General features: G+C 39.2%; 3 protein-coding genes and 1 non-coding gene across 4 annotated transcripts; all 4 read right to left on the bottom strand.

The window, feature by feature from the left end:
- Positions 1-709: 709 nt before the first annotated feature.
- On the bottom strand, positions 710-828 carry LOC121522022. Its single transcript, XR_005992946.1, has one exon. It is a non-coding gene; the product is annotated as a 5S ribosomal RNA (ribosomal RNA).
- Positions 829-23,145: 22,317 nt separating this feature from the next.
- On the bottom strand, positions 23,146-24,147 carry LOC121521800 (trace amine-associated receptor 1-like). The gene has a single exon (XM_041805963.1). It carries the CDS (start codon positions 24,145-24,147, stop codon positions 23,146-23,148), a length of 1,002 nt encoding a protein of 333 aa, XP_041661897.1.
- A 23,019-nt stretch (positions 24,148-47,166) lies between these two features.
- Positions 47,167-92,983, bottom strand: LOC121521799 (adhesion G protein-coupled receptor F5-like). Its single transcript, XM_041805962.1, has 26 exons — positions 92,965-92,983; positions 92,084-92,239; positions 91,807-91,974; positions 91,657-91,683; positions 88,413-88,568; positions 88,149-88,316; positions 87,079-87,105; positions 86,741-86,947; positions 83,540-83,695; positions 83,279-83,443; positions 82,805-82,817; positions 81,932-82,148; positions 81,807-81,858; positions 80,334-80,422; positions 80,030-80,094; positions 77,954-78,084; positions 77,603-77,821; positions 74,028-74,234; positions 68,703-68,834; positions 68,440-68,618; positions 64,155-64,319; positions 56,638-58,026; positions 56,486-56,527; positions 52,954-53,010; positions 52,805-52,871; positions 47,167-47,265 (listed from the first exon to the last, which is right to left on the bottom strand). The coding sequence occupies exons 1-26, from the start codon at positions 92,981-92,983 to the stop codon at positions 47,210-47,212; spliced, it is 4,329 nt and encodes a 1,442-aa protein (XP_041661896.1). The 3' UTR covers positions 47,167-47,209.
- A 46,431-nt stretch (positions 92,984-139,414) lies between these two features.
- LOC121521798 (trace amine-associated receptor 1-like) lies at positions 139,415-140,419 on the bottom strand. Its single transcript, XM_041805961.1, has one exon. It carries the CDS (start codon positions 140,417-140,419, stop codon positions 139,415-139,417), a length of 1,005 nt encoding a protein of 334 aa, XP_041661895.1.
- Positions 140,420-144,179: the final 3,760 nt, after the last annotated feature.

Raw genomic sequence — 144,179 nt, 5'->3', positions numbered from 1 at the left:
CTAATACCACCTGCTGCACAGTCCACAAAGGTCACCAGAGTCACAGCCAGTGTTTAAGGTTTCAAGTCTCCAAATGTGGGGATGTGGTCATTGGGGTGCTACGTGGGTGGAGTCACACGCGTAGTGTGCATCTACGTGCACTCCGTCAACCCATCACATGGCCCAGAGTGCCCTTTGCGTGTTGGATTTGGGCTTCATGTGAAAGGAATATTCAGGGACTACTGATTTCCCTCAACCTGTCTGTTTCTGATCATTTTGCCTGCCCTTTTCTTATTGTCCCAATCCTATTTGTTTTTATCCTGAAGGAAGCTCTTCCCTCACTTGTGTAGAATCATGCGTTGCTTGTCTCAGCTTGAGAGTGGTGTCATTCTTGGTGAATAGTCATTAGCAGGTAGGAAACTCACCACTTCATGGCCAGTTGTCCAGCATTTGAAGAGTGGCAGTTCAGAAAGTAGTGAAAGCCCACCTTTCATGACTGTGAGTGCAGTTTTGTCAGTTTCAGTAGTGTAGTTATCATCACGTTCACCTAACACGCGAAAGGACCCCGGCTGGAAACTGGGCGGAAACAGGCTGCTGTGCCTTTTAATGGGGCTTTTTCTTTGGGGATAGGGTGCGCAGGGTGCATTGGACACAAAGAAGAAACAGCTCACACGACTGAAGCAGTTGACCAGCAGCACCCTCTTGTATAAGAACATTTTGGGGGGAAAAGTGCTTACAGCACCTGGTACTCCCAGGTGGTCTCCCATCCAAGTACTAACCAGGCCTGACCCTGCTTAGCTTCTGAGATCAGATGTGATTGGGTGTGCTCAGGGTGGTATGGCCGTAAGCAACGAGCAGGTGTACCAATGCACTATTTAAAGAGCTGCCAGGCTCTGCAGAAAATTAGCCCCAACATATTTATCAACTTGGCTCTTTTGTTGGAGATGACACTGTGTGGGCATAGGAGACACACTCCAGAAAATACTGGCAATCTGCTGAAGCAGCAGCACCCTCTTCTAGCAGAACATTTGGGGGGAAAAATGCTTACATCACTAGAGGTGTGAGAAAATATTAATACACTGATATATCACGATATTTTGCAGTGCAATACTGTACTGATATTTTAAAATTCAGTACCGATACTCTTTAATTGATAATTTACTTTGTTGGTGTGGTAGTTTGTGGTGTAGTTTCACCCCCTGACCGCTATCTGGAAGCAAGCACTGCCAGCAAAGCAGCAAGTCGACTGTTCCCTCTTCTCCTCTGCTTAGACAACGAGATCACATGACACTTTAGGTCTGAGCGAGCCTGTTGCTTGTGCCTATGTAGCCGATATGAGGACTTTTTATGACTTCCAAAACATTAAAGACGGTACAAACGTAGCCAGGTGTCAAGTCACTTGTAAGATATGCCACACCATTGTGAAGTATTCAGACAATACAACGAGTCTGAGAGCGAGACATAGCAACAGCTATAGCAGCTAACAGCTAACGTGAAAGAAGCCTCTTGAAGCTACCACTGATAATTTCCCAGTCAATACTTTGTTCTATTTGTAAGGTCCTGCACCATCTTGGTGTCATTAAGAACGAAAACACTGGCCCGTCACGTCATGCCCTCCTCACATCACAGTCCTTCATGAGGATCAGTCTTCCTCCACAAGCATCTTGTCATTATGTAAAGACATACAAGCTGATGTACCGTGAAATACTGAAGTACATTCACTCTATATTGATTTATTTTTCCACTTTTCTTTTAAAAATCCCGAAAATACTGTAATTCATTACAGCAAATGGGAACAATCCTCATCTTCAGATTGCAAAGAGTTAAAAAGCAAGATGATGCAGGACCATATATTTTATGATACACTATTATTTTTTATTCATGTACCATATATAGAATTTTAATACATTTCTATTTTATTAATAGCTTAATTCTGTTTTGTTATATTCCACATTGGATTAAAATTAAAAAGTTATTTATTTATATAAATATGTACACACACACACACATACACACACACACACACACACACCATAACATGTTATCAGTGTAAGGTGAGGAATCAGTCTGCAGAGATGAAGCTTTGACCTTCTGGAGGATAAACAGACCTGAACCTTCTCCTGTCTGTCTGTGGAGGATCAGCGCTGTGTGTAGGGGGATGTGTGTGTGTGCACTTTCCAACTGTGTGTTTCTCACCCACACGAGGGAGCCAGAGGTGTGCAGAGTGTTGAAATACTGGATTAAAATTCTCTCCATATTGTTGGTTTATAGAGGGACATAATAAAAAGGCAGCATGCACACGTGTTATTAAAACTTTATTGAAACCTCTGACATGGACGGTCATGTGCATTTAGGCACGGATTCATCACATTACCCAGTGTGCCACAGCCCAGGGCTGAAGAGGGACGCAGCCAGAGTGTAGCAACACATGTCGACACAAACACGTGGCTCAGCAGCCAAGGTCAGCGGTATTTCCTTTGTCTGGGCCTTTCGGCCCCCGGTGACACGCCTGCAGACTGCCGGTGGTTTTTAGGCCCTTGAAACATCTACAGCAGGGCTCCAGCCAACCCTACCACTCACCAGGACCCCAGCCCAGTGGTTCTCAACGTGGGGGTTGGGACCCCCTTGGGGGGGCGAAAGACACTGAGAGGGGGTTGCCAGATACCTTAAAAAATATAGTTCTTTTAAAAATGATCCCAAACTATATATTTCATCAATTTTTATGGAAAAATATCAATAAATGAAAAATAAACACGTGGTCATTTGATGAGATTTATGCTGAAATCAAAGTGATGTTTAAAAATCAATAAAAAGTAAGTCTGCACACCGACTCGCCAACAGAACTGGCTGATAAACCCAGAGACTGGGCCCCCCTTAGTGTATCAACGTATTACTGGGTAATGATGAAAGTATATACTTTTGCCTCTTTTTACCAATTTTTACCACTGTACACATCTGTAATACACATTTTCACCACTTTTTCCACTTTTAAGTCATTTTAGCCACTTTAAACCCATGTCCCCACCTTTTTGGCCCCTTTCTTCCACTGTAAAGCCACTGTTTTCACGTTTTGACTGTTTTCACCACTTTTTCTACCTGTTTTTTCCACGTCTAAACTAATTCTTTCTACTTTTTATCCATTGTTGCCTCTGTTGACCCATTACCACCACTATTATCCCCTTTTCACCCACTTTTATGCTCATTTTTGCCCATTTAAACTGGATTCCACTATTTGCAATGTCTATTTTTTTTTCAGTTCAACCCATCTCTGCCACTTTCTGCCTATTTTTTTCTGCCTCTGTTAACAAATTTTTTCACTTTTCATTGCATTTCAGCTCATTTTCCAAATATTTCTTCCATCTCAAACCCATTTTTTCCCCTTTTAATACTTTTCTGCTTCTTTTTATGCCCATTTTCACCACTTAGCTGAATCTCTGCCACTTTAAAGCAGTTTTTCCCACTTTGGTACTTTGGGGGTCTCCGGGCTCTGGCACCTTTATTTTGGGTGTTGCAGGCTGAAAGTTCCTAGGCCATGCTTATTTGCCACTTCCATCCCTTTCTCTGGACATCCAGATCACCTCCTGGGTTCTGTCAATCCTCCTTTCAGCCTGATTCTGCCCTCTGGTGGGCTTACTCGCCGTTGCATGCCTTACTTCAGCCTCACATTTTGGCCCAAACATGCCTGAAAGTTCTGTACAGTACCGTATATATTTGCAGGGCAATATTAAAGATTTGTATCAGTAACAGATATAAAAGATGATAGAAACTCAGAAACTTTAAATTCGGTTCACAGAGGCTCTGAGAGACAGAGACAGACTGATGAGAGTCTGGACTGATCATTTAGACGTCAGGAGAATTCATCTGAATAAAGGGAAACTGTCAGTTTCTATGATTTGATTTATTCTAGTGATATTAAACATTAAAGAGGCTGTTATTGTTTCCTGTCAGTGCTGCCACACTGCTGTGTGCTCATATAGACAGAACTGTCTGCATATAATGATTTAAGAGGTCTGACCCCATCCTGCTGTCCGCTCTCTTTAACGCTGTACAACTCTTTGTCATGTAAATCTAGATCTGACGCTGCTCTGCTGCACAGTCACCAAGGGTTTCTAACATTATGCCGATGATCAGGTCGTCTAACTGGCCCGACTGGTCCCTGACTCACAGAGGTAATTCCAGGAAGTTTTTACAATGGTGTCCTGTCCTGCATGTCAGAGTTTGAGTCCATGTTTGTGGAGCTGTACAGTTATACTTTTGTTCCCTCCTGACAGCAGGCCTCTCCAGGAGCCAGGGCCTAAATAAAGGTAAACAAATTCATTTTACATCACACACTTTACTGGACTGTAGTATTCATTTGTTAAGGATGCTTCATGCTGCAGAGAATGCACAGATTTGGTCCTGCCTGGACGTCTTTACTAAACAAACACACTGATCCCACATGGCTTCTGTTTGAGGGATCAGATCGGATTATTCCTGTGTAAATATGGCTGCTTCATGCTCTGTGAGATGTGATTATAAGAGGAACTTTAAAAATAAGTCTTAGCGTTTATTGTCAGCGAAGGAAAGCTTTATGCAACATTTGACTCATCCTCTATAAAGGCTAAAAAACTGATATTTTTCTCTCTATTGATGCATTAATAAAGCTGCATGGTAAGAATTACTGATGCAGCAATAAAGCAGTGATCGCTCAGTTTATAGAAAAGACAAATAATTCTCCTTACATATGAAGATTTAGTTTTATAATGATAAAAGTGTTTATTTTTGCTGAGAATGATATCTCAGAAAAAAAAAAACATGACTCAGCAGGAAACAGCGATGAAAAACAGATTTATAATCAGGTTGAGTTCAGCAGCACTTTACTGTTAAAGTGTCTTTTTAAAGCTTTTTTATTCTTGGTTTTTACTTTTATTCTGGAATCTTACATATCTGGGTTTTTATCATGTCTTTCTGACTAACAGGTGTCAAACTCAAGGCTGGGGGGCCAAATGTGGCCCGCGGTGCAGTTTAACCCGGCCCACAAGATCATATCTGAATTAGAACTGGCCTGCTGCTATGAGGTCTGCAGATTTCCTTCAGTATAAAAATGTAAATTTAACCTTAAAGATTAAAAAAAATCCTTGTTAAGTCATAAAAATCTGAAAAAGTAGGGAGTAGAAATACTTAGATAAAAAAGTCATGAATTAATTTGTGTCTTCATTTCATATTTTTTATTCTGCATCCGAAGATTATGACTGAAACTTAGGATTTTTGACTTTATTCGTCATATTTTGACTTCTGAATTCTGAATTCAGAATTTTGACTTTTTTCCTCATATTGTCACTTTTACATGAACAATTTTTCCTTTTAAATCAAATCTTGACCTCTTAAACTCCTAACATTGACTTTAAATCTCATGTTTTCACTTTTTTTCAACTCCTGATAAAGAATTTTATCCCATACTTTGACTTTTTAGAGTCACAATTTTGAATTTTATCTTCTAATTTGGCTTTTTAAACCCTTGGTTTTGAATTTTATCTCATATCTTGACTTTTAAATTCATTGTTTTAACTCTCTATCTCATATTTGTACTTTTAAAAACCTTATTTTGACTTTTAATTTTGTTAGTTTGCAACATAACTCAAAAAGTCATAGACAGATTTTGATGACATTTTCAGGAAATGTCAGAAATAATAATAATAATAATAATAATAAGTTTATTTTTATAGCACCTTTAAAGAACAGCGAGGTCACAAAGTGCTTTACAAAAAGGTAAAAGAAACGCAAGCAATTAATGCAAAGGTACAATAAGAGAATACACAGTACACAAAACAGATTAAGTAAAGGCCAGACCAAACAAGTAGGTCTTAAGTTGCTTTTTAAAAGAATCAACTGTTTCTGCTGATCTTAAATTCAATGGAAGTGAGTTCCAAAGAAATGACATAAGGAATAACTGATGAGATTTTGGGAGTGATCCGGATCCCCGTCTGGATCCAGGAATTTTTTAAAGGATTCAGTACTACTGGGAGATAGGGCTAATGGCGGAGGTCTGTGCTCTCTGAGTGCTTTTCTAGTTTATTTAGCATTTATTTGACATGGACACACAGTAACATTGATGCTGTGATATTCAATCCTTTTGACTGTCTGTTTTTAGAAATCCTAAAATCATTTATCATCACTGTTTAATTTCTCTGTGAAAACACGGTTGACAGTCTTCAGGTAAATCTTGACTAGGCCCTCAGGTTAGACCTAAGTTCAGATTTCGGCCCCTGCTGTGATTGAGTTTGACACCCTTGTTCTAACTTGACATGTTTTTCATGTTTATAATGTTCTGCTGGTTTTATGCTGAGTTCTTCATGGGTTCTTCTGTTGTTGTTTTCTTTCTTTTTGTGTTCTGCTGTTTGTGTTTGACATTTTGTCGTAATTGTGATTCTGCTTATTGTCAAAGCACTTTGTAAACCTGTTTTTAAAGGTGCTATACAAATAAAGTTTATTATTATTATGATTGTGATTATGATGATATTTATTATTATTATTATTATTATTATTATTATTGCGTTGTAATATTAGAATTCATATTATTGTTATTATTATTATTATTATTATTAGAAATGTTTTTTTCCATCAATTTTCTCATCAACATGAGACCTAATTAGTGGAGGAGATAACCACAACAACTGTTCACTTTGTGATACAAGCATGAAATTTGAACCAGTTATAGCCAAACGTATTCCAAAGAAAACTGGATATGGAGGCATCCTGAATTTTCAACATGGTGCCCATGGCAGCCATTTTTCAAAATGGCCACCAAAGATAACTGTTTTCTCATCAATTTTCTTATCAGGGATGATAGTAAAGGATGATGAAGAAAAAAAAAATGAAGAATAATTATTGTGACAGTAGTCATCTGTTACAGACAATGTAATAGAGTGGATGTGGAAGCACAGCCAGCGCACACTGGTGACACCACTGCTGTGAAACTCAGCATGGGGTTCAGTGTCAGCTAAATACATTAGCCATTAACGTCATTATTTCTGTAGTCAGTATCAATCTACTCCTTGTAGTGATAGTTTAGTGGTAGCGTAGTTTAGTTTCCTAAATGCTATCTAATGTTAGTCCCACATCTAGTTGATATTGTGCATATTTAGATGTAGTTAGATCGCCGCACCTGAATTGACAGGATGTGCCAGCGAGGGGGAGCTGAGCCTCGGGGCTTTACATGACTTCATGTAGTTACTGGGATGGTGTACAGATCGCACAGGAATTAAATGGCACTGGATGAACGATCAGGCTAGGTGTGGGTCCATTTTTGTAAGAAGAGTGAGGCAGTGCAAGTGCAAAAAAGCTGAATTAAACTGTACATCCCTTTGTTTCTGTGAAGGAGAAAGTTGAATAGACTGCTGTGACGGACTGAAGCACTGTCCCTCTCTTTTCATTTTTCAAAACCCATTTTATACATTGCTTAAAAAACACCTCACTCTCCTTTTCGCTCCCTCTCCCAGAAAAATAACAAAAAAAAAGGTTTTCATTGCTTCACTGAAGGTTTTTTTCAAGTTTGAAGTTTATATAGTGTAAATTGTAAATAGTTCTTTCAGTCTTGTAATAAAAACACTGATCTGAACCTTAATTCTAGTTTCAAGTTCATATAAAACTTAGTGTAAATTTGAAATAGTTCTCTTACTGTTGAGATCAGAAGAATTGATCTGAAGCTCAATTCTGAGGTTCTCTAATTTTCTAATAAACTAAATTTAGCAGGTAACAACTTTTGTTCCAACTGTATCAATTTCAGGCTTAAAAAAAAACAACAAACTCAATTTCCATTCCATCTTTTCAGTTTCTATGTGTCAAATGAAACTGCAAAAATTAAACAACGCCTTTTTAAGCCACACCCATTTCTGATCCAAACCCCGCCAATTTCTCACCTAACCTCCACCCTCTCAATGGTAAGGTACACAAATTAAACTGAATAAGTCCTTAATATCAGTAAATATCTATTCCTGATGTGAAATTGATACGAAAATGGTTATCATTGGCTGCCATGGGCGCCATGTTGAAAATTCTTGATGCCTCCATATCCACATCTTTTGGGAATGACTTTGGCTATGACTGTACCAAATTTCATGCTTGTATCACAAAATGAACAATTGTTAAGGAATTTCTAGTTATGCTGCCCCGCTAAATGGTAAATATGACATTTTGATTAATTTTCAGGAATCTAACCCTTTAAATGCCAGTTTAAAGCCATAAAATCCCCTTAGTTTTAATGTGGAAAAAATTAAATATTTTTATAAACTACATACAAATTGGATTTCCTTGGAAATGTTTACACAGCCTTGGATGTTTCAATAATGGGCAACTTTGATATTTATTTTAATTGTTTTTTGTTCACATTTTTAAAGATCATCACACTCAGACTCCTCGTGTCCAAAAATGGTAATAAAAAATAATGTGGGAAAACATTTAAAAAAAGAAAATAATCTTGCAAAATGCACAGAGACAGCCATGTAAACTCTGAACAGTCTCTCATTACTGGGTATTTAGAAATCTGGGAAAAAAGCATGCAATGTCCCTTTATGCTAAATAGATGAATATGCTGATATTTGGTGGCAAAAAGAAAAAAATGCTGATTTAAAGCAATGAAAGCCTGATATCATAAAATGAATGGTCTTTTTACTGCAATGGCTAGGGCATTGGTTCCCAACCTGGGGGTTGAGACCCCCCTGGGGGGGGGGGCAGAGATCTTATGAGGCTTTGTCAGCTCTGAGGCTGACAACATTAGATTTGCAAAATCAAAGGTATATTGATAACAGACTCATTCATGGGCCTATCTTAAGGCTTTTGTTGTGAATTAATTAAAAACTATGTTGGTTTTGAAGGCAGTGTGCCAGTTCTTCCTCTCTCTTGGGTCCTGGGGGACTCTGCTTTTCTTAGGTACATGTAGGGGGGCTCCAAGGAAATATGGTTGGGAAACACTGGCCTAGGGGATCAAAAATGTGATTTTAATGGGTTTCAATGGGACATTTTTGGTCATGAGGACAATGATTGTAAACAAAAAGTATCCAAAGCTAATTACTGAACCCTTACAGGCTCTGATGGTAAAATTTCAATATGCTATTAAAAAATACCTCCAAAATCAACAGTTAGCACTAAAACACATCCACATCCACACCAAGCCTCCTCTCAGAGCAGCTGCTGCAGCTGAACATCAGGATGCTGAGCGACACATTTCATATCATTAATTGTGTAATGCATGAAATGCAGGTTTAAATATCTCTGATCTCAGATCAGCCTCATGTAAAGACAAACTGAGCAGAGCAGTAAAAAGAGAGAGTCATGTGCTTACACACGTTTAGACAGCAGATTTTAAATAAATGAAAGACCATTTTAACTCATAAGACAGAATTAACTGAAATAGAAGCACTATTTATTTTATTTATGTGTAAAAACCTTGTCAGCAGTCTCGTACGCTGCCTCTATTATTTGCTCAGGATTAGTTTTACTTTTGTACCTCTGTATGAACTGAAATATAGTCAGTAATTCGCCCTAATCTTTTTTTTTTTTTACCACAAATCAGAGACATTCCCACAGTGATTAAAACACAGACGTCCTGCACAATTACTAAAAATGACCAGAGGTCCCTGAGTGAAGGGAAAAGAGCAGAAGTCATAATTATATAGATATTATTATTTAACTTTTAAGTCACTTTCAAACACGTTTTCTCATAACTATGACTTTTATCTCATATTAATGGCCTTTAATAAATATTTTTTCACTTAATCTAATATTTTAATTTTTAAAATATCATAACGACATCTCATAAATCTTTTTATTTATCACATAATTACAGCTTTTATCAAATACTAAAATTTAGTTATTTTTAAGCCATATTAGTGACTTTTATATCAGGATTTTAACTTGACATTTCATAATTTAGACTTACAGTCTTTTTCTTTTTATCTGAACTTTTAAACTTGAAGTTTTTTATTATCTACATCATAATTTAGACGGTGTATGCTGTGTTTCTGATGTTTAAATTTCATAATTACCACCTGTAAATCTATACCATAAGATTGGATTGGAGGTCGGATTTATCTGAGTTCCGAGTACAATCGAACGCAGCATTAGCGCTGTTGCTTCACAGCAAGAAGGTGGTTAACTTCCCAGTCAGTGCCTTTCTGTGGAGTTTGCATGTTCTCCCCGTGGGAGAAGGGATAAGCGGTATAGAAAATGGATGGATGGATGGATACATGTATATGATTCTTTGTTTCTCTGAAGCTCCCTGTCTCTTCTCTCCTCATTAGGGAGGTTAAAGTGTTCTCATGTTTTTACACCGTTGGTTTAATGGAGGTTAAAGCGTTCTCATGTTTTTACACCGTTGGTTTAATGGAGGTTAAAGCGTTCTCATGTTTTTACATCGTTGGTTTAATGGAGGTTAAAGTGTTCTCATGTTTTTACATCGTTGGTTTAATGGAGGTTAAAGCGTTCTCATGTTTTTACACCGTTGGTTTAATGGAGGTTAAAGCGTTCTCATGTTTTTACACTGTTGGTTTAATGGAGGTTAAAGCGTTCTCATGTTTTTACACCGTTGGTTTAATGGAGGTTAAAGTGTTGTCATGTTTTTACACCGTTGGTTTAATGGAGGTTAAAGTGTTCTCGTGTTTTTACACCGTTGGTTTAATGGAGGTTAAAGTGTTGTCGTGTTTTTACACCGTTGGTTTAATGGAGGTTAAAGCGTTCTCATGTTTTTACATCGTTGGTTTAATGGAGGTTAAAGCGTTCTCATGTTTTTACATCGTTGGTTTAATGGAGGTTAAAGTGTTCTCATGTTTTTACATCGTTGGTTTAATGGAGGTTAAAGCGTTCTCATGTTTTTACACCGTTGGTTTAATGGAGGTTAAAGCGTAAATGTCTCTGATTTGTGTGTTAGCCTCCCAGTTTAGAACGTGTAGGATTCAGGGGATCAGCCTTTTCAGAATGATATTTTTATTTTTATATATCTGCTTCTAGAAAATGATTTAGACTTAATTTTTTTTTCTTAAAGTTTTCATATGGAAACATCAGCCTGTAGACTCTCCTGTCCAGGATTGAAGCTTCTGTGTTAAGTTTAAGAAAGCTAGTTGATCACTTCCAAGAAGCAGATACATTGAAAAAGGAAAAGTAGAAATATTTTAATGAAAAGGCTATCTTTTTTTTTTTTTTTTTTTTTGATGTGCTAAAAACAGGATGTGCTGCACTTTCTGAGAAAATCCAGGAGAAATTAAAGGCTGTAGGAGAAAAATTAGTCCGCGGAAAATCAAAAAGTCTTAAGGCATATCTTCCTCATAACAAGCATTTTTGTCTTTGTATGTGCCGTGACGCGCTCATGGTGTTGAGGAGGAGAGTTTAGTGATGAATTACTGTCATGCACCCTTGTGTGATTAAAAATGTCACACGTTATCAAAAACACAAAAACAAACAGTGAATGTGCAGCACTTTCCTTGTAGTAGAGACAGTTTTATGGTGCAGTAAATCACCTTACTACAGCGTTTTTGTGTTTCCTGCGTTCTAGTGTAGACAGAGGAAACGCCATGTAAACATGGCCTCAGCATCAGTAATTATCTACCAGTGTGTTGCCTTGTGGCGTTCGCCACTTCAGGGGTTGACTTCTTGGTTTTCCTGGGTTGGCTTGTAAAAGCTTTCGTGGGGATTGTTTGGTGGGGAGTTAGTAACAGGGCAGTTCAGCCAGATAGCTGGAGACAGTCCACTGCCAACCACTTTAAGCTTGGGACGGGCAATGCTGTGAGTATTTGTATTATTGACCTATGGCTAAGTCCCGCCCTCAAACGCGATGAGCCAATCACAGTGCGTATACCACTCCAATACACTTGGACATCGGCTGCCTGGACATCCATTGAAATGAATGGGAGAAAGTCAGTTTTCGTCCGGTTTTATGGTTTTTTTTTTTGAGATTTTAAGTTTAAAAATGGTCAAACTGTGTTAATGGGGTACATGCGACTCCAACACAAGGTATCCTGAGAGGCTGGGTGACGGAGTGTATTTTTTACCCTTTCCTAAGCCACATCTAAACTGAGAAAAGTGTCGTCTCTGGATAAAAGTGTTGCAGTAGACCACAACATCAACTCAACATGGATAAAATCAACATCTGTTCTAAGGTAAGCCAACATCGTATTTGAGGCAACATATTGTGACTTTGCTGGAAAGAAATATAAAGTTATTTTTAACATCTCTAACGTTAGCTAAAGTTAGTCTAACGTTAGCTCCTAGCTGCGTTGTTTGTTGGCAGTTCGTTGGCATTTTTTGTTCTAGTTTTTGTTCTTTGGTGATCGTACATCATTGTTAGCTGTTGTCTAAAGGGCTCTAGTTAAACTAACGTTAACTTCTGGAGCTTAGCTTCATGAACTTAAATGTAAAAGCTGAGATAACAAAGGTTGGCAGACATTATGCTGAATGATTCAGTGTCAATACAGTAGCACCAAACTAACGGAGAGACACTCTTGGTAAAGATGGTGAAAAGGTCATTATATTTTTGTCATATCATGAGCCAAAAACCTTAACTTCAGTGGCACTTTGATGCTGATCCTCTATCTTGTGGTCTGAGATTGTGATGGCAACGAGATGCAGTTTATCACGTTTGCACTGGGACCTGTAAATTTTGGCTTGTAACTTTTTATCAACCTCCTCGACAATAAAATGATTAATATATCCCTCCAATGCATAGTTTAGACCCTTTTGGTGACGTCTAGATGATATGTGATCTTTCTGTCTCCAAAAATCATCAATGGCCTCCTGTGAAATGTCTCCTACTGTGACAACTGCAATAGTGTCTGTCAGTGAATGTTCATTGTTTGTCTGAGTGAGTGGAGGGGGCGTGGCTTAGCCATAGGTCAGTTATTTGAGATGTTAGACATTATATTTTATAGAGTATTATTACAGTGTGTTTGTGTAGTTTGTAGTTTTATTCATGTGAATGTGAGATGCAGTTCATTTGTATTATAGTAGAGAGTGAGTGTTTTTGTATCTTCTTTTTTTTGCAGTTTTCACCTAATGTTAATGTGGACAGGTTGAGTCAACGACAGCAACCTTACTTGGACTCCGTCTTCATAGAGTCATACAACCAGGATTTAACAGTCATGGTTAATGTCATAGATCACTCTGTCAGGATACTTTTACCCTCCTTCACGATGACTGAGCAAATTCACAAAACCACATTAGATGTTTGGTTAAGGTCTAAACCTGGTCTGGATACTGGTTTTTTGTTTTTGGGAGTGTTGAGTTCTCAGTGTTCACCATTTCAGAGTTGATTTTATCTCCAGTCTGAGTGAAAATGTCTGCAGTGTTGGAGTTATTTGTCAGTGTTTATGGACTCAGTGTGAGTCCAAGTCAAAGGGAAATCAACTGATGTGAGCTTATTTTCCCATCATGCCTTTGTGCAGAGTGGTAGGATGTGTGTTTGGATGTTGGCTGTCATACTGTAATCACTGCTGGGATTTCTTTGCTAAAGGTTTCTGCTGGATTATTGTTGTTTTGGTTGTTAAACACTTTTGCACCATGAGTGAAGTTATCTGAGTTAGTCACTTCCTAGCTGTGGCATGAGGAAGGTGATGAACTGATTCTCATCAAAGTGTGTTTCACAACTCTGCATTTGTCTTTATTCCATCCTTACCATCAAACACCAGATTAATCACCAGAACTAAACATCATTCATTCATATTTATAGAAGCAATGAGTCAATAATCAGAACTGTTAAAACTTCAAGTTTACACCCAAAGTGAAAGGAAATCACACATTGTTGTATCCAAATCTTAATTTCACATGAATATTTACACCTTACAGTGTTAAAATAAGGATGATACTTTGGTCTGGTAGGATGTAAACTTTGCCCAAGTGACTGGAAAAACTGTCCGTTTCATTTCTGATGCAGTACTGAAAGTTAAATTTAGTTTAAAACTGAAGTCAGCCTTTTCTTGTTGATGTGAAGATCTTCAAACTGCTGTTTCTAACCTAAAAGGTCCAGAGTGAGCTCGCTGTGGCATCACTTCAGGACAGAAAAATGCTTTTTGATTAAGTTCCACCTCTATTTTGACATCAAGGCATGAGTGAAACACTTGAGCAGTTATTCCTATGGTCAGAGGTCAAAGGTAAAGGTCACATGACCTCATGTCTGGCCATTCTTGTGATAGCAATGTCTTTAAAGGAATTCCATCAATACCTGTCCTTCAGAAAGCTCCAAAACAGGAAGTCACAAGCGTAGAATATCTGGTACTTTCAAAATACAACACAGACTCGTAAATCATCACTATATCAACATGATGTCTCATCCTGCAGTGACAGCAAAGGGTCACCGAGGTCAGAGCTGCGTGCCTGGGCCACATGCTTCTAGTGGGCGAGGTCGCGAGGTCAGACCAAACCCGCGGCGCTTCGTTGCACGGCGCAGTCATCCTATGTGGAAATTGTGGATAACCATCTCTGACTCCTCTGGTTGAATGATTATGGTTCCCTCACCTGGTCAGGTGAAGGCTGAAGGTTATAAAATCTCTGTCCTTAGGTGTGAACGTGAGGTTGGGACCAAGGTTATAATAGTTTTGGATTTTTCATTAGTTTTCATTTTGATTCAGTTTTTACTTCAGTTTGGTTTTGATTTGTTCTTACTGCTGGTTTGTTAGTTTAGTTTTAGTTGTTATTTTGCACTAATGCTTCATTTTAGTTTAGTTTTTATTTGTTTTAGTTTTTTTTGGTGGTTTGGGTAAAATTGCCATTAATTGAATTTATCTTCAACCATATCAGGTGATTTTACTCTCCAGACGTGGGTGTTCATGTAGGTCACTATGCTGGTGTTAAAGACTAAAACTATGGAGATTTGGTCCATAATTCTGTTTCATTTTAGTTATCTTTTGTTTTATTTGTAAAGCTTAGTTTTTATTTAGTTTCAGTTAACTAAAATTATTTTTGAATTTTAGTTTTAGTTATTTAGTTAGTTTTAGTTAACTGTAATAACCTCGGTGGGTTAAAACTCCAAAGAGTGACTTCCTGAGTCCTCTCCTTTTCCTGAATCCTGATAAAAACTACAATCTATCATTTTTGGACTACATAATGTGCCTCCATACATGCTCTGTGTTTAATACAGCAGATAAAAGAAATCCACTGTGATAAAAAATGATCTCTTATAGATTTTTACAAATATCATTCTACAGCCCTTCTCACCACTTTTTAAAGCATTTTTTGATATGCCTGTTTTGACCCATTTTTCTATTCCTGCCTTTTTTGCCTCTGATTTCCCATTCTTGCCAATTTAAACCAATTTCTGCTACACTTGAAATCCCATGTTATCAGCTTTTTCCCACTTTTGCAGGTAAAATGGGACTTAAAAAGTAGCAAAAGTGGATTACACAGAAATAAATGCAATAAAATAAACAAGATATTGACCCATTATTGCCACTATTAACTCCTTCACTTTCGTTATGTGGAAATAAATGTATTGGCACGAGAGGAACATTCAGAAACTTCACAGAGGCAGAAAGACTGGGGATCTCTCAGAATCCACTCGCAGGTGCAGTCGTTGACAGATGCACAGGCCAAAGACAAAGAATACACACTTTGACAGTCATTTATACACTTGATGCCTGATCCAGGGAGGCACCTCATAAAACCACTTCAGTTCCATAAAAGTACATTCCTTGACCACTATTTCTGGTAGCCAGCCAACTAAGCCAAACTTATCTTTGTTACATCATTCCAATATAAAACACAATATTTGCCACTTTATGCCAGTTTTTTTAACCCCTTTGAATACACATTTTTACCACTTTATACCCATTTTTGCTACTTTTAAAACCTCTTTAATCCCTACCCTTCTGCTCCCCCTTTTGACTACTTTTAAATTCCAGTATTTACCAATTTCAACCACATTTCACTGATACGCCTGTTTTTGCTGCTTTGCACTCACTTCTGCATGTCTTTTGCCTCTCTTATCAAATTTTTGCCACTTGAAACACATATTTGCCATTTTCAACCCATTTTTATTCTCCATTTTTTTTTTAGCAAAGGGGTTTACATTTTTTATAAAGCTATTCCATACAAATGAATGATTAAATATCTGTTGCTTTGATAAGAGTAGCTCAGGTAAAAAAAGAAAATATGGTTATCTATACTCCAATGACGCATTCTTTGACCTTTTTTTTTTTTCTTTATTGAGTGGTGCAAAAAACATGGCAGAAAGGCAGTATATATGGGTATAGGGTGTATGTAGGTAAAGGAATGGTTCAAGCGGAATAGATAGAAATAAAAAGAGTTTACAATTAAATGATAAAGAAGGAATAAAAGAAAAGGGAAAAACAGATCAAAGGTGCAACAAAGGGAAAAAAATAATAATTAGAAACAATTATTGGTAATGATGATAATAATAGTAACTTCCAACTGTATTCTGTTATTACGATAATAATTCAACATTCCATGCCCTTTCTTTGCCCCCCCCCCCCCCCCATAGGTTTTGTAGATGTATGAGGTGGGAGGTTTGGTGACCCTGACCCTGTAGGAGGGAGCCGGCCGATGGGTTCATTCCTCAAGACAATTTGCCTTCGGTTGAGCAACTCCCAGACCCAGAGGGAGGGAGTCTGCCCACACCAGACACCATGGGCTCTATTTTCGTGGCGCAGCACAGGGTGGCGCAGGGTGGCGGAGCGTGGCGCACCCCACGCAGTGGTAATTTCATCCGGCGCACCACCGTGCGCAGCCAAGTTGGCAATTTGGTAGACCGGGCTGCGCCGAGATGGGTGTGGCGGCACACCAAGGGGAGGTGTCGACAGACGCACCTTCTGCGCAGTGACAATTTCGTGCCAAAACACTGCGCAGAAGGTGCGCTGAAAGCCCGCCAGCTCCAACCTGGTCTATTCTCGGCGCAGGCAAAGCATGCCCGGTGTAGTGGTAATTTGGCTGACAGGCGTGCAGTGCGCACACGTCACCAAAACCTCACAGGCAGGTTTCCAGACTGTCAGGCACATTTCAATGCAATAAACAATCACAGCAACCACTATTTAATGTAACCGTCTGAACCAGCTTATACATTTGTATCTATATAAATTGTCCCATCACATCTGATGTCAGATCAAAGATGTTTGTCACGCGTAATTGAAACTCAACCTGATGGCAGCTGGGAGTGATAAAAACTAACGAGATCACATCTGTCAGCCAACCACAAACAGCCACGGCATCTGATATGGAGTATATATTCGGCTTCTCTCATCTCATGAAATTCAAAAGAAAAGAAAAAAGAGAGAGACGCTCGCTGAATAAATGTAAGTCAGTCGGTGTCTTAAGGATTTACCTGTGATTGCCCATATTTCTCTGTTTTAATCTTTATTCTTAACGTGAACTAAAAGATGGAGTACTTTATTGCAAGGAGGATGAGGAGGAGATACCGGGAGAGAATATATCACCAAAGGTTCTCCTATTTGGTGATGACAGAGCAGGAATGCAGGTGGATCACAAGCATGATGCCTGGATTAGCCTGCTGCTGTGTTTAATGTAATTGTGACTTAATTTTGTACTCCTATTCATGACACAGGAACAGATTACATCTGTCCCGCGAGGTGGTCCACACGGTGACGTGCATTGTGGCCTTGATGCGCAGCCCGGTGGCCCCTGTGCTCTCCCAGTTGCTGTAAAGGTGACAGCGGCTCTGACCTTCTTCGTCACTGGGTCTTTCCAACACACCGTGGCCACGGTGTGCCTTCTTTGCACTGACAGCTTTTTTTTGGCCCTTCTCCTTACATCATTGAACTGTTTTTTACATTGGGCAGCGGTTCTCAGAATATCTGGGCAAACTTGATTGACAAAATAGTAACTTCCTCCCAGGCAGTTTTTGCATCATCAGCCCGTGGAGGTCTGTTAGCATTACCATATATTCTGGTACTGCGAGCTTGGACCTCCCGGAACAGCACATCAGTTTCCTCCTGAGAGAAGTTTGGCCGCCTGGAGCTGCTGCTGCTGTCTTCGTCCATGGTGGTGGCGAGGTGAAATTGGCACTGTGCCTTGCCCTCAGCACATTTAAAGGCAGGGAGAGGCGTTCATTTGATTGGTGAAGATTACACTTGGCTGTGTTCAACCCACTCACGCCTTCTCTCCTCCCTCTTTGCCACTTGTGTCGGTGGGAGGGACGGAGGCGTGGGTGCGCCGCGCTGCGCCGGACTGCGCCCTGCATGAAAATTGCAAAATGCCCTGGACATACCCCGTTGGCGTGGCGCAGTGCAGTGCAGGGCAGGTGCGCCGCCCCTGTGCCTGGTCTATGAAAATAGAGCCCAAGCTCTATCTATTGAGCCCAGTCTCAAAAAAAAAACCTCATAAAACCGGACGAAAACAGACTTTCTCCCATTCATTTCAACGGACGTCCAGGCAGCCGATGTCCGAGTGTATTGGAGTGGAAAACGCACTGTGATTGGCTCATCGCATTTGAGGGCGGGACTTAGCCATAGGTCAATTCTTGCCTTCTTTCTGGGAAAACTGAACAAATAACATCTCGGTATAAGCCAAAGGCCACTACAAACTGCCCAAAACTTAGATCTTTGATAAGCTGGGGATCTGCTGATTTAAATACTGCTGTGAAACTGTCAGATGTGGTGATGCTTTTCTCATATTCTGGAGAAGGCAGGATAAGGCTCTCTAAATTAATGTCTTTGCCTTCAAGGATTTTTGCTCTTAAATGAGGAGGAATGCACGCAGACTGAGGAATGTATGGCCTACCTAGTGGATGACGGCTGGAATGCTAGCTTGGATTGAATGGTTGAGAAGTTAAGGTTGGAAAGGCTGGATTGACGGCTGAAGAGTGGAGCATGAGGTGTCCTCAATCCAGTGAAGGCGCTCATTGATTTGGTGGATGGAGCTGACCAGGGACTGAAGAGCATCTGCCGTTCTGTGATCTGAAGATGTGGCTGTTTGAATGGGAGAGGCAACTTGCGTTGGAGAGGTGTAGGAGGTAGGGACCTTCCTCCTTCTGGGCAAAGCTGCAGGTGTAGCGGCTGATTTCCCTTTCCTTTTGCGCCCTCTCTGGGCGCAAGGCGGACTTGCAGGAGCTGGTGTTTCTTGCTCGTCGTAGACGTTATCTTCGGGAACATCAGATGATAGATTTAGTATTTCGCGCAGTTCGGTGATTGGAATATCCGATGCGGGGTTGATGCCCCGTTCAAACAGCTGGGACCTGATAGTGTCTTCATCTAGCGGGGAGCAGTGGGTTGCCAATCGGGTGGTCCTGCGCCGACCTTTGAGAGAAGCAGTCGCGGACTCCGGCAATGCATTCCCAGGCGTCGAATTAACACTGAGGGGTTCAGAATCGATTTCAGACATTAGTAAAGAAACAACAAATGAGATCCAAACGAGAACTAAGATGGGCGCAATATGCAGCGTTCAGCTGAGACGATTGACTGCAGAGGGAGGAGAACAAGTTTTTAAAAGAGACAGCGACATGATGATTGGACACGGGAATTTTTTGCTGAGTCTGATTGTACAATTGATAGCATGAGTAGACGCCCATTAACAGCTGATAACCAGGTGAGAGTGGAAAAAGCATAATGAATGAAAGGGAAAGATAGCCTTCCTGCTTGAAATCCCGCTGAGCTTCATATTCACAGCCTTGATATTTATTAATGTAACATTATGATCTGTTCAAAACAAAAACATTTTATCAGATAGTAATAATTAAATGTATAAATGTCCTTCTTTTTATGTGATGTTGTATTGGAAAGTGGCTGTCCCAAACTCTAATGCCTAACTTTCAATAAATGAAAATATATTTTAATGATTTTTAAATTTTTTTATGTGGGTTTATTTAAATATCTTTTTGGTTTCTTTTAAAAGGAAGTTGAAATATTCAAATTGATTTTGTGGTTTTGTTGTGAATTCAAGAAATATACATCAAATAAACTGTCCCATGTTTTCATGTCACCAGCAAAACAAGATGAGTTAGGGTCCATAGCCTGTTTTCAGCTACAAGTAGCAAAATTGGACCAACAATAAAGACAGACTTCCTCTCTCTAAAGGCCAAATGGTGCGAACAGAAGTAGTACTGTTTTTAAGGTATGGTGTTGCCAAGTTTGAAAAATCAAATGAATTTTTAAGACTGTCACTACCGAACACATCATTTCTGCAACTAAATGAATGTTTTTGCTTATTTTTATTTTTTTTTTAAAGATGCAACATTTTTATTTATGAACTTCTTTTCAAATCTGTGATTTCTGGCCATTTTTGGCCTGGCATTGCTGAGTTTTGTTACTAATTAGCAGTGTTGGGCACGTTACTTTAAAGATTAATTATAGTAGTTATAGATACTAGTTACTTCTCCCAAAAAGTAACTGAGTTAGTAACTAAATTACTCCACTATAAAAGTAACTAGTTACCAAGGAAAGTAACTATTGCGTAACTTTTTTTAGTTTAAATATGTCTAAGAATTTGGATTTTTTTCTAAGCAGGTTTCACACGCCAGTTGCATACAGCAGGGATTCTCAACCATGGGGTCCCGAGACACTGAGAGGGGGTCTCCAGATGCCTTAAAAAACTATGAACATTTTTTTAAATGACACTGTTGCCACTTACATCAATTTTGTCCAATTTTAACCCATTTTAATCACTTTTCCCCATCAATTGTAACAATTTTACCACATTTTTGCAACTCAAAACCCATTTTTTGTCAATTTTCAACCCTTTCTACCACTTTTTCTGCCTGTTTTTGCCACTTCTAAACCAAATCTTGCATCTCTCTGCCTATTGCTGGCTCTGTTGACACATTATTGCCACTATTAACCCCTTTTACCACTTTTCAAGCCATGTTTCCCAATTTGATATACCCATTTATGACAGTTTCTGACTTTTTCTGCCTCAGCTAACCCTTTTTGCCAGTTTATATCAATTTTCATCTCATTTCACAGAATTTACACCTATTTTTTCCACTTTAATGTAATTTCAGCTACTTTTGAATCAACTTTTACCACTAAATGAGCCCATTTTTGCTTTTTTTGGTTATTTTGCCACGTTTATCTAATTTTTGGTATTTCTAACCATTTCTGCTACTTTTAAAAATCCAATTGCACCACCTTTGCCACCATGTCTTGTAATTATTAACCAATTTTAGTTGTTTTTATTGTGAATTCTGTTTTAACAAAAGGATTTATATTTTTAAGAGGGCTACTTACTACACAAATGAATGAATTTGTTTCCTTGATAAGAATGGTTATTCAGATCAAATATAAAATACAACAGCTTAACTTTACAATGGTACATTATTTTGCTGGCCCCTAGTTTGGTTGGGCCCAAGGGAAAAAAAAAAAAAAAAAAAAAAATGTATATATATATATCTATATATATATAGATATATATATATACACAAACCAATTGAAATTTTCAAACATATAGACTATTCTTATTTCTATTTCATCATGTATTTTCCCAGGGAGAGAGAAAACATAAAATACCTTGATAAAGAAAGGAAAAGTGGAGCAGAGCATCTCAAATCTTAAAGTGAAGTTCAAAACAGCTAAAGCTGCATTTTTATGATCACCTGTATAAATATTAACCAGCTTTCTCTTCACCACCATTATTTTTACTAATGCTAGTATTACAGTGATCATTGCTTCATCAATTACCATCATTCTATCATCTATAATAGTTACTAAAACAGTTTCACTGAATCCCAGAGAAATACAACTTCACTGCTATGATAGATCAACATTGGTCTATTATAATAGGATATAGTCTTTATTATCATATTAATGATTAACACTGGTCTATTGTAAAAGGCCACATCAGAGAGGACGGTTCAGACCTGCCTTCCTTCTCAAGTGTCTTGAGATGACTTCTGTTATGAATTTACATTATGCAAAAAAAGATTGATTGACATAGGTGTGTGAAATTGTTCATATGCATTTGACCCTTCTCTGGGGAGCAGTGGGCTGCACCTGTCATGCACTCAGGTGATCTTATCCCACCGTTCCAACCCTTGATGCTGAGAGCCAAGCAGGACGGTACTGGGTCCACTTGTTTCAAAAATGATGTTATGACTGAAATTAAGTTAAAAATAATGAAGGTACAATAATCTAGCCTTTCAATCTAGAAATCATGGTCACTTCTGCAACAGTACAGTCACTACTGAAACACAGGTTATTGTGTCAAAAATAAAATATCTCTCATTCTCAGACACCATTGTTGGTAATGACTGTTTAGGTGTACGTCTAATTTCAACTATCAAAAAATCTGAAGCCAATATTATCAAATTTACAAATTTTACAAAGAAAGATTATATGTAGATTTAATTGAATCTTAAAAATCACAGTTATAAATTTGTTTAAAAATCACTCAAATCTATTTTGCTGTGAAAACCTTATAGATTAATTTTTGAAAAATAGTCTGTACAGGGGGGCATGGACCAAAATTCACAAAGGTGAAACAATGATGTTTATTCTGAATAGAAGTCTGTGTTGCAGTCGTGACAAAATTGAGGAAAGGGAAGTTATTAAGAGAAAAAAATGTTGAGTGTACCTTTATATGTATCCCTTAGATATAGAGCAACAGATATATTGTTAAAAATTATGAAATGACATACAAATAAAAAAAAAAACAAATCCAAGTCTGAATTTGCAGAATGGCATATTAGAGCTTTTAATAAAAATGAACAACAACAGTGTCTGCATAATAATGAAGAACACAGTGTAATGTCATCACAAATCCTAAACTAAAGTAAATACATGATACTGGTCCAGCCATGGCAAGAAATGTAGAAAAAAGCAACAGTAAGTTTGAAATCATGGATCATGTTCTGTCATCAGATGCAGAATCATCAGTGACATAGTCAGACTGTTTTGTCCCAACCATGGCAGTGACTGATGCAGGGGTGGCCTGGAGTATGGATGCACTGATGCTGATACCAGTATAAGGTGTTAGTGCTGAAACCAAGATGAAATTCATGCTCATGAAAAGCTGCAGGTATTTCACTCTGTATCATTTCAAAGCATGTTCAAGCATGAGAATATTGGAGACGAAGGCAAAGCAGCAGACATGCCTGCAGTCTGGTGACACTCTAAGCTGAATGAGGATGACAAAAGCAGAATTATCAATCAAAGATGATGTGATGCTCTGATGGAGTACAGTAAAGTAAGCATATTCTGACAATAAGCTGTAATGTCACAGATTCATCATCATCACTCTCAGAGTCTATCTCAGCAGTTTGGTGTTTGTTAAATCACCCTGAAATATTTTCCCAGTAACAATCATCATAAAGGCCGTCCTGAACCAGCTGTAAAAGAAAGCATAAATGAAAGGATTGAACATTGAGTTGACCAGAGCTAACCAGGTCAGAGTTTCAACAACAGGAACTGGAGCTGGATTCTGGCTGAAAGGAGAAAAGTGGAAGTAGAGGAAGAAAGGAGTCCAACACAGGAGGAAAACTCCTAAAACTATGGCTAAAGTCTTGGTGGCCTTTCTCTCACTCTTACTGACCGTGGCTCCAGACTTGGTGCTCTGACATGTTTTGTTCTGGATTCTGCGAGCCTGTTTCAGCGCCACCAGGAAAACCTTCAAGTAGATGCAGAGCATTATTATCACTGGGAGGTAAAATGACAACACAGATCCAACTGTGTTCATCATAAGCATGTACAGAAAACAGCCATCTACACACGTGTTGTAAAGCCCAGAGATGAAGACCCCGATCCCGATGAGAGCCGAGCCCCCCCAGCTGATCAGGACCATGACCCCAGCAACATGATGGTTGATTTTAGCTTTATAAATCAGGGGTTGACACACTGCATAATATCTATCAATGGAAATACAACAGAGGTTCAGAATAGAGCAGCCGCTGAGAGACACATCAAAACTGTTGCGGACTTTACAAAATAAATCCTCCTGATAGAGACAGGAGCTGAGAGAAAACGCCATGCTGAGAGGAAAAACCAGCACCCCTACAAGAAGGTCGGCCACAGCCAGAGAGAGGATCAGATAGTTAGTAGGAGAGTGCAGCTGAGTGAAGTACATGATGGAGATCATGACAAGAAGGTTTCCACACACTGTGACTAAAGACAACAAAAACAGGAACAGATATAACAGCACACAGATTATGGATGGCCTTTTTGTCAGGATGTAGCTGAAATCAGAGATTTCATAGCAGGGATGGATGTCCACAACTATGACAGTCCTGTTGTTGGAGAGACCTGGTCCCATGTTTGGAAAGTCCTACAATCCAGTCCAGTTCATTTATGAGTGAATCAGAGACAAGCATTAGAAAGACAGAGACATTTCAAAGCAGCAGAAACAACGTCAGCAATGTCAGTTCAAATGACCTGAATGAACCTGTTTGTCTCTCAGATCAAACCTTCATGTTGTCCATGCACTGGAGTGAATCAGTGTCACATCTAACCCTGACCCTGTAACTCTGAGCACAACCACTATACTTATCAACACCTCCCTCATCATCAGGACCACTGTCCAATCAGCTCAAGTCTATTTGCATCAGATGGAAACAACAACTATGCTCAAACAGTCAAACTTCTGAAAAGAAAAACATTAAAACTACATCTGCATGGTGATTACACTCCTACAGGAAGTATGAAGTTACTCCACAGCCAAAGTATCATGACAGTCAAGTCAGTATGACAGAAGTTATATTTTTACCTTTTAAACTTGTGATTTTGACTTTCTATCTCATTGATTTGCCTTTTGAAAACATTATTTTACTTTTAAATTTCATGTTTTGACCTTTTTTAAATAATAAGTTTGACTTTTTATCTCAGACTTTGAGCCTTTAAACAAAGTTTGTTTTTTTTTTTTTACGTTTTTTCATCTCAGAATGATTTATTATCAATGTTATTTATATTTTTCATATTTTACCAATGGTGAAAATGAGGTTAGCAGTTTATATTGAAATGTTGAGCTTTTTAGGCTCTTTGGTAAGGTCTAAATTCAGAAACCACGATTGGACTTCTCATTGGAGCAAATCTGGCCTGGACTCAATATGAGTTTGAAACCCTTGCAGTAAAGTATCTTATGGTTACTTCTTGATACAGTTCTACCAGATACAGTAATGTTGCCTACTGTTGGATACACTACTCTTAAATACAGTACTATTAGATACTGTACAGTTAGTTACACTACTGTTAGAAACTCCAATTTCCAAATAGGACGTCTGCGCCACACACCGAAGCACCGTGGGTTTGGTCCGACCGAAGACATGCGACCTTGCTCCCTGGAAGCATGTCCAGAGCGCAGCGCCTCGGTCAACAGGCAGAGATCACGGGAAAACTGCGAGTTCACACAGGAATAGTATGTCAGCAGTGGACTATTTTACCTATGGGGCTTAATTTATCATCCTTTCCAGTATAAGTCCATGATATTATTGCTTCCGCCATTGAGTGAGTACATTAGGAAGTTAAAAGGTTAATGTTTGCTTAAAGGATGTGTGGTTTCTTGCAAATTTCTTTGGCTAAATATCCCCAAAAGTTACCTTTTCCTCATTAATGGCACCATTGTTGCTCCATGACCCAGTGACCTCTCAGTGACCCTTTGCTCTTGCTGCAGGAACTGGGACATAATGTTGATATAGTGATGATTTACGATTGGGAGTCCTTGCAGTGTGTTTTATTTTGAAGGAACTGGATATTCTACGCTTGTGACTTCCTGTTTGGAGCTTTCTGATCGACAGATATTAACGTGGTTTGGCAGCGGCCGGCGCTGAAAATATATCTGCAGCGTATCTCGAACGAAAGCGGAGCGCAGTGTTGGTCCAGGCCGTGCTGCTGCCGGTCTGGAGCGCAGGCTGTGGAAATTCTCTGATAGACTAGAAAGGCAACGCTGTGCTCCACAGTACGATTCACTGACGGTTCGCTGCACGTTTGCTGTATGTAAAAAATGCAAGTAACAGTGCTGCCTCAAAAAGTGCTGCATCAAACAGTACTGCATCTAACAGTACTGAATCTAATATTAATGTATCTAAAAGTACTGAATCGAACAGTACCTGATCTAACAGTACTGCATCTAACAGTGCTAAATCTAACAGTACTGCATCTAACAGTATTGCATCAAACAGTACTGCATCCAACAGTACTGCATCTAACAGTGCTGTCTCTAAAGCCATGTTTCCATCAGGGGGTCCAGTTTGATTCAGTACGGTTTGGTATGGTTTGGTACACTAAACCCCAAAATAGTTTGAGTTTCCACAGACACCTGTGCCCTCACTTGGGTGGGCGGGGCTGTAAAAGCATGCATGTGAAGTCACAGCACGAGTCTGCTGGTCCAGCAGCAGAGTTATAGAAAGGATGAGTGACAGAAGTCAGTCGGGAATAAGCAGTAAACAGCTTTATTCCAGCTGAAAGTGCTTTTTTAAAAAATAACTGCATCTTAATGATGTTAACTGCTGTCAGTACAGATTCTCAGCTGATGAATTACGTATACAGAGGTGGTTTGACTCGTAACACTACGTTAAAATGTGAATTTATCTAGTCTAGAACAGTTTATACCACAAAATATGAAAGTTTATAGCTGTACTGTGAGAATTCACCGCATTAAAAATAAAGGAAAAGTTCAGCTGGTGTTAAAATCAAGCTAGATTAACTCAGAAATCCAGGATGCGCTGATCTCGTTGCAAAATAGTCTGCAGCCTGAAGTTTTACGAGCTTGTTCAACAACCACAGAGCGATGTTTTCACAGGTTACCTAACGTAAGAAGTAGATTAATAACTAGTTACAAAGAAAATGAACTGTTCTAAGGCTTCGTATTCACTAAACTTCAGCATTAATTTAGTTTCTCATCCATCGCGGATGGATCAGGCTGATGTGAGCCTTTGGGCTCTGCTCTGTGTTCTTAAAATCATTCAGATAAATGTCAGGAAACTTGATTTGTGGCCAGATACCAACATCCATAGACTAGGAAACAGTTTGGATCTCTGTCGAGTCCAAATATTTCCCATTTAGGCAGATATTGGTCCATTTTTCTCCCGTTTTCGCCCGCTTCTCACAGCACAGACTTCCGTCTTTGAAGCCCGGAGGCAAGCAGGTGAGTCGCGCGCTGACATGACGTCAGTGGAGCCCCTATTGTTGTGTGTGTAGCTCCACCTTTTTGGTACAGTTAGGTAAGATTGGAACCCCTACTGAAGTACTGCAGTACTGCATCTAACAGTACTGCATCTACCAGTACATTATCTTACAGTACTGCATCTAACAGTGCTGAATCTAACAGTACTGAATCTAACAGTACTGCATCTACCAGTACATTATCTTACAGTACTGCATCTAACAGTACTGCATCTACCAGTACATTATCTTACAGTACTGCATCTAACAGTGCTGAATCTAACAGTACTGAATCTAACAGTACTGCATCTAACAGTACTGCATCTACCAGTACATTATCTAACAGTACTGCATCTACCAGTACTTTATCTAACAGTACTGCGTCTAACAGTGCTGAATCTAACAGTACTGCATCTAACAGTACTGCATCTACCAGTACATTATCTAACAGTACTGCATCTACCAGTACTTTATCTAACAGTGCTGAATCTAACAGTATTGCATCTAACAGTACTGTATCTGACAGTACCACATCTAACAGTACTTGATCTACCAGTACTGCACCAGACAGTGCATCTAACAGTGCTGGATCTAAAAGTACTGTATCTAGAAGTACTGAATCTAACAGTACTGCCCAAAACAGTGCTGCATCTAACATTACTGAAATAAACAGTACTGTATCAAACAGTATTCATCTAACAGTACTGCATCTAAAAGTACTGTATTTAACAGTACTGTATTTAACAGTGCTGCATCTAAAAGTACTGTTTCTAACAGTACTGCATCTAACAGTACTGCACCAAACAGTACTGCATTTAATTGTACTATATCTAACAGTACTGCACCAAACAGTTCTGCATTCAACAGTACTGTATCTAACATTACTGCATGTAACAGTGCTGAATCTTAAAGCACTTCATCTAACAGTACTGGATCTACCAGTACTGGATCTAACAGTACTGCATCTAAAAGTACTGCATCTAACAGTACTGTATATAATAGTAACAGCATCTAACAGTACTGTATCTAACAGTGCTGACTCTTACAGTACTGTATCTGTATCTGTTTTCCATTATGGAACATTCGTACCTAAACTGCTTTTAAGTCTAAACTAATTTTGTGCGTTTTCATACCAAATTCAACGTCAGATCCTTTATTGTGACTTTGTGAAACATGTTCCTTTTTTTTACTGTCCTCTTATTGTTGTGTTGTTTTTGTAATCTCAACCTCAAGTCTGTAATAAATAGTGAATTGGATTAGAAAACATGAAGCATAATAAACACTGATATTGTTCTAGGTCTGATTATATCAGCAGTTTTTAATGTCACCTTTCACCTCAGGGCCTAGGTAGAGTCTAATTTTCCTGCCTGAGGTTTAAAATGAAAAAGACTTCATTGTGGTGTTTATTTTGTATTGAATATTTTACTTTGTGGTACTTCCGGTTTCCGGAGCTGGTTGCTGGCTGCTAACTTGACTCTGTTTCTCCTGAGGCGTTCACCCTGCCCCCCTGGTGCTGTGGAGAGGCACACCTGCAGCGAATCCTCTAATCACACCTGCTATTTAAGACTGGCTGCAGCTCTCTACAGCGCCTGAGTCTTGTCTACATTACCTCACGTGCCTCCTGCTCAATTCACCACAGCCAGCTCCAGCACTCCCTCACTCCCTCCTGGACTCTTGGAATCCCCTTCCCTGGTGCACTTATCCTCACAAATAAACTGTTAAAACTGCTTCCGTCTCCGCACCTGAGTTCAACCCGCACACAAACATCACATTCATGCAATTTCCTTCATGCATTTCTCACCAGTAAGAGTGTCAAACCCAGGGATGGACAGCATAGAAACCCCAGAAATATGGAGCTAAAATAATTCCCTTGCTGGTGCCTGTCGTCTCATTGTTAACGCCTCAAAGAAAAGAAATACAGTTTATATATTAATATAATAATATTTAAATTAAACCGACTAATTTATTCACTTTATTCACTAAAGTTAATTTGAAAATCTGGCTCATGTACAAATGAAGTTGATGACTCCTGCTCTAAACACTGTGCAGCCTAAGACCAGGCTCTAGTGGTGCCAGCTGTCTCCATTTTCAGATGATGGATTGAACAGTGCTCTGTGAGATGTTCAAAGCTTGGAATATTTTTTTTAACCTAACCCTGCTTTAAACTTCTCCACAACTTTCTCCCTGACCTGTCTGGTGTGTTCCTTGGTCTTCATGGTGCTGTTTGTTCACTGATGTTCTCTAACATACGTCTGAGGCCTTCACAGCTGTAGACTGAGATTAGATTACACACAGGTGGACTCTATTTACTGTTCAGGTGACTTCTGACAACAGTTGGATGCACAGGATTTTATTCATGGGTATCAGACTCCAGGGGGCTAAATACTTTTGCACACCACACTTTTCAGATTCTAATTTGTAAAATATTTTTGAAAGCCATGTATAATTTTCCTTCCACTTCACAATTATGTGCCACTTTAGATTGATCTATCACATGAAATCCCAATAACATATATATATTAGTGGTGTATAGATAATCCGATATGGACTGGTTAACTGATCTTGACGTCAGCGGTCTGAGTGCATCGGTCCACGAAGCCCTGGATTGGTAAAAATTCAGCATGAACCGGTCTTTGGCTCTGCTGCTTATTCTCATAGCCCTTTCTGCCATGCTCTGGCTCAGTGTCTGTAATCTTGTGCGACCCACGGTGACCTTTTACCTTTAAAGGAGAGTTCCGTTCGTCGTAGGTGCTCGCTATGTAGCTGGATGTGTATCACCGATCGTCACCTAAACGTCTTTCAGTTACAGTTCTGCACCTCAGGAAAAAGTCATGTGGACTTGATATGACGGGAGGATGACTTTCAAAATGTCTGCCCGTCTGCACGCTTTGGAGAAACATGATTAAGAATTGCGGCAGCTCATAAATCTCACCTGTTGAGACGGTGGAGCTAAAGCTTAGCTAAGATGCTAACGCTAACAACAACAACAACAACAGCCCCTTTTTCACAGGTTTACAACCATAACGTGTTGTTGGGAGTGATTGATTTGGTGACATAATCAATACATCTGAGCCCACTGATTTGATATTAAACAGAGAGGACTTCACTGAGCTGGAGATCAGCTGTTCTCCAGTGAATTAATTCAAGAATGAGAACAATCAAGAACAGTCAGATACACAGAGAAAGGAAATTACCATGTTTTAACAACATGTAGCCTTAATACTCACATTAAGAGGAATTATGAAAGAAAAAAAATGTATAGAAAGCTGTTTTAATTTGACTGTTTTCAATATTATTTTAACCCTTTGTTCTCCTGTCCTAGCAGACACACACAGCTCTTTCTATCCAAATCTCCTTGTGACATTAAATTCGTTTTCATCTGTGCTTCTTGGGAAAATGTGATATTTAGTTTGTACTGTTATTGGGATTAATAATTCTAACAGAGTTACAAGTACAGGAGGACAAACATGTACCAGTAAAAACTCATTTTAATATTTATCTCCCAATTTGATGTCCAAGTAAGACACCTGGGCACCTGGGTGTGATGAAATCTTTCTTGAGCATCATTTCAGAGAGTTAGCACAGGAGGCCTGGCATTCAGTCTGTTTTATAAATAAGATCAAAAAAACTTAGATCATGATGAAATTATCTTGTTTTCCCCTTTTTTGCGTTGATTCTATAATCAGATTGCACCGCATCAGACCGAATCGTTCTGTGTTTCAATGAATCGGATCGTAGTCTGTGAATCGAGATTCGAATCAAATCATCTTGAGAGGAGAGATTCACAACGCTAATATTTATGTTTGTGGTTGTAACGTGAAAAAATGTGGAAAAGTTCAAGGGGGATGAATTCTTTTGCAAGCCGCTGTATGTCAAGTGGAAATTAGGAAGGACGCCGGTGCTTGACAACAACATGCTTTGTGCAGGGTGAATGATAGGGGTCCATCATGTCTGTCACAGTGGCGGAAAAATATCTGAGATTGAGTAATAACTGAACTAAATCATATCTTTTTATTTATGTATTTGGGTGCAAAAAATCAACATATTGTACCTTTAACTGTTAATACCTCTTTAATATCCCTCAGTGAGAGCTGATGGGTCACTTCATCTTCTATCATATTCATAAATTTATACTATAGAAGATGTTTTCTTTGTTATTCAGAGGGTAAGCAGAGTTTATTCCTCTGATTATAATATAGGGTTATTCTTAGATGTTTGTTCATCTTTAACTTGGACTCTAAGGATGTTTAATGTCATCATTCACATCATTAACTGCTAGGATTTAGTTTAGCTTTATTTGAGACACAGCAGCAGCGGAGAGTGTTCATGTGTGTGTGACAGTCAGCTCAGGGCGAATCAACAGCCACACCTGAGTTCACACCTCTAATGAAGACGGTTGCATCATCATCATCATCCTGTGAGAGACTGATGAAGATAGAGTTTAGAGAAACATGCAATAGCTTTGAAAAAAGTTTGACTTAGAATTGGGGAAAAGAAGTATTTACAAAGCCAATATCAGAAAAGATGAAAGTAAGAGTTATTTTGTAGGTTTATTTAGCACTTGATTGTTTTAATTTGGTTATTTTCTTTCTAATTGTGCAGAATTCACAGCCTTTAACAGATCCTGTCATCTACTCTGCAGACAGCCAGGATCGGCATATCTAGGCCACATATTTCTGCAGATGTCATGTTGTCCATCACTGATTATGCTACATCCTTCCTGATGAAAACCACACAGAGAACAGATCTTTAGTTCTGATTCTCAGGTATTATTCTCATTTAAAGAGCCTGAAGGAGAAAGCTGACCCAGAAAACTGAAGAATGGACTGACAGGTATGTTTTTATCATGTCAGCCAACAGACATGTCATACCTGTGTGGCTTTGTGTGACAGAACAGGCCTGGGTAGATGTTGACTGGATAAGGCTGAAGGAACACGCCTTTGTTATTGGCCTCACAGAAGAGTTCAAGGGTACACGGCCTAGGGAAGATCTGCAGTACAGAGAATTCAGGGACCCAAATGGGGCAAAAGCAGGACTGAATGGTTTGCAGTGGAGTGCAGCCAGGTCCTTGGCAGAGTCTCGCCTATGCCAGAGGGCCAGGGACCAGAGCTGAGAGCCCAGGGCAAGGAGTGGTGAGCGCATAACCAGGAGGAAGTCTGAGCGGGCAAGGAGGAAGTCAGCAGGATGGTTGGACTCAGACAGCAAGGAGTACGGCTAAGATGGGACGATGTTCTGCAGCTGAGGTCTGGTGCAAGGCTCTCAGTCCAAACTCTATATGACACCTTACCCAGTCCAACAAACCTCTACGTCTGGGGCATTCCCACCTGGCGCCCGTGCTTGGGAAGAGGCTCCCTGGAAAACCTCTTTAGCAGGAGGGATCTTAACCTTCCTTCAAGTCCAGAGGCAACAAATGAAGGTTAAACGGTCCTCGAGCTCACAGAGAAACAGCAGCAGATATGGACAGTTTAAACCGTTTAGCTTCAGCCCTATTGAGCAACACAGCCAGAGAAGTAACAAAAAAATGATGAAGTAGAATTTGAATTCTTTTAAAAGTTTCCTGGTTCCAGGGGGAATCCCCACCTTGTCCCCCTCCCAACCGAAACTGTGAGTAAAACCAGAGGCAATTGTTGAAAAGTGTCAAGACTGAACCCAAGATGGTTGCATAAGTGACAGATAAGAGTCTGAAGTAGCTATGAAGGCCTCAGAGGGAGAGAGACCACGGCTCTGACCAGGCTCAGAGATGGAGAGTCATCGGTGCATCGGTGAAGTGGTCAGTATCTAACAGTCCCCATGTTAAAGTCATTAGATGCAGATCTTAAAATGCTCCTGTAGCCATCAGCGAATCAGAGTCTGAGCTGGATGGGATCAGTCGTGATGGGCAGCTTGGTAATCACTGAATCTGATTGATAAACGTTGTAACCGTAGATATCTATAGTAATTGCTAGATGTCTCGTCCACACTGCCGGCCAATGGAGTCGTATGTCCGCACTGGCGCCCATCTTGCCACAGTCAGCTCGCTCACCCATAACATTGTGTAGTAGTGGTGCATGTACTTTTGTAATAACCAGAACTTGCTCAATTTTCTACCGATTTTCAAACGGTTTGGTTATAAACGTCAGAGGTGTAGTTATAACGCTGCACTTATGGATAATTATGTTACACTTCCGGTCAAAACTTTGGGATCACCTACTTATTTCCCCATTGGACTTCAGATAGGTGCAATGAATATACACACACACAAGGTATTTATGTCAAATCAATATATGAGCTACTAAAACTCAGCGCACAGAATGGCAACATGAGATATATGTATACTTTTATAATAGGAACATTACTAATATGATAAAATAATTTGAATTATTACATGTTTAGTTTAAACAAGTAATAATTCAAAATTTTGTATTAGATTAGTAATATTTTATAAATGTGACATTTATTTGCAATAAAAAATAGGTACAAGATTTCCCTTTACAAATATACATCAAGAAATGCTGCATGTCGAAATCCCCACCCTCTAGAGAGAACTAGACTACTGTGGAGGTATACACATGGAGGACAGAGATAAGAAATGACCCAAAAAACATAGTGAAATCAATAATAATAAATAATATTTATTACGATATATACATGATATCATATTTCCGGAGAAATTGTATGTATGTTTGTATGTACTTTAAGAATAACCACATTAAAATAGTTATAAAAGGTGTCCAAAAGAAACATTCAGTGATTGTGTAAACAAACATATTCTAAAATGCCTTGTGTCAACAACAATCTTGCAATACTATTATGTCAGCCCTGCTGTTCCTTTGTAACAGGACCTGTATTGTACATACTTCCACTAAGTAACTAATGATTATCCTAAATATAGTCATAGTATTGTAATATTTTACAGGTGAAAGGTGATCCCACATGCTCTGCTTTCAACACCACGGCAATTAGAGCATCCGTAGGCAGCACAAAAGTCTGACATCTTCACTCAGCAATTTTCTATAGGAATTATAATGTAAGATGTCTTTAACAAACTTTTTTAAACAAATTAAATCTGGTGGTCTCAGCCTTACACAACTATGCTGTATGATTAAGTCGTTTTTTGAAGAGAAAAGCTGCAATTTTAACATGTTCAAATATCCAGGATTGTAGCCATGTTAATAACGTTTGTAAGAAACCAAACCGTTTGTAAATTCATCAAGATTTCAGCGAGATAAGAGTATTTACGTTTGTGTAGATCACTCACCTTCCCTCAGGTACCACAGATTCCGCCAGAGAGCATGCCTGTGTTAAGATGGCCGCTGATGATGATGTTAGAAACTGCGCCGGAAGACATCTAGCCATCACTATAGATATCTATGGTTGTCACAGCACATTTTTTTACACCGACTGTATTTGATGGCATAAAGCATTTTGTCTAAAGCAATGGTTTTCAACATTTTCAGCCAGCGCCCCCAAAATAAAAGTGCCAGAGACAGGAGACCCCCACTACCTGAAGGTGGTTAAACACAGACAATGTGCAGACAAGGCCGCCCATAAGGGGGAGATATAGGAGAGCTTTCTGGGGGCCCAGCCATCCTTGGGGACCATGGGTATCAGCAAAAAGATGATAAATCGTAAATTTTTGCTGTGATATCCATATTTCATATTTAACCTGAATGATATCAACTCTTATTAAATAAAAATTAGGCCTGTTAATATTAAAGCATTAACGCTGGTGATTAATCCAGAAAGCTTAAAGCATTAAAAAAAATAATAACAAAACTGAATCATATGACTAAGTTTGACCACAACTTCCACCCAGGTCTGCTTCACTGCAAACTTGGACTTAAAAAGCTGTCTAATGGAAGCCAGGATAAAACAAAAGTTATGTGTACAGAACTGCTCTGAAACACCGTCTTTACACCGAAGCACATCGAGTAAGAAGTACGACCTCCTGGGAAAACACATCTTTGCTAATGTTAGCAAAGACGCTAACAACAACATGAGATCAAGCCATGATAGCTAATGTTGCTAATGTTAGCAAAGATACTAACAACAACATGAGATCAAGCCATGATTAGCTCATGTTGCTAATGTTAGCAAAGATACTAACAACAACATGAGATCAAGCCATGATAGCTAATGTTAATAATGTTAGCAAAGATACTAACAACAACATGAGATCAAGCCATGATAGCTAATGTTGCTAATGTTAGCAAAGATACTAACAACAACATGAGATCATGCTATGATAGCTCATGTTGCTAATGTTAGCAAAGATACTAACAACAACATGAGATCAAGCCATGATAGCTAATGTTAATAATGTTAGCAAAGATGCTAACAACAACATGGGATCAAGCTATGATAGCTAATGTTGCTAATGTTAGCAAAGATACTAACAACAACATGCGGTCATGCTAAGATAGCTTATGTTGCAAATGTTTCCAAAGACACTAACAACAACACTAGATCAAGCTATGATAGCAAATGTTGCTAATGTTAGCAAAGATACTAACAACAACATGGGATCACGCCTTGATAGCTAATGTTGCTCATTGTTCATTTAAAGAGCCTGAAGCAGAAAGCGGACCCAGAAAACTGAAAAATGGATTGATAGCTATAATAGTCATAATAATAACAATAATAATAATAATACATACATACATACATACATACATAGGTTTGTTTTTATCATGTCAGCTAACCTGTGTGCCTTTGTGTGACAGAACAGGCCTGGTTACATGTAGACTGGATAAGGCTGAAGGAACTCTAGCTTGTTTAATATTCTTTCTTTTAAACACCATACATCTACTAATTTATCTCAGACAAAAATACAAGTAAATGTTAGTAAATTTAATTTTAATTTATAGAAAATGAGAATAATTAAAATATTAAGAATGTTTAAAAACCAAAAATCACTTAGACTAAAGAAATGCTGTGATTAATAGTGATGTGATTAACTTGATTAATTTTTTCTAATCAATTGAAAGCACAAATAAAAATATGTTTTTATTCTTCTTTTGCACCGTAGTAAATAGTTTGGTGTATTTTGAAAATTCTGTATTATTTTGTGGACTTCCGCTTTCCGGCTTCTGGTTGTTCCTTTTTGTTTGCCGGTAACTTGTCACTTGTTTCTTCGGAGGTTCACCTTCCTCCCGGTACAGCGGAGAGTTACACACCTGCAGCGGATCATCTGATGAGCCTCTCTGCAAGAAGGCTGGAGGAACTCTCAGCTGTGCCAAAGTCTCGCTTACTACTGCCCGTGGTAAATCCCAGCTCTCAGCTTTCCAGAGGAATTACTTTAAGTCCTCACTCATGCTTCTAGTGAACATTTTTGATTTATTGTTATACTTACCTGTGACTGCCTCTAACGTGCCTCTCCTTTGTTTCCTCCAAGTGCCTCACAGAAGATCCTGCAGCCCAGCCTTGCACTCTCTCTCCCACGAAGAATCTCACTCCCTGGACCTGTGGTTTTCGCCTTACTGGTGTTCAATAAAACCTTCAAACCTGCTCCCGCTTCTGCATCTGAGTCCAAACACCCACCTTACATGACAGAAGACTCTGGCCAAGATGGACTCAGCAGATCTGGACCCCATCAAAGCCGCAATAGCTCATCAAGGACAACGCCTGGGTCATCACGACAGTCTTCTCACAGGAATCATGACGTCACTACAAAACCTCAGCACTCAGGTCTCCACACTCTCGGAGCAGCTCCAAACTGCCACTCAGCCCCCATCCACTCCCCCAGAACCCGCTCTGGTGAGTCAACCCACCTTAAACTCATCCGAGCCAGCCCCCTCTCCCTTCCTTCCCGTTAGAGAGCCTTATCCCCCCCCCCCAGATTTTTTCGCTGGCAAAATAGGGTCAGCCGGTAGTTTTTTGGTAAGGTGTTCTTTAGTTTTCAACCAGCAGCCCTACAATTATCCTACAGACAGGTCCAAGATAGCTTATGTAGTTAATCTTCTTTGAGGTAGGGCCTCCCAGTGGGTTACTAGTTTGTGGGATAGTGGGTCCCCTTATTTAGCATCTTTTCCAGCCTTCTCTAAGGAACTTACCAGAGTTTTTGATCACCCCCTCAAGAGCCAAGAAGCAGCCAAAAGATTGTTCTCACTTTCCCAGGGTTCCCAATCTGTAGCGAATTTTTCTATTGAGTTTCATATAACTGCTTCTGAGAGCGGGTGGGGGGAACAGGAATTAAAGGGCATTTTCTTACGTAGTTTATCTGAAGAGTTAAAAGATGAACTTGCCACCCGTAATGAACCTGAGTCCCTAGAGGGTTTAATTTCTTTAGCCATTAAGATTGATAACAGGTTGAGAGAGAGACAGAGGGAGAAGAGGCAGACCAGACCCTGCCCTGTAGCTCCCCCTTCAGGTCAGACGCCCAACCACCCTCCTGCTCCTCCCAAGACCAACTCTTCCCCTCCCAGTACAACTTTGGAAGAGCCCATGCAAATAGGTAGAACCAGATTGTGCCCTAGTGAACGTCAGCGTAGGTTTAATCTTAAACTCTGCATTTATTGTGGTCAGGCAAGCCACATCCTAGCCTCTTGTCCCCAGGTGCCAAAAGACAAGGCTCACTAACGGAGGAGAGCACGTTAGTGAGCCAAACCTCTTTACCCTCGAGCTCTCCATCTCACATAGTTGTTCCTTCCTGCCTTTTGTGGGAACGAGACTCACTCCCCCTACAGGTGCTTATCGATTCTGGTGCGGATGACAATTTCATTCAAGATGATCTTGCGCGTCAACTTCAGCTTCCTCTAGAGCCACTTAACTCTCCTAAGACTGTCACTGCCTTAGATGGCAGAGTGTTAGCTAAGGTTACTCATCGCACCGCTCCTCTTACTCTTATCATTTCTGGTAATCACCACGAGGACATTTCGTTTTTTGTTATTCCTTCCCCTCATTCTCCTATAGTTCTCAGTCTCCCTTGGTTAAAACTCCACAATCCACAAATCAATTGGAAAACTGCTTCGATCACTAATTGGACCGTCCATTGTCATTCTCATTGTCTTCGTTCAGCTAATCCTTTCTCCAGTCGCTCTAGTGCCACCCCCCTTCCTCCTGATTTGACCAATGTCCCCAAGGAATACCATGACCTGGGTCCCATGTTCAGCAAAGATTTAGCTGTCTCACTACCCCCGCACCGTCCCTATGATTGTGTTATAGATAGGGGCGGGGTTCTTTTTTGTTAAAAAGAAAGACACCTCTCTTCGTCTCTGTATTGACTTCCGTGGTTTGAATGACATCACCATTAAGAACAAGTACTCGCTTCCACTCATTGATCATTCGTTTGAACCCTTGTGCCTTGCCAAGATTTTCACAAAACTAGATCTCCGCAACACTTATCATTTGGTCCGCATCAGAGAGAGGGACGAATGGAAGACCGAGTTTAACACACCCCTAGGCCATTTCGAGTACCAGGTCATGCCTTTTGGCCTTACCAATCCCCCTGCTGTCTTCCGGGCCCTTATTAACGATGATAAATAGATTTGTTTTTGTTTATCTCGATGACATTTTGATCTTCTCCTGTACCCCCCTCGAGCACCTACAACATGTCCGCCTAGTTCTCCAGAGACTCCTAGAGAACAAACTTTTTGTTAAACCTGAGAAGTGTGAATTTCACTCAGAGTCAGTCAGTTTCCTAGAGTACATCATCGCACGAGGTCTGCTCCAGCCAGATCCCGCTAAAATCCAAGCAGTCACTGAATGGTCCATCTCTACCTCCCATAAGGAATTACAAAGGTTCCTAGGTTTCGCTAATTTTTACCGGAGGTTTATCAGGGACTATAGTAAGGTAGCTTCACCCCTTACCCGCCTTACCTCCACTAGCTTCCCCTTTAGGTGGTCCCCAGAGGCTGAGAGAGCATTTACCAGACTCAAGGCTCTGTTCACCACAGCACCTGTTTTGAGACATCCAGACTCCCAGCTCTAGTTTGTGGTGGAGGTCGATGCTTCCGACATTGGGGTCAGAGCTGTCCTTTCCCAGAGAGATCCAGAGACTTAAAAGTTACATCCTTGTGCTTTCTTCTCCCGTCGCCTGTCACCTGCTGAGAGCAATTATGATGTGGGGAACAGAGAGTTGCTGGCTGTGGTCCTCGCTTTGCAGGAGTGGAGGCACTGGCTGGAGGGCACTGAGAAGCCATTTATTATTTGGACTGATCACAAGAACCTTGCTTACCTACGATCTGCTCGTCAGCTAAACCCTCGCCAGGCCCGGTGGGCTCTATTCCTGAGCAGGTTTAACTTCTCCCTTTCCTACCGACCTGGATCCAGAAACTTCAAGCCGGACGCACTTTCCCGGAGGGACGCAGTTTCAGAGGTTCCGGAGGAGCCGGATTTGATCATTCCTCCAGAGTGTGTCATAGGAGCAGCTACCTGGGAGATCCAGTCCGTTGGCAGGGAGGCCCAGAAGGACGAACCGGATCCCAGGACAGGACCAGATGGGCGGATGTTCGTTCCTGAGGCCGTCAGATCTCCCGTGCTCCAGTGGGGGCACTCTTCCAAATTGACGTGCCATCTGGGTTTTCAACAGACCCTACAGTTCATTCAACGCCACTTCTGGTGGCCTGGGATGACGCGGGACACGCATCAGTTCGTCTCCGCCTGCTCTGTCTGTGTCCGAGGAAAGGCTTCTCACCGACCCCCTGCTGGTCTGTTGCGCCCTCTCCCCACTTCTAGCTGCCCTTGGTCACACATAGCACTGGATTTCATCACTGGACTCCCACTTTCTGAAGGTAACACAGTCATTCTTACGATTATTGACAGATTCTCCAAGTTTGTCCATTATGTGCCTTTGCCGAAACTCCCTTCCTCCCTTGAAACCGCTAATCTCCTGGTCTCTCACATGTTTAAGTTACATGGCATCCCCAGTGACATTGTTTCAGATCGTGGTCCTCAGTTCAGCTCAGCAGTATGGAAAGAATTCTGTAAGTAGTTGGGCGCAACGCCAGTGTCTCCTCCAGCTACCATCCCCAGACCAACGGCCAGACAGAGCGGGCCAATCAGAGCCTGGAGGCGGTTCTACGCTGTGTAGCTGCCCGTCATCCAGCCACCTGGAGCCTACACCTACCCTGGGTGGAGTACGCCCACAATTCCCTCGTCTCTTCGGCCACAGGTGTGTCTCCTTGCCAGTGCTGCTTTGGTTATCAACCCACACTATTCCCTGAGCAGGAGCGCTCCGTGGCCATTCCTTCCGTGCATCATCACCTGTACAGGATCAAGGAGGTCTGGAGAACCGCCAGAGCTGCCCTTTCCCGCTCTGTGGAGAAAAACAAGAGACTGGCTGACGCACTCCTTTCTCCCTCCCTGGACTATCGAGTTGGACAAAGGGTCTGGTTATCAGCTTGAGATCTCCCCCTGGAGGTGGAATCCCGGAAAGTCACCCCACGGTATGTTGGCCCATTCGAGATTGTCAAAGTTATTAACCCATCTGCAGTGACCCTCAGGCTCCCAGAGTCCATGAAGATACACCCTACGTTTCATGTGTTGTTGCTCAAACCTGTGGGGACCAATGATCTGAGCCCTCCTACCGTCGCCCCTCCACCCCCCCGGATCATTGAGGATCATCCAGCCTATACTTATACTATTTTTGATTTATTGTTATACTTACCTGTGACTCTGTCCCTAACGTGCCTCTCCTTTGTTTCCTCCAGTGCCTCACAGAAGATCCTGCAGCCCAGCTTTGCACTCTCTCTCCCACGAAGAATCTCACTCCCTGGACCTGTGGTTTTTGCCTTACTGGTGTTCAATAAAACCTTTAAAACTGCTCCCGCTGTGATGAACTGATGATTGTTGTGTTGAGGTTTGGACCCAGAATGCAGAACCAGACAAGGTAGCAACAGTTAAACAGGTTTATTGGGGAAAGTACAGGCAGTGGGGAGTATGAGGGGGAAGGTGCTCAGGTGAGAGGTCTCCAGATGAGAGGTGCCAGTGATGCATGCAGCGGGCGATTGTGACTGGCTCCAGACGAGAGGTGAGTGTCTCTGTGAGGCTGATTGGCAGAGAGTGTTTTCCAGAGAGAGAGTGCGGCAGTGTGGCAGAGATTGGGCTTTGCAGGAGGCTCGTGGAGGTACTGGAGGGAATGGAGGATAAGGCAGGGTTAGACACAGGTAAGTACACACGAAGATTATTCAGGATTACTCAGGTGCAAAACTTAGAGTTTCGAGAGTTGGCCGATACCACGGAGAGAGCAGAATCATCTAGCGCCAGAGAAGACTCATAGCAGAGCTTAAGTGCGGCGCGGTGATGAGGCTGATGCGCTGCAGGTGTGCCAGAGCCGAGAGAGCTAGAGCCAGTAGAGACGCCCAATCTCTGTGAAGTGCACAGGAGAGCTTCCATACCCGAAGCGGTTACACAGGAAGTTAACACAATAAAACTAAAAACTGAGAATCACCACACCCGCTTCTGCATCTGAGTCCAAACACCCACCTTACATGACAAAATAGCCTTGTAAGACATGTGAATCCCATTTCTTAAAAACAGAATTAAAATGGCTTAAAAATGGCAAAAAATAAATAAATAAATGGTGGAAAGGTGATGAAATTGGATTTTGAAGTTAGCAGAAATTGGTTACAAGTGGCAAATAAAACCAAAAAATGGCCAAAAAAAAAAAAAAAATGGTTCAAGTGGCAAAAAAGGCATAAAAGTGTTTAAAAGGATTTAAAAAAGGGCAAAAATCTGTGATAAATTTGGTGAGATGGGAAGAAAAATGGGATAACTAAGGCAATAAACTCAGGAAGTGGGCAGAAATGGGTTTAATGGGCAAAATAGTGAAATGGGGTTAGAAAGGGCAGAAATGGGGCAAAAAGTGGTTAATAGTGGCAATAAAGAGAGAAAACAGAGGCAACAGTAGACGGAAAGTGGCAAGAACTGGTTTAGAAATGGCAAAAACAGGCAGAAAAAAGTGTTGGAGAGGGTTTAAACTTGACAGAAATGGCTTATAATTGGCAAAAATGTGTCAAAATTAGCAAAATTGGAGAGAGTGATGAAAACGGGTTTAAATTTGGCCCAATTGGTGTTGTTGGCAAATGTGTAAGTTGAAAAATTATTCTGAGTATTTGAAGTTTTCTGGAGTCCTTTCAGTGTGTCGCGACCCCCTAGGCAGTAGGCGATTTGTTTTTTTTTTTTTTTAACAAGGGGGATGCACCTTGCTGTACTGTAGTTCTGTGACTCTGTTAACTTAAAGTTATGCTTTCTATTTTTTTTTCCTCTTATTGTTATTGCTCTTGGCTGAAGGGGGAGGGTCCCATATTGGTCTTTACCCTGTGCCTCCAAATGGCTTAAACCGGCCCTGCCTCACACCTGCAGCTCCCCCTCTCAAATCATTCTGTCCTGCCAGTTTGTTGCTTTCATTTTTCTGTTTCTGCCCTTTTGACAGTATTTAATACATTTAAGATCAAATAAAACATCCACGTTTGGACAAGTTTTACTCAATTTTACATTATTTCAAAATGTGTTCTGTGTGTTTGGCTCATTGATGTCGATGTGCATCGTAAAAGTCATCACCAAACACGAGTATGGGAGAGCATTGGCAGGAATTGACTGAAGAAATGTGTTCAAATGAGGACATTAAAAGCTTCACCTTGAACACAAGACAGCACACCTCAATGAATTAACTTACTGAAGAGATGCGCCATCAGCGGATTTCCTCTGTGCTTTTTTACGCACGTTCCTCCGTCCTGGGCGCATCCAACAGTAATAATATACAAGTTTTCATTTGAATTTGGAAGTTAGTCTGTCTTCTTTCTGTGGACTTAGATTTATTGATATGACTTATTGCAAAGAGTCTGTACTGTTGACAGTTTTCACCTTTATAGAGGATTTCAGGAGGATTTTATGAAGTAAGCCTTAAAGGAGCTGCAACTTGTCACTAAAGAGCCACATGCGGCTTGAGAGCCGTGGGTTGAGTAGGCCTATCACTGGCCTACAATGTCAAACTTCGAGCTTCACTGTACACCCAGGAGGACAGAGGGAAGGAGGCAAGGTAACGGCGCAGCATCAGCGCATTGAACAGGCTGTGTATCCATGGGACAGTAAAAGTTATGCTGGATGGGAATGCCGACGTGAAAACAGGGGGGCTAATTAAACAGTGGCGATCCGCTGCAGTTTAATACATAAACAGGAAACCCTGTAAAGGATCAATGAGTCAGGCAGAACAAACTCAACTAAGCATCCCTGCTCTGCCCCGACAGAGAGGGGATGGCAGGTTAACAAAGGGGACGAAATTTGGTCATTTTACTAACAAGGGGGAAGCCATCTCCCCTCATCCCCCCTCACTGCCCCCAGGGGTTGCAACCCCATGTTGAGAGCCACTGGCCTAAAGTGTGATAGGTTGCTAGTTCATACCCATCACTCAGGAGTGAACCCCAGCACAGATTACAAACAGCAGCTTGATTATATGTGTGGGAGTTTTGGGATAATATTGATCAAACCAATTCAATCATCAGCGCTCATTCCCTTTGATATGGGGTCCTCAGGTCAAAACTTTTTTATTATTAATATATTACTATGTCCACATCAGACACACACAAAACTGTTAGGGGGAATTAACCATTAAACTGTCTGATGTTTCTCTGGAGGCTAATGGCACCACTATTGCAAAGTACCTCATACAACCCAACTGTAAAAACCCCCAAAATATCCCTTTAACCCTAGTTTGGTCCCACTGCTGCAGCAGTGCTGTGTGAATGTGAATGGATGTTGGGATGGGAATGTGGAGTGTGGCCTGTAGCACTGAGCAGTCAGAGGACTAGAAAAGCACTAACTCAGATCCATTTACAGTTCACCAGTACTCATCTCCAGCCTCCTCTCCTTTAGATTACAGGCCTGGACTCCTGCAGCTCCGTCTCAGACATTTAAGGCTATGTGCTGAGTGATGGGATTGTTGGGACAACTAACCTCCTCCAGTGAGGGCTAGGTAGTGAGGCTGCTTAGGGTTTGGACAGTTAAGTCAGAGCAAAGGCTCATGGGACTCTTACCATTTCATTAAAATGTGTTAAAAGTTTTATAATAAAGCATTTATTAAGTCAATGATTGGTAGTTGGGAGCATGTTTAAAGCCACATTCAGTGGGATGCTTGCAACAATAATTTTGTCAAGGCCTGCATGAAATAAACAAAGGTTAAATAAATAAATAAATAAATGAATAAAAATTAACAAAAGGCTGGTATCCTCATGTGCCCCCTGCTTATACACATCCTAATTAGGCATTACAGAATCAATATACAGTTGCTAGAAAAAGTATGTGAACCTTTGAGATTTCTTGGATTTCTGCATAAATTGGTCATCAAATGTGTTCCAATCTTCATCTAATTCACAACAATAGACAAACACAGTCTGCTTAAACTAATATTGCACAAAAAATGATGTGTTTTCATGTTTTTATTGAACAAAACATGTAAACATTCACAGTGCAGGGTGGAAAAAGTATGTGAACCACTAGGCTAATGACTTCTCCAAGAGCTAATTGGAGCCAGGAGTCAGCCAACCTGGAGTCCAATCAATGTGATGAGATTGGATGTGTTGATTAAAGCTGTCCTGTCCTATAAAAAACACACACCAGTTTTGAATTTGCTGTTCTCAAGAAGCATTGCCTGATATGAACCATGCCTGGCACAAAAGAGCTCTCAGAAGACCTACGATCAAAAATTGTTGACTTGCATGAAGCTGGAAAGGGTTACAAAAGTATCTCTAAAGGTCTTGATGTTCATGTGTCCACGGTAAGACAGACTGTCTACAAATGGAGAAGGTTCAGCACTGTTGTCCCCCCCGGCGTGGTCGTCCTGTAAAGATGGCTGCAAGACCACAGCGCAGAATGCTCAATGAGGTGAAGAAGAATCCTAGAGTGTCAGCTAAAGACTTACAGAAATCTCTGGCACATGCTAACATTTGTGTTGACAAATCTTCAACAAGTAAAACATCAAACAAGAATGGAGTTCATGGGAGGACACCACGGAGGAAGCCACTGCTGTCCAAAAAAAACATCGCTGCACGTTTGAAGTTTACAAAAGAGCACCTGGATGTTCCACAGCACTACTGGAAAAATATTCTGTCCACAGATGAAACCAAAATTGAGTTGTTTGGAAGGAACACACAACGCTATGTGGGGAGAAAAAAAGGCACAGCACACCAACATGAAAACCTCATCCCAACTGTGAAATGTGGTGGAGGGGCCATCATGGTTTGGGGCTGCTTTGCTGCCTCAGGGCCTGGACGGATTGCTGTCATTGACAGAAAAATGAATTCCCAATTTTATCGAGACATTTTACAGGAAAAGTTAAGACCATCTGTCCACCAACTGAAGCTCAACAGAGGATGGGTGATGCAACAGGACAACAACCCAAAGCATAGAAGTAAATCAACAACAGAATGGCTTCAACAGAAGAAAATCAAATCAAATCAACTTTATTTGTATAGCATATTTCATACAGGCGTAAACTCTATGTGCTTTACAGAAGATTACAAACATACAAAAAAAAGCAATCAGCAATTCAAGCACCCCCCCCCCCCACACCCACACACACACCCACATATATACAGTGCTTGACAAATGTATTAGACCACCTGTCATATTTGTCTCAGAGACCATCCAGCATCATGAAGTGCTTTAATGCGGACTCTTTCATTTTCAGTCAGCTCTCCACGTTTTACCATTCTGAAAAGGAATGAGGAATTTCAAACTGAATTCACCCAAATTTGAGCCGGCTCACTGGGCTTCGCTGAGAAGTCAGAAATGAATCAAGCATAACATTCAACCACTAAAACTCATTTTCTGTTCAGGAATGCAATAACTATAATTTGACATATTAATCAAGAAATATTAATGTTCTTTCTATTTTTTTCAGTTTTTTTATACATCAGTCAATTTGAAAATTCATGGATAACAATAATAATTATATTTTAGCATTAAAAATACTTTTTGGGTTAAAGAGCTTCTACATATTGGTGTATTAACCATTGCAGAAACATAAAAATGATTTTGGTAATTACCAATGCTGTTAATTTAGGGCAGCTGTGGCATAAACCTTACTTTGGTTAGGGTTAGGTCGGTAAATATAAATTTGTTAAGCACTGTGTATACAGTCCTTTTCACATAACCAGTTGATGTGAAATTATGGGTCCACTATAATCATTTGTTATCTGCAGTGTTTTTAAACAGCTTGATTTAGGAAACAGTCCACAGAAAAAACTACAACAAGCTAGTTTTTTTTTAATCACATCAGTTTTATTCACATGAAAATAGAGTGAAAAAATAGAATTCTAAAAACAGGTTTTCTGTGTTTATTTTTCATCTTTCTCATTAAGGAAAACATCTTAAACTGTTACAGCAGAATACATTTCTCTTTGCTAAAAAAATACCTAAGAAAGAAAAAAGAACAATTTACCAACTCTCTATAATTCACATGTCGAAGTTTTTTTTTTTTTTAAAGTGCAGCTAGGAATAAAAATGTACCTGAAAGAAAATAAAATTTTTCAGCTCTTTAGAGCAGAGAAAGCATCTAATTTCTGTCACTAGTGTAAAGACAATTAAAACAACTTTCTCTCTTCTCTCCACTCACCTCCACTCCACCTGCTGGGTGTCAGTCCTGTCAGCTAAGAACAGAAAACTGAGGCTTCATGTCACAGAGGCTCTACAAACCTAAAAAATAGCTGAAGAATGATGTCTGGTCTGATGAGTCTGGTGTAAACAAACATAAAAACATGTCAGGCCAACAACAACCATGACAAGTTCAACGGCAATAATCTTGTCTACCCACTCACTTTAAAATTTAGCTATAGTACAACAAAAATATAACAGTTAAAACTTAAAAAAAAACCTTTTCGACTGTGGTGCCACCTTCAGTTACAGCCTGACTGTTTCAGCGTAGGGTCTAGTGTGACTTTTACACCATAAATTAAGACATGATTGTATATTCTTGCTGCAACAGTTCACCAGTGTACCTAATAAAGTGCTCAGTGAGTGTGCATCTCCTCTAGCACATAAATTCAAACCCTTTCATAACAAAATTGTGCTCTTATACAAATGTGGAAGAGCAGTAAATGCTACAGTTCAATAAATACTTTCAATCCAACATGTAGTCTGTATTACTAATAAATATTCTGTTAGTATGTATGACACAGTGTTGTAAACAGTGCAGCAGCATTAGAAACCTTCCTCCTTGCCTTTAAATAAAACCCTCATGTACAGAAGAAAAAACAAGTTTTTGACTTGGCTTTCAGACCGGCAGGAGCTCTGTGCAAAGACTATCATGTGTTGGAGAAATGAGACAAGCCAGACTCTGTGGACGAGACGTGGTAACCATCTGAAAAAGACACAAGACAAAGGGATGAACTTTTTGGCCAAAAAGGCAGATACTGACACAAGTCTGCAGCCATCCTAGCTCCCGTCACAGCAGAGTTCATGATTATTCTACTGTCATCATTGTCAGCTCTTATTTACTACTCTCATTGTGCTTCTCATATGTGCTAAGTATCCACCGGGTCCACTACTGCGTGCAACATGAGCGCCCTCTGCTGGTACACCTGTGGGTACACCTGCTGACATAAGCAGTGCAGCCAGTCTGCAAAATTCTGTCCCTGTGCTATGTTAAAGGTTATAAGCTCCACTAAAACAGGGGTTCTAAACCTTTTCAACCCCATGACCCCCAAAATAAAGGTGCCAGAGACCCTGGACCCCCACTGTACCTGAAGGTGGCTGAACACAGCCATGCACATTCAAGAATAGTCACATGCAGACCGCCCATAGGGGGAGATAAAGGGGGAGGTTTCTGGGGCCCAACCAAACTAGAGGCCCATGGAGGTCAGGAAAATCCTGATTCATTGTAAAGTTAAGTTTTGATATCCATGTTTTATATTTAACCTGAATAATAACCGCTCATCAAATAAAAAACTACATTTTTTGAGGTGTTTTACCGTAGAAATAGCCTTCTTAAAAATATAAATCACTTTTCTGCAAAAACAGAATTAAAATGGGTTAAAAATGGCTAAAGTTGGTTAAAAATAGCCAAAAATTGGTGGGAGATGACGAAATGGGATTTTGAAAGTAGCAGAAATGAGTAAGAAGCAGCAAGAGTGGGATAAAAATGGCAAAAAATTAGCAAAATATGGCAAGAATGGGTTAAAATGGCAAAAACTGGTATAGAAAGTGGGAAAACGGGAATTTAAAAATGGCTGAAATGGGTTTAAATTAGTGTAAAATCTGGTGAAATGGGATTAAATTGGTTAACTGAGGCAGAAAAATAGGCAGAAATTGGCCGGAATAGGTTAAACTGGCAAACATGGGCCTAAGGGATAGTGAAATGTGGCCCAAATTGGCAGAAATTGCCATAAAAAGGGGTTAATAGTGTAGATAACAGTTTAACAGAGGAAACAATAGGTGGCAAGAATTGGTTTAGAAAGGGCAAAACAGGCAGAAAAAAAGTGGTGAAAAGAGTTTAAAATGGACAAAAATGTTTTAGAGCTGCAAAAATGTGTTAAAATGAGCCAGTTGGTGGAAAAAGTGACGGAAACAGGCTAAATTTGGAAAATTGGAGTAAAATGGCAAAAGTGTTTTTGAAAAGTATCTCTTAGTGTCTTGTGACCCCCAAGGGGGTCCTGACCGCCACATTGAAAACCACTGCACTAAATGGCATGCATTAAGTTTGTTTTTCGTGGTAAAAGTCTCATATGTTAATGAGAGTCTCCTAAATTAATATCAGACACTGTTGATCTGTTATTGAGTAATCTAGGACAGTGGTTCTCAACAGGTGGGTCAGAACCCAGAAGCGGGTCATAAATGTGAACCTGGAAATAAAATTGAAACAAAAATCTGTGATCTGTGGAAGCCTTATAAGAGATATTCATCTATACATTTAATTTTACTATTTTTTCTCAAGATGATTAATAGTTTCAGACTGTGTCCTCAACATTTCAGCTCATTTTTTCCTTTTCTCAGGATAAAAAAGCTGCTTTCCTTTGTCATTGGATAAAAAAACAACTAGTTGAATATTCAGGACTTTGGTCTGACTTTTAAGGAGATGGTGGTGGGTCCTGAGACCAGACCAGTTATGCACCACTGTTTTATATCTTACAGTGTGTGTTTGATATTGTGCCACAGCACTGCATGCTTGCTTCCCACTCTGTTAAATATTTAATTCTGCACTGGGAAATTTCACTTTCCTCCTTGTAAACAGTACGACTTAAGTTCCTTAATTTTGAATGCAGAGAAACAGAAGTGTGGCGCTTTGACGGGGGGAAGCCAGCTATTTTTGCTTGAATGCTGACGAGTCAGAGCTAACATTTCAATCTCTCAGATTAGGGCTGTCGCGGTATACTGGTATTGACGATAACCGTGGTATTAAAAAATAAAATTTCAATATCATGTTAAAAATGTGCATATGATAATATTGTGTAAACCTCTGCGCCCCTCGTTCGTGAAACCGTCCAGCCTCACTTCGCCACTCTCTCTCCCTCTCTCTCCATGCGTGCCCCCCGCACACACACACTGGGAGACCCAGCAAGACGTTTAGAGAAAACAAGTTTTCTTTTTCCTTGTTCACACAGCGCTGAACAGACAGGATGTAGAGATAGAGACCTGCGTCAGACATTTAACACCCTACCTGCCCATTCCCCCTGATTTCCTGAACATTAACACCTGCTGGTGCGTGTGTGTCGTCCCTCTCTCTTACCTGTACCTGCAACATGCGCATCCAATTCCTCCTAAAGCCTGACCATTCACGTAAAACACAGAATGACAGAAGCTGCGTTCAGGTTAAGAAATTATAATATTGCGTTCACTTAAGCACTGCCCTTGACAAATAAGGTTTTTTCACTGTTCTAAACCAAGTCTTCTCACTGAATGAAGCACGAAAGAAAAGTCTCACATCCTCGTCAGCTACAACGCTCCAAAAACATCGACAGCTGGCAGCCTGGACTAATTTAACTGGACAATATTGATGAGAGTCACATCAGGGTGATATTTACAGACTACATCTTTTGTTTTTAAGCTGTAGGTGGAATTATTTTCCTGATCATTGTTCACGAGTGCCAAAGAGCCCAGCACTCAGCCAGCTCTCTTTGAGTTTGTTTTTACTCTGTTTGCCCCTCTCTGTCCCTTCCCTTGTCCGTAAATTAAACCCTTTATGAAAAGAGGCCATTTTTATAGATAGAAGAGATTTCCCCTCAAATAACAGAATGTTGGCTCAGAGTCTCTGTGCCAGTGTCTCTTCCTGTGCGTCATGAGGCGCATCAGAGCAGTGGAGACGCTCATACTGTATGTCTGCAGCACTATGAGGAGCGTTAAAGCTTCTGTGAAAAAAGAAATTAGACTGTGCCCTGTTTACTAACTTAAACAGTTTTAGTGCAAGCAAAATTAAATTCAGACCTGATCCCAAAGCAGCCATCTAACTGGGTACTTTTAGTCGAGCTAACAGGATAACTCTCCTTAAAAACTGCTGCAGGTGCTCTTAAAATATGTCTATAATTAATGATTTCCTAAATTGTTTATAATCCTACGTTTCTGACACAGTTTTAGCATTATAATGTGTAAATCCTGTGTAGTGGATAAGTTTGTCAGTCAGAGGTGGAGCTATGGGGTGGCTTGTGGGGTCTATGCCCCTAATATTATCTCAAAAGTCCAGAATCTTTAACTTTGGTAAAAGTACGTTATCTCTGAAAACTGATGAGTGTGAAAAGAACTATCTTGGATTTTGATAAACAGACTGACCCTGCTGATCACAACATGGAAATTTCATTCTTGTTGCCAAACTGAAAAAAACCCAAATCAGATGTTTGTTTTTTTTACTTTGAAAAGCTTAAAAGCATATGCTACAGCATAAATAAATACCTTACTATTAATATTTCTGCATTTGTTAAGAAATATGACCCTCCGCAATGACACAACAGCTGCAATACCTCCTTAGACAGGTACACACGTGGACAAAATTGTTGGTACCCCTCTGTTAATGAAAGAAAAACCCACAATGGTCACAGAAATAACTTGAATCTGACAAAAGTGATAATAAATAAAAATTCATTGAAAATTAACCAATAAAAATCAGACATTGCTTTTGAATTGTGGTTCAACAGAATTATTTTAAAAAACAACCTCATTAAAAACAGGCCTGGACAAAAATGATGGTACCCCTAGAAAAGATTGAAAATAATGTGACCACAGGGACATGTTCAACCAAGGTATGTCCTCTAATTAGCATCACAGGTGTCTACAAACTTGTTATCAGTCAGTCGGCCTATTTAAAGGGTGACAAGTAGTCACTGTGCTGTTTGGTGACATGGTGTGTACCACACTAAACATGGACCAGAGGAAGTGAAGGAGAGAGTTGTCTCAGGAGATTAGAAAGAAAATTATAGACAAGCATGTTAAAGGTAAAGGCTATAAGATCATCTCCAAGCAGCTTGATGTTCCTGTGACTACAGTTGCACATATTATTCAGAAATTTAAGATCCACGGGACTGTAGCCAACCTCCCTGGACGTGGCCGCAGAAGGAAAATTGACAACAAATCCAAGAGACGGATAATACGAATGGTAACAAAAGAGCCCAGAACAACCTCCAGAGACATTAAAGGTGAACTCCAAGGTCAAGGTACATCAGTGTCAGATCGCACCATCCGTCGTTGTTTGAGCCAAAGTGGACTTCATGGGAGATGACCAGGGAGGACACCACTGTTGAAAACAAATCATAAAAAACCAAGACTGGAATTTGCCAAACTGCATGTTGACAAGCCACAAAGCTTCTGGGAGAATGTCCTATGGACAGACCAGACAAAACTGGAACTTTTTGGCAAGGCACATCAGCTCTATGTTCACAGACGCAAAAATGAAGCATACCAAGAAAAGAACACCGTCCCTACTGTGAAACATGGAGGAGGCTCTGTTATGTTCTGGGGCTGCTTTGCTGCATCTGGCACAGGGTGTCTTGAATCTGTGACGGGTACAATGAAATCTCAAGACTATCAAGGTACTCTAGAGAGAAAGGTGCAGCCCAGTGTCAGAAAGCTTGGTCTCAGTCGCAGGTCATGGGTATTGTAACAGGATAATGACCCAAAACACACAGCTAAAAACACCCAAGAATGGCTAAGAGCAAAACATTGGACTATTCTGAAGTGGCCTTCTATGAGCCCTGATCTAAATCCTATTGAACATCTGTGGAAGGAGCTGAAACATGCCGTCTGGAGAAGGCACCCTTCAAATCTGAGACAACTGGAGCAGTTTGCTCATGAGGAGTGGGCCAAAATACCTGCTGAGAGGTGCAGAAGTCTCACTGAAAGTAACAGAAATCGTTTGATTGCAGTGATTACCTCAAAAGCTTGTGCAACAAAATATTAAGTTAAGGGTACCATCATTTTTGTCCAGGCCTGTTTCATGAGTTTGTTTTTTAAAATAATTCTGTTGAACCACAATTCAAAAGCAATGTCTGATTTTCATTGATTAATTTTCAATGAATTTTTATTTATTATCACTTTTGTCAGATTCAGGTTATTTCTGTGACCATTGTGGGTTTTTCTTTCATTAACAGAGGGGTACCAACAATTTTGTCCATGTGTGTATTTGAGTGTAATTCATCTACCAAAAGAGAGAACACGACATAAAGAAAGTCAAGATAAATTTTATTAATTGTCCCATTATTATTTAAATTTTTATTGATATCGTGATAATATCGTTATCGTGACATTTTTTTGCCAACGATAATCGTGAAGTGAAAATCTGATATCGTGACAGCCCTACCTCAGATATTAAAATTTTGCAACTATCTCCACTTTTTAAAACAAGCCATTAAACTTTGTTTTGTAAGAAATGCGCAGCTCTTTTATTTGATCTTAATAGACTTGAATTGCTGTCTTACCTCGTCTTCTTCTTAAGTTTCGTAAAAATCCTAATCCGATGGATGTTGAATTTCCTCCACTGGTGCTCTAAAACAAAAATCATAAAAAGAAATTAACAAATCACTCCAATATCTCAGTACCTGCTTAAACATTAAAGAAAAGATCTTACCCTTGTTCCACCTCCAGAAGTTTGTGACGTTGACTTGAGTGCGAGTTCTGACCGTACCTAGAAAAAAGTTCATGTCAGAGTGAGTGCGGTTCTAAAAAGCTCTGAAATTTTAGTTCCTGTTTTTATGTATGTTGGACTTTGTTGTTGTTTGGATAATGACAGCCTCACATGGTTGACATCTTTCTATATTTTCTGAGGTAAAACTAATTTTTCTGAGTGTTTACTGCCGGTGAGCCTTGGTATGGACTGAGGGGAGTCTGGCAGAAGGACTTGCACAACTCTGTTGTTGTAATGGACTCTGGTTGTCAGTAGAGGTTGGACTAATTGCACTTTAAAACCTTTTTGTTTGCATTTTTTAGAATCCAGTGTCACTCAAACTTTCCCGTAAGCATTTTTCAAACAGGGGTCATCTACTACATTTTCACAAAGGTCAGCATTTTTCAAAGAAACATTCAGCTAAGTCATACAAGCAAGAAACAACTTCCTGTAACTAGGCAGAAACCAGAATCAGACCTAAAAAGCCATCAGCATGAAGAGAGAAAGAGGGGTTTGCAGAGAGAGAGGAGGAAAGGAGGGAAAAAATAACAGGGAAGAGGGGCAGGCAGAAAAAGAGCAGGAAGAGATGCAGGAACAGGGAAAAAACGAGCAGCCTTATCTATACTGCCACCTGCCACAGGGGGGCGGTAAAGATATTTCAGCACACATCTTTGATACTGTAATGCTCTCCATCAATGAAACTGACACCACTAGGCTGTGTTATGATTGGTGAAATATATAACAAAGATTCAGAAAAACAGGAACTCCACAGAATTTAAAAGTGCTGACCCACTTTTGCAGCAGCTCTGGTTCTGAAAGGAAGAATTCCCATTCAAACCCTCTGTTGACATTTCTCGAAATCCTTATCTCAACATTTTTGATGCATAAATCACCTCAGTCTCTTCAAACGACACTGATTGGTCTGCTCTGTTTTAGATTGGAGCTTTGCATAAATGCTTTGCCTGATGACAAACGTGGATTTTGGCCAATCTATGTGCTTTGAAAGGTCATTGAACATTCATACTAGATGAAATCTGAGAACAGAAGATAGGAAAAAAGTGTCTATAAAAACTCTTCACCCTCTTGGATGTTTTCCCCTTTTACTGATCAGTCATGGTCAATATAATTTGGCTTTTTTTTTTATAAAACCATGTCAAAGTTGAAACAGATTTCTACAAAAATATGTGATGTAAAATAAATTACTGCATAAATATTCACTCCAGTATTCTCACTATTAATGAAATGGGATCACCATCAGAGTACAGAGACTGTGTCTCAGTGATTGTAGTATAAAGACACCTGTGTCAGGAAGGTAAAGTCTTTGGTTAATCAGTGTTCCTGGCTACCATTACACCATAAAGACAAAAGAACACTCCAAGCAGCTCAGAGAAAAGTTTACTGGAACATAAAAGCCAGGGGATGGAGACAACAACAATTTCAATGCACTGAAGGGGGGATAAAGGGAGAGCTGTCTGGGGCCCAGCCAAACTGGGGGCCCATGGAGGGTCAGGAAAATCATGATCCATTGTAAAGATAAGCTTTGATATCTATATCTTATATTTACATAACAGCTCATCAAATAGACAACTACATTTTTTCAGGCTTTTGTGCTGTAGTAAATGGCCTTCTTAAAAACGTAAATCAGTTTTCTGCAAAAACAGAATTTAAAAGGGTTAAAATGGCTAACATGGGTTTAAATATGGCAAAAATTAGTGGAAATTTCACCACCACTAATTAAAAATTAGTGGTGGTGAAATGGGATTTTAAAATTTGAAAAAAAAAGGCTAAGAAGTGGCAAAAATGGCTATAGAAAGTAATAAAAGGGAATTAAAAATGGGCTGAAATGGGTGGAAAAATCTGCTGAAATGGGATTAAATGGGTTAAGCAAGGCAGAAAAATAGGCAGAAATTGGCAGGATGGATTAAAATGGCAAACATGGGCATAACAAATGTGAAATGGGTTTTAAAATTGGCAAAAATTGCCATAAAAAGGGGTTAATAGTGATGATAATGGTTAAACAGAGGCAACAATAGGCGGAAAGTGGCAAGAATTGGCTAAGAAGTGGCAAAGCTCAAAAAAAGCAGTGGAAGGGGTTTATAATGGACAAAAATGGGTTTAGAGCTGCAAAATTGTGTTAAAATCAGCCAATTGGTGGGAAACGTGATGAAAACAGCTTAAATTTGGCAAAATTGGAGTTAAATGGCTTCACCGAACATAGACTTAAATCCATTATTAAGAAATGAAGGAATAAGGCACATGTGTAAATCTGCCTAGATCAGGCCGTCCTCATAAACTGAGCGAGCGTGCAAGACGGGGACTAGAGAGAGAGGCCACCAAAACACCTATGACTACTCTGAAGGAGTTCCAAACTTCAGCAGCTGAGATGGGAGAGACACTGCAGACAACTGTTGGCCGGTTTCTTCACCAGTCAGAGCTTTGTGGGAGGGTGGCAAAGAGAAAGACACTGTTGAAGAAAACACAGATTCAATCTGGACTAGAGTTCACCTAAAGGCATGTGGGGGACTCCATTGTCAAAAGTAGGAAGTTCTTTGGTCTGATGAGACCAAAAGAGAGCTTTTTGGACATCAGACAAGATGCCAAACATTGCACATCACCACAAACACACCATCCCCACTGTGGAGCACGGTGGTGGCAGCATCATGCTGTGGGGATGCTTCTCAGCAATCTGCTCTGGAAGGCTTGCAAAAGTAGAATGAAAAAATGAATGTTGCAAAATAAAGAATAATGCTGGACGACAATCTGAGTCAGTCAGCAAGAGAACTAGCGAAGAGAACTGCAGTCACATACGGAAGAAAGCTAGAAATGATTTAAAGACAACAAGGAGAATGTTCTGGAGTGGCCGAGTCAAAGCCCAGACCTCAATCCAATTGAAAATGTGTGACTGGTCTTAAACCGGGCTGTTCATCCCTGTGTAGCCTGACAGAGCTTGAGCAGTTCAGCAAAGAAGAAAGGAATAAAATTCCATTGTCCAGAGGTGCACACCTGACTGAGACCTGTCCACACAGACTCAGTGCTGTGACTGCAGCCAAAGGTGAAACTACTAAAACGTGACTAAAAACGGGTGGATATTTATGTAGTCACTTATTTTAGCTCACTTATTTTTTTAAATTGGCATTACTTTGTAGAATTCTGTTTTCACTTTGACATAATAGGATTTTTTGGCCATGATTCCTTTATAAAAATCAGTAAAAGGGTAAAACATCCAAGGGGGTGAATACTTTTTAAAGGCAGTGTATTGTTTGGTTATTATCACTTTATTTTTACACTCTCATTTATCCATATCACAAGATTAATGATATGATATTCTGGAGCTTTGCTTGAGGAAATTATCCAATCTGGGCCTTGTTGAATATTAATTTATGACCCCTTCACTATGGAGAAAATGAATGGGATTTTTACTTCTGGAACAAGACTGCTAAGCTCTGTAATGAACTCTTAATTGAATATCATTTTGAATATAGAGGTGCAAATTTACCTTTTTGTCCAGCAGTGTTCCAAACACCAATATGAAGAAACCCTTTCAAGAGAAAAACACAGGGGGACATCAGTAGGATTTCATGGGTGAAACAAATAAAAGCAGACAATACCAGGATCCAAAGTTTTAAGTGTTAACTCTTGAAATTGTACCTGCAGTGAGTTGAAGAATGCAAAAGCAATATGGATGCCTTTGGTTGTATAGCTGACCAAGGTTCCAATCCCCAGACCCCAGGTCAGTCCAAAGATCGGCGTGAGGACAGCCAGGCTCCTTATAATAACAAACAAAACATTCCTCTCGCCTGCTTGAGCGGCATCTGCCCCCGTCCTTCTCCTCACCATTTTATATATAACCACCAACAGGATGATGAGGTTGATGACCACTATCAACAGAGCAGGGACCACAAAGGCCAGCAGAGCTTTGGATTGAAACCAGTTGAGCCAGCAGACGTCCTCTTGGATGTATTCATTATTGGGTGCAGTTACAGCGACGGTAATGACTGAGATGATGAGAGGCGCTCCGTATCCAAGACAGAATCCGATGGCTAACATGGCTTTCTTGGACAAACCTGCATCGAAGACGCTGACTGTACGATAGAACAAAAGAAGAGCGGAGGAGAGCATCCAGAAGAACAAGGCCAGATAGAAAAAATGTGCGAAGAATGTGGCTGCCGCGCATGCCTCCAGGTTTTTATCATCTGCAGCTGAAATGGACGCTGCTACAATGAACCAAATGTCTGCAATCAGGAGCGACACGGCGATGTTCACGATGGAAACATGACGCAGGTAGGACGTGGTGTTCCTCCTAATTTTCCTCCATATGACACCTTCAATTATCAGGCATATGATCAAGGAAGCCAAGGATATGCCAACTCCGATGTACGTTATCAGCGAACACTCTGGACAGTCTGGAGCCAAAGGGGACATGAGGATGGAAAAGGAGGTCAGGTGGTTGCAGTTACAGGTGACAGTGTCATTCTCATGCAATATCAGCTCGCAGCCTTCACCGTCCCATCCACCCAGGCCGTCAAACAGGGTGAAGTTCCAGAAAACACACTGTGGATTCCCCAGAGTGTCATTAAGGACATCAAATGTAAAGGAGACATTATCAATGACGCTGTTTGGCCCACTGGACTGAACCAGAACGACTCTCCCGTTGATGGAGAAGATGGAGGAGTTTTCCTGGTCTCTGGGTGGGAGAACATTATCCATAGAAACGAACGTCATCACAGAGAGAAACTTCTCATCTTCACTAGCCTCTTGTATGAATATCTCCACAGAGGAGTTAAGAAAGTCAGCGTTGAAAGAGTCATTGAATGTGGTTTTGTTGAAGAGAATAAAGGGCGTGTTAATGCTAAAAGACTCATTGAAAGTGAGGCTTGTTATCATCTCTAACGACAGCAGCAATGTGGAGCTGACACTGTCAGTCGTGGCGCTGCTGTTCGTCACTTCTGTCATGTTCAAGGTGTCATTGAAGTTCAGGATGTTCCAAGACCCTATGGCATCGTCTATGGTGAGGATACCTGCAGTGATGAGGATGTCCTGCAAGGATAGGAAAGCAAATATTAGACAATGTGAAATGTACTGTGAGCCCATACATCAGTACAGCGGTGCCTCTAGTACACACTCTGTGCACATTTTATTACCAGTTTTGATAAGAGCAGTCAAACATCCGATGCCTCCATTTGGGTGAAAACAACCCCAGGACGTGATATATTATAGGTCGTTTCCACCGAGTGGTGCGGTTCAGTTCTGTGCGGTAGTGGTGGGCGATACTGCAAAATTTAATATCGATCCGATACCACGTAAATACCGGACCAGTATCACCGATACCAATACTTTTTACTTATAAAAGCAGCAGTATACATCATTATTAAATTGATATGAATCAGGCCACTAAAAACTCAGAAAACATAATGTATCATTTTTTTATCAGTCTTAATAAATAGAACTAATTATTTTCCGAGTTAGCTTAAACTATCAACTAAGTATTCAGGGTAAAACATATTTCAAAGCAGGATTTTAACTAATAATATATTTTTAGCAATGTGGGACTTGTTTTTATTGATTGTGTAGGCCCCATTGTACCTAATGGTTGGACTGTTTAAATTAGTTAATCAATTCGTGAACTATTCAATGTGTGATTTGAGAAAATGCTGCAAACAAATTTCTAAACTTTTGGAAAAGTTACAGGTGAAAAACAAGTCAACAGTAATGAAGGGGAAAGATTTAGAAGTACGCTCTCAAAGTCAATTACAATTAATGGCACATGCATCAGAGTCAGCTACAGAACTTCTTTCTTTCCTGGTTTTTATGACTAACGGCACTAACTGTGGCTTTGTCTCAATGAAAAACACCATCTATGTTTTTAGTCTGAAAGTGAGCAGTGCAGATTAGGCATGGCTCTAACATCCTCTTCATGCATCATAGGGTTTCTTTCTACTATTCTTTCTACAGTCTATGGTTTTTTATAACTTTGAGAAAAAACTTGTCAGACACTGGAAATGCTGACTCACTTTTGCATTTTTGTGGAAAGATAACCCACAAAGCTGCAGCAGTTTATTTCTGATATTCTCTCCAGTTTGATACAGACATGAGGACTCTCTGAATAACTGTGTGTGTGTGTGTGCTGATGCATTGAGTGTGTATGTGTGTGTTTGCTCTATCTGATTGGTCACCAAAGTCACGTGACATGGAAAACAGTGCAGCAGCGGACTTTTGGCATAACAGATGAGAGTGACTGCAAACGAACGAATGAGGTGCATGGTTAGACGCTTTTTTAAAAGTATTCATTTAATATCCATACTTTTAAAAAGTACTCGATACCAAATGAGTACTTTGTAAATATCGATATATCGATACTGTAGGATTGATACGCCTACCACTACTGTGTGGCACTGCACACATTTTTTGTGTTTCCATAGATCAAAAGTTGGAAAGGGTCCCAAAAATCAACTCCTACCGTCCCACTTTTCTACACCCTTCAGTAGTGGTACCAATCTTACTTATCTGTCCCAAAAAGATGGAGCTAAACACACAACAATAGGGTGTTGTATTGATGTGTGAGGAGCGGGCAAAAACGGGAGAAAATCAGACTAATATCTGCTTAAATCGGGGATATTTGGACTCGATCGAGGTCCCCACTGTTTCTTAGTCTGTGGATATTGATATCTGACCAGTATTCATCTACTTCTTACTTTAGGTAACTTGTGAAAACATCGCTCTGTGGTTGTTGAATGTTCTAGTAAAACTCTGTGCTGCAGCCTGTCTTATAATGTGATCAAGGGTTTCTGACTTAATCTAGGTCGATTTTAGCACCAGTTAAACCTTTAGTTTATTTTTAATGTGGTGAATTCTCACAGTACAGCTCTAAGCTTTTCTATTCTGTCATATCAATTCTTCTAGACTAGATATTTTTGCATATTAACTACTGTTATGACTCAAAACGTTTCTGTACATGTATTCTATCAGCTGAGGATCTGTACTGACTGCGGTTAACATAATTAAGATGTAGTTGTTTTTTTTAAAAAGCACTTTCAGCTGAAACAAAGCTGTTTAATGCTTTTTCCCTACTGGCCTCTGTCACTCATCCTTACTTTAACTCTGTGGCTGGACCAGCAGACTCGTGCTGCATGCGACGTCCCATTCATAGCCTTTACAGCCCGCCCACCAAGTGAGGGTAAAGCCTGATTTATGCTTCTGCGTCACATCGACAGCGTAGCTATGCACAGCCCTCTGCGTCGACACGGACCCCTACGTCATAGCCTGATGTGCACCTCCAAAAAATTCTAGCTACGCATCGGGGTGACGCGGACCACAGGGGCTGTGATTGGTCCTCTCAAAACGTCATTTTCAACAGTTGCTTTTTCTCATCGTTGGCCTCCATGCTGACAGCGCACAGAGCAGCTGCTGCAGCCTGCAGGTGTTTCAGTACACAGGTCGGCATATAGAGGCCTTTGCACAATGAGCCTGTTTCATGTTGTTCTTTTCTGTTTCAATTGTCATTTTATTTCCTGTTTTTTTCGTAACAAGTTTGATTATATGCCAAATTTCATATGTGTCCAAGGTGACCGATGATTCAAAACAGTTTCCGCTGCTTTCACCTCACTTGCTCACCACTGAACCCTCACTTTAAACACCAAAGTTTGCTCATTTATCATGTGGATTTCAACTATGGAAATACAGCAAAAAAGAGATGGGTGAATGATGATTCAGATCAGCGCCTGTTGCGAGCAAGACCTGACCTTCCCCTCTCTCTCTCTCTCTAAAACCTCACTTTAACACAGTAGTTTCCATGATATCAGTCATGGAAATATATCAGATAAAGGCATATGTTTGTAACCTACTCACAGGTCACAACAGAGACAGGTTTGTGCTTATGTGCAAACAACATGTAATATCGACTGCTGGTTGTAATCACACACCCAAGCATCCACTCTTTCATTAAAAACAGATGTTGTCCAGTTCAGCGGACAGCTACACAGCCACTCGGATGTGACCCTTCTGAAACCACACACACACAGCCACACCCCCCCTCGCGTCATGGCTGTGAATTGCACAGTGACACGTCCCCTCGACACAGAACTTCGAATGGTCAACGAGGGCAGGCTTAAGGGTGTCTGTGGAAATGCAAACTATTTTGATGTTTAGTGTACCGACCCATACCAAACCGTACTCAGTCAACCCGGACCACCTCGTGGAAACACGTCTTTAGAAGAGAGAGGCAGCAATGCAATGACACACTATTGCGTAGGGTTGACAGCTTCCATTCGATTGGTTAATTGTGTGGTCAAAAAGCTTTTGTCCAACCAATATCACCCTGGTCGGCGAGTCGCCCCCCTCCATCCCCCAAGGCCCTGACCAGGGGCTAGAAACGGTAGTGCACAGTTGACTGATATAGAGAGACGTGCTGTCGGCAAATAGGCTGCATAGAATCATCTCCTTTTATAATCCCTTTAAAGTGTTCATGTTAGCGTTAGTTTCTCTTACAGACAGACAGAAAGCAGAGGAGATAAAAGGCGTGTCTGCTGGTCATTATGTCCCAACTTTTTCCCTCTTACTTCCATAAATAAACGCTGCATTCTGTCTGCTTTATGCTTGTTAATGATACGGCGCGGGCTGGATCAAGTGATCCTGTTATTAGTTACCGTTATGATTGAATGAAAAACAATGATCTGAGGTTATTTTGTAGGCTATATGAGTTTAAAGAGTTACCGCGCCGGGATTACGGAGATCATGTGATCAAAGTTCAGGTGCATGCTGATGGTCTCTTATTATTTCTTCAATACAACGTGATTAGCCTAAAAAAGGTGTAAATGCTTCAAAAGGCTTGTTATGTTCATTTTAGGATCATTTAGACTACCAAACAGGTGCAGTAAGGAATTCATGTATTAAACTGGTCCCCAACTAGGTGATTTTTACATTTTTATTTATATATATATATATTTTTTTCTTTACCTGAACATCCAATCGATTGGTTGGTGCCTGGTTGTTTTTCTTTGATTGACTACAGGCCTACTATTGTGTTGCATTTTGTGCTTTAAACAATTTACAATATGTTTTGTATCTTCAAATGATGGAGACTAAAAGACAAGCTTTGTGTCTTTGTGTCAGGGACTAGAGAGGAATAAAAAGGTCAAATGTGGGACTTGAAAGACCCCTCTGTGACAGCAGAAGCTGTTGTCTGCTGACAGATTCTTCACACAGCCACTGACGTATTAATGACATTTAAAAGTTAAGATCCAACTCATTTAACATACTAATACATACGTACATAAGGCTGGTGATGTCAGTTTATGACATCTCTGGTCACAAGATGGGCTTTTTGGTGGAGAGAGACTGAACAGACACACATATACACCTGTAAGTTTATTTTCTAATGTAAAGATGCCAGTGCTTGATCACAAAAGTCCTTATTGTTATGTCAAACTCACTGGTTAGTGCACTGTAAGACTAGTGAGTTAAACACTCCTCAAATGCATGAAAGTCCATTTGGCTTTCTTTTGAAACTGGGCTTTCATGAGGAGAGGCTTCTGTCCAGCCACTCTGCCATAAAGCCTAGATCAGTGGAGGGCTGCAGTGATGGTTGCAAAAATTTCTACAACTCTGTTTGCAGAATGTCAGGATGGGTTACTGGGTGTAGACTGATGAGAATAAAAATGATTTTTTAACAGTGGCATCAGGCTGCAAGGGTCTGAACTCTTTCTAAACGCACTATAAGAACAGTTCATTTTTCTCAATCTTTAATCAAACAAAAGTTCCTTCTTGTCTTTCAAAATAAAAGCTGCTCTGTATTCAAACAGTTTTAAAAGCAAAACATTAGAATTTCAAAATGCAACAAAAATAGAGATTAGTTGGCATGAACATGTTTTTATTATTTGCCATCCCTGTCAATGCATTTCTCTAATTTACTTATTATGTGCCTTAATTGTATTATGATTAAGGCATTAACACTGACAGCCCAAAAATTAAACTTAATTTTTGACACTGGGGGCTCAGCTATTCTGAGGTATACAAAAAATAGTTGGCAACCACTGTGCTACAGCATAGAGCTCCCAGTATTTAGCTGCTGATTGTTTATAGGCCAGTTGTCAGGCTAGATGTCTGTGTAGACTCTGAGTCATTCAGGTCATAGTCATACAAACTTGATCCTCAAGGTGACACACCCTCAGATGAAACCAGTTCAACTATTGTCTAAAGGACTCTCAGCTCACCACCCAGATAATTAGCATGTGAATGGTCATCAGAAGCTCATATTTCCTGCGGTGGCCTCGGTGAGTTTAGAACTGAAGAAGCTTTTTGGAGGGGAAGAGAAACGTCGCTAGTTGGATAAAGCTTTTGAAAGTTGTCTGGTTACTTGTGGTTAATCTGGATTTTGATTTTGTATGGTAGCAATGATGGGAATCTCTCTTTAACTCTCTTGCTTACTTACGCTGATGATCATGAATATGTGTGGGATCATGGGTAATAATGGTGTCCTACATGCACTGGAATTGTTCTTGTACCCAAGTCTGCCTATAATGGGAAAAACCAAAAAAAAAAAATGGAATGCAATGATTTTCAGATCTCATAAACCTATATTTTATTCACAATAAAATGCAAATAACATATCAGATGTGAAAAACTGAGGTATTTTACCATTTCATGAAAAAATATCAGCTAAATTTGAATTTGATGGCAGCATCACATCTCAAAAAAGTAGGGACAGAGCCCTTTATACCATTGTGTAGCATGGTATGGTAAAATATGGGTTTATGAGATTTGATAATCATTGCATTCTGTTTATTTACATTTAACACACGGCCCCAACTTTTTTGGACTTTGAGTTATAAAGTCAAGCACTGATTACCTTTCATTTTAGACCTTGATATTTATTTATGGTTGCTTTATTTTAAGTACTTGAAGTGGTAAGAGCTTTTTATTTTCATAATATTTAAGACTGTCAGCTCATTGAACTTCTCTGTTTGGACAGTAAGTTAAGAGTCTACAGCCCTGTTAAGACAGTAGCAGAGTGTTAGCCTAACACTGCTGGTCAAAGGTTCACACATCAGCGAGGTAGGGCCTGCTTCTTTGGTGCTTCAGGGTTCCTGTCATGTCTGAAGGGTGGGCCTGCTTGTGCGTACTCTTGGGCATAACAGCATATGTGAACCTCAGCAGTGTGATGCACGTACCTCCAGTGAAGGTCTGTTAATAGGCAGTGATGCATTGGCGATGTTGCTGAGAATCTGAACAATGGCGTTGATGTTTGGTGGAGATTCAACCACTTCCTCGGTGAAGTTGACGGTGACGTTGCTGAGTGTTTCCAAGAATACTGGCAGTGAATTGTTATTCAAGAACTGTGAAATTTAAAAGAAAATATCATCAGCATTTTACATTTACCAAAAGTTAAATTAATCAAAGTAAAACCATAAAGATGTCCTAGTAACACTTCACTATAAGGTGCACATAAACTGGTGAAGAATCTAGGTGACGAATGAGCAACACCCTGCTAGATGACAGATGGGATGATGTGGAACTGCTCATTAAATTCATTGCAAACATGACAGATACTGAAGAAGGATAAGAGACAGAAAAGTTCAGGACCTAACTTCTACTGCATTTGAGGTTTACAAGTGTGACTGATTTAACTGTTATTGTATCTTTGCATTTCTGAAAGTTAGAAGCTAAAACAAACAAGAAAGTAGGATAGGCTTTAACTAGCAGTTTCAGTCGTTACTTAATGCATGACTAATGACTTTGGAATAACCAAAATAGGCAGGAATGTTTGGAGTTTGTGCTAACTGACTGACTGACTGACTGGCTGACAAACAAACTAACTAACTAACTAACTGACTAACTAACTAACTAACTGACTGACTGACTGACTGACTGACTGACTGACTGGCTGACAAACTAACTAACTAACTAACTAACTAACTGACTGACTGACTGACTGACTGACTGACTGGCTGACAAACAAACAAACTAACAAACTAACTAACTAACTAACTGACTGACTGACTGACTGACTGACTGGCTGACAAACAAACAAACTAACAAACTAACTAACTAACTGACTGACTGACTGACTGACTGACTGACTGACTGGCTGACAAACTAACTAACTAAATAACTAACTGACAAACTGACTGACTGACTGACTGACTGACTGACTGACTGACTGACAAACTAACTAACTAACTAACTAACTAACTAACTGACTGACTGATTGACTGACTGACTGACTGGCTGACAAACAAACTAACTAACTAACTAACTAACTGACTAACTGACTGACTGGCTGACAAACAAACTAACTAACTAACTAACTAACTAACTGACTGACTGACTGACTGACTGACTGGCTGACAAACTAACTAACTAACTAACTGACTGACTGACTGACTGACTGACTCACTGGCTGACAAACTAACTAACTAACTAACTAACTGACTAACTGACTGACTGACTGACTGGCTGACAAACAAACTAACTAACTAACTAACTAACTGACTGACTGACTGACTGACTGACTGACTGACTGACAAACAAACAAACTAACTAACTAACTAACTAACTGACTAACTAACTAACTAACTGACTGACTGACTGACTGACTGACTGACTGACTGGCTGACAAACTAACTAACTAACTAACTAACTGACTGACTGACTGACTGACTGACTGGCTGACAAACTAACTAACTAACTAACTAACTGACTGACTGACTGACTGACTGGCTGACAAACTAACTAACTAACTAACTAACTAACTAACTAACTGACTGACTGACTGACTGACTGGCTGACAAACTAACTAACTAACTAACTAACTGACTGACTGACTGACTGACTGACTGGCTGACAAACTAACTAACTAACTAACTAACTAACTAACTAACTAACTAACTAACTGACTGACTGACTGACTGACTGACTGACTGACAAACAAACAAACTAAATAACTAACTAACTAACTGACTAACTAACTAACTAACTGACTGACTGACTGACTGACTGACTGACTGACTGGCTGACAAACTAACTAACTAACTAACTAACTGACTGACTGACTGACTGACTGACTGGCTGACAAACTAACTAACTAACTAACTAACTAACTAACTAACTAACTGACTGACTGACTGACTGACTGACTGACTGACTGGCTGACAAACTAACTAACTAACTAACTAACTAACTAACTAACTGACTGACTGACTGACTGACTGACTGACTGACTGACTGACTGACTGACTGGCTGACAAACAAACTAACTAAATAACTAACTAACTAACTAACTAACTGACTGACTGACTGACTCACTGACTGACTCACTGACTGACAAACAAACTAAATAACTAACTAACTAACTGACTGACTGACTGACTGACTGACTGGCTGACAAACTAACTAACTAAATAACTAACTAACTAACTGACTGACTGACTGACTGACTGACTGGCTGACAAACTAACTAACTAAATAACTAACTAACTAACTGACTAACTAACTGACTGACTGACTGACTGACTGACTGACTGACTGACTGGCTGACTGACTGACTGGCTGACAAACTAACTAACTAAATAACTAACTGACTGACTGACTGACTGACTGACTGACAAACTAACTAACTAACTAACTAACTAACTGACTGACTGACTGACTGACTGACTGACAAAATAACTAACTAACTAACTAACTAACTGACTGACTAACTGACTAACTGACTAACTGACTGACTGACTGACTGGGTGGCTGACAAACAAACAAACAAACAAACTAACTAACTAACTAACTAACTAACTAACTGACTAACTGACTAACTGACTGACTGACTGACTGCCTCACAGACATGTGATATGTGTACATACCGGATATACAATAAACTCCCATCCCTAGTAGCTACAGAATATACGGGAAAACACGAACTGTTGGATTTTACAATCAATACTGAAAATATTTACACGTATGCTCCTTCTTTGTTGTCCACTGTGCCATTTCACAAGTGAACACAGTGCATGGAGGAAATTCATCATACCCCTTGGTTTCATATGTGGTCCTAAAAATCTTATTTTCATGGACTATGTAGCTCTTGGCCTTTAGCCCTCAATTTAAAAGAGATTCAGGATATCCCTTCTCCTGACATGAATTTGCAAATCCAAGGGGAAGGGCTACATTTAGGGCTATGGGAGAGAAATGGGATGGACCCAAAAAGTGAAAACTCACATAAAAAAACAAAACCCTAAAATCATAAGGAAAAAGGTAGTAATGATGAGATAAAAAGCTCAATTTTAAGTCATTACATTACAATGATGTTAAAAGACCAAATTACTAGATTAAAAAACAGAATTATGAGATAAAAAGCCAAAACTCTGAGATTAGAGTCATAATGATAAGATTAGAAATCAAAATTATGAAAAGTAAAATTATGAGAAAAATAGCTATGAGATCATACCTAGTCAGAATTATGAAAAAGTTACAGTAATAAAGAAAAAAAAAGATTAGTCCAAAAACCATAATTATAGGATAAAAAATTATGATAATAAGTCAAAATCACGAGTTAAGCTCTCATTTTTATTTTATCTCATATTTATGACCTCTATCTCATAATTTCTTTTTTTAATCCCATTATCATTAATTTTAATTTCATAATTGTATTCAATAAAAATCATTCGTTCTTTAAGTTGTGGGATTGTGCCTCCATAATTTGTAATCTCCAGTCAGAATGATTTTTAGTGAGACTGTACAAATACTAAACACCTACAGGTAGAAACCTTGGTATTATTTTTAATTCTCAACTCAACTTCAATTTACATATCAGTAGTCTCATTAAATCCTGTAACTTCCACTTAAGAAACACTACTAAGATCAAATCCACTCTATCTTTTCCCGATCTACAAAAACTCATTCACGCCTTTGTTTTCTCACGGCTTGACTATTGCAATTCTTTGTTTACCTGCATTAGTCAGTCTGCAATGGCTTGACTCCAAGTCCAGAATGCTGCTGCTTGGATTTTAACACAAACCGTAGGTCCCTCATCACCCTAATCCTTTCTTCTCTCCAATTGTTGGCCATAAAATATAGAATTGATTTTAAAATCCTGTTATTAACATTGAAAATCCTTGTTAATCTTGGGAGCTATTTAAACTGTATCTATCTGACCCTCCTCTCTATAATCTTTGTTGTATTTTATCATGTGTATTAATCCTGTCTTTTTTTATTGTTGTTTGTTCTTTTTTTTAATTTGTCCCTGTTTATCTTGTTTTATTCTATGCATTTTGTAAAGCACTTTCAAACTGTGTTTTGGTAAGTGCTATATAAATGAAGTTATTATTATTAAAAAAAAATAGTGTTGGGGTGCACTAAAAAAACATACTTGTTTTAGCACTGCTCAGACCAGCGTTTGCCTGAGGCCTGCGCATTATCAACCTCGTCCCTCTTTAAAAATCTGTCCTACTGCAGATGCCTCACCTCAGACTGCTGGAGTAGCTCCTGAACCGGCTCCAGGATGCAGCTCTCTTGTTCTACTATCCAGGTTCCACTGGCCTGACAAACTCCTGTTATCTCTCCCACATTACCAGAGACACAGGGAGCTACAGAACTGTCCCCAGTGTTTCCAGTACCAAATTCAGTATCATTGCACACAAATGCTGTGGAGAAAGACAGAGTTTAGAGCTTACAATGTTTAAGAAAAATATGGAGACCAGCAGTAACTGGCTGTAATCAGTACTCACCTCCTGGAGTTAACTCCAGTCTTATTTGTTGTGATGCTGGTATGTCAGACTCAGTCACTTGACAGGTGAAGGTCTCTATTCTGCTGCTACACTCGGAGATTGAAAACTGGTGGCTGATAGAACTACCTGGGCCTAAACAGCAAAATAAGACTCAATGACAGGTTAAAAAAAAAAAAAAAAAAAAAAAAAATTGCTGTTTACTGTTTGGGTCATGCACAAATTTCACATACTCCATGCCTGCAGTGGGGCACAACCCTGAGCAGCTGGAGACGAGAGATCACAGGAGAACTTAGAGTTCACAGGATATTAAGTCTAATGTAAGAGTAGCATAATAACAAAAGATTACCTCACCTTTCTGAAGCTGATTTGCCGTTTACTTTGATATCATTCTGTGATTTTATGCTTCTGGGTGAGTACTTTAGTAAATCAAAAGGTTTATGTTTTCAATAACAGATGTATGGTGTCATATGAAATCCACCTGCTTTTCCACCCCAAAAGTCTCTCATCCATGGCAATGAATTACAGAGGGATGTGTGCTGATAGCAAATAAACGGCCAAATTCAGATCCCAGAATTATGAGTCGGTTGCACTTTGTTTTTTACCAGTTCTGGCCCATAATCCTGATCAAACGGACTGTCTAAACTGTCACACAGCCACCCTCCACTGTAGTGGTCCTCAATGAGGACTGCCTAGGTGCCTCTCTGCTCTTTAATCTGATCTAGCTGTCTGCTTTAGCCCCAACAGCATCTCATAGGAACAACATGGTTTAGCACTATTTTGATATAGAAAACGTGGATAAAGTTGTCCTGATACAACTTTAGCATTCAGTGACGATATTCAGCTCAAATGCAAACGTTAACCCTGCCCACAGAACTGGCTAGCCCCAGAAACATCCAGAGAGTGGACCCTACCTGGTTCTGATTTATGGATGATATCAATGCATGTGTGTTGGATCAGTAGAATAAGTGCTTGCATAGTAATGCCACTTTATAGCAGCTTTTCATCACTGATTGCTCCTATTCAGGGTTGATACAGGAATCCTAGAGTTGGATTTACTACCTTTTACTACCTTTTTTACTACCTCTACAATATTCTTACTACCAACACGCAATACTTTGCTCGTAGCTGAGCTTGAGTTTGCAGTTGCACTGCTCTGTGTCACACCAAAAACAAAATAGGGAGCTGCTCCCCCTGCGCGCGAATCCACTGCTGGTGAATGATGATTCTTGGTGTGATTTGATCACCGTAACACCGTTCCAGGTCACATTTATAGGGCCCTATGAAATCCGTTTTTTTTTTTTTTTTTTCCAAATTCCATTTTAATTTTTTGGAATTCTGTTTTTTAACCTTTCCACTAATTTTGCCATAAAAAAGAGTGTCTTGTTTATGTAAATGAATCAAATATTCACTAATTAAATAGAAATAACCATAATTTTTTTGAAAAAGGGCCACAGTTGGCCCAGGAGCTGTTGTTTGGATAACCCTGATATAAAATAATTATAACCAGTGTAACAGTCAGAAATTTCCAACATTTCAAGACACATTCACGTGTATAATCACATCCTAACTGATGTTATAATGTAAATGAAGAAATCCTTCTGTTCTCTCAAACACAGTGATAGTAACTTAAGAAGGTCACAAAGTTAAATGGTTAAAAGTAAACCTGTTACCTAAACTTTTCTTTACTGTCCAGCCTGTAACAGTCCGTGTAGTTTGATTATGTACTGTGTTCTACTCCTGACTGTAACAGCTCTCTCCTCATCTCTCTCCATCCTCGCTGTCTGTCCGTCTGCCTCATATCAGACCGCTATGTTAATACAGACACGTGTTGGCTCATTAAGCAACCAAAGGGTACTACAGTTTCTACAGGGTGAATTATTAAGCTAACTGTTACTCAAATTTAACATCATTTAGACTGTGGGACTTCATAAAATCTCAAGTCGGTCCAACTTAATTTTGAGCCTTCGAGAGGCCACGCGAGGCACACCGCTCAGGTGGTGTGGTGAGGTAAAATAATTAGAAGCACGGAAGAGTTTTCTTGAAGGTGCAAAATTATGTCCCACGGTACTGGCCCGTATGGGCCTTCGTGATGTTTCTCTGTGTTTCATGCAGTAGCTTTGACATGCTGTTAATGTTTAAGAGGGGGCGGGGTGAGTGTTTTTGAGTGAGGGACAAGTTGTGCCCCACTTTAGTGTTCCCCCGGGAACATACTCCTCAGATGTACGTTCCTCTTTCTAAAAAAAACAAAAAACAAACAAAAAAAGAAACAGCATTTCAGTCAAATTCATTCAATTTCCGCGATTTCTGCGTGAAATTGTAAATTTTTTTTTTTTTTTTTAAGATTTATTTTTGGGCCTTTTCATGCCTTTATTTTTTGATAGAGGAAGGACAGTGGATAGACACGGAAACAGGGAAGAGAGTGGGGAGAGACATGCGGCAAAGAGCCACAGTCCAGATTCAAGCCCAGGCCACCCGCGTACATGGGTAGTGCCTTAAACCACTCGACCATCTGCGCTCCTGTAAATTTTGTTTTTATTGACCAATTCCACGATTCCGTTAATGCGGAAATCTTAGGGCCCTATTATATATGATGTTATTATATATAACATATATATATATATGTTATATATGATCACGATTTTATTTCTTCTCATTTCCATTTTTATGAAGACAGTAAACTGATCAGTTAGAAGGCTTTTTCAAACTGCATTTGTTTTGCTATTTTTAAATATTAAAGTTAATGTAAATTGGAATAAACATTAGTAAATCACAACCAATTAAAGTGATAAAGTCGGCGTGTTGCTAAATTATGATTATCATATTTATCATCATAATTATGCAAGCAAGACGCAGTTTATAGAGCTTTTCAAATAACGAGCGGAAAGAAAGACAGAAACAGAGTAGAATAATAGAATTAACAGACGAGAAAATTAAAGAAAATAGATAAGTAGGGAATAAAACAAAACAATTTAATATCCTTGTGAAATAAAAGAACTTAAATATTTGTATTGACTTTGCAGAGTTCAGATCAAGAGAAAAGTTTCTGCTGTTCTAGATGTTCACAGTCACAGTTCCTCATCCTGAAAAGACTTAAGGATATAAAAATCTTGATGAGTTCATATACTTAACAGCGAGGTTTTCACATTTCATTCGCTGCACATAAAAACACAGAGTGGTAGATGCGAATTTTGTACTTCATCAACGTTAAATTGTAGTTTTTACACAACTAACACACTCACGTCCGTAACATCCGCCGAGGGAAAGTGCAGTCAGATTCCCTATTCACCGATGTTCTCTTTTCCTATCATCTTAATCTAACCCTCCTTGATCCTGTGAAGTTTTTCACTGGGGTTAAAGAAAAGTAAATAGGAAGGGACTTAGGAGGTAATTTTTTGGACTTTTCAAACAGACCTTTACATTTTCCCATTGCAATACTATTCCAACACTACGCATGCACACAGCAGACTGGGGAGTGGAACCAATCGAGGCTATCAACGCCGACCCAGGTCCTGCCGTCTTGCTCACACATACTTTATTTTAGATCTTTTTTAGTTAAACAAACTTAAAACAAAAATTCATCATCAATGCAAAAGTCATAATATATTAAAGGGGTGATAAAAAATTTACTACCAAGTCAAATTGCGTTGGTTACCTTTTACTACCTTTCAATGGCCTTAATTTGAGCTAATTTCATTTACTACCTTTTACTACCTTTTACTACCCCGCGGCTACCCTGCAATTTTTGCCACTGTTTAACAGCTTTTCACAGTTTTCCACCCATTTTTGCCACTGTTTACCCATTTGGCCACCTTTTAGCCACTTTTCACCATTTTACTCCCATTTTTGCCACTTCTGTACTCTCTGTAACCCATTTAACAAATGTATAATTTTTCCCCTCTTTTAACCAATTTTTGCTTTTTTTTCACAATTTCACATCTGTTGCCATGCATTTTCACCACTTTCAATGCCACTTTTTAACTTCTTTTTTTACCCCTTTTGGCCCTTGTGCAGCGTATTTTTGCCAAGTCTATTACATTTTTTGCCTCTTTTAACCTGTTTTTGCCAAATTTGTGTCTCCATTAAATGAGCTTTTCCTCTTTACCAATCATTGTGACTTTTAACCCTTTATTGCCACTTTGGCCACCATTGTTTGCCACTTTTAACTCGTTTTTGTCTCTTTTTTTACCCCCGCCCCAATTTTTGATTCTTTTATAACATATATTTGCCAAATTATCTATTTTTTGCATCTGTTAGCCTACTTACACCAATTTTAGCCAATCTTTACCACTCTTTAACCATTTTTACCACTTATTTCTTCTTACTTTTGACCAGTTTTTGCTTATTTTCATCTTTTCACATCTGTAGCCACAAAGTTTTTGCTACTTTCAACCCATTTTTTCACTTTTTAACCACTTTTCACAATTTCCCACCCATTTGCCTTTTGGCCCTTGTGTAGCATATTTTGCCAAATGTATCCATTTTTTTCTTTTTGCCTCTATTAACCTATTTTTGACAAATCTGTGTGTCCATTAAACCAACTTTTCTTCTCATTTCCCCTCGATCGTTGCTACTTTTAACCCCTTTATTGCTACTTTGGCAATTATTTTTTGCCACCTTTAATTCATTTTTGACCCTTTTTTTTTACATCATTTCCCCCCATTTTTGCCCCTTTTATATATATCTGTCAAATTATCTATTTTTGGCTTCTATTAGCCTACTTACAACAATTTTAGCCAATCTTTACCACTCTTTTTCAACACTTATTTCATCTTACTTATAACCCACTTGCCAGTTTTCTCTGTTATTTTGCACTTGTTCATTTATTTTTTCCTAAAGTTGTTTTGATTCCTTTGACTTTATTCTTTGGTATCCTGACATTTGTGCACAACATAGCTGAGGTTTGAAGTCTAAAATTACTTTCCATATGGTTTAGCTTTGTGTGCCCATCTGCATTAACATAACATATAAAGAGGTAATTATTTTTTAAGAAAAGGGGTTTACATTTTGAAAATGTTATATTTTACTGGAGCATATACAAATAATTAAATTACATGTTTTGATGCTTTGCTTGTTCCTCCTGTCAGGATGTTATGTTGATAAAGTGATTGGGTTTATAGTTGGTAATCCATGCATTGACTTGTGTTTGAAAATGGCTGCAGGCTTTGTTTGTTCCTGTTCATGTTTGGTTCAAGCTGCTGTGGATTAATCTGTTGTCACATTGTACATGTTTTCTCCACTGAAAATAGAAAAGGCATATATCTTGTGCAGAGCAGAGTTGAGTGTGCCTCTCATATAGAGTATGTGGAATTTAAAGGTCAGGCTTACCTGCAACTCGTCCAGTTTCGTCGATCAACTCGACCACGTAGGGGCTGTTTACAGAGCACCGCAGAGTAACTTCTTTTGTATCGTCACAGTGGACCATTCTGTTGACCAGAGTGACCTCTATCATGGGTCTGTCTTGAAGGATGAAGTTTTGGGCTGATCTTTGCCTGAAAACTTTGCTGCCACTCTTGAGCCTGCATTCATACTGACCTTAAATTAAGAGTGAACAAAAGGCAGATAAATATAAAGTTCCAAAATGATTACAGAACTGTGTGTGCTCATGCCACACCATGTTGACAACAACAAACAGGCAGAACTTTAGACACACTAATGACAGACCACTCTTCACTGAACATGGTCTTACAATGAGCAGCATTTCTGCTGGTTGCAAAGTCTTACTTTATTCTTAATACTTAGATAAATCAATAAAATCAATGTTCAGAAATGAACCAAGAGGCCTGATCAGTGAAAGCAGCAATTAGCTGCAAATTTATTAGATAGGGACAAAATGGACCCAATAATAAGACAGGTAATACTGTTATAGTGGACTATAGAGAAACTGGCCTTACATATAAACCTAGGTGTACACTAGGGCTGTCAATATCTATCTACAGTCCCATTCGAATTTCATGTATTATTTTTTTACAGATTTCGAATTATATTCAAATGTTTATGCACATTTTTCATTAATATGTAAAAAGTTCAGTTGCTTTAATCACCATGTAGTTACACATTTGTCCTCTAGAGGACCCTCTCATGTTACGTCACAGATTGCAAAGAAGAAATAATGAGCAAAAAGCAAAAGAAGTTAATGTTGATTTTTATGTGTTTTTTAGCCACCTGCACCATTTATAGGCCTTTAACGGGTATTTTTGGTGCTGATCGTCGACTTTAAAACGAAGGGTTAGAAATTACTTACGGAAGTGATGACATCATGTTTATAATAAACAAAACATTAAAAAAATGTTGGTACTATCTTGTTCCTACATGTGTTTACCTAAAAACACGAGGCAATCCATGTCTTCTGAATTCAAAAACAGAGCGTTCACTATAGTCCCAGCTGTGGAGAAAACCCTCTCCGCCCTGACAGAGGTGCCCTGGATGCACAGGTAATGGCGTGCCAGCTGGGACAAGAGAGGATACCTGGACCGCAACATTTTCCACCACGTCAGCGGGTTAATGTCGGTGGGCATCGCGGTTTTACTCTCATACATTAGAATCTCTTGATGTAGCGAAGCCTCACTCGCCAAAACATCACCAGCGTGTGCACCACCTTGGTAATAAACATCCCTAATGGTGGCCATTGGCGCCTGTGTTTTGGTGTGAAAATTTTATTGTTCATCATGTTATGTGACATGTGACAAAACATTTGGTTCCTACACCTACATATGGGTGAAGTAGAGGCCAAGGAGAGAGGGAAGAGACTCAAGAACGATTATAAACAGCAAAAATATTTTTAAAAACACGTTTGAATAGTAACTTCAGCTTTCAAATATTAATGAGCTTTTAAACATTCGAATTATATTTGAACCACAAAAGTTGTTCCAACTGCCTTAGTGTACACTGTGTGGTTTCAAGACAATTCTAACCTGATTTTTGAGTAGCATAATAACTTTTATATGCATGTTGGAATTCAGCCTCATGGAATGTCATTTGTCTAGCAGAATACAGGGGAACACGACAGACCATTGCAGCTTAGTCAGGTGCTCCCTACCAAAGGAGAATTCCTTGCATATTTTATGCAAATATTTGCACAATTAGAGCAAATTTCAGTACTTCTTTCCTGTGTTAACTGGAAGGCAGTGTCTGAATTCACTATGGCCCTTGTTTATCAAATGTGCCAACAGAAGAGACTTGGCGTAAGGTTGTTTCCATGCACAGATCAGCGTTTATCAATCTGCATGTAAGCCTATGATACACTCAAATCTCATGCAAGGTCTGAGCTCGTGTACACACATTTTTAACCCAGTGTTGACCCACTAAATCTGGCATTGTTAGGTCAGGAAAGACTTTACTTTTATAGACACTTTATGCCTTTATTCGTCTTCATTATCTTATGTTAACAAAATGACTTTATTTTACTTGATTTATTCACTCAAACTCAACTATTCAAGGGTACTTGTGTGCACCCCTGTTCTCTTAACACATCTAGTGCTCCTGCCCGCCTGCAACAGCTTCTTTATAACTGTGCCTGTCGTATATCAGGATAATCTTGCCTTAAATTTCATGTAAAACACAATTTACATATTGACATGTGCCACTCAACATTCAATGATCAGGCTTCACTAGCAGATCTGAGTGGGGAGGGTTGTTTTTTGTAACAATTCCAAATTAATAAGGTACTGAATAACATCAACAGCATCAACTACAGAAAACTTTTAGGAGAGGTTTATTTCCGGTGTTGGGCAGGCTGCATGAAAAATGTAGAAAGCTGAGCTACTAGTTACTCAGCTTCTCTGCTCTAAAGCAACATTGTAGACATGTCTGTGTGATGGCTGGCGTCTTTCATTCATCCTTATAAGACTGACTAGACAGTGACAGACTGCTGAGCTGCACTCTGCTGCTCTCCCACTTTGATTGGAGGAAAATTTAGCTTGTTGGACATCACTACTTGCACTATTTGATGAAAAAAATCAGCTAAGCTACTGAAAAATATTTGATTCAGAAAAAAAACGCTACCACAAAGCTAGCTGGTACAGGAAAAAAAAATCTTGAGCTATTTTCAATTTCTGAAAGTGGAGACACATTAAGACAAAAGTCTGAGAATCTAATGGAAAAGCCTCCATCAGCAGAGTCAGCAATGCTCAATATGTTCTGCTTCCACTGAGCGGTCCAGTTTGGCATGGTCAATCCTCATATTTGTGTTTCCAACAGTGTTAGTTTCATCTGCCAAAACTGTGACTGAAATGTTACCTTTCTTCTGTGACTATGATTTGCTATTAATAGATCTTTGATGATAAAAACTAAGAAAACTGTGTCCATACACATCTTCACACACTGCTCTTCGCTCCATCTGAAAAGTGCACACACAGATCTGCCTCCTGCTCCTCCTGAGCTGAGTGTAAACTGGTAGAAAAAGGCCAATATTTAAGTAAATCATTTGTGCTAATAATGTGCTAATTGACTTACACCAGCTCATTTATAAATCTTAATATCCTTTACTAATTGACAATTTCAGACCAATCAGAGGAGGATGTGAGCATCAGAATGTGTAACAGTATTAACAATGATGATAATAATAATTGAAAATAGCTTCAAAGTAGCATAGCTGCTTTTGTGCTGTTGCTGTAGCTTAGCTTCCTACATTTCCATAGGATGTAGCTTTAGTGTAGCAAAGCTAATTTTTCTCTAGAATAACGAGTAGTTTAGCATACTGAATTTTTCAACGCTGGATTTAGATTACACTTTTCTGTGCCGTTTTAGTCTTGTTACTTTCCATGACCAACCTCGTGTAGTGGTGGATTTGGCTCAACATTGTTTTAAACTGAGAGAAATACATAAATAGCATTTGTTCAGGTCAAAGAAGAAGGATGGAAGTTGCAGAAAAGACAGATAAGTGGACATCCATGACTTCTTACCGAGGTCTGTGCTGAAGTATCTGTTCACAGTTAACTTTGCCACTCCGTTCTCTATTGAAAACTCGTGCAGACTGTCTTCGGTGATAACCCTGTTGTCAAGCCTCCACTCTGCCTCCAAGACAGTCCCAAAATTTAGACTTTCTGGAGGAGGACCACATGTCAAAGTCGCTCTTTCCTGTGCGATTACTGTTGTCGGTGGTTCCATCTTTAAGGGTGTCTCTGTGATAAAGGACAAAGAGTCAGACAACTGATGCTGAAAGTGACCCAATAAGTGAGTGGAGTCAATGTGTCTGTATCCATAACAAGAATCACAGGAATATATAGGTTCCATATAAAAACATCTACAAATACCTGTTGGAGAATCAAAAATCACGGTGTATATCTCTGCCAGCTCGTTAAATAACCCTGCTTCTAGGGCTTCAATTTCTGCATCGTCAAAGGAAGTTGCTTGTACAACGTAATCAGCGATAGTGCTTCCAGGCCTGTAACACAGAAATGAATCCCTTTATAAATCAGATCACCAGCAGCAGTACAACAGTAGACACACCTCCTAATCATCCAGTATGTTCACGTTTAGCCACCCATAAAGAAGCATTATTTGAGACTCACTGTTGTCCCGTCATCCATTATTATTATTATTATTGTTACTATCCATTATCACTTCTCTCATTCAGGATTGTAGGGAGGATGAAGGCAATGTACAGTCCTGTGAAAAAATTATCACTCCCCTTTCTTTTCTTATTTGTTGCATTTAAAGGTCACATATTTTACCCTTTTAAGACAAGTCTATATGGGTCTCAGAGGTCCTCAAAACATGCCTGTGAAGTTTGTTTCTGAAAAACACTCCCGTAGAGGATTGTCTAAAAACCCACGTTTCAGCCCTGCTCAATAAAAGCCGTTACTGTGTCTGTGGCTTTAAATGTTACTGAGCTGCCTGACTCCGCCCCTCTCAGGAAATGGATGTGGCCAAAGGGATGTGGTTCTACTGAGAGGAGGATCAGGAGAGGGACATTCTTCCAAGCAGGGAGGGCCAACAGAACCTGGGGACGGGGCTACCTCCCCACATGACATCATAAGGGACAAATCTGAGAACGGCTTGTTTTAGCACACAATTTTTGAAAGGTGGAGGGGGTGTTTGATTCTTGGAGGGGATTGTAGACAGGCCAGGGGCACATACAGTATTTCTTCTAGAAGAGCCCTAATAAGGTGCATTTTACATAGTATGTGACCTTTAAATGTTTCAGATCATCAATCAGATTTTGATATTAGATAAAGCTAACCTGAGAAAATACATAATGCAGTCTTTAAATAATGATTTCCTTCATTGTAAGGGAAAAGCAGCCCAAACCTACCTGGTCCTACATAAAAAAGTCACTGACCCCTTGTCAAATCATGAATTAACCATGGTTAACCACAGTTCTTGGAAAGCTGAGTTCAATTTCACAATCCACACCCAGAACTGTTTACTGCCAGACCTGCTGAGTCCAGAAATCCTTTCAATAGAACCTGTCTGACACAGTGAAGAAGGCTACAAGATCTCAAAAAACAAAACATCATGGCGCCATCTGAAGAAATTCAAGAACAGATGAGAAACAAAGTCACTGACACTGATCAGTCTGGAAAGGCTTACAAAGCAATTTCTAAGGCTTTGGGATGACAGCGAAGCACAGTGAGAGCCATTATCCACAAATGGAGAAAACTTGGAACAGTGATGAACCTTCCCAGCAGTGTCTAGCCTACCAAAATGAATCCAAGAGCACATTGATGACTCATCCAGCAGGTCACAAAAGAACCCAGAACAACATCTAAAGACCTGCAGGTCTCACTCGACTCAACTAAGGTCAGTGTTCATTACTCAACCATAAGAAAGAGACTGGGCAAAAATGGCATCCATGGGAGAGTTCCAAGGCCAAAACCACTGCTGATGAAGAAGGAAACAAAGATCCTGATGATCCCCAAGACTTCTGGGAAAATATTCTGAGGACTGACCAGTCCAAATATGGTGCCTCTTTTTTCATGCTAAAATTGCAGTAATTTCTAGAACTCATATGCAAAGAAAACCCATCACAACTGTTCAACTCTATAATTTGTGAGTTTCATCACCTTATCATGGTTAGTTAGGATTTTAGGGCCATTTGTTTTTGGCAAAAAACAAACAAACAAAAAAACATACTGCATTTTTCGAGTTCTGGAAGAAACAGGGAGTCTGAAATGCTCTGGACCACTGCTGATTGCCAGATGCTGTGATGTCACTTTCCGTGACACTGACTGATCTCCACTGATTGGTTGAGAAAATTTATTCTATTTCTACTCTATCACAGACATTTGGGGAGAGGCCACAGAGGAAGTTGACTGTAGTGACCATATATGGTTCCTTGTTCTATATGGGGATAAAGATGGAACAACCAGAGAAATAAAACAACTCACCTGAATCTATCTATCATGCAATCTGATTGGAGAGTCGTGATGTGCTCCCTACATTGCTCTTGAATCTGTGAACAGAAAGTGAGAAAACATTTTTATGAGTTTTGAACTTCAAGCAATTTCATTAATCATGACAACTACATACAGTTGAAACCAGAAGTTTACATACACTATATAAAAAGGCACATAAACTTTTTTTTTCTCACCGTCTAACATTAAATCAGATTAAACTTTTCCTGTTTTTGGTCAATTAGGATTAACAAAACTATTCTGGTTTCAACTGTATTAAAGACATGAGAAGACTTACAGTCCGGAGTGACGTAATGTAAACATCATTAGTTGGGTCATTGTAACTTTCATCGAAGTCCAAGTCTATGGTATAAGAACCAGTCCTACCTACAACACACACAGCAGTGATAAAAAAGGAGTAAATCAAGTGATAGTCATAGCTTTATTCTTCATACAGCGAGCTGCCACTGATTAATCTAAACAGACATCTGTACATGACCATAAAATCTGTGATTTCTTGAGTTTAAAGCATTCTGATATCTGTTTGTAGTAGGACATGTACAAATCAGGCACATTTACAGACAGCCATCAGGGTAGAGAGCGCAAAAGAAGTGAAATGCAAATGGAGAACCTATTAGCTGTAGGTTCTTTGAAAATGACACCATACAGCTGTGGAGAATAGTAAGGAATGGTGAATGGACTTGAGTTTCTATAACACTTTAAGTCGTCTTACTATTCAAAGCACTTTTACACTACAGGTCACTGCTATCCATTCATTGAACGTGCATGGTGCCCAACTTGAACCAACATGTATGTTGGTGCTGTATAAAAAAATTCAAGAAAAGATGAGAAACACAGTCATTGACATGTATCAGTCTGGAAAGGTTTACAAAGCCATTTCCGAGGCTTATGACCTATAGCGAATCACAGTGAGATCCATGACGAAAACTTGGAACAGTGCTGAAACATCCCAGGAGTGGCCCGCCTACCAAAATGACGCATTGATCTAAATAAATATAAATAAAAATATTCTTTACTCTAAAGCTACTTATAAAAGTTTAAGAATGCCTGGATGAGTTGTGTCACATCCTGCTTGTCTTAGTCTTTTGTTTTCTTTTGGAAGCGCTCCGGTTTGGTTTTCGCACATTAGGCCTGTATTTCCTCCACTGATGTCTGTCCAGTCTCGCTCATCGTGACAGGGAATCAGTCTCTTTCAAGACATCTGGGACATTTGGCTTAGCACAGTAGAGCAAGTGTTTTTGCTCCCTCATGGCTGTTTATTTGGTACCAGTTTGTGTGTTTAATGTGGATTAAATAACAACAAAGGATGGAAAGGAAAGGAGACTGGCATTCAAACGGGAGCTAGCTACAGTGGGTCACATTTAAGGGCAGTTTTGTAGAACAGGCTCATTTGTTAAGATCACATCATCTCTTTGACACTTCCCTACAAGGTTTATTTGTTCGACTGAGGTGCATCTTAAAAAAATTTAAATATATCATCAAGTTTTTTAATTTTCTGTGATTTAATTTAAGAATAGAAACTTGCATATTTTCTAGATTCATCTAATAAAAAGTGAAATATTTCAAAAATCTGAATCCTTATGTCATTCGGATATTTTAGTCTTTTTTGATGGGGTACTGAAGGTAGATTGATAAGAATTACAACGGGGTTTTTCAACTGTAGCATCAGGCCACAGGGAAGAGGGTCTAAATACTTTCTGAATACACTGTTCATGTTACTTTTTTTTCAAATGATTTTAGCGAACCCTACTTATTATTGGCAGTGGCGGCGTTGTTGTTGTCGGTGGCGTTGTTGTTGTTGTCTGTGATGGCGTTGTTGTTGTTGATGTTGGCGTTGTTGTTGTTGATGTTGGCGTTGTTGTTGTTGATGATGGCGTTGTTGTTGTTGATGATGGCGTTGTTGTCGTTGATGATGGCGTTGTTGTTGATGATGGCGTTGTTGTTGTTGATGATGTCGTTGTTGTTGATGATGGCGTTGTTGTTGTCGATGATGGCGTTGTTGTTGTCGATGATGGCGTTGTTGTTGTTGATGATGCCGTTGTTGTTGTTGATGATGGCGTTGTTGTTGTCGGTGATGGCGTTGTTGTTGTCACTGTAAAAAAGAGGAATTTTTAATGAAACTCATTGGAACAACAAATAAGCTCAAAAAGAACAATTATTTTTCCTCAAAAATCTAGTGTTGCCAACATCCAAAAATTATGTTAAATTTCATCAATGAAAATGAAGAATTCAAATTCCCATACCTGGTGGAGATGGACATGGGTCAATACCTGTGGAGCAACATAAGATGAACCAAATGTCATTCAGATTTCTTTAAATTCAAAGTTAACTTAATCCAGCTAACTTTTGTCAAACCATTTTTTTTTCAGTTTAACCATTTCATTTTTTGCCCTTACAAAGTTTTTAAATCCTATCCTGAACTGAAAAAATCTGCAAACAACATTGACAGCAGTGACTTTGAAACTTTACACAGTTTACAATCGATATAAAAATTAAAAAGCTTAGGTCCCAGGACTGAGGCTTGTGGGACTCCACATTTGATGTTCAGACAGAATTATGGCCAGAAAATTGTACATATCTTCTATCAACATAACAACTTCACCAGTTCAAAACAATACCTCAAAAACCCAATATCTATCATTTGAAAAAAAAAAAAAAGATGTTCTGATTGATGCTATCAAATGCTTTTCTAACACTTCATGGGGCAAGGAACCACATACGGTCATTACGGTCAACTTAACTGCCAACCCCTTAGACAGGGCTGTAACAAAAAGAGACAAAAGTAAAACAAGAATTAGGATGATCACCAATAATATTCTGGGGTTTAAATTTTGACTTTCCCAGTATTTCAATGAATGCCCTGTTAAGGGTTAAAAAAACAATTGTGCATTTCTTTCTTTCTCGTGTTCTTTGATTAGATTTTACTAATGAAGTGAAAATAAAGAATAAAATATTTCAGTTCTGAAGCAAAACTGACTCTTGCTTTATTCTTTTAGTAAGATAACCAACTGGAAATTGCACCAAACAAACAAAAAGGTTTCATTATAACATAATTCTGTTCAGACTTGACCATCTGTTCAGAGCTTTCACTCTTAAGCACAATCCAAACTTTATTTTTGGATAAACACTTCAGACCTCAATCAAGTGGAACAGAAATTCACTCATCGTCGTTTACCAATTAAATTATAATCATTGGAACAGCCCCTAAATAAGAATGCTTACTTGTGACTGGCTGACAGAACTCATCAGACGGACGTCCATATATACACCCACAGGTCGGTCCAGTGACACTCCCACATGTCGCATGGGTGGTACACTGGTCACATGACCAAGCGAAGTCCTCCTCACACTGACACTGAATACCTCCAGTGGCATTTGGAGAGCACACTGTAAAAACATTAAAGACATCATTTAGTCAGGATTACATGGGTAAAACTTCATTAAATCAGACATGGAAATGATAAAACCAGCTGAAGATCCTACCTGTGGTAAGGTTGGCCTCTAACACCTGTAAAAACGAGCTGATGGGGATGGAGAGTGAGATGTTATTCAGACTGATCCTCAGTTGATCCAAGAAAGCTGGAGACGAATTGGAGACTGGGATGCTTAATTCAAGCTCTAAAATAATATCTGCTGGCACTGTGGAGGAGAACAGGATGAAATAAATCATCAAGGCAGAGAAACATCATTTAATAATAACCAAATTGTGTTGTATGTTTGGTTATGTTAGTTTGTGTTCAAACAGCAATACTGTCCAGTGAGGGCTTAAGAAGTCCCGTGGAGGGCTCTAGTCTATGTTACAGCCATGGGGACACTTATTGGCCGTGCTGATAAACTTAGGCCATCAGGACTAGGGTTGGTCCGATACCAGTATCAAAAATATGTCCGATACTGCTTAAAATGCAGGTACTGGTATCGGCGAGTACACAAGTTTATGTACTGATTTGATACCGTTTGGTTTAGCTTTACATTTGCTTCATTTAGCCATTCTAACTGTTAGTGCTATAAATTGGAAATTAATTCTTCTTCCCTGCCGCCGTATGAAAGGGCTTCCATTTTTAGCGCAGCGAAGAAGAACCAAGGAACCTGCTGCAGCAAAGAATGGTGTCTCCATTTTAATGGAATTATGATAATTTATTAACGCTAGCTTGAATGCTAACGGCCATATTGTTACTATCTCTGAGTGTCTGTCAGCCAATAGCAGGCTGTTCCGTAATCATGTGATGCTGCCCAAAATTGCAGAAAGGAGAGATAGAGTTCAATGCACTTGATGATTTATGCAACTGTATACATTAAGTACCTGTACACATCTGTACACAACAATTGTTAATATGTAAGTTGTAAGTTTTATATTGTATTTAGAACAGCGCAATAAAGTTTGTATTGAAATAAAAAATAGAGATAGAGAGAGCCTGTGATGCAGCTGTATTTTAAATTTAACTGTAGACCTCGATAATCAGCAGAAAAACAACTTTAGGGTCACAGAAATGCTGTATATTATAGGGATGCACGATATTGCACAGTATTGGCCGATAATAGCTTATAAAGTTAATTATCAATATCGGCCGATACTAAAATTTACACTGATCTGTATGGACGATAATGTGATAATTAAGCACACGCAATGACATCTGACGCGCGCCAACAACAAACTCAACATGTCGGCTGTGTGTGTGAAGTTTGAGGTGTGGGAACAAGACAGCAAAGTAACTGTTTGCATCACTTGTAAAGTAGATGTGATGCGAGGAGGACTCAAAAACACGCCTTTAACACCAGCAGTTTAATATTGCATCTTAAAAACCGTCACACTGATGACTACAAGGACTTTCTTAAGATAAAGAATGACAAAACTTCTTGCTCAGGAAAACTCGTCAACCGCCTCTACTTAAGTCATTCAACAACGCTAAAAAATACAGCAGCAACCACCCAAAGGTTAGGAGCTGAACAGGAAAATTATTGAATTTATAGCTCTTGATAATCAGCCTTTCAGCGTGGTGGAATACAGGCTCCCGCAGGCTAATGATGCATTTAAAGCCCTGCTACGTTACACCTAGCAGGTGCTTATAGCTTTACCTGAACCGCAAAACTTTGTTTCGTCACGTAGAGAAGCTCTTCTTTAAAGCTAAACATATTAGCTTTCACCATGGATATATGGACATCAAGTGTCCGTCCCGTTAGCACGTTTAGCCTCACTGCCTCCATGGACAAATGAGGATTTTACTCTTAGAAAGTCTGTCCTGCACTCACAGGAGTGCTCACTCAGCAGCTGCTTTTGAATACATGTTTCAGATACGGAGAATAGAGATAAAGAACGTTTATGTTGTGCTATGTGACAGTGCACGAAACGTGGCAAAAGCAACGACAGACTTCTGTGTGCCCAATCTCCCATGCACACTCTGCAGGTGTCCTGTCTCCAGCACCGGAGATGTGGGTGTCACTGTGTTGTTCCAGAGCTGTTTACAGTTAAATGCCCATTAAACTTGGTTGCTTGGTTAGTTTGTGCTGTTTAAAGCAGAATCAGGAAAATTACTTCAGTTGAAGTTTTATTTCTTTTGTTCATCTTGAGTCTCAAAAATTTAAAGGCATATTTAAGCTCTGAACTATAGCTAGATATTTCACATTTAAGAATCTGTCTTTTTGTTGTTGTTGTTGTTGTTATTTAAAGCCCTTTGTCAGGAGTATCTCAGGAAACCATCCTGCAAACTGGCTGAGTAAAAAGGAGAATCAATCTAAATTTAGGGGCTATTTCTGTTTTGCACTGTGGAACTCAGTGTCAGCAGGTTATTTTGCTGCTTTTTATTGCCCTCAAATATGCAGATGGCTTTGGCTGCACTGTTAAAAACACATGTAGCATGTAATACACATGTAACCCAAAGACATTACTGTAAGTTTTTCATTAATGTACGGCTGTATGTGAAAAAACAAGGCATCCCTAATTTCCGATGAAAATCAAATGTTTTGTCTGTTTCCAAAAAAATAGACTACCAATATTTTCAAAAATGTAGTACAGAATGGAATTGGTGTTTTTTACAGTGGAAAAAATGTAATTAAATATCGGTATCTGTATCGGCCAAAATGAGTTGTAAAAAATCGGCATATCTAATATCAGCAAAAATCCAATACCTTGCATCCCTAGTATATTATGATTCTATTTGTTGAGCTATGTCCTTAGTCATGTATATGTCTAAAATAATTTGATAGTCTGAACAGTCAGTTCAGAAAGTTGACTGGTATTGCATTAGTACTCAGTATATGCTGATATCCAACACCTTGGTATCAGAATCATATCAGGAATGAAAAAATGGTATTGGAACATCCCTAATCAGGACATGATGTTGCGTGATCAGAAATCAGTAGCCAGCGTTTTTCTGATGTGTCCCATAAATTAAATTAAACAGAGAAAATGTTAGCATAGCTGGAGCCTACACCAAGTGATGAGCAAAACATTGACATTAATATCAGGAGTCAGCTGAGTTGTTACTGTAACACTCCGAGGGGCACACATCAATGAAAACAAAGACAACATTTATTGTACTTTCCCAATATAGCATGAGGTCTAAATTTAAAAAAGCAACATCAATAAGAGCAAAGATCAGAACAAATGCTTATAAAACCTCACAAATTGGGGGCACTATCTAATTTAAAAGATGGAATAGACAGATATCTAGACGTTATTATCAGTACCTTTGGTTGCTGGTGTTGGACTCATTAGTGGCGTTGTAATCATTGGTAGCGTTGTATTCATTAGTGGCGTTGTAATCATTGGTAGTGTTGTATTCATTAGTGGCGTTGTAATCATTGGTAGTGTTGTATTCATTAGTGGCGTTGTAATCATTGGTAGTGTTGTATTCATTGGCAGCGTTGTATTCATTGGTGGTGTTGTTGACATCACTGTGAAAAAAAAAAAAAAAGGCCGGTGATAAAGGTAAACAACCAATGAATCTTTTCAACAATGCATGTTTTCCATTACTAAAAACTCTTTCAATATAATCTGTAGAAAGGAAGGTAAAAATGTCCCATACCAGTAGTTGGAGGACATGGATCAACACCTGCGGAGCAACACAGGGAACAAAATATTACACAAACAAGCCCCTATGAACACATGGAGGGAACTTTAACTAGTTAACTTAATTTTAGTTAATTTTTGTCAAACCATTTTTTTCTGTTCAATCATTTCATTTTTTACACTTACAAAGTTTTTAAATCCTATCCTTAAGTAAAAAAAAAAAAAAATGTAATCTGCAAACAACATAGACAGCATTGACTTTGAAACTTTACACAGTTTACAACTAATATAAAAATTTAAAAACCTGAGGTCCAAGTACTGAGCCTTGTGGGACTCCACATTTGATGTTCAGACACTCAGAATTATGGCCAGAAAATTGTATATATCTTCTATCTACATACTAACTACACATTTCAAAACAATACCTCTGAAACCAAATATCTGTAATTACTAAATTAAGATGTTCTGATTGATGATATCAAGTTCTTTCTCTAACAATTATGGGGCAAGGAACCACATACGGTCACTACGGTCAACTTAACTGCCAACCCCCTAGACAGGGCTGTAACAAAAAGTGAAAAAAGTAAATTAAGAATTAGGATGTTCACCCATAAAATTCTCGGGTTTAAATTTTGACTTTCTCAGTATTTCAATGAGTGCCCTGTTAAGGGTTACAAAAATAATTGTGCATTTCTTTCTTTCTCGTGTTCTTTGATTAGATTTTACTAATATTAAAGAAGAAAATATTTTAGTTCTGAAGCAAAACCGACTCTTACTTTATTCTTTTAGTAAGATAATCAAACTTTGTGCTTGTCTCCTGTTTTCAACAGTGGATTAACCTTTGTTTTTTTTATTCTGTCCTGGTTTTTACAGAAGAATGATTAAAAATAAAACAAAAAGGTTTCATTATAACATAATTCTGTTCAGACTTGACCATCTGTTCAGAGCTTTCACTCTTAAGCACAACCCAAACTTTATTTTTGGATAAACACTTTAGACCTCAATCAAGTGGAACAGAAATTCACTCATTGTCGTTTACCAATGAAATTGTATTCATTGAAGCAGCCCCTAAATAAGAATGCTTACTTGTGATTGGCTCACAGTACTCTCCATCAGGAGGAAATCCATATATACACCCACAGGTCGGTCCAGTGACACTTCCACATGTCGCATGGGTGGTACACTGGTCACATGACCAAGCGAAGTCCTCCTCACACTGACACTGAATACCTCCAGTGGCATTTGGAGAGCACACTGTAAAAACATTAAAGACATCATTTAGTCAGGATTACATGGGTAAAACTTCATTAAATCAGACATGGAAATGATAAAACCAGCTGAAGATCCTACCTGTGGTAAGGTTGGCCTCTAACACCTGTAAAAACGAGCTGATGGGGATGGAGAGTGAGATGTTATTCAGACTGATCCTCAGTTGATCCAAGAAAGCTGGAGACGAATTGGAGACTGGGATGCTTAATTCAAGCTCTAAAATAATATCTGCTGGCACTGTGGAGGAGAACAGGATGAAATAAATCATCAAGGTAGAGAAAAATCATATTATAATAATAAAAGAGTGTTGAATTTTTGATTAGGTCACTTTGTGTTCAAACAGCAATACTGTTCAGTGAGGGCAGGCGGGGGTAAGATTAAGAAAAGAGTCCCATGCAGGGCTCTAGTCTACATTATAGCCATGGGGAACTTTATCTTCAACTCCAGTGCTGAAGACAATAAGCTACAGGGGAATGTAGGATGCACCAATGCAACAGTTTAACATTGGTGTAGGCCGGATATTGGCCCTGCCTATTTTACGAATTAATAATTCAATTTGCTGGTGCAGTAGTTTGTGAGGTAATTTCACCTCCTGACCACTAGTTGGCGACAGGCAACACCAGCTGGCAGCAGGCAGTTGACTCTTCCCTCTTGTTCCCAGGACTACACATTTTTTTAAACAGCGTAATTCTCTTTTGTTATGTTCCCAATTAACTAAAAATTACATAGTAGTTATATACAACTATATATATATACATATATATATATATATATATATATATATATATGTATATATATATAAAACATAGTGAGAAAGATACAGAAGCAAAACGGATGACCTGCCGTGTGAGGGAAGGGGAGGGGTGCAGGGAGGTATTTGAGGGGTGATGAGGGGGGCAAGATCACTAGTTTATGCTAGTTTAATTCTGAGGGAAAAACCCCAATAAAACAGAGCTAAAAAATGTGGGATCAACATTATGATGAAAACAAGTCTTGAAAAAGTCAGAGAGACATTAAAAATATTATATTTTTTATTGTAACAAGGCATATGATCATTGAAAGCTCACAAAAATGTGAAAAAATGGTCAAAAGCAGGAAAAACATGCAAGAAATGAGTGTAAAAGTGACTAAAAAGGACAAAACTGTGAGAAAAATTGTCAAAAAGCAGCAAAAACATGGCAAAGATAAGTGTAAAGGTAACTCAAATGGGCAAAAATGAGAGAAAAAGGTCTAAAAGCAGGAAAAACAGCAAAAAAAGAGTATAAAAGTAACCTAAATTAGGAAAAAATGGGAGAAAAAAGGTCAAGAATAGCAAAAACATGGCAAAAAATCAGTGTAATAATGACTTAAATGGAAAAAAATTAGAGAAAAAGGTCAAAAAGCAGCCAAAAACAGCAGAAAATAAGTGTACAAGTGACTAAAATGGGCAAATGTGAGAAAAATTGTCAAAAAGCAGCAAAAATATGTCTATATATATATATATATATATATACTTATATATAGGGGGTAAATTCTGGACTTTGAAACCCTGGCTACAGCCCTGACCATCCCCCCTTATTTTTTTTTACAACTCGAATACTGTATATATATATATTTATATATATATACGTGTGTGTGTGTGTGTGTGTGATTCTGTGTATTTATGGCCAGTGCTTCAGCTCAGTCTGTGTCAATTTCTGTGAAACTGACTACATTTTTGTGAATAAATTGAGAAATCCTGCACTTGACCATTTTACAACTATTTTGTATCCTCTAGTTAGACATATTGTTTGATGTAGTTATCAGGGGTGTAAATCACCAGTTTGATCTTAAAACTATATCGATATTTTGGACAATGATACAATATCTTCCGGTATCACAAAATCTGCCGCGATACATTTTGGTTCAATTCGATATAGAGGCCTATGATCGATATCAGGCGATTTTATGTACAAACTTCATGTAGTTACGGAAGAAGATAGTTTCTGCTATTTAATTATTTACAGGTCTCTGTATTAAATAAAAACCTCTTTTACAAAAAGAACAAAGACCTGCATTTCACCACAATAACATTTTTTCATGTTTTCTCGTTTCTTTAAACTAAGACCCCTGATTGCCTTTAAATTGGGAACATAACTATGAAAATTTGTGTTAAAAAATGTTGATATAAAATATTTTCAGTACCAAATATTTATATTTCCTCACATCCTCAGATCACTTTAAAGCAAATATGGACTTTTTCTAACCCTTTCTAATAATTATCAACATTTTTGGCCTGTTTTCCCATTTTAGATTTTTTTCTTGAACTTATTTACACACGTGGATTTCTGCTCTATATCAGCCCTTCACAATTTACACAGGGGCCTATTAATGTGGCAGACAGTTAATTTGGAGTTTATTTGTACATTATGGGATGTAAATGAGGTTAAATATGTGGCATACGAAGTTGTAGTGATGGATTTTTATTATTTTCGATTAAATGGAACCTTGTTTTTAATAAATGGAGAGTTTAGACTAGATCAAAGTCTTGTTTCAAAAGGCTCCTGTGATGAGCAGACCCATAACAAGAGCGAGGGGGTGGTAGGTACAAAGAGAACAGCCGTCCTGCTTGAACCATGTTAAGTTTGGACAGTTTATATTTTCATTCTAAATCTATCGTGAGATAGTGAAATAAAATCAGTGTATTAAAGAAGGCAGGCAGCAGCGGACTTTTCCCTCTCTGTTTATCTGGAGTCTGCAGCATCAGACAACGCTTGCGCTACCTCAGACATAACGAGTGGAGCGGAGTGTTGTTTTTTTTTTTCTTTTTTAATCCGTGAACGATCTCGTATGGTGGTTGTATACAGATAAAGATGTAGACGTGGTTGGAAAACTAACGGGAGAGACCAGTCCTGTAGTAGTGTCTGTCTGAAAAATGTCCTCACAGCAGAGAGAGGAGAGGATATCCACTTTCCCCCAGCCACACTACTTAAAAATTGTTGGGAATGCTGACTGGAGCAGATACAGTCAACAGGCATGCAGGGGGAATTTCAAAATAAAAGCGTAGCTTGAAGCAACGATTTGAATCAATGTTTTGACTTACTATCAATCTGATTAGATCATTAATCAACCAATCAATAAATTTATATACATCTATGAATCATTACATCTCTAGTAGTAATTATCAGTACCTTTGGTTGTTGGTGTTGTTGTATTCATTTCTGGTGTTGTTGACATCACTGTGAAAATAAAAAAGAAGGTAATAAATGTAAACAACCAGTGAATCTTTTCAACAATGCATGTTTTCCTCAACTAAAAACACTGGCAGAGTAATCTGTAGAAAAGGACAGAAAACAATGTACCATACCAGTAGTTGGAGGACATGGATCAACACCTGAGGAGCAACAGAAGGAACAAATATTACACAAACAAGTCTCTATGAAAACATGAAGGTAACTTTATAAGACAGCAGGTATGGATCATTATCTTGGTGGAATACTTCCAGAATGATGCTTACTCATGATTGGCTCACAGTACTGTCCATCAGGAGGAAATCCATTTATGCACCCACAGGTCAGCCCAGTGACACTCCCACATGTACCCAGGGTGGTACACTGGTCACATGACCAAGCAAAGTCCTCCTCACACTGACACTGAATATCTCCAGTTGAGTTTGGGAAACACACTTTAAAAGAAACACAGAAACAACAAAGCTGTAACACTCATTCATGATTTCATGCATCAAACTTCATTAAACCAGACATGAAAATGATAAAACCAGCTGGGGCTCCTACCTGTGGTAAGGTTGACCTCTAACAACTGCAGAGATGAACTGATGGGGTTGGGTAGTGAGATGTTACTCAGACTGATCCTCAGTTGATCCAGGAAAGCTGGAGGTGAACTGGAGACTGGGATGATCACATCAAGCTCTAAAATAATATCTGTTGGCACTGTGGAGGAGAACAGGAGGAAAAATAGCGTCAATGTAAAACCAAATCACATGGAAAACAGTCATCAAACTGTGCTCCGACCTAAGTGTTACCTTGTTTACTCAAAGCCAGGATGGTGGACTTAATGAGAGCTCCATGAGCCTAGAAGCATCCACACTGAATGAACTACTTTAAATACTGCTGCAGCCAAGAGATAAGCTCACTTGTTGACTTTTCATGAATATATGCTTTTAGTGCAGCAGATAATTGCATATTTCACAGGAATCGTTCAAATAGTGATACAAGCATGACATTTGGTACATGTACTCCCTAAGGTCTACTCTTATCAGAAATAATGCTGGCCATGTAAAAATCTAAGATGGCGGTCATTTTTCAAGATGGCTGCCTTGCCTGACCACATTTTGCTTTATTATATATATTTTTTAAAGTTTTGCCTGATGATTTTTTAAAGATAAAAATGTTTCTTGATAACCAGCTTCATGAGTTTTGTTTTAATTATTGTCATAACATAAAATTTGATTACAAAGATGGCATCCAAGCTGGCCGCCATTCATTTAAAGTATTCCTACCTAGGCAACTACTGAACATATATACATGATTTTTTGGTGTGCACATACATTTTTCAGGTCGTAGAATCCAATGGAGCCATTTTCACATTTGTAAGTACAGAACTGAGGCAATGATGAGAGCTCACAAATGCAATAGAGTAAATGTCAGCACACAACCAGGGCACACTGGTGACATCGTTGCTGTGTAACTCAGCATGGGGTTCAGTGTCAGCTGATCTAGCTTTACTAAAACTGTAGTATTAGACTAGTAGTTGTAGTATAGTTTAGTTTAGTGTCCCTAACGCTGTCTAACAGCCCATCTCAATTAGCTAGTATCCAGTAGTTGGTAGTTATTACATATAGTTAGATAGCCGCACCTGAATTGACAGGGCGTGCCAGCGTGGAAGAGCCGAGCCAAGGGTAAGGGGGCTCTACATGACTTGCTCATGTTGTTACCCAGATGGTGTACAGATCACACGAGACTTCAGTGACAGCCTTCTGCAACAAGGGCAAGAAAACTGCCTGGCAAACATGGGACATTTGTCCAGAGGCCTCCCCTGTCTTCTCCAAGCTGAGCCAGTACCCTCTCACAGTGGAAGATGGCGACCTGGAGATACTGGAGAAGCTTGTCATACCGATGTATGACAGGTCCAGCACTGCTGCCACTGTGGACGAGGCCAGACTTGACATGTTTGCCAGAAAGCAGAGGCTTCAATCAACCAGAGCAGCTCTGCTCCAGCAGACCAGGCGTGCTGCCTACCAGGCTGGCTGTGTTTGGGCCCAGGCAACAAAGTGTCAGCCAGAAGCAGAGAGTCCTGCTGACTGGAGACGGCAGAAGGTTGGTGAAGAATGGCAGGTCTTCTGGACAGCCAGCTCCCCCATAGCCAAGAGTTGTCAACAGCTGACCAAATGCGGCTGCAAATCAGGCTGTCGTGGCAGGGGCGACTCTTTACTCCTCTGGCATTTTTTAAATTTCTTTATCTTTAATTTCAATCATGGTGCGTATTTGTACTACCATGAATGTATATACTGTATACATGTGTGTTGTTTCCTGTGCACCATTCCCATACACCATCAATAAGACCTTCTTTCACTTCAAGAAGTTTGAGTATTTACAGTATGACCTTGGCAGGTTAGTGTGACATGAAAAAAATGTGTCAGTTCAATTCATTCTCTTCTTATTACTTGTTTATTTATTTATCTTTTTTTTTTTTAATGCCATGGTGTAATAGTCACTATTGTCAGCATATATTGGGTACCGAAAAGAACCTTTGAGTTTTGACCCTGGTGGTTATTTATGATGGTGGGACTTAGGCTATTTGTAAAGGGTTGTATCAACCAATAAATCGATGCCACATTCTTGATTACAAAGATCATTGCTGGTTCTGACTGAGACATTCTTGATTACTTTGACATCCATAAGAAGTATGATGGAATGAACAGTGTACCGTTGCTGAACTTTGGCCTTCTTTTGGAACTAACATGGCAGCTAACAAAAGCTTCGAATGAATGTAAAAATGTAAGTTTTTTATAAAGTTTTCCTTTGAATCATTTCACCTTGAAAATATGGGTTTTAAGCCAGTAAGTGCATAGATCTGTATATTTTTTCTTTGTTGGATAAATAACTTTGGAAGGCAGGATCAAACAAAATAGACAATATATTTTTTCTTTTAAAGATTTGTTTTGGGGCCTTTTTGAGCCTTTATTTGGGTAGAGGAGGACAATGGATAGACTCAGAAACAGGGGCGAGAGACATGCGGCAAAGGACCTCAGGCCGGATTTGAACCCGGCTTGCCCGTGTACATGGTGCGTGCCTTAACCACTCGACTAACGGCGTGCCCAGCAACATTTTAAAATCAAAATATGTGACCGAAGCCAGATAAACTTCCTGCAAGTCGTCATTCCGGTGGTTGAGAAAAGTGGATACAAAGTCGTTTTCTTCAAAATGATCATTTTTCGTTTTTTTCTCATTTTATGCAAGTCCGACATTTAAACTACTCATTCGATGAAAAAAGTAACACAAATGTGATATTTAAAAGCGTTAATTTTGTTTTTTAAAATGCCCTATTCTCGCAGTTGCTGCAAGGATATTGAGGGGAGGGGAAAGCGAAACTGCAAGGTGATAATTGGCCGCTCAGTCTGCCATTGTTCCCAGTTTTGCCCATTGAGATGGACAGTAACAAACACCGCATGGCTCAAACGCCAACCCTCCTCGGCATGTAACTACAGCTGTTTAGTTATCACCTTTAACAACAAGTCTCAAGATGCACCCTGCAGCGAAGAAAAGTAGAAGAGACGATGAAGAAGCAGCAAGAATTATCAACAGACTTCGGACAACTTCAAGATCACTCGACAGTGAAAGTTTGATGACAGCGGACTTCCTGTGGGAATATTTTGATGAGCGTCACCAGTCCGATTCAGAAGCTTGGCTTGGGTGGACTTTATGTAAATGTTGCCCTATTGTTCACGCCCATCTCCTGGCCTGCCTGAAGGTAGAAGAAGTCCTGAAACTTTGAGCCTGGTTTTCTCTGAACAAACAGGAACTAGAGGTTAACATTCAAATGAGCATATCTTTGTAAAATATGATCAGATTAAGGTGTATGATACACCATTTGAAAGCTTGGAATCTACGCTTTCATAATGTGTAAAAAAACTCAAAAATGACCTCAGACGACTTGCAGGACTTTTTACCAGCTTTAGTCACATACATGTTTCATGGCAGACATCCTTAATGCCACTTTTTATGCAGCAGTTCAAGTAGCCTTTATGGTCATTGGAACAAGTCTGTTAGATTCTCTGACCCAAAAAAGGTAGCATTATACACAGAAATCATTTGTCTTTTTCTATTAGTAGTTGAGATATCTTGGATGCCATCTTGGTTGAAGTCTAATATGCAACTGACATGGACAAAATTACCGTCACTTGCCATTTTAGTGTCCAAAAACCTAGACTTGGACAATAATTGTGTTTTTTTTCTTCAATTTTTTAACCCATTACAATGGGGCTCAGTGTGATGTGTCGGCCATCTTGGAAAATGGTTGCCATCTTGGATTTTTGCGTGGCCAGCGTTATTTTTGAAAAGAGTAGACCTTGAAGAGTACATGTACCAAATTTCATGCTTGTATCACCATTTGAACGATTATTTCACTTCTCTGCTCCACTATTTATAAAAACAATTCTACTCTGAGCCATTTTGGATACAGTTTTTCATCATTCAATGTTCATTACCTTTTCTTGGTGTCGTCAGAGGTGTTGTTATATTCATCACTGTAAAAAACAAATAATCAATCAAAAATCTCTTCAATCATCACTGATTTATTTTCATGTGGATATTAGTCTCCTTTTAGTGCCGTCTGAAATACACATTTAACTTCATCAGTGTTAAACCCAGAAGATCATTCACATACCAGGAGTTGAAGTTGGACATGGAGTGATACCTGCAAAAACATTGGATATAAAGTTATTAAACCTCATTATTTCTTGGAAGGTTTCACACAAGCAATCAAACAAAAAACTGTCCAACAAACTAGACTCAGGGCTGCATGGCAGCACAGGAATTAGCGCTGTAGCTTCACAGCAAGAAAGTTCCTGGCTTGAATCCCAGCCAGGCAGAGGCTTTCTGTGGAGAGTGTATGTTTGTTGCATTGTCAGGGGGCTCTTAGGGTATTTTGATGTCCTCCCACTGTCAGAAGACAAGCTCATTAGGTTAACTGCTGACCCTAAACTGGGATGAATTGAGAGTGCTTTCTTGCTTGTCTCTACTGTATATGTCAGCCCTGTGAATGACTGGCCACCAGGCTAGGATGTACCCACCCCTCAATCAATGACAGCTAGGAATTCAGCATTAAAGGTGTGAGGCAAAGCAGCAAAGACACTGTGAAGAGCCAAAGAAATATTACAGAATGATTACCAGACCAGTCTGCAGCTCTGTGTTTACTGTTAGCATGAGGAATGTCTTCATGTATATTCAGCTGTTACCATGAAGACTGTAGGCCATGGCTAAATGGCTCAAGTGGGTAGGCTAATCATCTACACCCTAATAGAGATAGGTCTGAAGGGTTCAAACTTGTGAAGTATACTTGAAGCAGTGGTTGACCCAGGATGTTCGAGGGGCAGGGGGGAAAAGAAGAAAGAGGTGTGTGTGTGTGTGTGTGGGTGGGTGTGTGTGTGTGTGTGGTGGAACACCATCACAAGAAAGTTGGTGTACAACTGTAGTCAAGCTAGCTAAGTGTTAACTTATCAGGAATCCTATGTGACTTTATTTATATCTACTGTTTGACTTGTGTCATTCATCAATTTTATCCACTTAAGAGAACATCAAAGACAAAGACGGCAATTCATCAGATTGTATCCATTTAGAAGTCCCCACAGAAGGTGATTTGACAAATTTGTACATTAAGAAGGCATCAAACGGTAATTCACTGAATTTGCATGCTTAAACAGTATCAGAGAGAAGGTTAATGTGTCCATTACAGTGGCATAAAAGGGGCATTTTTTGTCATTTCGGTTAGAGGACATCAGACACCGAATTGTCAAATTTTGTACCTTTAGTGGACACCAAAATTTACCTGTAAGATACAAAATCCAAATGCTTACTTGTGATTGGCTCACAGTACTCTCCATCAGGGGGAATTTCATTTATGCACCCACAGGTCGGCCCAGTGACATCACCACATGTACCCAGAGTGGTACACTGGTCACATGACCAAGCAAAGTCCTCCTCACACTGACACTGAATACCTCCAGCTGAGTTTGGGGAGCACACTTTAAAAAACATTAAAACAGCATTTAGTCGTCATGTAGAAATAATGATTTCATGCATCAAACTTCATTAAACCAGGCATGAAAATGATAAAAACCAGCTGAGGCTCCTACCTGTGGTAAGGTTGACCTCTAACAACTGCAAAGATGAACTGATGGGGTTGGGGAGTGAGATGTTACTCAGACTGATCCTCAGTTGACCCAGGAAAGCTGGAGGTAAACTGGAGACTGGGATGATCACATCAAGCTCTAAAATAATATCTGTTGGCACTGTGGAGGAGAACAGGAGGAAAAATATAAATGTGAAAACACATCTTGAACATTTTGCTAAGCTTTGTTACATTATTTCATGAGTTCCAAAACATGGTCCATAAATCTCTTTTTGCCAAGAGGGCTCCAAATTGCATGCATTACCTTTAAAATTTATTTTGCTATGTTGTAGCCTGATGCTACAGTCAAAAAAGTTTTTTTTAATCATTAATCCACAGCCACTACTTTTTCCTCAGTATTTAGCTGAAGCACCTTTGGCAGCAACCACAAACGTAAATATATTTTATTGGGATTTCATGTGATAGATCAACATAAAATGGTGCATAGTTGTGAAATGAAAGGAAAATTATACATGGCTTTCAATTTTTTTTTACAAATAAAAAACTGAAAAGTATTCAGCCCCCTTTGCTCATCTAGAGACTGACATTTTTGCCCATTCCTCTTAGCAAAAAAGCTCAAGCTCAGTCAGATTTGATGGAGAGCATCTTTGAACAGCAATTTTCAAGTCTCACCACAGATTCTCAATGAGATTTATGTCTGGATTTTGACTGGGCCAGTCTAACACATGAATATGCTTCAGTCTAAGCCATTCCATTGTAGCTCTGGCTGTATGTTTAGGGTCGTTGTCCTGCTGGAAGGTCAACCTCTGCCCCAGTCTCAAGTCGTTGGCTGATTCTAACAGGTTTTCCTCCAAGATTGCCCTGTATTTGGCTCTATCCATCTCACCATCAACTCTGACCAGCTTCCCTGTCCCGGCTGAAGAAAAGCATCCCCACAGCATGATGCTGCCACCCCTCTATTTCACAGTGGGGATAGTGTGTTCAGGGTGATGTGCAGTGTTAGTTTTCTGCCTCACACAGCTCCTTGCATTCAATTTTGGTCTCATCTGACTAAAGCACCTTCTTCCACATGTATGGTGTGTCCTCCACATGACTTTTGGTGAACTGCAAACGCTTTTTTCAGCAGTGGCTTTCTCCTTGCTACTCTTCCATAAAGGCCAGATTTGTGGAGTGCACCACTAATAGTTGTCCTGTGGACAGGTTCTCCCACCTGAGCTGTGGATCTCTGCAGCTCCTCCAGAGTTCCCATGGTCCTCTTTGTTGCTTCTCTGATCAATGCTCTCCTTGCCTGGCCTGTAAGTTTAGGTGGACGGCCATTTCTCAGTAGGTTTTTAGTTGTGCCATGCTCTTTCCATTTTCAGATGATGGATTGAACAGTGCCTCGTGAGATGTTCAAAGCTTGGGATATTTTTTTATTACCTAACCCTGCTTTAAACTTCTTCACAACTTTCTCCCTGACCTGTCTGGTGTGTTTCTTGGTCTTCATGGTGCTTGTGATTCCTATGCAGGGAAGTGCATCTATCTAAAAGCAAAGACCCTCATCTTAACAATTCAGTGTGTAATACCTTTTGTGGCAGTCGTCATTGGTGTTGTTGTGTTTGTTGGTAGTAGTGTTGTCAAAGTTGTCACTGTAAAAAGAATTGAAACTCTTTACATCAGTCACTTATCTTAGGGTCAAAGAATTATTTTTCATCAGACAACTACAACTTCAACGACTGAATGTTATGTTCAACTTCATTTAACGCTTGTTCAAATTTTGCTCCTTATTAGGCCATTCAGGACAAAAATGCTCACTGTAAAAAATATCATTAAAGAATATATTATATAGATAGTTTTTCATGTTTTAGATTAATTATTTTCATCAACTTCAGCCCTGATCAAAACTACCAAATACTTTCTCATTCTCATTCCTTCAAGTTTCACCTTGAATACAAGAAGTCACTGCTGTTTTTAATGAGAAAATATAAGAAAAAGTAGGATATTTTCTACTAAATAAATGTCAGTTAGCTGGGAGATCTTTTCCAGCATAGTCCTAGATATGTCAAAGATAAGCAACAAAATTGATTTGGATGCATTTTCAATTATTTTGTTTACTGTCAGAATTAAAATGTACTTCCCTAGAAGCCATCTGTGGGCATCGATTGATTGCTTGGATTAAAAATAGTGGATGATCAATAATAATGATCAAACATCATTGCAGTTATTCTGAAAAATCAGTTAAATGAAAGCAATTACAAAGCTGCGTGTTCCAATTTCCAGCTCACTATTACATTACATCATACATTCAGCCTTTTCTCCCAGGCTGTGCAGATAAAATGTGTGAAAAAAGGTTCCTTTTCTGAAGCAGCTTTCTATAATCATCCAACTAAAAAAAGTCAGCATCAAAGTGAGACATTTACCTATGACAAAACCTACCAAAAATAAATAAATGTACGAATAAATGTCAAAAAGGTACCCCCTTTCACATATCAAAGAGAAAGAAACTCTTTTTTTTGTTTGTAATTTAGATATAGAACAGTGATTTCTTGTATTGAATCAACTGAATATTTGGTTGTTTGGATCTGGACTGAAATTGTAGAGAGGAGTTAATCCCCCCAAAGAATTGGCGAATCTTTTTAAATCTAATTTCTAATGAATGATTCTCACAGCAAACATTTTAATTCTGATTGGCCAAATAGAGTGCAAAATTTGTTCACAGTTAACTATAGGCATATTGTGGAATTTCAAATTTTTTGAAGAAAAATAAAGAAAAAAGTTCCTGCAAAAAATCACAGAATATGCAGCAACTAAGACAAAATCATCACAAAATAAAAGTGAAAATTTCCCCCATGTGGACAAAAAATGTCCAGAGTGATACTGGAGGGTTAATCAGTGTAAAACATAAACAATTATTTAATCATAATAATACTACAGTAAATAGAGGTGACATTTTTCACTTTACAGAGCCAGTAGTAATGGTCAGAGACATAAATAAAGATTTATTTTCTACATTTCTGTGTCGTACCGTTTGGTGTCGTAGGTGGTTCTGCTTGTGCTGTTGTCACTGAAAATATAAAAAAATACAGAAATGATCAGCTTTGTGTATTAAATATCCTAAACATTTTCCACTACAGCTTCACGATCTATTCTTTTTTATCATGCAAAGCAAAATAACTTTTTTCACATATCAACTGTTTATTTTAATGACAAAAGAAGTTCATCTTTCAGTTTCTTGAAGCACCAGACCAGTGATACAGCTGTTTAACGTACATGTCTCTTAGGAGTATTTATCCTGTTTTAAATAAAAGTCTTATTGCAGGGGTGTCAAACGCAGTTACAGCAGGGGCCAGATTCTGATTCTGGATTCAGGTCTAACCTGAGGGCCTAACAGGGTCAACATTTTAACCATAAACTGTCAACCTCAATTCACCAGTAATTAAATATGAAAAAAAAACTTAGTACTGATGCCACATGATTTTGACATTTAAAAAGTTAAAAAGATAAGTTTAAAAAGTGATTTTTTTAAAGTGAAGTTCAAAAAGGTCAAGATTTGAAATTGAAATTGAAAAATATTTTTTTTATGGCAAATATATTAGAAAGAAGTCAAAATCATGAGTTTAAAAGGTCAAAATATGAAATAAAATTTGTAATCATGAAATTAAAAGTCAAAATATGATTCAAAATTTTAAATCATGAGTCTAAAAAGTCTGGGATTATGAAGTCAAAGTCTGGAGTTGAAAATATTAGGTAAAATACAAAAAAATGGTTAAAAAGGTCAAAATATCACTTAAAAATTGGAATTACGAATCTTAACGCTTAAAATATTATATGAGAAGTTAAAATCAAGAGTTGAATGCTCAAAGTATGACATAAAAAGGCAAAATCCTAAGTTTGAGTCCTTATTGTAAAATGTAAAAATGTGAAATTAAAACACAAATTAATTTATTTTCCCACATTCCTCTTATCTAATCATTATAACTCCTTACTTTTCCAGATTTTATGATGTAACAAGGATATCTTAAATCATCAAGGATAAGTTCACTTTTTTATACTTGAGGAAAACAATTTAACTGTTCCAGGGGCCACATTTGGCCCCGGGGCCTTGAGTTTGACACCCTCGTCTTATTGGATCCATTACGGAGGCCCAAACTGTTCTGTTTTAAGATAACAGGTACAAAAGATTTAACAAAGCAAATTAAGCAAACATAATCAAATTTACACACTTTTCCAGTAGTGATAAAAAAATCTAACTCTACCAAACACCAAAAATACCAGTAAATACAAAAATGTGCCAGAATATCATGAGAATGGACATGAGAAAATATCTGAAAATACCAAATACCAAAGACATCCCAAACCTCCTCAGTTTGCACAAACATCTCATTCTCTAAATTTACAAAACAGACCAGTACACGGGACAATGCTGCCCCCTTTCTACCAGAACCTTTTACTGACTGTGGCTAAGTCAGCTGAGAGGTCGAGGTGCTGATCTCCAGCTCCTGATCTCACATGTCAATGTTTTCTTGGGCAACACAATAATAGCTACAGCTTTCTGTAGATGATGTGGTTCTGTTGGCATTATCAGCCAGACAGACGGCTATGGTAAAGGGCAACACCTCCAAGATGGTTCTCTGACAGAAAACAGTAGATAGCTCTGTCCAGTTGAGTCGATGCGCTAAGAGAAGCAGTTAAAGTATCGGGGGGGTCTCGTTCAGGAGTCGGGGAATGGAGCGTAGGATTGACTGGTGGGTTCGAGCAGCATCAGCAGTATTGCAGACATTGTGCTGGACCATCAGGGTGAAGGAAGAGCTGAGCCAGAAGGCAAATCTTTTGGTTTTCTAGATGATCTTCGTTCCCACCATCATCTGTGGTCATGAGCTTTGCACAAGCGGTGGAAATGAGATTCTATTGGAGGGTGGCTGGGTTGTTAACCTGACATACCAGATATAATGTTTCAGATGTCCACTGCATGTCCAAAACATCTCCTCTGCCAAAAAAAGGCTTTTAGCATTGTTCTCTAGTCTCTTTTGATAAAGAAATGTGGTCCAGTTCTGATAAAACTGCAGCTACGTCCAAGCTAATTGCTCCACCAGCAGCCATATTCTGGATTCCACGGCAACTAAAGCCCAACTATAACTATCACAAACTCATGCTGAAGCAGGTAGAAGAAATAAAAGATTTTTCCCACGATGAAAAGCTTTCAGTGCTGTTCCCCCTTTTTAAGGAAGAAATGTGGTCCACTTCAGATAAAAGAACCACTCCACAATAGCTCCATCTGAGCTTATCGCTACACTAGCAGCAGCCATCGCTACCGGCTTCCATCTGCGTTGCCATGTTACTGACCTTTTACCTTGCAAAGCCAATGGACTGGCCTGATTCCATGGCTGTCATCAGGCAGGTCCATCTTGCAAAACTCCAATCTGAAATGATCATACCAGGTCTGAAATGGACCTGACTAATCAGCATCATTTGAGGAGAATGAGATGGTAGCTATAGGTGTAGTTTAGTTGTAGTGAAAGCTGAGAGCAATGGCTGCCAGTGGAGAGATTAGCTCATAGCTACAGCGGTAAATTTACCACAACTGGACAACACTTCTTTATTGAAAGCATAAAAAAACAGCACTGAAAGCTTTTCTTGGCAACAGGCTTTGGCATGACTTTGTTTTACCAACTGGCTCCACTTTTAGTGAACAATGATAGTAGCAAGTGTTTAGAGTTCTCTGATTGGCCCATAATGACTAAGACAGATAAAAAATTCATCCAATCAAGATTCTGTCCTTCTCAAACACTGAGTATGGGCGGTTGCCCAGATGGATATGAGACATATCCAAGGTAATGGTTATGAGAAGCAGTCCATCTGGGGTGTCAGGTTAGTTTTGCTCAGCCTTAGAGACAGAATGAGGAGCTCAGACATTCAGGAAAAGCTGGAAGTAGAGTAGTCATTACTACTTTGCATCAGGTGAAGCTACTCTCAGTGGTTTGAACATGTCCAACTGGGAGGAGATCTTGAGGTAGACCAAGACTTCTCTATTATATATCCCATCCAGCCTGGGATTATCTCTGAATTGCCCAGTAGGAGCTAGAAAACATTACTTAACTTAACCCAGCTTCAGATAAGCAGCAGTTGATGGATAAATGCACAGACGGATGCATGCACAGATGGATGGAAGCATGGATGGATGGATGGACTGATGTATGGATGGATGGATGGATGGATGGATGGATGGATTAATGTATGGATGGACAAATACATGCATGGATGGATGGATCGAAGGATGAATGGATGGATGGATGGATGGATGGATGGACGGATGCATGGATGGATGGATGGATGGATGGACAAATACATGCATGGATGGATGGATCGAAGGATGAATGGATGGATGGATGGATGGATGGATGAAACAATGCATGGATGGATGGATGGATCGAAGGATGAATGGATGGATGGATGGATGGATGGATGGATGGATGGAACGATGCAGGGATGGATGGATGGATGGGAGGTTGGATGGATGGATGGATGGATGGATGGATGGATGGATGGATGGATGGATGGATGGATGGATGGATGGGGGGTTGGGTGGCTGGATGGATGCATCATGGAGGGATGGATGGATGGATGCCCCTGCTTCCCTCTGTACCTCCATCATATCTTAAAGATAAAATCTTCAAGGTCAGTGCTCCTCTTTCTCTCTGAGGACAGGGAAGGGAAGGGGACCTAGGGGAGGATAACCCTGGGACTCTGACGGTTTATTTAAATAAAAAAAATGACATAATTCTGCTCTCCGCTCCTGACATGGTGTATACAAAACAATACAGCACACCTACTTAACGAAACAAAAGATTTCCCAAACCCTGCTACATTCTAGGTATGATCATCTGTTCTGGTCATGTGACAATCTTAAAGTACTTTCGATATGTGATCTTTAAAATCATTTCTGATTGCCTGAGTAGAGTCATTTCCTTATGCAGGTTTTCAGCTATCTCTGGCACTCTTCCAGTCCCACTCACATGTTCAAAGGCTGAGGCTGATTGTGTCTCACCAGTCACCTTGACAAACAGGTGTTTGATGTCACTTCATGGAAAGACGCAAACCTTTGCACACCGGATTTGTATTGTAGTCTATCTATAGCTCTCACTTGACGTCACACACTCTTTCTGCTGCACACAATAGAGAAGCTGATGCTATCAGATGCCTTCTACATAGTTTGTGAGGTTTTATTTATTTATTCAAAAGACAGTTGTTATTCAGTGGGATCCAGTAACTACAGAGATGTGTTGTCTACTTCTTGACTGATTCACAAACTGGCATGTTTTGCATGATTGTGCATCACTTCCACTGACAGAGTTACCACTTAATGTGCTTGAAACAGCTACACTCTTATTTTTTGCAGAAGAGGAAAATTTGCAGAAGTCCCATTGCTTGACACCATTTGGCCTTTGGATGAAGTTATTGGAGAATCTTTCCATATCTCACATTTTCATGTCCCTGATGTTTTTATAAAAAATTGTTTTATTTTTAATCGGGGTTTAATGTTACCTTCATGTAAAGATCAGTGCTTCTGTGCAGGTTGTCTGTCTGTCCATCCTTACATATCTACAGCACATCTGTCTGTACTTCCCTTTATTGGTTATAGCTCAAGGTCAATGGATCTCAAGGTTATCCTTTGTTTACAAAAGTTTTGAAGAGCGATACTACCACTGAAACCACCCCAGTCCTTCTTCCCTGTATGTTCACAGGCTGTTATAAATCATGGAGGAATATGACCTTCGTATGGTAGTTCTAAGTTTCTCTTGCATCACTGATGATTGATGCCAACCTTTATCTTACTTCATTTTAACCTGCTTATTACAAAAACAGACACAGCACAGCCAGAAAACCTACAAATAACTAAATATCCCAACAGATGAGTGCCACGACACAAAAAAACACCTCACAGGATCCTAAGCCACAGTACATACCAAAACACCACCACAGCTATGTTTCTGTGAATGCTGTACATGTTTGAGCAAGGAGAGGTGTGCTCATAATGAAACCCTATAAACACGATTACTGCTGCAGCATGTGCAGATTTTTAAGGTACATGCTTCTACTGTTACTCAAGGGAGCCTGATGTCTTCTTCATTTCACTCTTTAGAAAATTAATTCCTTCTTCCTTCTCCTTCTAAAGCATTCAATTCTGACGAGTTTTAATCGTTTTACATGGAAGCCCTGTAAGAGTTTTCTCAGTCTGCATGCCTCAGATTCCTTCCCGTCACATCAGAGTTCTTAAGTTCGCTCAAAAGAACATCAGGAAGTGTTTCTTAAATCTGTCACAGGTGGCTCTTTGTTCATAGAAGAACAGTAAGGGATTTACCCGGCAGCAAAAAACAGCCTGAAACCTGTAAGGTTTAGTCTATACAGCAGGCTTTGTACTGGTCCAAAACACCATAAAGTCTAAAAAACAATAAACTTTGAAGACATCTATAAATGCTCCTCAGGACATCCTCATTGTTATCCCAGTTCCAAAGCAGCATCTGTAATGGTGTTTGGGTACAGGGGTAATCCGCACATCTGTTAAGGCATCATAAATAATGAGAAGTTCTGGAGCACTAAACATCTTTTTACTAAATATCCCTGCTTATTTCACTAGGATGGCTACAAACTGCATGAGTTACAACAGCATGGCTTCACAACAAAAGGGTACAAGACCGACCGCCATGCAGTTAAGACCCGTCTCCAATCTAAAATGTATGGGCCATGACAACAGAAACCCTCCACTGTTGAGCAACAATGTGATAGAATTTTCCACTTCCGATACTTCAGCAGTCAGTTCCTCCAGACCAAATGCTGGTGGTCTAACAGAGGCAAACATGCTCCTGTCCCAACTTTTTTGGAACATGTTGCAGGTTTCAAATTTAGAATAAACGTAAATTTCTAAAAACAATGTCATGTCCTTGTGTTGTATTCAATTGAATAAAGGTTGGAAAGGATTTGCAAATCAACCTGTTGTGTTGTCCAAGGTTCTAGAAATTCAGGTTTGTAGCTCCACAGGCAGCCGCTGTCGTGTCAACACGTGAGTCTTGGTGACAAATTGACTGGAAGAAGATCAAATATGTTGTGCAGTTCTGATTAAATCGCCGCTATAGCTGCACCCACACTAATCTCATCATCTGCCGCTGTTGTTTACAGGATCACAGTCACGTCAACTACTGCAGCTACTGCCTCTGTCATTATGACCGACCAGCCTGATCATCCCCTGACTGGAACAAACCATATCAGCTTAAAGCTTTGCCAGATGTCTCTACCTGATGACAGACATGGAATCTGACCAGTCTATCAGCTTTTACAATCAAACTGTATGGAACCCTTACTTACAAAAGAATATAAACACTTTTACTCATGTATAGTCTTAAACACCCACCAGTGTAGAATCAACAGATAATCTTTTCCTCCTTGTCCTGAATCACAGGTAGTCATCTGTGGTGATAAAGTGCCTACCTGTGTGGCTGGTGTTTAACTGGCAGCTCAGTCCATCCTCTGGGATTGCCCTGATGCATCCACATGTGTTGTCAATGATGGCATCACAGGCTCCGTATTTGATGCACTCATCAGCTGACCAAGCATAACCCGGCTCACATCGGCACTCATATTCAGTTCCATTTGACATTTCACACACTTTGGGAGAAAACAGCAGTGTGTAAGATCAAGGTTTATTAAAGGAAGGATCAAGTTGGACTACTTCTAACTTGAAATGAAGGGCATACCTGTTGTGGTGTCAATGCTGACAATTTCAGTCGTGTTGATCAGTTCAGGTAGTTTTAATGAATTTAAAGCACGTCGAAGAACATCAAGGTCAGATGTGTTTATGATAACTTGGATTAGAATATCAGAAGTGTTTGAGTCAGCTGTTAAGACAGGAAAAAGACATTAGATAATTTAGAGTGAAATCACATCAGCATGCACAAGAAGCAGACGAAAAAGACTATGGGGGTGATAAAAACTGTGAATGGCTGTTTGCCTAGTTCAGGGGGTTCTCAACCTTTTCAGCCCACGACCCCCAAAATAAAGATTCCAGAGACGGGGGACCCCTACTGTACCTGAAGGCGGCTGAGCACATGAACATTCAAGAATAGTCACATGCAGACAAGGCCGCCAATTAGGGGGGAAAATGGGAGAGGTTTCTGGGGCCCAGCCAAGCTGGGGGCCAGCAAAATCCATTGTAAAGTTAAGCTGTGGTATTTTATATTTAACCTGAAAAATAACCACTTTTATCAAAGAAACAAATTTTAATTCATTTGTGTAGTACGTAGCCCTCTTAAAATGTAAATCCTTTTCTAAAAAAGGGAATTAAAATACATTAAAAATTGCTAAAATGGGTAAATAATGGCACAAAATGGTGGGAAAAGCAGTGAAACTAGATTTTAGAATGAGCAGAATGGGTTAGAATTCCAAAAAATGAGATAAAAGAGGCAAAAAAAATAACCAAAATATGGCAAAAATTGGTTAAAGTGGAAAAAAGGCATATTAGGTGGTAAAAGGGGACTAAAAGGCGGCAGAAATTGCATTAAAGTGGCAAAAATAGGTGGAAATTTGGTGAAATGGGATGAAAATTGATATAAACTGGCAAAAAAGGATAAACTGAGGCAGAAATAGTCAGAACCTGGCAAAACCAGGCATATAAAATTGTGAAACGTGGCTTAAAAAGGGGTTAAAGAGGTTAATAGTGCCAACAATAGGCAGAGAGTTGCAAAATTTGGTTTAGAAGTGGCAACAACAGGAAGAAAAAAGTAGTCATGAGGGTTTAAAATGGACAAAAAATGGGTTTTAAGTTGCAAAATTGTGTTAAATTTGTCAAAATTTGTGGGAAAAAGTTTAAATGGGTTAAATGTAGGCAAAATTGGTGTAAAGTGGCAACAGTGCAATTCAAAAATGTTTTTTCTAGGCATCTAGAAACCCCCTCCCCCTCAACGTTGAGAACCCCTGGCCTAGTTAGCAGTTAGATTTGTGTTTGAGTGGTGTTAGTTTTTAGAGTGGCACATTACTCTGCGACTAAACATCTTATTTAGACTTTAGAATCAGTCTTCAGGGGAGCTAAGGTCCTAAAGACTTGGACATTTTGCAGGTTTTTAGTACAGAGAGGTCTGGTGGTGTAACCCTGTGCAATGTTACGCATTACTGTAATCACATTACATTTGTCTGTAACACAGTAGTGCTTCTATAATAAACTTAATAAAAAATAGGAGCACAGAAAAACAAATCAAGCGTGCCTTCTAAAGTGTAACACTCACTGATTCAGGCGACTGACATGTTAGCTCGAGTCCATGCAGAAGGGACAGAGATCATCTTTAAAATTGTGGAGCTATGAGCACTGCTTTGAAGTTGTGGCACAAAAGGGAAAAAAATTGCCACTGACGTGTAAACTATGCCCAGAAAAAACTCTCCAATGCTGTGAACTCCACATTGAATCTTCTAAACACCTGCAAAGACATCAACCTAACACAAAGCTAAAAGCTAGACCCCCAAAAACCTCAGTGAGGCTCAAGATAACGGAGGATGCCGACACCTAACAAATGTTACCGGCTTCAGGATTGCACACTGAGACCAGCTGAGAACAAAGACAGCTGCTTGTGTAGCCTGTTCTGTTCATTAAGAATAATGTTTATAACCTGCAATATTGTAAATATGCTGATAAATTAAATCTTAAGTCTGTTGTTTAACAATTTAATGAAAAATAGGAATGGGTGATAATATAATAATAGCCACTAGGGCTGGGAAATTAATTGCAAAATAGATTTAATTGCAATATGACCTGATGCAATTTTCACATTGCAGACGGTGTAATATTTCACTGCCACAAAGCACTGCATGCACGAGCTACCGTTTTTAGAGCAGCGAAGAAGAACCAAAGGACTGCAAAGAGTCATTACCACCTCATCCTAGTGCAAAAACCCTACAAACTCCCTGTCAAAACCAAACAAAAGACAGTAACTTCCTAACTAGCAAAATAAACACTTAAAAATGACTATTAACTAACCCATAACATAGAGTACAACACTGTTAAATATCTTTTAGTATTAACTGTTGCTAAACTTTTATCTAACATCACATCATTGAGCTCATGTGACATTTACTACTTTATCTCAGTCACCTTAACAACTTACAGTAGCTTCTACAGAAAGCTTGAACACTGACCAACAGCTAGCTAGCTATACACTTCAGTTTACATAGGAATATGGCCATAGCCTGCTAGCATTAGGCTAACACATTAGCTTGAAAAAACGGGTGGCTAATAATGTATAAAACATAAATTTAACAACGCTTTACAATCACTCAGTCACTCAAAACACTTTTCCCTTGGTTTATAAACTACGCTGCTTCCATTTTGTACCGTTTAAGTTTACTTTTCTATGATTTTAACAGTTTACTAACCTGAAAACAAAGACAGGAAGTCAAACAGTAGATCGCATCGCTCCCTAGCTCTTTAGCCTCATCAGAACTGACTGTCACTGTGTGCGCACAGCACCACCTGCTGGACAAACTGAGTACAGCACATTAACTTGACATACTGGTTAATCCAGTGACTTTCTTTTTAAACACATTTACGTCAACCTTTTTATAGACTTTTTAACTAACTTGCAACTTTAAACAAAATGAAATTTCAGGACCTTTACACAAGCTCGATTTTCAACAACAACAGTAGGTAACAACAAAGCTGAGATAACAAGGCCTGTGGCGGCAGGTATCCTTACGCCTTTTACCGCATGAAATAGTGCCATTAAATTACACCACATTAATGTGGAAATATGTAGGATTTTATTTAAATATTTGTACCAGGTACTACTGACACTATTTTGAGCAATAAAAGGTGTAAGGATATGTGAGTAACGCCAACAAAAGCAGTGGCTTAGTGTAGATGTGCTCCATGAGAAGTAAGTTAGCAGCTGGTTACGTCTGTCATGTTTGATGTTCGGTCAAACTGTGTTAATAAAGTTAACTGAAGAGAGACACTGCCTCCTAAAAATTCTACATAACACTACAGTTAGTACAAATCCCTATTCTAATGAGGAGAACAGACACAACATGGCCTCCTTATGCTGTAAGTACAAAAGAAAGGTGAAAATCAGAGTGAAACAGAACCTCTCAGATATAATGTTAAGGACGAGGCCACAGGTAACATTTCCTCCACTGTATCTGCTGTCATGAGTCTGTTTACCTCAGCTTTAGTGGAGATAAACAGACTTATGTTACCTGTTGTTGAAAATCAAGCTTTGGCTGCTTGGTAGGTGTCGGCATCTCACATAAATCTTGAGCCTCACTCAGGCTCTGGGGGTCTTTAGCCTCTAGCTTTGTGTGAGTCTGCTGCCTAACAGCAGATCTCCTCACATCTAGGGGTGTCTTATTTGAACTGCTCTGTCGTTTCTCTCTCCCTCCTTCTTTAGACTCATATTAAAAGGGATGTTTGATTTGTTTACTCCATGCTCCCGTTTTTATACATACTTGATAAGTGATAAGATTTATCAGTAACCAGAATCTTTTAGGTGGATTTAATAAGAATCCCTGACCTGAACGCGTCTGAAAATCTGCGAGGTGGTCTGAAGAGGACTGAGATTATTATCTGACAGATTTTGAGCTTTTTTGTGAGTCAGAGTCTAACCTCTCGTGTTATTTTTAACATGAAATGTGGTCTGAACGACCGTGAATCTAGCATGGTAACAGTAAATCTCAGCAGCAGAAACATGGCCGCCATGGGAACATGCTCCACTGAAGCCTTCAGCTGAAATCTGATCAGGTGTTCAAACATGACTCACCTGCTCTTTTTTCTCTGGTATAGATGTTTGATGTTTTTGTTCCCATCATATCCTGGAAAAGATCAGTTTTCACATGACTCATTCAAACAGACAGAGAACTTTGCCTAATTCACACTTACTCGTTATTGAACCTTTGCAGTCTTACAGGCAGGACTACATTCAGAGAGTGTCATACCTGATTCTGCTGACTGCAGTAGTATATGATCAGGAGAATAAATATGCAGCCGACAGCTTTTGGCAGCCCCATCAAGACTGGAGAAAACAAACAAACAAAAGAGTTTGCCATGAAGCAGCTGATGAATGAAATGAATTCAACATGTGCTGATGCAGGAAATGATAGCATCTTATGTAATGTTATACGTGCTTATCTAAGTGCTGTCTAGTAACATCCTTACTTCTGTAACCACTACAACAGTTTAATTTTTTTTCCATCAAGAAAAACACAGAAAGGACAAAAAAGAAGACCTCAGTCTAACTACCACTCCTGGCTAGCTTAAAAGCTAACAACAACTGCCAGTAACTGCCACTGAACACTGCCTGATCAACAGGAGACTACTGAATGCTACCTGTTAAGACAGCATGAGGCGGCGCTCCATCACTAGCACCAAATCAAAGCCTTACACTCACACCAGAACTGACATTCTTCATATAAGAAACTGCTTCTCTGACTATTAAGGAAGCGTGCCAGCGGATTTTACATCTTTCCTGACAGAGATTATCTGGAGAACGGGGCGCTTGTAGACCGAAAGGAGGAGTACGCGGAGCAGACACCTACATCCAGGTTGGGAGGAGTCAGAGACGGCATTGTGTGAGAAGGTGGAAGCCGGGCAAACAAGCCGGGCTGCAGGCTAGGCTAAAAGCAGCCCCACACAAACCTACGGTACCAAGCTTCTTTCTCACCCGCTCCCTCGCCAGTAGGATGGACAATGTGGGGCTGCAGATTTCTAACCACTGCTTGGACGACTGTTTTTGCTGCTAGAGAAGAGACTGTAAAACGTAATTTCATTGTGTTTTTAACAATACAATGACAATAAACAACTATCTAAATAGTTGTCTCTTTATCGTTACCATCCTAGCTGCTAATGCTAACACTGCATTGTTCCGCCTTCTATCACTAGTGGTGTACTCAAGACCACTATCCAAGACCAAGACTTGCCCGAGACCAAGACTTTTGGGGGTCAAGACAGAGTCAAGACCAAGACCATAATAATCCATTTTAAAAAACCATGCCAAAGTTGAACAGTTAAAGAGCATTCTCTCTTTAATTTTGGTTTTCTTTTAAATAAATTTGACCAAAAAAAAAATCTCAAATCTGAACAAATTTGTTCAACTGACTTCTTATAAAAAATAAAGCCTTCTATGTATTTAAAAGTCACTGACAAGTCTGGAATTATTTTAAACATCGGAGAATGAGATGTTTATCTGGATTTGTCAGGTGAATGAGGCCTAACGTAAGAGTTCAGAGGTGAAAAAAATGAGATGGACTGATGTCTGAGATTTTGCAGGTGTAGCTGTTTGTTGGTTTAGCGAGTGCTTCTCCTTATTATCACATTAATGAAGTCGAAGGACAGCAGATCAGTTCTGGTATCCACTGGTCTTGATGGAAAATCCAGAGTCTGGCCAGTCTGAGACCGAGACAAGAGCAAGACATTCAAAATGTGGTCCTGAGATCGGTCTTGAGTACTACAACACCATCTATCACGGTTGTGTTTTAGATCAATTCTAGCTGTTAGCTGATCATTTTTCACATATTTTCACCATTAAAAATAAAGTTATAGTCATTTCCATCAAACTGGAGCTAGTTAACACACCTAATAGGAGCTTTTACGTATTTAATCATAGTTTTTGATTTCAGTTTTATTTAGTTTCATGTTAAATTCCTGTCTATTGAGAGCATATTTAACCAGAGTAAAATTACTTGTTGTGTAAAGCATAATAGGCCCACAAAGCCTACTCTGATTCTTTAAAAAAAGGGAAAACGTGAATTAGATACAACATAAGACAGTAAAAACACATTTAGTAGTGAAACAATAACAGAAAATCAATCTTAGTAAATATAATTTGGCTATTTTGACAAAAAAAAATCTCTTCAATATCAGTGAAAACAGATTTATGTGAAGAAACATTAAATGAATAAAAATACGTCAAATAAAACAAGTGACTGCGTAAATACTCACTCCCTTTAAAATGAACCATCTAGTTCATCAGTTCTCCAGCCACTGGTGCTAGTCGTCTCACAGTTAGTGAAATGGGGATCAGCTGAGTACAGTGAATGTGTCTCAGGTGATTGTAGTATAAAGACACCTGTTTCTGGAAGGTCCAGTATTTATCAGTATTCCTGGCTACCATTACACCATGAAGACAAAAGAACACCCCAAGCAGCTCAGAGAAAAGGTTATGGAAATGTATAAGTCAGATGATGAATACCCAAAAAATTCCAAGGTTCTGAACATCCCCCAGAGTTCAGTTTTATCTATCATCAAGAAATGAAGCTAATGGCACATGCGTATATCTGCCTAGATCAGGCTGTCCTTACAAACTGAGTGAGCGTGCAAGAAGGAGACTAGTGAAAGAGGCCATCAGGACACCTATGACTACTCTGAAGGAGTTCCAAGCCTCAGCAGCTGAGATGGGAGCAACAACTGTAGGCCGGGTTCTTCACCAGTCAAAGCTTTATGGGGGAATGGCAAAGAGAAAGACGCTGTTGAAGAAAACTCAGATTCAATCTGGACTAGAGTTCACTAAAAGGCATGTGGGAGACTCCATGGTCAAGAGGAAGACAGTTCTTTGGTCCGATGAGACCAAAATAGAGCTTTTTGACCATCAGGCAAGATTCCAAACTCACCATCCCCACTTTGAGTACAGTGGTGGCAGCATCATGCCATGGGGATGCTTCTCAGCAGCCGTCCCTGAAAGGCTTTTAAAGGTAGAGGGTGAAATGAATGTGGCAATATAAGGGAAAACCCTGGAGGATGATCTTATTCAAGCACAGCTTGTTTAGTCTGAAAGAGAGCTACAGCTTGGTAGAAGATTTATGGAGCTATTATATGGAGCTATTATTGTTGCAAAAGTATTTGCAAATGCATACAAAGATCTGTGCACAAATCCATAAATGCGTGCACAGATCTGTAAATGCTTGCACAAATCCAGAAATGCGTGTACAGATCTGCAAATCCATGTAAAGATTTGCAAATGTGTGCAAAGTTTTGCAAATTTGTACAAAGATCCACAAATGTGAACAAGGGCAAAAAAAAAAAAAAAAGCAAACGTGTCAAAAAGAAGTGGCAAAACTGGGCTTAAAGCAGTAAAAATGGATTTAAAGTGGCAATAAAAGGATCATAGAAGGCAAAAATGCAAATAAGGGCAATGGAAATATTTAGATAAAAAATTAAAGCTGACAAATAAAGCAAGCTGTATGAGCGTACGGGCGCGGGCAATGAAAGGGCATGGAATGTTGAATTATTAGAGTAATAACGGAATACAGTTGGAAGTTATTATTATCATTACTAATAATTATTTCTATTTATTATTTTTTCCCTTTGTTGCTCCTTTGATCTCTTTTTCCCTTTTCTTTTTCTTTCTTTATCATTTATTAATTGTAAGCTGTTGATTTCTATCTTTTCCGCTTAAACCATTCCTTTACCTACATACACCCTATACCCATATATACTGCCTTTCTGCCATGTTTTTTGCACCACTCAATTACAAAAAAAAAAAAAAAAAAAAAAAAAGGTCAAAGAATGTGTCATTGGAGTATACCATGCTTGAAATTATGAGGCTGAGACCAACGCAGTCAATCAGGGGTTAACCCTTTATGACCTACCATAGAACAGGTCTGACAGAGCAGATCTATTCAAGTATCTAGTATTTGAATTGGCTTTACATCAATACAACCTTTACAACCCAAACTTTAATGATATGTATGTGATAAGTCTATAGTAACGAATTAAATTGCTCAAAAGTGCAAAAACCCACAAGAATGAAAAGCATTTTTTTACACATTTTCCTAAATACAGAGATGTCACAGCTGTATCCCTCAAAATTGTGATTGTAAAAAAGTTGCACAAGATCATTTCAAACCACAAAAAACACATCTTAGTACAGTCATAACTTCATTTTTGAAATACACTCCTCTCTATAATCTGTGGCAAAAACGAAAATAAAATGAAATTGTGCTCAATTTGCAAAAAGACAGCATCTTTTAAAAAAATTATTTAGAGTAGTGCAGTCAAATCTCTAAGGTGCCAGACACTTTTAAGCATACATGTGTTTGCAGAGGACCATGTTGAAACAATAACAAGTGCGACTCGTGACCTGCAAGAAAACAACTCAACTAGAGCCAGGATTATATTATATTATATTGTTTTTGATGTGTGTGCTTTGTACTACATTCTGCTAAAGATTGAAGGATATATCTAGAAGGAAACAGAAGTCTGGAACACACTGAGTGTGTGATATGTTGGTGCTACTCCTCTGGTTTTATATGCAAAAAGAATTATTCTCATTTGGTTACAATTCCACCCACGGTTAAATATAGATATGCAAATGGGAGCACCGGTGATCCCGTAGGATTTAAAGGGTTAAAAGGGAGAGCTTCCTGTGTGCATGGAAGTCAGTTAAATCATGGTCAGAGTTAAGCTATAATAACCATATTTTCTTTTTTTTTACCTGAGAAATAACTACTCTTATCAAAGCAACAGATATTTCATCATTAATTTGTACAGAAGAGCTTTATAAAAAATGTAAACCCCTTCGCTAAAAAAAAAAAAAAAGGAAAATAAAAATGGGTTAAAAATGGCAAATATGTGTTTCAACTGGCAAAAATTGGTTAAGAGAGGCAAAAGACATGCAGAAGTGAGTGCAACGCAGCAAAAACAGACGTATCAGTGAAATGTGGTTGAAATTGGTAAATACTGGAATTTAAAAGTAGTCAAAAGGGGGAGCAGAAGGGCAGGGATTAAAGAGGTTTTAAAAGTAGGAAAAATGGGTATAAAGTGGTAAAAATAGGTAAAAAGTAAAGAAAATGGGCATACCAAAGCAAAGGAGTTAACAGTGGCAATAATGGGTCAATATCTTATTTATTTTATTGTATTTATTTCTGTGTAATCCACTTTAGCTACTTTTTAAGCCCCATTTTACCTGCAAAAGTAGGAAGAAAAGGTGATAACATGGGATTTCAAGTGTAGCAGAAATTGGTTTAACCCTCTATTGCGTGACTTTTTATTTTTTTGAGAAAAAAATATTTCACTCTACTTTTTGGTAGCTTGGGGAGATTTTGGTTCGTTGCCTCAGGGCAACAATGTGCAATAAGGATACCAAAACGTGATGGTTTCAATATAAACAAAATAAAACAAATAAGAAGTTTATAAAATAAATTACATTATATTTTAACAAGCAGCACATCAAAAAACAACTTTATATTCATATATTCTATAACCAAGCATTTATTCCATTCCATTTACTATTTTTTATTGATACACCACTGTATACTACTCATATGATAGTAGTAGTATTGTGTTCACCTATTACAGTATACTGCTACTCTAGGGAATAAATATTTATTATCTAACTGACCTTCTACATTTGTGATGGCAAAAGAAATATTAATCTGAACCTATCTGTAAAGTTTCTTGCTTTTCAGAGCTTAAACTGCATTATACACATGTTCAGCACTTTCCCCTATAAAGATGGACTCAGATCAATTACTGAAGGACAGAATGGTTCCCCCATGAAGACTCCATGTTTTTAACCCTGCTCTAGCCCTGTATTACATTTTTTTATAAGTAGGCAAAGCCTAGTGTGAGGAAACAACTGTCCTTTTTATGCCTTTGTAGGTCTGAATGCATGTTTACATGGAGGAGTTAGTCTGCTCATGTCAGTAGAAGTGATTCTGTGTGTCTGAATAACATGTTAGTTGAACATGTTTCAGTCCCAGTGTTTCTTTGCAACATTATTTGGTGTAGAACCGAGAAAAGTTGTTGCTGTGGATGCAGTGCAGTTGCAGTGGTGGATGTAAACAGACCATCTCCAATAAAAGACAATCATACAGAGTCACAGTAGGACTTCTCCAGCCTTCCAAAAAAAGGACTCAGAACACTGGCATCTACACATAAACCATAGCTAACTCAGTTATATCAAAAATGACATCTGACTGGCTAATGGCAAATTTAAAATACTCGTTATTATATTACTAATCAATAATGATAGTGATCTGAAAACTGTAACATAGTGCCTCTCAGTCCTGGTCCCTGGGACCCTTTTCCACTTCTTTTTGATTTATTTATTTTATTAATTGGATTTACAACAAACTGATCATTTGGTTCAGATGTAATGAAGCAGGCAACCATCTAAACATGCAGAGTGGGATGTCTTTAGGGCCAGAGTTGAGAACCACTGCTTCATCAAAATTACTGTAACGGTAGTGGCCTAACTGCATTATGTTGCCCTCAGGCAACAAACCAAAAAACTCATTTTTGGTAACCAAAAAATATCACGATATGTCTTTAAACAATAAAAGATACTTCCTAACATATTGATGCACATGCACATATTTTTATTTATGAAGTTATATTAATTTAATCATGTGAAATAACAGTATTTAACTTGCTGATCTCTGGCGCCGCGTCCTATGCCATTTTGGCTCCAAAAAGTGATGCCCTACCCCCCTATAAAATATCACAACCACTGCCAAACCTTTTATTATTGTTAGCAATTACTTCTTGTGATATTATATTAAAAAAAGGACACCAAGAAACTATAGGGGGAAGTGTAATGACAATAAAACTGGTCTGTTGCCTGAGGGCAATGTTATGCAGTAGAGGGTTAAATTGGCAAAAAAGTGTTTCAAGTGGCAAAAATGGGAAATCAGAGGCAAAAAAATGTCAGGAGGAAGGTGCAGTGGGACACAAATGCAGACAGCAGGTTTCAAAAAGTTATCCTAGAAGGATAACCACTAAACCGCAAGTGATATATGGGGAAGGGAGAATACCAAAGCAAAATAAGCCAAACCAATAAACTCCCATTCTAACTAATAGTTGAGAAGGGGAAAATGAACCACTGCTGTCGTGCAGCTGGAAAGAAATATAGACTTGTAGGGAGAGTGAGACAACTGTCTTTAGAAGAAACTCAAAGATTCCCAGACTGGGGTTCAAGAGAGAAACAAAGGAAAGCTGGTTATATCTCCAGCATCAACAAACTAACTCTGGGGTAACTAGTAATTCAAATGAAAAACGCTCTAAGAAAGGAGTCAGCAGTGCTCAAGAAACTTCACATGGAAAGAACAGCATATATAAGCTCTCCACACCTGGTCTCACTCAGTACTGATGAGCCACACACACCTGGCCCAGCCCTGATTGATTCAGACACACACACCTGGCCCAGCCCTGATTGATTCAAACACACACACCTGGCCCAGTCCTGATTGATCCCCCTTCAGTGAATGCCCTGTGTGATCCCCCTCACAAAAAAGGCAGGAGTAGAAAAATGGGTCAAAAGCGGCAAAACAGGCATATTAAAAAATCCTTTAAAAAGTGGTGAGAAGGGCTGTAGAATGATATTTATAAAAATAAAAGAGATCATTTTTATCACTGTGGGTTTTTTTATCTGCTGTATTAAACACAGAGAACACATGGAGGCACATTATGTAGTCCAAAAGCGGTAGATCGTAGTTTTTATGAGGATTCAGGAAAAGGGGACAGGAGAGGACTCAGGAAGTCACTCTTTGGAGTTTCAACCAAGGTTTTTACAGTCAACTAAAACTAAATAACTAAAACTAAAATTCAAAATTAATTTTAGTTAACTGAAACTGAATAAAAACTAAGCTCTACAAATAAAATAAAAACTAACTAAAATGAAACAGAATTATGGACCAAATCTCCATAGTTTTAGTCTTTAACACCAGCATAGTGACCTACATGAACACCCACGTCTGGAGGGTAAAATCACCTGATGTGGTTGAAGATAAATTCAATTAATGGCAATTTTACCCACACTGCCAAAAAAAATTAAAACAAATAAAAACTAAACTAAAATGAAGCATTAGTGCAAAATAACAACTAAAACTAAACTAACAAACCAGCAGTAAGAACGAATCAAAACCAAACTGAATTTTAAAACAAAAGTAAAAACTAAATACAAATTAAAACTAATGAAAAATCCAAACTATTATAACCTTGGTCCCAACCTCACATTCACACCTAAGGACAGAGGTTTTATAACCTTCAGCCTTCACCTGACCAGGTGAGGGAACATAATCATTCAACCAGAGGAGTCAGAGATGGTTATCCACAATTTCCACATAGGATGACTGCGCCGTGCAACGAGGCGCCGCGGGTTTGATCTGACCGAAGGCGAGTGACCTCACCCACTGGAAGGATGTCGCCCCGGCACGCAGCTCTGATCAGTGGGCAGAGATCACAGGGGAACTGTGAGTTTATGCAGGAATTATTTTACCTCTTGGGCTTAATCTATCATCCTTTCTGGTATGAGTCCCTGATATTATTGCTTCATCCATTGGTTGAGTACATTAGAGAGTTCAAAGGTTAATGTTTGCTTAAAGGATCTGTGGTTTGATGTAAAATTCTTTGGCTAAATGTCCAGTTAACTTTTCCTCATCAGTGGCGCCATTGTAGCCCCGTCACCCACTGACCTCTCGGTGACCCTTTGCTCTCACTGCAGGATGAGACATCATGTTGATATAGTGATGATTTACGAGTCTGTGCTGTATTTTGAAAGTACCAGATATTCTACGCTTGTGACTTCCTGTTTTGGAGCTTTCTGAAGGATGGGTATTGATGGAATTCCTTTCAAGACATTGCTATCACAAGAATGGACAGACATGAGGTCATGTGACCTTTACCTTTGACCTATGACCATAGGAATAACTGCTCAAGTGTTTCACTCATGCCTTGATGTCAAAATAGAGGCAGAAATTACTCAAAAAGCATTTTTCTGTCCTGAAGTGATGCCACAGCGAGCTCACTCTGGACCTTTTAGGTTAGAAACAGCAGTTTGAAGATCTTCACATCAACAAGAAAAGGCTGACTTCAGTTTTAAACTAAATTTAACTTTCAGTACTGCATCAGAAATGAAACGGACAGTTTTTCCAGTCACTTGGGCAAAGTTTACATCCTACCAGACCAAAGTATCATCCTTATTTTAACACTGTAAGGTGTAAATATTCATGTGAAATTAAGATTTGGATACAACAATGTGTGATTTCCTTTCACTTTGGGTGTAAACTTGAAGTTTTAACAGTTCTGATTATTGACTCATTGCTTCTATAAATATGAATGAATGATGTTTAGTTCTGGTGATTAATCTGGTGTTTGATGGTAAGGATGGAATAAAGACAAATGCAGAGTTGTGAAACACACTTTGATGAGAATCAGCTCATCACCTTCCTCATGCCACAGCTAACAGTCACTAACTTAGCAGATAACTTCACTCATGGTGCAGAAGTGTTTAACATCCAAAACAACAATAATCCAGCAGAAACCTTTAGCAAAGAAATCCCAGCAGTGATCACAGTATGACAGCCAACATCCAAACACACATCTTAACACTCTGCACAAGGGCATGATGGGAAAATGAACTCACATCAGTAGACTTCCCTTTGACTTGGACTCACACTGAGTCCATAAACACTGACAAATAACTCAAACAATGCAGACATTTTCACTCAGAATAGAGATAAAATCAACCCAACCTTAACCATACATCTAATGTGGTTTTGTGAATTTGCTCAGTCACTGTGAAGGAGGGTGAAAGTATCCTGACAGAGTGATGTATGACATTAACCATGACTGTTAAATCCTGATTGTATGACTCTAGACGTAACACCAAGCTAAACCATATCAGTGAAGATGGAGTTGAAGTAAGGTTGCTGTCATTGACTCAACCTGTCCACATTAACATTAGGTGAAAACTGCAACATTCACTCTACTATAATACTAAAGAACTGCATCTCACATGCACATGAATAAAACTACAAACCATACAAACATACTTTAGCAATACTCTATAAAACATAATGTCTAACATCTCAAACAATAATACAAATACTCACAGCATTGCCCGTCCCAAGCTTAAAGTGGTTGGCAGTGGACTGTCTCCAGCTAGCTGGCTGAACTGCCCTGTTACTAACTCCCCACCAAACAATCCCCACGAAAGCTTTTAAAAGCCAACCCACGAAACCAAGAAGTCAACCCCTGAAGTGGCGAACGCCACTAGGCAACACACTGGTAGATAATTACTGATGCTGAGGCCATGTTTACATGGCGTTTCCTCTGTCTACACAAGAATGCAGGAAACACAAAAACGCTGTAGTAAGGTGATTTACTGCACCATAAAACTGTCTCTACTACAAGGAAAGTGCTGCACATTCACTGTTTGTTTTTGTGTTTTTGATAACGTGTGACATTTTTTCACACAAGGGTGCATGAGAGTAATTCATCACTAAACTCTCCTCCTCAACACCATGAGCGCGTCACGGCACATACAAAGACAAAAATGCTTGTTATGAGGAAGATATGCTTTAAGACGGTTTGATTTTCCGCGGACAAATTTTTCTCCTACAGACTTTAATTTCTCCTGGATTTTCTCAGAAAGTGCAGCACGTCCTGCTTTTAGCACAGCTAAAAAAAATGATAGCCGTTTCATAAAAATATTTCTACTTTTCCTTTTTCAATGTATCTGCTTCTTAGAAGTGATCAACTAGCTTTCTTAAACTTAACACAGAAGCTTCAATCCTGGACAGGAGAGTCTACAGGCTGACGTTTCCGTAAGAAAACTTTAAGAGAAAAGATCAATTCTAAATCATTTTCTAGAAGTAGATATATAAAAATAAAAATAATATTCTGAAAAGGCTGATCCCCTGAATCCTACATGTTCTAGACTGGGAGGCTAACACACAAATGAGAGACATTTACACTTTTTAACCTCCATTAAACCAACAGTGTAAAAACATTACAACACTTTAACCTCCATTACACCAACGGTGTAAAAGCACGACAACACTTTAACCTCCATTAAACCAACGGTGTAAAAGCACGACAACACTTTAACCTCCATTACACCAACGGTGTAAAAACATTACAACACTTTAACCTCCATTAAACCAACAGTGTAAAAACATTACAACACTTTAACCTCCATTAAACCAACGGTGTAAAAACATTACAACACTTTAACCTCCATTAAACCAACGGTGTAAAAACACGACAACACTTTAACCTCCATTAAACCAACGGTGTAAAAGCACGACAACACTTTAACCTCCATTAAACCAACGGTGTAAAAACACGACAACACTTTAACCTCCATTAAACCAACGGTGTAAAAACACGACAACACTTTAACCTCCATTAAACCAACGGTGTAAAAACACGACAACACTTTAACCTCCATTAAACCAACGGTGTAAAAGCACGACAACACTTTAACCTCCATTAAACCAACGGTGTAAAAACACGACAACACTTTAACCTCCATTAAACCAACGGTGTAAAAACACGACAACACTTTAACCTCCATTAAACCAACGGTGTAAAAGCACGACAACACTTTAACCTCCATTAAACCAACAGTGTAAAAACATGACAACACTTTAACCTCCATTAAACCAACGGTGTAAAAACATTACAACACTTTAACCTCCATTAAACCAACAGTGTAAAAACATGACAACACTTTAACCTCCATTAAACCAACGGTGTAAAAACATTACAACACTTTAACCTCCATTAAACCAACAGTGTAAAAACATGACAACACTTTAACCTCCATTAAACCAACGGTGTAAAAACACGACAACACTTTAACCTCCATTAAACCAACGGTGTAAAAACACGACAACACTTTAACCTCCATTAAACCAACGGTGTAAAAACATGAGAACACTTTAACCTCCATTAAACCAACGGTGTAAAAACATTACAACACTTTAACCTCCATTAAACCAACGGTGTAAAAACATTACAACACTTTAACCTCCATTAAACCAACGGTGTAAAAACACGACAACACTTTAACCTCCATTAAACCAACGGTGTAAAAACATGAGAACACTTTAACCTCCATTAAACCAACGATGTAAAAACATGAGAACACTTTAACTTCCCTGATGAGGAGAGAAAAGGCAGGGAGCTTCAGAGAAACAATGAATCTGACTAAAAATACATGTATCCATCCATCCATCCATTTTCTATACCGCTTATCCCCTCTCCATGGGGAGAACATGCTAACTACACAGAAAGGCACTGACCGGGAAGTGAACTAGGAACCTTCTTGCTGTGAAGCAACAGCGCTAACCCCTGTGCAGCCGTGCAAAAATACTTATAAAAGTAGGAAAATAGAGACCGTCCCACTAACATGAACTAAATCAGTGTTAGTTAACTAATTAGGACTACACAAAACCTTAAAATATAACATATAAAGTCAAAACTTGAGCTGAGAATCTTACAGTATAGATTTACAGGTGGTAATTATGAAATTTAAACATCAGAAATATTGCATACACCGTCTAAATTATTCAGTAAATAATAAAAAACTACAAGTTTAAAAGTTCAGATAAAAAGAAAAAGACTGTAAGTCTAAATTATGAAATATCAAGTTAAAATCCTGATATAAAAGTCACTAATATGGCTTAAAAATAACTAAATTTTAGTATTTGATAAAAGCTGTAATTATGTGATAAATAAAAAGATTTATGGGATGTTATTATATTATTCGAAAAAATCAAAATGATTAGATTAAGAGAAGAAAAAATTGTTAAAGGCCATTATTATGAGATAAAAGTCATAGTTATGAGAAAACATGTTAAAATTGTGACTTAAGAGTTAAATAATAATATCTGTATAATTATGACTTCTGCTCTTTTCCCTTCACTCATGGACCTCTGGTCATTTTTAGTAATTGTGCAGGACGTCTGTGTTTTAATCCTGTGGGAATGTCTCTGATTTGTGGTTAAAAAAAAAAAAATCAGGGCAAATTACCGACTATATTTCAGTTCATACAGAGGTACAAAAGTAAAACTAATCCTGAGCAAATAATAGAGGCAGCGTACGAGACTGCTAACAAGGTTCGCCACCAAATGTCAGCATATTCATCTATTTAGCATAAAGGGACATTGCATGCTTTTTTCCCTGATTTCTAAATAGCTGTTCAGAGTTTACATGGCTGTCTCTGTGCATTATTTCATTTTTTAAAATGTTTTTACACATTAAAACTAGGGGGATTTTATGCCTTTAAACTGGCAGTCAAAGGGTTAAATTCCTGAAAATGTATCAAAATGTAATATTTTTTTATCAGGTGTCATTTTGATGAAAAAATGAGCATGGTGTCCATTTTTGGACACAAGGAGTCCGAGTGTGACGATCTTTAAAAATGTGAACAAAAAACAATTAAAATAAATATCAGAGGTCAAAGGTCAAAATATGGGATAAAATTCTCCAACAGGAGTTGAAAAAAAGTGAAAACATGGGATTAAAAGTCAAAGTTAGGAGTTTAAAAGGTCAAGATTTAATTAAAAAGGAAAAATTGTGAGTCTTAAAAGTAAACAATATGAGAGAAAAGGGTCAAAATTATGAATTTAAAAAGTCAAAATATGACGAATAAAGTCAAAATCCTAAGTTTCAGTCATAATCTTCGGATGCAGAATAAAAAATATGAAATGAAAACACAAATTAATTCATGACTTTGTTATCTAAGTATTTCTACTCGCTACTTTTTCAGATTTTTATAACTTAACAAGGATTTTTTTTTATCTTTAAGGTTAAAAACCCAGATATGTAAGATTCCAGAATAAAAGTAAAAACCAAGAATAAAAAAGCTTTAAAAAGACACTTTCACAGTAAAGTGCTGCTGAACTCAACCTGATTATAAATCTGTTTTTCATCGCTGTTTCCTGCTGAGTCATGTTTTTTTTTTCTGAGATATCATTCTCAGCAAAAATAAACACTTTTATCATTATAAAACTAAAATCTTCACATGTAAGGAGAATTATTTGTCTTTTCTATAAACTGAGCAATCACTGCTTTATTGCTGCATCAGTAATTCTTACCATGCAGCTTTATTAATGCATCAATAGAGAGAAAAATATCAGTTTTTTAGCCTTTATAGAGGATGAGTCAAATGTTGCATAAAGCTTTCCTTCACTGACAATAAACGCTAAGACTTATTTTTAAAGTTCCTCTTATAATCACATCTCACAGAGCATGAAGCAGCCATATTTACACAGGAATAATCCGATCTGATCCCTCAAACAGAAGCCATGTGGGATCAGTGTGTTTGTTTAGTAAAGACGTCCAGGCAGGACCAAATCTGTGCATTCTCTGCAGCATGAAGCATCCTTAACAAATGAATACTACAGTCCAGTAAAGTGTGTGATGTAAAATGAATTTGTTTACCTTTATTTAGGCCCTCGCTCCTGGAGAGGCCTGCTGTCAGGAGGGAACAAAAGTATAACTGTACAGCTCCACAAACATGGACTCAAACTCTGACATGCAGGACAGGACACCATTATAAAAACTTCCTGGAATTACCTCTGTGAGTCAGGGACCAGTCGGGCCAGTTAGACGACCTGATCATCGGCATAATGTCAGAAACCCTTGGTGACTGTGCAGCAGAGCAGCGTCAGATCTAGATTTACATGACAAAGAGTTGTACAGCTTTAAAGAGAGCAGACAGCAGGATGGGGTCAGACCTCTTAAATCATTATATGCAGACAGTTCTGTCTATATGAGCACACAGCAGTGTGGCAGCACTGACAGGAAACAATAACAGCCTCTTTAATGTTTAATATCACTAGAATAAATCAAATCATAGAAACTGACAGTTTCCCTTTATTCAGATGAATTCTCCTGACGTCTAAATGATCAGTCCAGACTCTCATCAGTCTGTCTCTGTCTCTCAGAGCCTCTGTGAACCGAATTTAAAGTCTCTGAGTTTCTATTGTCTTTTATATCTGTTATTGATACAAATCTTCAATATTCCCCTACTGTGCAGAACTTTCAGGCATGTTTGGGCCAAAAGTTTAAATGGGCAGTTTAAATGGGCAAAAATGAGCATAAAAGTGGGTGAAAAGGGTATAATAGTGGTGATAATGGGTCAACAGGGTCAAAAATAGATGAATAGTGGAAAGAATCAGTTTAGACGTGGAAAAAACAGGTAGAAAAAGTGGTGAAAACAGTCAAAATGTGAAAACAGCGGCTTTACAGTGGAAGAAAGGGGCCAAAAAGGTGGGGACATGGGTTTAAAGTGGCTAAAATGAGTTAAAAGTGGAAAAAGTGGTAAAAAGAGGCAAAAATAAATACTTTCATCATTACCCAGTAATACGTTGATAGACTAAGGAGGGCCCAGTCTCTGGGTTTATCAGCCAGTTCTGTTGGCGAGTCGGTGTGCAGACTTACTTTTTATTGATTTTTAAACATCACTTTGATTTCAGCATAAATCTCATCAAATGACCACGTGTTTATTTTTCATTTATTGATATTTTTCCATAAAAATTGGTAAAATATATAGTTTGGAAACCTTTTTTAAAGGAACTGTATTTTTTAAGGTATCTGGCAACCTCCTCTCAGTGTCTTTTGCCCCCCCAAGGGGGTCCCAACCCCCATATTGAGAACCACTGGGGTCCTGGTGAGTGGTAGGGTAGGCTCAGGCCCTGCTGTAGATGTCCCAAGGGCCTAAAAACCACCGGCAGTCTGCAGGTGTGTCACCGGGAGCCAAAAGGCCCAGACAAAGGACATGTGTTGCTACACTCTGGCTGTGCCCCCTCTTCAGCCCTGGGCTGTGGCACACTGGGTAACGTGATGAATCTGTGCCTAAATGCACATGACCGTCCATGTCAGAGGTTTCAATAAAGTTTTAATAACACGTGTGCATGCAGACGTTTTTATCATTTATGTGTCCCTCTATAAACAAACAATATGGAGAGAATATTAATCCAATATTTTAACACTCTGCACACCTCTGGCTCCCTCGTGTGGGTGAGAAACACACAGCTGGAGCATGCACACACACACCCCCACACACAAACACACACACGGTGCTGATCCTCCACAGACAGACAGGAGAAGGTTCAGGTTTGTTTATCCTCCAGAAGGTCAAAGCTTCATCTCTGCAGACTGATTCCTCACCTTACACTGATAACATGTTAGGGTGTGTGTGTGTGTGTGTGTGTGTGTAAGGCATGAAGGCAGCACAAAGACACACCTGCACAGAGAGGCTGAGTCACACTGCAGACATTCGTGAAAAAATTGCCCCCAAATTGACATCAAAACGTCTAATTCACAAATGTTGGCGCTCACAGCCAGTCAAAGGGAAGCAGCGTGTCAGCGATAAGTTCAACCCGCCAGAGTGGTCGGCCCCTACGCTGAGACCCCCTTCTTTTGGTGGGCCAGCAGTCAGGCAGCCATGATTGTCACACCCTGACTATATGAATAACAAATAAAACCCAACATACCCCACAATAAAACCACAGCTGTCCCACTATCAGCCTCTTTAATCCTGATTAGTCTAAACCAACCTTCTGTAGTTGATTCATGTTAATCTCAGCTTTATGTCACATCCTGGTCCAGCATCCTGGCTAACAGTCCCTCAGCGGCTATTACTGGCTTCTGATGTTGGAATGATTTAAAAGTGCTGCCATTAAACCACTTTCACATCATTTTCCATCCATTATGGCTTCTTGACACTTTCTGCCATCTTTTTCCACTTTTCTTTAAAAATTTCTTTGCAACTTTTAACCTTTCTTTTTTATTTTTTTTTTTTAAATCATACTGGATATTATTTTTATTATGTTTAAAATGTTCATCATGTTTATTACATGTTGAACTGTAACTGTAGATGTTGATCTACTCTATCGATTCTATCTGAGCGCTCCCTCGTTTGCCCTGCTGCTGCCTGTGACCGTCTGTCTGCACCGAGTCATGATGAGGGAAGGGTGAGGTGGAGGAGACAGGAAGTAGCTTACAGTCTACTGTATATTATATGGTATAGGGGTTTCCCATGAGGCAAAGGCAGACACATCTGTCCTGATATCAGCTGATACCAGCGTTAAACTGAAGCATTGGTGCATTTCTGGTATTTATATTAGATCTTGATAGGTCCTGTGGTTTTCTGGCTTTGTTACGAGTAAAGAGATGTTTTTATATATTAACCAATAAGAGCCCACACCTGTTCTCCTCATAGCAAAATTATGTCGGGCATTCCCCAGACTCAGTAGAGCATGTACAACACATTTCTGACTTTAAAAAACCCACCTATCTCTGATGCCAAAGATAGGAAACGTTACTGATATGTCACATTGGACTTTTGTGGTTCATCTATTATCATATATACATATATCATATATATTAGAAAATACTTTACAGTCTTGATTGCAAAGTGGCGTAATTTTATCTTTTCATTTGTATTTATACAGCATTAGTCAAAATCAGTTAGATGTAACAAAAAAAATCATTTTCAGGGGCTTTTTTCAACAGAGAACCCGGTGACTGGTTCCTCCACAGTCAGGACTTACTGATGGCATCAATACATGTGTGCTGGATTGGTGAAACAGCGGCTTTTTAGCCCCTTTTCACCGCTGTTTATGTTCATTTATGACACTTTTTCCCACTCTATGCTCATTTTTTCCAATTTTAATTCACTTTTCAACCCCATTTTCTTACTTCATCTAGCCAATTTTTGAAACTTTTGTCCACTTTGTGCCCGTTTTACCACTTTTTAACAGCTTTTCATCATTTTCCACCCATTTTGCATTTCTGTAACTCATTTTTGCCTATTTAAAAAAAATCTGCAACTGTATTTTACTTTCAGTTTAATTGTTCCCACTTAAAACTCATTTTTGTTGCTTTTAACCACTTTTCACAATTGTCTTCACATTTTTTCTCTTGTTGCATTTCTATAATATTTTATTTTTGCCATTTTAATCCCATTGTTGGCTCTTTTGAACCCTTTTTATTTTTTCTATTAGTTTTAGTCTAGTTTTAGTCATTTTAACAAAAACTAAACTTACTTTTAGTCAGTTTTAGTCATCAAAGATCTATTTTTGTTAGTTTTAGTCCAGTTTTAGTCATTTTGACATAAACTTTTCTTAGTTTTTTGTAATGATTGATGCCATGTTTTTTGTTGAACCCAGAAGCAGACTGGAAACAGGAGCAACAGTTTAACAGATTTGTTGTGAGGGAATTTGGAGGAGGAAGGGGGGGGAATCTGGGAGCCAGAGAGTGGGGGTGTGAGGCGAGAGGTTCTGAGCTTGAGGTGAGTGAGAGAGTCCGTAACGAGAGTTTGGCATCGTTGCAGAGATTGGGCTGAGGCACTGGTGGCACGGGAAGGCACTGGCAAAGACGGAGGAGAAGCAGGATTAGTAAAGGCACTGGTAAGCACTGGAAACTCGCAATAATGCTGCGTAGTCTCGAAATGCATGAGCGTGAGGCCGATACCACATGAGATGCAGGAATAATCTGGTGCCTGAGAATCCTCGCTGCAGAGCTTATGAGGTGGTGATTGTCGTGATTGCGTGCAGGTGTGAGAGTGCCGTGAGAACCAGTGCGGGGGAGGGGCCCAATCCCTGTGAAGACAGAAGCAAAAAACACTAGGCAGGAAACAAACCTCTGGAAGACTTTCAAAATAAAACTGAAAAGTGCCACAATCACCACAGCTTTTGTCAGTTTTAGTCATCACAGTTCTATTTCTGTTAATCTTAGTCTAGTTTTTGTCATGGAAAAAAGGCTGTCGACGAATAGTTTTAGTCATAGTTTTAACACTGCCCTTCTGTTAATGGATGAGTATTTAAAGCAATAAAAATAAAATTAATTTTCATCGTATTAATTTAAGCTGGATGTCAAGTTTTCCATTATCTAACATACGCAAAATCAAATGAACAAGGATCATGTATTTTTTATAAAACAAATGAAACATCCTTTAAAAGAGCGGACAGAAGGTCAATAAAAAGCTCCCTGCACGCTCTGATCAATAGTGATTACTGGACCCACCCAGGTGTGGATTGTGGCTCTTGTCAAGGTATTTTTGGAACCACCTGGCTCTTCAGTAGATCAGGGTTGAGTAACACTGTCCTAAATACTTACCGGCATGCAGTTTAGTTATATTACACAACACTGCAAGGACAGAGATTCCCTCAGGTTATTAACCAGGTGGTCTGTGATAACCAGCATTAATCCAGGTGTACTGCTCGATCCGTGAGTCAGTCAGGACGTCTCCACTCACAGCTGCTAAAAGCTCTTTAGAGCCGTGCAGAGAAGAGGCCAGAACACCTTTCACTGACTCATGAGAAAGACCCCTAAAAGCGCTCTACGTTAAAGAATAAGCTGAGAAATTTTACTCTCTGCACACAGAGAAATCTATTTGATGAGGAGGGGAGCCGGATACTCACCTTTAGATTCTCAGGCTCCAGAGTCAGCTAAAGAGAACATTTCATTTAATAATGGTGCATTATATCCTCACTGACTTAGTTTAGATTTTTCATGTTTGAAAAAGTTATGTAACATGAGTTCAAATACTTTCTGAAGGCATCTGTATTAAAAAAAAAACCTTTAGGATCATTATCTTACAGAATTAATAACAGGTTAGACTGGCATCTGCCTTACGTGTAATTCCAGTAACGTTTTCCCAGTCATTTATGGTAACATGCTTTTTTATTGGTAGATGCCAGTAATTATGATAATCCTACCTGCTGTCAGTGCGGCTTTGTCTTCTTGTTTGTCCTGATCACCGCCTGAGGCTGGAGCAGCGTCGGTATGAGGGATGAGGCATGATGTCAGCTATTTAAAGATTTTACCGGACGCCACACACTCACGGACCTGCCCCTGGATGTTTTATAGATCAGTCATGGCTGATATCATTTGGCTATTTTGACAAAATATTACAAAAAATACTCTTTAATGCCAAAGTGAAAACAGATTTCTGCAATGTCATGTCAAATAAACCAAAATAGGCAATGTAAAATAAACCACTGCATGAATATTCACCCCCTTTAAAATGACTGACCTACTTCAACAGAGGCCCAACCACTGGTGCTAGTAGTCTCACAGTCAGTGAAATGTGGGCCACCAGAGTGCAGTGAATGTGTCTCAGTAGCATGAACACGTGTCTGGAAGGTTCAGTCACTGGAAAATCAGTATTCCTGGCTACAGTTACACCATGAAGACAAAAGAACACTCCAAGTAATTCAGAGACAAGGATTTCGAAAGTATAAGTCAGAGGATGGATAAAAAAATTTTTCCAGGGCACTGAATGTCCCTAAGAGTTCAGTTACATCCATCCATCAAGAGAAAAGATGCACACAGTTGTTCCGGCGTCTGGACCAGTCTACCAGGTCCTTGGCAGCCAGTATGTGGTGAGCTGGGAAGGTGTGCCAGGTGCCCATAAAGGCACAGTATCAACCAGCTGACCTGTCCCATCCCTGCTCTCCTGAGCCAGCAATACCCAAAGATGATCCATAGAGTCGTCGTTCCATAGCAGTCCAGTTAGCAACTCTAGACATCTGTCAACATCCAGGCCTCATGAGCATATAGTAGACCAGGAGGACCAGGAGGACCAGGGACCAAAAGACTCAAACTTTTGTCCATATGCTCAGATGCAAGAAGCACCAAACCGGCAAACCTATCACCCCACGTGTGAGTCCAAGTCTGGGGTTGACTGGCAGGTCAAGCCAAAGCAGTTGAGAACCAGTCCAAGACACCTCAGCAACAGTCAACCTACCTGATAGGTGTTTGCTGCACTGGGATTTCCTTAAATCTGGCAACAAGGGTCCTGAAGGCTCTGCCAAGCCGCCATCATGTGATTACAGCTTGTGTAATGGCTGCAGTGCCAGGGGTACCCCCCTCTTTGCAGGTCTTTCATTTGTAGGGGCTGGGGGGTGTAAATCCCATGCACCAAGTCTCTGGAGGCCACTTCCGTAACCATATATATATCTGATGACTTATATTTTGGATTTTCCAGTATTTAGCAGCAGCTGTGCTTGAATGATAAAAATGTCTTTCCCTTTGCACAAACAGCAGACATTATCGACCCAACACAAATCCGTCAGTTTTTTTTGTACACGGGAAGGATGTTTAACTGCTGGTGATATACCGATACGTAAATGTTAACATAGCTCAGTTTTGGCTGAGACTTTTCTGATTTCTGTGATTTAAAAAGTGTCCCTAAGCAATATTAGAGTCAAATGTGACATAAACTCACACTAATGAACATCTCTGATTTTCCACAGTTCTCAGGCGTTGTTAACATGCATCGTTTCTATGAGATGGAGAAAAAAAAGCCTGGTGCTGCAGCTCCACGTTGTAGTCAAAGCACCTCCTTTCTGTCCAGGCCTACATGTAGGTCATGTGACTAAAGGGTATGGATTAAACAAAGTGTTTTAATAAAAACAGAGCAGTGGGAGACAGTGAGGATCAAAACAGGCTTTTTTCATCCTGTGAATGGAAATACAGACAGATTCATACTCTTTAGCTGACAATTATAAAAAGGAGCTTTCCATTGCCTTTTTGTAACATGAGCGGGACGCTACAAAGAAATGTTCAATTATCAGAAATGACTTATTTGTAAAGAAAAAAAAAGTTGTAATGGCTTGTAAATGAAGATTTTTAATAAAAGCATTAAAAAGTTTAACAGCATGATTTTACCTCTCATATAAGGCTGTTTATGTTGTACTTTAAACCACTGAGTTCTCTTTGATGTCTTGTCTTGTCACAACCAGGAAAGCGTGAGTCATTTGTTCTGAAAGCCTCTTGTGGTCAGAAATAATAATCCCTTCACAGAGTGAAAAGCACAGCAATGTAGAGTTAAAGGGACCTTTGTTTACGCACAGTAGCAGCTGACTAGAAATGTCATGCTGTTCAACAACAGAGAGGTACGACGTGCCATCGTTACATCCTTCTGCAGTCATAAGCAAGGCCCCAATGATGGGGCAGAGGAGGGGAGCTTTCTGGGGCCAAACTGGGGGCCCAAAGAGGTTTAGCAAAATCTGTCCATTATAAATTTAAGTTATGATAACCATATCTTATTTTCAACCTGAATAATAAATACTCTTACGAAACATGAACTTCATTTATTCATGCTGTAGCCTTTTATTAAAACAAGTTACTTGATGTCAACAATGTGGACAGACATTGAACTATAAGGACAGTAATGCCAGACTTTATAGCGAGGTCAGGATGTGAACAAATGTCAGGATGCCAGAAAATAAATCAGAAGAAACCGAGACTACTTTTTTTTAAAAATAGTGAAAAATTTTGAAAAGAGAAAAAAAAGGGTGAAGGTGGCAGGAAGGGGTTAATTTATTAAAAACCAAAAACAAAAATGGCATGTATGTGCTGAAAGTGGCAAGAAGTGGCAAAAAATGGACAAAAAGCCCAATGTTGCAAAAACATTCTGCAGGAATGGGCATAAAGAGACAAAAAATGGTTAAAAGCAGTGTTGGGGGCAACGCGTTATAAAGTAATCTGTTAGAGTACTCAGATTACTTTTTTGTTGTAACAAGTAATGTAACGCGTTAGTTTTACAATTCAAGTAATCCCGTTATTATTACATTTTCATTAAAGTAATCTGGTACTGAAAGAAAAATCCCAAATGCCCTCTCTCCTCTGTGGCTTCAAAAGGAGAGAAAGTAAAAAAGGAAGTTCCTTGAAGCACTTGTTTGTCCTTCTCTCTTCCTGTAGTCAGGTTGGCACATAACGCCATACCAGCGGAAGGTAAGGTGCCATTACGCGCACATTGTTAGCTTGTTGAGCCAACGAGATAACAGAGAGGACAGCAGGCCACTGTGGAATAATCCCCATTATGATGGATTTTGTATAAAAGGGAACAAGAACAGCATCCTGGTGAAACGTACGTTTAAAAGCTCAGTTTGCTTTCATTGAATCAGCTGTGCAGCCGTTCCAATTATGCGCTGTTATTATGTACAGCGTTTGAGTGTTTGTCTGCCTCTGCTCATCTTGTTGTCTGATTGTGAGCATGTTAAAGAGCTGTAAAGTTTTCCTGTCTGTTATCGGTGTTCTCAGGCTTCAGAGATGTAGATTATGGGCTGTAGATTACGCTGTACATTGGCATTAGAGTCTGCACAGTCAAACTCAGATGTGCATTTGTTTTAACGACCGCTGAGTTGAACAAGTGGCTAAAGGGTTTTAATATTTAGTAACGTAACAGTACTCTAACCAATGGTTTTAGAAGTAGGTAACGTAACGAGTTACTTTTCTCAGTATGTAATGCAGTAATCTAACGAGTTAGTTTCAAAAGTAACACTACCCAATACTGGTGAAAAGTGACAGAAATGGGTGAAAGTAAATAAAAAAGGGATAAAGGTTGCAAAAAGTAAACAAATAACATGGAAAAAACTGACCAAAAGTGGCAAAAATGGTTTAAAGTAACAAAAAGTAGCAAATGTAGACAAATGTGGAATCAAAGGGGGAAAATGGTAAAAGGTGCAAAAAGATGATGCGTATATATATATATATATATATATATATATATATATATATATATATAGTGCTTAACAAATTTATTAGACCACCTGTCATATTTGTCTCAGAGACCATCCAACATCATGAAGTGCTTTAATACGGACTCTTTCATTTTCAGTGAGCTCTCCACGTTTTACCATTTTAAACAGGAATGAGGGATTTCAAACTGAATTCATCTTTTTATACCCAAATTTGAGCCGGCTCACTGGGCTTCTCTGAGAAGTCAGAAATTAAACAAGCTTAACATTCAACCACTTAAACAAATTTTTCTGTTCAGGAATGCAAGTAAATAACTATAATTTGACATATTAATCAAGAAATAATAATAATGTGCTTTACTATTTTTCAGTTTTTTTGTAAATCAGTGAATTTCAAAATTCATGGATAACAATAATAATTATATTTTAGCATTAAAAATATAATTTGGGTTAAAAAGGCTTCTACATATTGGTGTATTAACCATTGTAGAAACATAAAAAATGATTTTGGTAATTACCAATGCTGTTAATTTAGGGCAGCTGTGGCATAAACCTTACTTTGGTTAGGGTTAGGGTGGTCTAATAAATTTGTTAAGCACTGGATATATATATATATATATATATATATATATATATGCTCACTTTAGTATCAGGTTGAAACATGAAGAAAAATTTAAAAAGTAGTGCTGTCAATTGATTAAAGAAATTTATCAAATTAATCAAATCACTATGCTGTGATTAATCACAGAATTCCTTCAATTTTTGTAATGTTTAGTTTTTAAATGTTCTTATTATCAAGTGTTTATTTTCATTATATAAATTTTATGTACAGCCCTTTGAAAGCGCTTTTTACTAAAAAAATGTACGACTTTTTTTATTATTATAATAATAATTATTATCTATAAATACACACTTAAAATATCACCATTTACCTGTGTTTTTGGTGGAGATAAATTAGTACATGTATGGTGTTTACATGAAGAAATATGAAACAAACTAGAGTTTTTAAACTTATTTGTGGTTTGTAAATCAGAGTGTCTTAATTCACTGAGCAATAATATTTATAAACTGCAGTAGAGCCCAGCAGACAAACACATCAGGTAGAGAATAACTTGTGCTGTAAAGTGAAAGATCAGGTGTGCTGTTACCCCGAGGTAGCTGAAGTAGCTGACTGATGTCCAGTTGTCTCTCCTCAGCTCGAGCCAGCTGCTCCACTTTGTCTTTTTAGCTGTCATACAGTTCACGGATTCTTCTCACAGTAGTTCTCGTAGGTGTTCTGTGGTGCGGGTCATCTAAGGCGACCCGGATGATGTCTTGAAGCCCCTTGTCGTCAACAATGTCTAAGGTCTGCAGTCTCTGGTGACCCATTAGCGATCGCATAAGTTAGCTTAGATGTTGTCGTTTTGGGGACAAATCCAGGTCTGCTGGACTGCACCGGTGTAGCTTGACGTTATGGCATGATCCCATGTTGTTGTTAGCGTCTTTGCTAGCATTAGCAACATTAGCTAACATGGCCTGGTCCCGTGTTGTTGTTAGCGTCACTGCTAGCATTAGCAACATTAGCTATCATGGCTTGATCCCGTGTTGTTGTTAGCGTCGTTGCTAGCATTAGCAACATTAGCTATCATGGCTTGATCCCGTGTTGTTGTTAGCGTCGTTGCTAGCATTAGCAACATTAGCTATCATGGCTTGATCCCGTGTTGTTGTTAGCGCCGTTGCTAGCATTAGCAACATTAGCTATCATGGCTTGATCCCGTGTTGTTGTTAGCGTCGTTGCTAACATTCGTAGAGATGCGTTTTGCTGGGAGCTGTTACTTCAGACTCGTGCTTCGGTGTAAAGACAGTTCATCACTGCAGTATGTACACACAACTTTTGTTTCATCCAGACTTCCATTAGGCAGCTTTTTAAAATGAAATTTACCATGAAGCAGACCGGGGTCTGTCTCCTCACTCATCACTTCTGGCTGTGTTTGACCCATCTTTAACCTTTTCACCCCAGTCACGTAAACATCCAAGCAGGGGGACTATGGGAGGAAGTTGTGGTCAAACTTAGTCATATGATTACATTTCGTTATTATTTTTATAATGCGTTACGCTTTCCAGATTAATCACGAGCGTTAACGTGTTTTCATTAACAGGCCTAGAAAAAAGTAAAAGGGGTTAGCAACAATAATAAAACAAAAATAAAAAACACAAATAAAAAGTGAAAAAAGTGTTTATATATATATTTATTTATTTATATACACATACACAGTGAATAACAAATTTATTAGACCACCACCCAAAGTAAGGTTTATGCCACAGCTGCCCTAAATTAACAGCATTGGTAATTACCAAAATCATTTTTTATGTTTCTGCAATGGTTAATACACCAATATGTAAAAACTCTTTAACCCAAATGATATTTTTAATGCTTAAATATAATTATTATTGTTATCCATGAATTTTCAAATTTACTGATTTACAAAAAAACTGAAAAATAGTAAAGCACATTAATATTATTTGATTAATATGTCAAATTATAGTTATTTACTTGCATTCCTGAAGAGAAAAATGAGTTTTAGTGGTTGAATGTTATGCTTGATTCAGATCTGACTTCTCAGAGAAGCCCAGTGAGCTGGCTCAAATTTGGGTATAAAAAGGGGAATTCAGTTTGAAATTCCTCATTCCTGTTCAAAATGGTAAAACGTGGGGAGCTCACTGAAAATGAAAGAGTCCGCATTAAAGCACTTCATGATGCTGGATGGTCTCTGAGACAAATAGGGAAAGACGTAAAGTGTTCTCACAGTGTGGTCGAGTATGCTCTGGAGTCAGTTGCCCAGATTGGTACTTAGAAAATGTGCCAAGGAAGAGGCAGGAAACCAAAGTTAACTGAAGCAGATGTCAGACACCTCAGGATTTAAGTACTAGAGACAGAAGGAAGAGCACTGCTGATCTTCAGGCAGAGATGAATGCTTCTAGATCAGAGTCTGAGAAAGTCTCCAGAATGACCATAAGCAGACGACTGACGGAACAAGGCTTAAAGGGAAGCATAGCTGCTAAGAAGCCATTATTGAGGCCTGCAAACATCCAGAAACGCCTCAGATTTGCCAGCGAGCACAAACACTGGACTGTTGACGGCTGGAAGAAGGTACTCTGGACGGACAAGTCCAAGTTTGAACTCTCTGATCAGCATGGTCGTGTTTATGTCTGCAGAAAAGCTGGAGAACGTTTTGTTGCCAGATGCACCCACAGTGAAACACGGTGGAGATTTCAGTATGGTATGGGGCTCCATTTGTGGATACGGCGTGGGGAAATGAGTGAAAATGGACGCTATCATGAACAAGAACGTCTACCACAACATCTTAGTGCATCATGGAATCCCTTCTGGACTGAATCTGATTGGTCGTGGGTTCATAAACCAACAAGACAATGACTCCAAGCATACTTCAAAGCTGTGCAGAGACTATCTGAGCAACAAAAAGGAATCTGGAGTACTGGAACTGATGGACTGGCCAAGTCAAAGTCCGCATTTGAATCCTATTGAACAAATTTTTGGATTTAGTAGATTCAAAGATTGATGGCACAAAAGTTTCATCTGAAGCAAGTCTGTGGAAACAGCTAGAAAGTATTTGGAACTCAATAACAAAAGAGACTGTGGAGAAGTCCATAAAAACAATGGCAGCAAGGATGCAAGCTGTTATCAAGGCCAAAGGAGGCCATACAAAATATGAAGTTTTTTGGTTATTATGTGTGAAAAAGGACTATTTAGTTGTTTCAGTTTGTTATTTGCCAAATAAATAACAATAACATTTTTAGTTCTAAACAAGTTTTTGAAAGATTTCTAAAATATTTTTGTTTTCTCGTTTTTATGACAGGTGGTCTAATACATTTGTTAAGCACTTGTTCTTGAACAAGCATCTTGTTCTGGTCAGTTTTTACATTCAACAACACAATCCATGTTGTTTCCTGGTGTTATTGAATGGCATTTCACATAAAATTGCTGCAAAAATGCACACTGATGAAAAATCACTCTGTACCATCATGAAATGTTTCTTTTTATTCCTTTTTTAGAACAAATGCATCATCTATATGAACTTAGCCAGCCCCCTGTAGCCGGCTTCTCCTCCAGTATTTCAGGTGCAGCCGTCCTAGGAAAGCAGAGCTAAGAGTCAAAGAAGCCCACAGTACCCCTATCATGTCTTCACCTTTCCTTTAAAAGTTTAATTAAAGTCAGTGACACACCTGCTGAGAATTAAACTCTGAGAACTGGAGGCTCTGAAGTCAGAAATATGAAGTAAGACATCCATATTAGAATCTGCTTATCTGTATCTGTGAATGATCTGATATCACATAATCATTTTGATTTACTTTGTCGGCCTGAAAGCTGACTGTGTCAGGATGTCAGGATGTCTAGGACTTTAGGCTGTGATGGAAATGCAGACAACAATGAGCCACAGAAAGCATCAATAAAGAAAAGTGTTTAAAAAAAGCATGCTATAATGTGTTTTATAATGCTGCAGTTCCATCATCATCACTCTCAGAGTCTATCTCAGCAGTTTGGTGTTTGTTAAATCACCCTGACATATTTTCCCAGTGACAATCATCCTGAGAGCCGTTCTGAACCAGCTGTAAAAGAAAGCATAAATGAAAGGATTGAGCATTGAGTTGACCAGTGTGAGCCAGTTCAGAGCTTCAACAACAGGAACTGGAGCTGGATTATTGATCAGTGGAGAAACAGTGATGCAGAGGAAGAAAGGAGTCCAACACAGGATGAAAACTCCTAAAACTATGGCTAAAGTCTTGGTGGCCTTTCTCTCGCTCTTACTGCCTGTGCCTCCGGACTTGGTGCTCTGACATGTTTTGTTCTGGATTCTGCGAGCCTGTTTCAGCGCCACCAGGAAAATCTTCAGGTAGATACAGAGCATTATTATCACTGGGAGGTAAAATGAAAAAACAGATCCAACTGTGTTTTCCATAAGCAAATCAAGAAAACAGCCATCTTCACATTTTTCAGTGTTCAGTCCAGCGATCAAGATTCCCATCCCGATGAGAGCCGAGCCTCCCCAGCTGATCAGGATCATGACCCCAGCAACACGATGGTTGATTTTAGCTTTATAGGTCAGGGGCTGACACACTGCATAATATCTATCAATGGAAATACAACAGAGGTTCAGAATAGAGCACGTGCTGAGAAACACGTCAAAACTGCTGCGGACTTTGCAAAATAAATCCTCCTGATAGAGACAGGAGCTGAGAGAAAACGCCATGCTGAGAGGAAAAACCAGCACCCCTACAAGAAGGTCGGCCACAGCCAGAGAGAGGATCAGATAGTTAGTAGGAGAGTGCAGCTGAGTGAAGTACATGATGGACATCATGACAAGAAGGTTTCCACACACTGTGACTAAAGACAACAAAAACAGGAACAGATATAACAGCACACATATTATGGATGGGCTATTTGTCAGGATGTAGCTGAAATCAGAGATTTCATAGCAGGGATGGATGTCCACAACTATGACAGTCCTGTTGATGGAGAAACCTGGTCCCATGTTTGGAAAGTCCTACAATCCAGTCCAGTTCATTTATGAGTGAATCAGAGACAAGCATTAGAAAGACAGAGACATTTCAAAGCAGCAGAAACAACGTCAGCAATGTCAGTTCAAATGACCTGAATGAACCTGTTTGTCTCTCAGATCAAACCTTCATGTTGTCCATGCACTGGAGTGAATCAGTGTCACATCTAACCCTGACCCTGTAACTCTGAGCACAACCACTATACTTATCAACACCTCCCTCATCATCAGGACCACTGTCCAATCAGCTCAAGTCTATTTGCATCAGATGGAAACAACAACTATGCTCAAACAGTCAAACTTCTGAAAAGAAATGAAAACTTTTTCAGTCAGTTACTCTTAACCCAAACGCACGTCTCAGCTCATCCTGAATGTTCCCAACATTCAATTTTCTTTTCAGACCATTGCACTGATCATAAGGACTAGAAATAATACCAACAAACAACTAGCCCACTGACATCTCTAGTCTCAGGAATACACCTCAGTATGCCCGCTGACTCCTCTAGTCTCAGAAGTTTCTGCAGTGAACGAGCGGCTGAAAATAGAACAGTGTTTCTCGCACTCAATAAGCAGCTGTCTGAAGCCTTAATCATTAGCAATGCCGTACCACTCATGTCGTTAGAAATAAAGCAGTAACCACTGCTGACCCTGATTAGAAGTTGGGTAAAATGTTGTCTTTACAGCATCATTCAGCACTCATTGGGATGACACAGATTATTTCAGTGAGCCTTGCTATTGTTGCTAATTAGCCTTGTGTTGATGAAGATTGGTGCTGCTGCAGTGTTTTACCTAGTTTATTGCACAGCTTACATGATGCAACTCCTGACTCTCTGGTTTTTAAAGACCCTGTGAAATCCAAAGTTTTTGTCTTAACATTCTAGAAATGTTGGAATATGGTTGCTGTAAACATGTGAAAACTCAGAGATCTACATGAAACTGAATTCTGGATTTACGCCATTTCACCTCTTTCCTGGCTTGGTTTCGTGTGGGCGGGGCCAATATGTGGGCTCACGATGTCATGAGCCCACAGTAGAGAATGACCCCGCCCCTCTAACACTACAGTATTGTGGAAGGAAGCAGTCATCTGGAGCAGGGACTTCTGGTTCATTTTGTGCAAAGGAATTCAGTCTTGTACTCTGGTACCGTTCTATAATGTTCATGTTTTATTGCAAAGTTATAGTTATGCATGATTTGTTTATTGGTTCATGTTTTTCGGGGAATATATTTTTCCACCATGAGTGAGGGGGTTAATGCTGCAGACTACCTGTGTCCTGAGTAGGTATGGCTTCGGCTCACTCAACAGACATGCCCACACCATCCTGGAGCAGATTTTACTGCCTCATTTTTCATGATTTGAAGCTTCATTTTATAAATTTGGAGATGCTTTATGTGACTGAAATTTGACCTGGGGGTTCATAACACAGTGATCTATCATATGACAAACCTAAATATAGATTTATTTTTTACTTTACAGGGTCTTTAAAGAAACCTGGAATAATCAGGTATCTTTGATTTTAGTCCTGCTGGCAGAACCAGCCATAACCTGTTTTGGTATGAGGTGCATGCAGTTTGGCATCTGCTGCCATCTGCTGGCTTTTATGTTAACTGCACCAGGAGAATATGTGTATGTCAAAACTACCACCACAGTGTTTACAGCTACAGTTGCTGGAAAAAGTATGTGAACCCTTTGGGATTTCTTGGATTTCTGCATCAGTTGGTCATCAAATGTGCTCCGATCTTCATCTAATTCACAACAATAGACAAACACAGTCTGCTTAAACTAATACTGCACAAAAATGATATGTTTTCATGTTTTTATTAAACAAACCATGTAAACATTGATGGTGCAGGTTGGTAAAAGTATGTGAACCCTTGGGCTAATGACTGGTTGACCCTCCTTTGGCAGCAATAACCACAACCAAGTGTTTCCTGTAGTTGCAGATCAGACCTGCACAACAGTCAGGAGGAATTTTGGACCATTCCTCTTTACAAAACTGTTTCAGTTAAGCAATATTCTTGGGATGTCTGGTATGCATCGCTCTTTTGAGGTCATGCCACAGCATCTCAATCAAGTTGAGGTCAGGACTCTGACTGGACCACTCCAGAAGGCGTATTTTCTTCTGTTGAAGCCATTCTGTTGTTGATTTACTTCTATGCTTTGGGTCGTTGTCCTGTTGCATCACCCATCCTCTGTTGAGCTTCAGTTGGCGGACAGACGGTCTTAAGTTTTCCCGTAAAATGTCTCGATAAAATTGGGAATTCATTTTTCCATCAATGACAGCAATCCGTCCAGGCCCTGAGGCAGCAAAGCAGCCCCAAACCATCCATCCGGCCCCTCCACCATGTTTCACAGTTGGGATGAGGTTTTGATGTTGGTGTGCTGTGCCTTTTTTTCTCCACACATAGCGTTTTGTACTCCTTCCAAACAACTCAATTTTGGTTTCATCTTTGGACAGAATATTTTGCCAGTAGTGCTGTGGAACATCGGGGTGCTCTTTTGTTAACTTCAAACGTGCAGCAGTGTTTTTTTTGGACAGCAGTGGCTTCCTCCGTGGTGTCCTCCCATGAACTCCATTCTTGTTTGATGTTTTACTTATTGTAGATTTGTCAACACAAATATTAGCATGTGCCAGAGATTTTTGTAAGTCTTTAGCTGACACTCTAGGATTCTTCTTCACCTCACTGAGCATTCTGCGCTGTGGTCTTGCAGTCATCTTTACAGGACGACCACGCCTAGGGGAGTAGCAACAGTGCTGAACCTTCTCCATTTGTAGACTGTCTTACTGTGGACACATGAACATGAAGGCTTATAGAGGAACATCAAGATACTTTTGTAACCCTTTCCAGCTTAAAGCAAGTCAACAAGTTTTGATCGTAGGTCTTCTGAGAGCTCTTTTGTGCCAGGCATGGTTCACATCAGGTAATGCTTCTTGAGAACAGCAAATTCAAAACTGGTGTGTGCAGCTTTAACCAACACATCCAATCTCATCACATTGATTGGACTCCAGGTTGGCTGACTCCTGGCTCCAATTAGCTCTTGGAGAAGTCATTAGCCTAGTGGTTCACATACTTTTTCCACCCTGCACTGTGAATGTTTACATGTTTTGTTCAATAAAAACATGAAAACATATCATTTTTTGTGCAGTATTAGTTTAAGCAGACTGTGTTTGTCTATTGTTGTAAATTAGATGAAGATTGGAACACATTTGATGGCCAATTGATGAAGAAATCCAAGAAATCTCAAAGGTTCACATACTTTTTCTAGCAACTGTATATTGATTCTGTAATGCCTAAATTAGGATGTGTATAAGCAGAGGGCACATGAGGTTACCAGCCTTTTGTTAATTTTTATTCATCTATTTATTTATTTAACCTTAGTTTATTTCATGCAGGCCTTGACACAATTATTCTTGCAAGTATCCCACTGAATGTGGCTTTAAATATGCTCCCAACTACCAATCATTGACTTAATAAATGCATTATTATAAAACTTTTAACACATTTTAATGAAATGGTAAGAGTCCCATGAGCCTTTGCTCTGACTTAACTGTCCAAACCCTAAGCAGCCTCACTACCTAGCCCTCACTGGAGGAGGTTAGTTGTCCCAACAATCCCATCACTCAGCACATAGCTCTAAATGTCTGAGACGGAGCTGCAGGAGTCCGGGCCTGTAATCTAAAGGAGAGGAGGCTGGAGATGAGTACTGGTGAACAGTAAATGGATCTGAGTTAGTGTG

Source organism: Cheilinus undulatus, linkage group 14, assembly GCF_018320785.1.
Source record: "Cheilinus undulatus linkage group 14, ASM1832078v1, whole genome shotgun sequence".
NCBI classification, from domain to species: Eukaryota; Metazoa; Chordata; class Actinopteri; order Labriformes; family Labridae; genus Cheilinus; species Cheilinus undulatus.
The sequence above is the reverse complement of the archived record's forward strand: the minus strand, read 5'-3'. Positions and strand labels throughout refer to the sequence as shown.

Bases quoted from the DNA above. Each gene is read 5' to 3' on its own strand.
- LOC121521798 (XM_041805961.1), bottom strand. From the start codon at position 140,419: ATGGGACCAGGTTTCTCCATCAACAGGACTGTCATAGTTGTGGACATC.
- LOC121521800 (XM_041805963.1), bottom strand. From the start codon at position 24,147: ATGGGACCAGGTCTCTCCAACAACAGGACTGTCATAGTTGTGGACATC.
- LOC121521799 (XM_041805962.1), bottom strand. The intron at 80,095-80,333 runs GTAAGTCTTCTC...TTCTGTTCACAG, and splicing joins ACATTACGTCACTCCGGACT to ATTCAAGAGCAATGTAGGGA. The intron at 52,872-52,953 runs GTAAGATCTTTT...TTTTTGTTTTAG, and splicing joins CTTCTGGAGGTGGAACAAGG to AGCACCAGTGGAGGAAATTC.